Raw genomic sequence first — 118,488 nt, 5'->3', positions numbered from 1 at the left:
TAAGACAATGAAAATCTTCTTGAAATCAAACCACACTGTAACCATTAGCAGCAACTGCTGCTATTACAAAGTCTAGATGGCTTCAAAAGTGGCTAAACAGCCTACTCTGGCTTGGTGGGAAAATTAAACTTGCCATTTACCTTTCTGGCAAAGATAGCTGTCTATGAACTACAGTACCAGACTACAGCTGAAAACCCTAAAACCAGTCTCTCCCAGAGAACTATTAAAGAACATACTCAAACTGAGGAACACTTAGAAGCTAGGGAAATTGAAGAATGGAGCTGTTAAGTGACTTGTGCAAGGCCATGATTGAGAGATAGGCACCCAGACCGCCAGTTGGGCACCTATCGATGCATTTAAATTTTTGAAGAAACAAACAAATAATAAAGCCCACACAGGAAGTCTGTGGAAGGTCTAGTAAGCAACCCAGGGGGGGTTGATCCTACTCTACTGAAGTCAATGGGAGATTTGCCATGGAAGTCAATGGGAACAGGATAAAGCCCCAAATTTCCAAAGTCCCAGTCCGGGGCATTAATTGCAAGGCCATCCTTTGTTTCCTTTTTTAAAAAAATTATATTTAAAACACTTTAATGGTTCTAAAATAATGTGCTCTTCTGTATCATTATTTATGTAGTGATAAGAATGTTATATTACCTTGCAGCATTTCTTTAGATACTGAGGTGCCATAATGCAGCCGTTACAGGGAGTCCGGTATTTGCTCTCACCTTCCCTCACAGTAATCATTCTAACAGTAAATTAGAGAGTCTACCTCTGCTACGTGGGCTGAATACTCCATTTTTATTCAGTACTCTGAAGTACAGACCTATTGTGATGCTTTGTTCGTTTCGCTGCTTCAGCTAGTTGGGAGAAGTGACATTAGCATTTTTGTTATAACAAAGTGATTTTTTTTCTGTGATTTAGTATGAGATGTGTTGCGGAAAAATAAATCTAATCTAATCTATCAAAAATGTACATCTTTCATTGGTATTTATGCTTAACTGTATTTTAAAAGGCAGTTTCTATTCGTTGGGATTTGTACAGGTGTCCCTCTCTAATTTCCCTAACCTAGACAAGTTCTGACTCAAATACACACACTTAGGGTCCTAATGGAGCAACAAGAGTCAGAGGATCCAGAGAAAGGAGATAAATGCTCAAGAAACAGGATGTTCAATAGTGGCTATAGGTTGTTAACTGGGGAACTGCTTGGGTTGGATTGGGAAGGGAAGTCCATGTAACTGAGATACCTGCTTTCCGTGTGCCATAACTTCTGCCCCCCGGACACCCAGGACACGCCTCTTCCCACCCCTTATACTGGGTTAGAGGGGAAAGTTGGTTCAAGAGGCAGCAGAGCTACTTCCACGGGCAGAGGGTTCCCATGAAAGGGGGAGATTCTTCACCCTATCTCGGCCAGTTTAAGGCTCCTTTGCACTGATTATGCAATGTACAATTGATGGGATATGTTCTGGGCTGGATTCATCAATCCGCTCAAGTCACTTTGTGCTCTTAGCCCAGATTATATTCCATCAACCACAGCTCACTCTGGCCTTCAAAAAAATAACCAAACAAGGACACGCAGAGCCCAAAGCTTACGTTATTATTACGTGATAGCTGAGATTTTAGATGCACAGAAGTGAGGAAATTCAAATGTACAGTTTCTGCAGAAACCATAGCTCACCCACACTGTACATAGAAAATGGCATAAAACCTAACAGCATGCACTATAATTAATACAAGCTATTATATATGTACAAGCAAACTAAGCCACTGTTGCTGGGGGAACCAGTACATTTAATTACTCAGTAAATTACAGTGAATTACTTAATTACAACAATACTGAATTAACAGAGGTTTTCCTTTCCCATTGAGCTTGTACATAAATATTGGCAGTTTTTAGAAGCTATTGGGCCAAATTAACTGAAATCAAAGGAGTTACACCAGTGATGAATTTGACCCATTGGGTGTTGGGCTGATGGAGAAAAACTGCTGAAATCATGAGACTACTTGAGGCACAGACCGCATGTGAGTCATATGAACACTCTGGCATAACACACTTCTAGCAACAGAGGAGCAGACAGTCGAAAGAAAGAGATTGAGATAATATTTTTTTACCGAACTCAGGAGAACATGGGGGAAGCGCTGTGTGTAAATGCTCTCAATCCTGGATCATGCTGTTGCTGTTCAGAGAGAAAGGGCTCTCAACGCACCCAGAGTACCCAGTCCGTGGAAGTGGAGTCTATGATGGAGGTATTCAGTATCCCAGCCAGCGTTTTAGCAGAAAGATAAATGAAGGAGCTCAGAGTCTTCCATTCTGTTTGGAAGTCTGAAATGTCTGCCATTTTTTCTAATCCACTAAGGGTCAAACTTTCCATTGAAATCACACAGAGGACTTCTAGCTATCTCAGCTCTAGTCTTGTGGATTCCCTGCTGAGAGGAATTATAATCGCCCCATGCTTTAGCTTATGAAGAATTCCCTCGATCTGATGTTTTCAGAGAAGTCCCACTCCAGCTATCTCTGTGCAAGACAGGAAGGGGAGCCAAAGATTTACATCTTGCTAAAGGAGGCAGCCTGCTGTGGATTATAAATCCTATTACATCTGGATTAAATAGTATACAGGCATCCAACCCCAGTGCAGTTGTGCTATATGTGTCTGGAGGCTGCACACTGTTAATTATTATTTTTATTTAATGTTGACATATCAACCTAACTTTGCATGGGGTTTTACAGCAATAAAAAGACAATGGGTCAAGTTCAGAGATGATGTATAAAAATGTGTCAGTTACATAGTGGTAAGAGAGACCCAGTATGAAGGGTAATTGTGGGGGAAGGGAGCAGAAGAAGGTGTACATTTAGACTTCCGTAAACCTCTCTTCTGAATTTGGTTCGCAGTCCCTACCCCAAACAGATTACAACCAAAATAGAGGGGGAAATCAGCCCAGTTAGTGATACATTCTTAAATATCAGCTTCACAAGCTATACCATATACAAAAGCTGTAGCATTTAAACAGTTGCTCGTATTATGGCTACTTAGAGAATCAGCACATGGGTGTGGGAAAGGAGATGGAAAGAAAACAAGAGCTGAAAATCGGAGAAAATGACGAGAAAAGAGAGAAAATCATCAATAAGTAGGAGGAATTTGTCTTTGATTTAGTTTGCTTCCCCCCTCCCAGTTACCAGATCTGAACAGAGTGCCACATCCCGTGGATTCACTTCAATCACAGTGGTTCCAAACACTCCAGCTACAAAAGTCTGGGGGGAAGAGACCACGGAGTAACAGCGATCCTTCCCAGGAGACGGATTTTGTGAAGAGATTCCAGTGGGTGAGTGTGCAGTATGTATACAGCCATATAAGATGTTTATCTAGAGATGGTCATTAGCCATGAATCACAGTATAATTACCAAGCATTGTGTATAGAATAGACGTCATGCAAATAGCCTCTGTTTTTGCTGGGGGACAAAAGGATCTAAAAAAATGCCTTTTCCTTATCTAAGCAGAGACAGGGCCTCCCGTTTGGAACGGCTTCATCCTACCTGAACCTGGAGAAGCTGTGCGAAGGTTCTTACTCTACAGTTTACAAGGGGATTAGCAGGTGAGCAGGTACCAGAGGGAGCTTCCTGCGATTTTGCCATTTATTTAGTCCACTGAAACCAGTGGAGCTTCCCAGGAGTGAATTTGAAATTAGAAGATTCTGAATATTCAAAACGAGAGAGGAGCAAATAAAAGGTTTTGTTTTCCCTTTACTGGAATATTACACACACTTGCGAGGCCCATTAAGTTTCTCAGAGAATTTATTTGTTAAGATGAAGGGCGCTTTGCCCTATCAGAGCTGTGCAAAGTCATCTTAAAGCTGTTCCAAAGGAGGCACTCTGGATTCCCCTGGCAAAGCAGAATCCTTGGATGGTGGGAAGCTGGTTAAATCTTCATTGTGGGGGCTGCCTGGAGGCAAGGAGGGTGTGTTTTGGCATGTGGAGAGGGCAGAGTGGAAGTACAATACATTCCACTGATTCTCAACCAATGGAATGGTTCTTAGGGGACTATTTTAGCCAACTCAAATTTGTGCCAGTGCCCAAATGGCCAGCAACCTGCCCAGGATCAGAGGAGCCATTAAGGTGGTTTTGAATCACCTTTGCTGCCCCTTCATAGTTGTGCTGAGCATGACCTCGGCAGAGTTTGGGATTGAGCCTTTAAATGCCTTATTAGAAAAGCACAGAATAGTCCCAAGCGGTTAGTATTAGTTGGCATGTTAGGCACTGATGGGCACCTTCTGAGTCCATTTATGTCCTTTCACTCTGACCCTTTAGAATAAATGGCCAGCTGGTGGCTTTGAAAGTAATCAGTCTGGAGACAGAGGAAGGAGTGCCTTTTACTGCCATCCGAGAAGGTAAGGACATGCAGTTAATCCAAACATTGAAGAGAGAGTGGGAATATCATTTTTCAACAACATGTATTTTAATTTAAAACCTCCATATGTGGCAACTTCCTAACCTCTTTTTATTTTCTTGCCTGCTCTGCTCTTCTGCTTATACTTTATTATGAGCATGTGTGTAATTCTGTTTGCCACTGGTGGGTTTAGGAACAAGCAGAAGTTTAGTTTTGTGATTAAGGCACTGGATTAGGACTCTAGACATCTGGGTTTGATTTGTGTGTCACTTAATCACCTAATCTCTCTGGGCCTCAGGTTCCCATCTGTAAAACATGGATAAAAACACTTCCTTTCTTGCATCCTTTATCTGTCTTTAGATTTTGACTGCAAGCTTTTCAGGGCAGACACCATCTCTTACTGTGTTTGAACAGTGCCTAGCATAAATTGGAATGTGTAGGTGCTACAATAATACAAATAATAAATACTAACAATTGTAGATAATTGAAAATGTCCATGGCAATAAAGATATATGAGTTGACAGTGATTCTTTAAAAATACAGTAATACTTTTGATGAAGATCCCAAGTGCTTTATATAAAGGGTAAGTATTATTACTAAGCATTTTACAACTGGGAAACAGAGGGACAAAGAGACTGAGTAATTTACCCAAAGCTACACAGGAAGTTAGTGTCAGAAATTGGACTACAACTTAAGTCTCTTGACAATCCTAACCATGCTCTAAGCCATGCTCTAATTATATGATATGTGATCATATAATTAAGGATTGTGTCATGCATATGAACAAGGGAGATGGCTTTGCAACCTTGATGCTCTTTTAACATGGCGTTTTGTATGTAATAGATTATCATACTGATGGCTGCTGATATCAGGAGCATTAGAAATTCCAGTCTGATGGAATTTTTAGATACAGCTGACTTTTGGGAAAATGCACCATTTCAACATGGCAAGAAATGTTTCTCAACATGAGACCTCACAGAGCACTGGACTAAATGTCTGCAGCTTTCTTGATTTCTTTTCTTTGCTTAAGTTCCTGATTTTTTTGTCTTACAGCTTTAGATGCCCCTACAAACATAACTTCCCAAACTGCCTGTTTAATCTACCATTAAGGTTGCCTTTTTAGTATGCTATAAGATCCCAAAGGAAATATAATCCAGTTTCTTTTTTACACTGAGGAGAATAGAAGTAGAAATATGTAACCTTTCTGCCAGTCTATTGTCTAATATAAGTAAGATCTATAAATGGAAGGGGTCATGACACTCTAGTTTTATAGTTCCACTGAGTATTGCACTTCAAAGCTGGGGTTGATTTTGCCATACCATTAGTGGTATGCAGGGGGAGACCAGATGGCCCATATTCATAGGACAACCCTAGAACAGAGAAGGAGGTCCAAACTCTGATCTCAGTTACACCAGTCTAAATCCAGAGTTGCTGCAGAGAAGTCAGTGGAGCTGCTTCAGGTTTACACCAATGTAAATGAGATCAGAATTGGTGTGGACACTTTACCCCAATTCTGGGTGATAGCAAAGAGGGATACTGACCTGTACCTATTTGCAGGGAAGCTCATCTTATAGGGCCACTGACACTCAAAGTAGGACCATTTGCTGATCTATTTACCACAAGAACCTACTAGTACAATATGCTTTAGAAGAGAATCCTTCCAACATTTACCTGCTTAGAACTCTGGTGCTAGTTCTTTGCTCAAAAGATCAGGTTGCACTAATTTTAGGGTGAGCTGCTTACTTGAGGTGCCTTAATTGAAATGCCAAGAGCCTTTAACTTCCATTCACTCAGATAAAACTAGAAAGTTCCTAAGATGGGTCTATTTTAAATAGTTCTTTTGTGCTGTGTTGAGCTTTGTGACATCTGACATCTTAAATTTACAATGTAAGTCAATAGTTCAAGTGTCATTAAACAAAGCTTTAGATTTATTAACATGTTGCACTCTATGTTACTTTGAAGGAGTGGCACTAAACACTTAACAGCCAAAGGGGTAATTTATCTCAGAGAACCTCAAAAGGATTAAACATACTTAAGGCTCAATAATGGCTGTAATGCTATGGTTGAGGGATGCTGAGATGCACCAGCTGAAGAGCACTGAGACCTCTAAGAGGCACTATGTCCAACTCAGGACACAATAGTCTTGATTCTTCATTTCACTACAGATCCTTTGTGCTGCTCCACTGGTACAAAAGGGCGGGAAATCCACAGGATCTGGCCAGCTGGGAATTCCTCCATGATAGAGGAATCTCTGGGTAGCATAAAGCCAGTATAGTTGCATTATGTCTCTCCCCTCCACGGCATAAGGGATATGGCTGAAGCATCTTTATTCGGTCCATAGGCAGCCAGATATAATTTTTAGAGAAGCCCTGAGGCTGCTCTCTTATGTCAAGGACTTGACTAACCCTGCCCTGGATAGCCTTGGACTCAGGGAGTCTCAAAAGGCCACTTTTACCAACCTCCTGGTGTCCTGGACTGTGCACAATTTGATTGAGTGCAAGAATTGGACTCAAAATCTCTGGAGCACCAGGGATCTGAGGGTCTGCAGCCTCTGCTACATCCTTTCTCCTCCCTCTCCATTGGGAAAGCTATTATTGTCTCAAGCCTGAGGCAGAGCAATTACACTGCAATTACAAACCTGTGGCTGGCCTGTGCCAGCTGACTTGGGTCACAGGGCTCAGGCTAAGGAGCTGTTTAATAGCAGTGCAGACATTTGACCAAGGCCTGCAGTCTGAGCTCCGGGACCCTCCCAGCTCGCAGGGTCCTAGAGCCCAGGCTCCAACCCGAGCCAGACATCTATGCCGCAGTTAAACAGTCCCTTAGCCCAAGTCAGCTGGCACAGGCCAGCCGCAGGTTTTTATTGCAATGTAGACGTACCCTGATTGGGACTATATCCCCTAAGCAAGGCACAAAGTGCTGAGACTTTGTACAATCTCTTCCTGCCAGCCTGTCTCTGCTGTGCCAGGCAATCTAGACCTCAGATTACAAAGATGAGTGTAACAAGCTTGTTTTATAATAGTAAGTAATGCAGTCATCAGCACAAGTTACAGGAAGAACTACAACCATGAACCAAACATTTTCACTTACCTAAGTTGGCTACAAACATAAAGATTTAATCTGTCTGTGTTTCATTTTAAATTGGTATTTTTACCCCTGGAGCTAACCACCGCAGTGTCAGGATGAGAGCTGTGCATAACTAACTTTTTGGTTCAGCGGCCAAATCAAAAAATCAAAAATATATTTAATTTCAGTTCAAGCTGAAATGAAATTTTTTTTTAAATTTTTCGGCAAACCCAAAAAGTATAAAAATAAAATAAAATTGTTTAGGTTTGAACAAAACATTTAGATTAGTTTTTTATGGGGTTGTTTACCTTTTAAAAAAATAAAACTGAAGTAAAATTCGAATCAAAAAGTTGTTTCAAATAAAAATATAAATGTTTTATTTCAAAAATGTTTCAACTTGTTTTATTTTTTTTAATGTAAACAATTTGGCAAATTCAACACAAATTCATTAAATGTTTCAATCAGTCAACCCAAATCTGCATTTTTCAGCAAAAAAGGGGTTTTCTGAAAAATTTTGTCCAGCTCTAGTCAGGATATCATGTGATGCCTCCCCTAAATTGGAATGCACATATGGCTTGTGAATCTGTTGGTTGAGTCAATGCTCTTTTTAAGGCAGAGATTGCTTGTTAATATGTGTGTGTACAGGGCCTACCACAATGGGACCCTGATCCTGATTGGGGTCCCTGGACTGGACTGTATTGCAAGCAATAAATACTAATCGCTCTAGCAATGAATGTCCATTCAAAATTCTAGAGACATTCTGTTGGGAAGTTTCCTTCACGAGATTGTCAGCTGGAGCCCATCCCTAGTGTGAGAAATCCTAAAGCATGCCCACGGGGGAGAGTTGAGTCTAGGGGGCTGTATACTTGCAGTGGCTCTGAAGTTATATAAGTTATATACATGCAATTGAGATACTGTTAACTTAATAACTGCACTCTTGGCACTCAGAGAACAGTTCAGTGGAGCATTAAGGTGTGAGAATTAACCAATATGCTTTTCAAAAACAGAAACTAGCTAAATCCTGCCTAACATCTAAACCAGTTTAAACTGGCATAAATATCAGCACAGACTCCCTGATATTGCACTTCTGGAAAGTGACTCCAAACCCTCTGCTTGCCCCAAAATTGGGTGGCACCTTCCATGTGCAGCCTGGGAAGTCACAGCATGTGCTGAATCAGTGAATCTTCTCAGAAACCATGAGAGAGGACAAGTGGTGACAATGTTGCCAGCCCTCCTTTAGGGTGAAATCCCCCTTGCAGTACACAAGGGGCCAGACTGGTGCATGAGGGCATAGTTTACATGTAACTCCCTCCCTCGGCTTCACAGTATCTGGCCCAGCGCTTTTTCCAGACAGCCTGATTGATGGAGCCATGTATAACCCAAGCTATAAATATGCTACTTCCACTGCCAAAAGCAGCTCTTGGGATCATAGCTTCATTTCTGTTTCACTAGCTTCTCTTCTCAAGAGTCTGAAACATGCCAATATTGTGCTCCTGCACGACATTATCCAGACAAAGGACACGCTGACATTTGTCTTCGAGTACATGGTGAGTTGCTCTTTTGCTAGTTTTATGAAGCATCGAGAAGAGACCTGGTGATAGTATAATGAATGTTAATATTTCATAGCATTATAAAAGGAAGGTGTTACGAACAATTTCATTACGGTGATTATTTCTTTCACTCTCGATATCTGACTTCAATCTATATGGCCTGGGCTCTTCCTGCTTCCTTTCTCCCTTTAGTGACAGCCACATTCAAGAAGGGTCTCCCATCTTATTTACACTACACTGGCAGAAACTGAGTTCCTTCATTGCTACCATGATAAAGTGACGAAAACAGTGCTGTAGAGCCACAGTTTCTCTTACTATTGATCTCAGTCAACAAGCTCCCTAATTTCAGCATCTGGTTTGGTAAAAATCAACAAAAAGACGCCTTAAACAAGCAGGAAAATATATGAGCCACGGTTTCCTCTATTTGCAATTTTATGATGAATTCTGACAACTAGCAGCCACTGGTCTTAAACTGTTAGGATGAGCCAACATGCTGATCACGGCCCTGATTTCACGTACCACTTATGCATGTGCTTAACTTTAAGGATGTGCTTAAGTGCTATGCTGGATCAAGGCTTAAGTGAAGTGTTTCTTTCCAGGGTGAAAAAAATACAACTTTGCAGCCTGTGTTGTATACTACACTTCAGTCACAAAAGGGTCACTGTCATTATATGTATGTTGTACCACCGGCTAAGAGACCTGTGGATTTGACTTCATAGTCAGTCTTCAATAGAATTGATTCCCCTGCCGATTTGTCCTAAGTCTTCTTTCTTTCTCCCCTCCACACTTACTTAGCACACAGATCTGGCACAGTATATGGCCCAGCATCCTGGAGGACTTCATGCTCACAATGTCATGGTGAGTTCTTTAAGGGGCAAGTATCCCTTAAAGCATGAAATGTATGTTTATATTCCATTATGGAGAGTCATTATAAGATGCTGCGGTGCTTAAAACATCTTAAATCTTTTGCTAATATCTATTTATCTCAAATACCTGACAAACAGTTGGGAGAAAAGATATAGTTGTTAAAGATTCAACCCTACTCACTCTTCAATTGAAGACTGAAAAAGTCCTCCCTCCAGTTTTCTGACTGTTCAAGAAGGATTTCAGCTTTTGGTCTCAATGACATCTTGTGGCAATGAGTTCCATCTCTATTTAATTCATTACTTTATCATCTCCCCACTCACTGGTCTCTTCTCAAAACTCAACCATTTGTCTCTCATAATATCTTCATGGCTCTAAGCTTTCTAGATCCCTTTTATTTCTGCTATAGCTTTCTGAGGTAGGTTGACTACAAGCGAACAGACTGAGGGTGTACCATTAATTTATAGAAGGGCATTGTAATATTTTCTGAATCTTTTATCCCATTTCTTACATATCCTCACATTTTTATTTCTTTTTTTGACCTCCACTGCACACTGAGAAGCGGTTTCCATTGAGACGTCCACAATGAACGCCCAGGTCTTTTTTCCTGAGTAGTTTCAGTTAATTCAGAACCCAGCATTTATGCATAATTCAAACAACTCCTCCCAGTGTGCCCCATCTTACATCTGTGAACAATGAATTTCATTTGTCATGCTCTCCTAGCTTTATTAGGCTCCTCTGAAGTTCCTCAAAGTCTTCTCCCATCTTGACTAATTTAAATAATTCTGTCATCTGCAGATTTTGCCACTTTACTGGTCGCCCATTTTCCCAGATCATTAATAAAATTATTAAATGACACCCTTTCTGATGGTCAACCCCCTCTAAATCTTTTGCCTTGCTTAAAAATAAGGACTTATCTGAATCCTTGTTCAGATTTCAAACACTCTCAAAGTTCAGAGATGTCCAAGATCCAGTGTTTTGGTTTTGGCACAGTTCTACTTTTAACAAAATCTTCATTACATTAATATTCTAAAACAAAATGGCAGGTTGCAAGTTCTCTGGGGCAAAGACCACATCTGCCCCTACATTTATATAGCACCTAGCGCAATGATTCTCTGATCCTGGTCAGGGCATCTTAGGATGACTAACAAAAATGTTAAATATCAGAAACATTGCAGAATATCAGAAATGTTTAAGGCTGAATTCTGGTTCCATTAACTAAAGAGGAGTTTTGCCACTAACTGTAATGGGACCAAAATTCAGCTCTTAGGTTGTTAAAAAAGAAGAAGATTTTTTAGTGTATAGTAAAATAATGTAGGAAAAGCAGGTTCATATCCCACAGTTTCTACTCTCCTGTAGAGCACTGCATGAGCAAACGGATCCTATTCTAATATTTTTTAATTAAGGTTACAATTCAGAATGGAAATCTAAATTAATTGGAATGGAATTCCTAAGGTAGCTGTGCTTGTGGAGCTCAGCCCTCGCCCATTATAATTCCAAAATTAATGCCAGTCTTGACTGACAAGGGAGATCTCAGAAGCGTGTGGGCAACAGTCACTTGCCCCTGAAGATGGAGCTGTTCGGTGTCTCCACTTCCAAGAAACGATGGGTCAGTGCATCGCACAAGTGCTATGCCACCAGGAAGGCTTGTTAAAAAACAAAAACAAAACTGTAACGTGTCCTGATTGGCACTTGCATCAGTAAACACCAGCCAGCTGCCCTTCTTAGATGTTTTCATTCCTCATTGACAAGAAGACTGGAAAACAGCAAAGTGATTTACTATGAGCCTGCAAGAGGGTGTCATATGGCTCGTTTCTTTCATCCTTGCAAAGCAATTTTTGAGATCTCAAATGGAAGATGCTATAAAAATGCAAAATATGATTATATATCTGATTTTTGTTTGCCTCTTTCCAGTAGAAAAGCTAACCATGAATGTCACCTTTTTTCCTAGTCTCCAGGAAAGGTCTCAGATAAAAAGTGTTTCCCTTCTGGAGAAGGCTAATAACTTACGCAATGAATTGTTTTCTATCCTTCATGCCTTTTCAGATCCTGTTCTGGGCCTGATTCTCATTTATTTTAGGATCACTTTACGCTGCCAGAGTAGTGAGAATCAGGCCCTCTGTCTTTATTTTTCCCTTCTGTATCTTCTTTCTTCTCCTTCTCCCTCTTTTCTTCTGTTGTTTTTCCTCCTCTGCCTTCATTTTTCCTCTCTGGTGTCTCCCTCAGTGATTTACACCAATACCAGGCCGTCTGACTTTGCTGATGCTGAGTCTGTGCTTTGGGAAGCCTTACATCATCTTTGCTCCTAAAATAAACAGTCAGATTCTAAAGGGAAGCAAAGCTTTTGAAATGCCCATTTAGGATATGAAGAGTGACAGCCCCTTCACTGCCACAGTATAACACACTGAAAGCATCAGGGAGAGTGGGAGGAAGCATATAACCATCAGTTGATGTAACTATCAAAGATTCCATAATTTTTATTGTTGCAATTTTCCAGTCCCCCTTCTCAGCCTGTGCCATTGCTGAACAAGTTGTCAAAGTTTTTACTGATTCCTCCCTCCCTTTTGCACTGTTTCCTGACATTCAGAGTTAATATACTGATTCAAAATCCCAGAAATCTGCTTAAGTTTGTTGCCTGTTTTTTCTAGCTCTTCATGTTCCAACTTTTGCGAGGCCTGGCTTACATCCACCAACAACACATTCTTCATCGTGATCTGAAACCCCAGAACTTGCTCGTCAGTTGCCTGGGCGAGCTCAAATTAGCTGACTTTGGTGAGTCACTGCCTAGTTACAACTAGTGCATCTAAGAGCCGTGTTTTCACATACTTACATTTATGCATCTAAAGCCACCAATGGGTATGTGAGCATAACCTCTCTCACTGCACTTCAAGAAAAGCATTTCTGTGATCAATCTGTAGACCTGATCCTCCTCTCCTTATACTGGTATACACTGAAAGTAACTTTATTTAAAACAGTGCAATTACAGTAGTATAGGACTCATTCCAGGGAGATGAGAATCAGACCCCTACATTAAATATGTGGCATACAGAATAGATGATTATGTAGGGAAGGGTAGAGATTTTATTGCCATGAACTGGCTTTACCAAAACTGAATTATACAGGTCATCCCAAATGTGTGCTAATAAAACCTTCCTTCCACACCATCATGTATTCTGCATATGCCACATTTTACAGGACAAAATCATGTTAGAAATGTTTGCAATTTACTTTTTTTTTACTTGGCAGCATTTCTGTTACCCTTCCTCTCTGTAAAGCCAGTTCGCCTCAGCCCCATACAGCCAATGATACGGACCTTGTAGAGAGAAAAAATATAACTAAACTTCCAGAAACCTTTAAAATAATTTGTATAAAAATCATAACGTCTTGATTTTAAGGTCTGATAATTTGTGATCTAACAGGGCTACAAACAAAGGCCTTGAATTCTCCCTTACGCAAAGGCCCCTTTAAACCTCTCTGACAGTTACACCCACTTTAAGGACCAAGCTACAGCAGTGTCAAAGGGCCTTAGTATAACTGAGAATTCAGGCCAAAAGCTTCAGAGCTGTGGGAAGGAGGGATTCTCAGCTCTCCAGTGGTATAAAGCTTCCTTTTTCCAGCCCTGATGAGTCTCACCATATTTTGGGACAGATCCTCAGCTGGCAGAGTTGCCACTTTTGAGTAGACGTATTCCTGGAGGTTTCATCACATGACATAATCTTTAATTAAAAATTAATCTTTAATTCCTGGGGACTGCAGGACAATCCTGGAGGGCTTGCCACCCTACCAGCTGGTGTCAATGGTCATAGCTCCATAGAAGTCCATAGATGGAACTATGACAATTTTTACACCACCTGAGGATCTGCCTTTCTATCTTAATTTGCCACGATCTAGAACTGACTCTGGGACATCCTGCACTTTGGATCCGTATCATTTTGAGGAGTGGGGAGAGAATGTCACATTTTGCAGGAAGGAAAGAAACATTCTGAAGGTGTTTGTTCATTCTAAAATGGTAGCTGTCTGAAGCTGCTCGGAGGTTTGCAATGCACATAGTTGTCTCACGTGGTTTGAATCAGTGGGCTAAGTGCCTTAGAAACACAGAAAAGGTAGAAGATAAATGCAATTTATCCCATGGCTATACATTTTGTGTATATATAAAATGTATGTAAATATTATATACACACAAATCAGCGTATCAGCTTAAACTGGATATTTCAGACAAATTCCAAAACATTTTTAAATATATGTCGTACATATTTTTAAACTGCATTGCCTCTCCATTCTTCTGAAAGAGATAAATTAAGTACCAGAAAAGTAAGTATAAGTAGAAACCTTAGAAGCCAAGGTCCGTCTGCTTTGTATAAAAACCGGTGGCACTTCTTTTTAAGAGCAGGGCTTTGCCCAGTGTCCTCAGTCAAAACATCCCTTTTTCCTCCTCGCTGTTTTACACAATGCAGCAGGTTGTATTCTACATACTTGATATGTATATGTTGATTGTAAAGTGCTTTGGGATCACTTAGGATGAAAAAGGCTACAGAAAAGTAAACTGTTCTTCTGATTATTAAGACTCAGGTACTGTCCAGGCAAAAGGAAATGATATGTCACAATGGGTTACAAAGGGACATGGAAGTGTAACTAGATCCATGTTTTTCCTGTTCTGGCAGGTCTTGCTCGTGCCAAGTCCATCCCCAGTCAGACATACTCCTCTGAGGTGGTGACGCTCTGGTACCGTCCTCCTGATGTGCTACTTGGAGCCACTGATTATTCTTCTGATTTGGATATCTGGTGAGAAACCAACTTTGACACATTTTGATATCTCTCAGGGAAACTGAACTATCATTTGCCTTATCTTTAGATGACTGAAACAGAGTCAGCCAAGTTTGAGCAAAGATAGACTGAAAGATGTGTCAAGGCCTGTGAGTCGTGAAGGTGCTGTGCTTATACTGTTGGGTTCCTACAAGTGGCAGACATCAGTAGCTCTGCTTTCAGGAATGCCATCCTCATATCTCACCTATATACCTCCCAGAGGTGTCATGAGTCTCAGTTCACTAACCTTTGCAAAGCACTTTCAAATCTAATGCAAACGTGTATTATTCTGGAGGTATCTGACTGGCCGAGGCTGTGGTATCATTCTGGAAATACTGATTTCTGGAGGCATAATAACTAGAAGAATTATGCCAAGAATAAATTTTACCTTTGATAACAAAACACAGCTCTGGCCATCAAAGAGTCCTAGATGGGTTTGGAGTTAGAAGGATATTGGGATTATCTTTATTTCTGTGATACCTCATCTTTTACACCACTGATCATTTCCTAAACACACTCCACAGTTAAAATAGGCAAAGCCCCATGTTCTATACAATTACACAGCAGAGTAAACTACTGCTCAATTTCCCTCCTTCCTCAAGTGCCAGTTAATACCTTGTAACTCCATCATTCTGCTAAGACTGCTTCTGTGCCTGACGTCTAGCCTGTCTTTCCAGAGCTCAACAACTCTGCAAGGACAAAGACCTCATTAGGGTCTGGGGGACTGGGCAGGAGCCTAATAGACTGACAAAATCTGCAAGAAGCACAGGGAGACTTGCGTTAGCAGGTGCGTGCCCAGCAGAACTCCAGCGCCACAAAGCAGGCATCTTCTCCAGAGGCATGAGGCTTATCATAAGTTCTGGTGGCTTGGGTCTAGAGGGCAGAGCAGGGGAATGGGAGCGCAAAGTCTCTTCCTCTCTCCAAGGCTACAGCCACTTTAATTGCATCAAATTTTCAATGACTAAAATAATCTGTTTCTCCATTATAATGGCTCTCAGCTGCTGGGCAGATCTAAATTGTAATGTCCTCCCCCGCCTCTCTCAAAGCAGCCACCAGTCCATTACCTCCTCCCCAGGCTAAGCCACTTACAGTCACTCATGGATTGTTGAAGAAGATCCTGTCTGCCTACTGGAACATGCAGTTGTACTCAAGGGTGTCAGAGCCTTCCCAAAAGTAGGGGAGCAGCGGGCCCTACCCCTGTCCCCCTCCACCTGCCCAGGCCAGACAGGGAGCCCGGGGGTGGGGACATGGGACGGGGCTGCTCTCAGCCCCCGCCCCCCTCCACACCACAGGCAGATGGAGGTCTGCATGGCTTCCACAAATGCCCGGGCTCCCTGGCCGGGCTCCACACTGGCCTAGCTGGGGGGCGGAGCCTTGGGGGGAAGAGGACGGGATGGGGGCGGGGTCCACCCCAGCAAAAAGTGGGAGGGCTATGGCCCCCTTGGTCCCCCCCGGTTTCGGCGCCACTGGTGTACTAGGCAGACACCTCCTGGTACCTGCCCTCCTGCTCCTCACTGACTCGAGGCCAGTCCACGGGCCTGATCAGCCCCTAAATATATAAACCTGGAGTTCCTGCTGTACAAAGCTGGGATCTCTGTTGCATAATTTTGCCCTAATGTACCACATAGGACACAGGGGCTTGACTATAAAGATTTCATCTAGCACTCTCTGTCACCAATAGCACAGCATAAGGGACTTTGAGCCTCACTCCACTACATTCCAGTATAGCACCTTTGTTATAACACCTCCTCCTAATAATAGCATTCAAAGTGTTTGCCTTTCAGAAAGACATCATGCTGAGAGAATGGAAAGTATGTGGACTCTATTCACTGACTTCCTCTAACAAGAGTCATTTATTATCTTCATGTAGGCTCCATATAAGTTCAATTTTTATCTATTAGGAAAAAAAGTCCATTCACAAAGATGTTACTTGTTTATTGGGAAAAAAAGAAAAAAATCCTTTTCTTTCGGACATGGCAATTTACATGAAGTCGGGTCAGAGTGCCCTTGGCAATGGCATGTGACAGTGAGTGTAACAGCCTTGGTTTAAAGGAACCAATTATAAAAGATAAAACATGATGGCAATTCATCCATAATGCGCGTGAGCGGCAATACTGTCAGTGGGAGGCACATGGAAAGTGAATAGGGCCTTGAATAGATTAACAGAGATATAGAAGGAGGCTCAGTAGCTCTTGGACTAACTTGCACAGCGTCTTTAATCTCTTACTATCCTTTCTCTTGCTCTCTTTCTCCCTCACTATCTTTCCGAGACCTTAGAAGATTCAATTAAGGGACTTCAGGGAGACTAACAGAATGTTTTGGGAAGATTACACTGAACATCAGGGAAATTTTTTTTTAAACACAAAATTCTTTATGCATGCAGAGAGTTGGCTTTCAGCAGCTGCTGGTTGCGTGAGTACTGCCAGTTTGTCTGTATATCTTTTTTGCAGTCAATGCCGCCCCCACAAGAGCCCGATATAATCTTACAGGAATATTACACCCAGGGCAGATTCATGCAGACCTGGAACCCCTGTGAAGTCATTTGTTGGGGATCTGTTCACTGCAAGGCCCTAAATTCAAGATACGACCTTCTTCTCACTCCTGCTTCAAATTTCTCTGCTCTCTATGCCAGCTAGGGCACTCAAAGGTGTTAAGGACAAAAGGAAATGCATCTAGAATTAGGAACTGTACTTGAAGACTAGGGGAACAGTGTATGAAGGTTTCCCATTGAACAGGAGAAGGGGGAAGCCTGCAAATTACCCTTCTCAGGGAGGGAGATTGAAATCCTGAATCCCTGGAGGGCCCAAGTTCTTATCACCTCAGAGATCACCAGGGCAGCTTGTACACCACATGAGGTAGCCCAGGAGCATGAGCAGCAAGTATCACACTAGCATTTAAACCTGTCCCTGGTGAACTGAGAAATGCTGTGACAGCAGATTTGGTAGCATTGTCTAAACATGCCCTGATTACTCCCACTTGAATTGAAGACTCTAATACCAAATTTTACATCTCACTTGCACATCAGCAATTGGTATCTGATTTTACAGCCCAAATGAACATCACTAACTTGTTGAAATCACAACTGTAGGCCCCTTCCTGAGGGATTTCACAAAGGGATTTAAGATAGCGCTCCCTATTATTTAGTATTGGGGTTGGTAGGAAGGTCTGTTCAGGTTGGGTCACAGGAGGTGGAAGAGAAAATCCAGGAAGTACCCAAAAAAGGCAGAAAACGTACTCTTAATTGGGTTAGATGCAAATCTCACTTGCCCCAATTTTACACCAGTGTAACTCCATTGAATTCAGTAGTTACTCTTGATTTATACCACAGCAAGTGAGATTAGCATAAGGGCCATACTCTGATTCTCCTGTATCACTAGTATAAATCAGAGGAAACCCAGTGGAGCAAGTAGAATTACCCCAGTTTAGAATTGGTGCAAGTGAGAGGAGATTCATGCCCTCAAGCTATTGAATAATCACAAATGGAGCAGTGAAATGCCCCATTTCATTTTTCCCTTATGGAAGAATTTGCTGTTTGATCCCACCTACTTGTTTTCCCCACCAACATACCCCTTCATCTCCACTGATTGCTCCAAAGTTAGCTCTACAGAACAGAAATCCCTTGAGAACCTTGTAGATATGAAGGGGCAGGGAGCCTCAAGAATAAAAATTCTGAAATTTAAGAAAAGAAAGAACGAAAAGAAAAAGGAAAAAGCAAATGAAACGATTGTGTGTCTGGGCCTAACTCTTAGAAATATTTAAAATAAAATGTTGGATTTAGAAACATCCTGCATAAAACAGCAATGAAGAAGCACAGCTCATTCCTATGGGGCTGGATCCAGAATAAATACCAAGAAGGCTACAGAAAAGCAAAAGAAGAAAAAAGAGGAGATGTGGAGATACACTGAGGCAAATGTAAACATTGAAAAGTACATATTTAAATATTACAGAAGCACAGCTGCCAATTCCTAATTCACAGCAAATGTTAACTGAGCATGGAAAAACTTGTTGAGTTCTACTTCTGGTTGTCACCCCTGTCTGGATCTCTGCACTAATGATTAGCAGCTCTGGATTTCTGTGTCCTATATTCTTTTCTGTTCAGACTGGAACTATATTGCTCTAGACCCTTGTGTCAGATGGCAGTTTATTTAGGTAACAGAGACCAGTTTTGCAACACCCTTTTATGTCACTCACATGTCCAAACATCCTAGCAGGACAGAAACCCTGGCCCTGATCTTGAAGAGGTGTAGTGCACCTCCAATTGAGAGTTAGAGACACTCATGCCTCGACGTCTTAGATTAAAATAGCAGCCCGGGCAGGACTGTACTGACTTATATTTATCAAAACAGGCTCTCCAGAAAGCTGCCCAGTTCTATCGACCTCATCTTGGGGGCTACAAATAAATTAGGCCTGATATGAATCCATGTAAGACTTCACAGTTCCACTGCTGCTGCTAAAGCTAATGACCATTTCCACCTAGCATTTCATGGTCTTTCTTTTCCAAAAATACATGGGTTTGATTGTCCTCTCACACTGCTGTAAATCAGGAGTAACTCCACTGGATTTGATGGAGTTACACTAGTACAACGAAATCAGTGGATTACATCGGTGGCAGTCTGTAAGTGAATGGGCAATCAGTCCTTATGCCCCTGCTATATGAGGAAAAAGAGAATCTCCGTTAGCAGTAGTAGCAGTAATATGAGAATTTATATCCTGTCTGGGCCAAGCAGTAGAGGGCAACACAACCTCACATACTTACCTATGTATTTCAGACATCAGAGCCAGTAAAGAGCAGTGGTACTCAAAACACCAGACAGTCCATGCAAGCTGCAGACTCACAGGTTGCCCTACTGCTTCAGTGGAGACATTTCTGAACTTCTCCATCTTCCCTAATGTCCCAAGGACACCTGAACTGCCTAGTTTGAAGGGCTATTCCTCTGAAAATAGTGCAACTGACATTGGCCATGGCTCTAAAATAGCTGTGCTAGTTTTAAAGTAAGGTCAGATGCATCTAACAGCGCAAAGAATGGAAATATTAATTCTTTCCACCACTACTCCCCCGGTGTGGCATGCCATTAGCTAGAAGTGAAGTCAATTATAACCATGGTCAGTTAAACCATGGCTGTTGAATAACAGTGCTCTCCTGCCAACAAAGCACTGTTCACACCGGCGCTTTTCGTTGGTAACATTTTTGTCGTTCAGAGGAGTGGTTTTTTTTCACAACCCTGTACTACAAAAGTTTTACCGATGAAAGTTCAGTGTAGATAAAGCCTTAGTTTAGAGAGAGAGTAAAAAGTACTGAGTTGACAGGGAATGGTAACTAAAAAATGCAGCATCAGAAACTAAGGAGAATAGATTTAAAAAAAGTAAGAACCAAGACAGCTCATCACACATACACATTTAAATAAATTAGGTTGAATGCTCATTGGAAAATTGTTTATGTTTAGTTGTTTGGGGTTCAATTTTGCAGTGAGGAATTAATTATTTCTGCAGGAAAACTCTCTGAATGCACAATGCCTTCTATGCTTTCTCTGGTGTGGTATGACAGATCAGTGGCCAAAAGCCAGAAAAAAAGCCCTATCTGTATCACTGTATAAATGCCAGGGACCATGTCTACAATACTATCTACCACTCTGCCCAGAGTTACATTAACATCTAGGCCAAGATGCTGGAGGATAGACTTTTTTTACTTATATATATATATACTGTACATGCCGCTTACTTAAATGAGTTGGTATTTTCTTTTTTGCAGGAGTGCAGGCTGTATATTGGTTGAAATGCTCCAGGGTCAACCCATGTTCCCAGCAGTTACTGGTACTCTGGAACAGCTAGAGAAGATCTGGGCGGTGAGTAAAATACAGCCAGGAAAATGAGAGGAAAATATCCATATTGTTAAATTTTACGTCCTGAGCATGGCTGCTTTATACAAGAGATGTAATTTGGTTTGAATCCTCAGTCCAATGTGCTAAGTTTACAGCCATATCCTATAAACCATTTTATATTTGGTAACCTTCCTATAGTCACTAGAGTACATCAAAATGACTTTCCTTTGATGTTTGCCATCTCATCAAAAATTTAAAACCAATTATACTGACATCAAACTGAAGGAGGCATAAAAGGTATGTAGTTACTGCAAATCCTGTTCCCTCTAGTTAACACCCTTACTTGGCCAAGGCATACAGTAGATTGTCCTCTTTCAAGAGGTGCTAACATTGTCCTAGTGCAGCATTTCTCAAACTGGGGTCCTTACTCCAGAGGGTCTGCGGGCCCCACTGATCAATTCCTCCCCTGCCCTCTCTCCCTCCCCATCCCAGCGTCTCCTGAACACCGGGGAACAGCTGTTCAGAGGCATGCAGGAGGCGCTGGGAGGGAGGGGGAAGAGCAGGGACGGGGCGTGCTCGGGGAAGGGGGTGGAAAGAGGCAGGGAAGAGGAGGTTTAGGGGTGGCATGGGAGCGGGAAGAGGTAGGGCAGGGGTGGGACCTTGGGGAAGGGGTGGAGTGGGAGCGGGGCCTGGGGCTGAATGGGGAGCTTGGGGGTCCGTGAAAAAATTTAAATCAAAATGCGGGTCCTCGGGTTGCTAAAGTTTGAGATCCGCTGTCCTATTGGCTTATGCTGATGATTTGTGACTGCTGCACTGAAAATGGCAACAAGATTCTGGGCTGATCTACACTAGAAAATTAGGTCGGTAGCTAAAATGACCTATGACCCCATGTAAACAGCATTAGGTCAATGAAAGAATTCTTCTGTTGACCTAGCTACTGCCTCTTGGGGAGGTGGATTACCTATGCTGACAGGAGAATCCCTCCCATCAGCGTAGGTAGAGTTTACACTAAAGTACTACAGCGGCACATCTGCAGAGTTGTTACTGTAGCGCTGTACGTGTAGACAAGCCCTTTAAGGACACACTCCTGTTCCCATTGATGTTAATGTCAACACTATCATTGACGTCCGTCAAGAGGAGTAGATTGAAGACCTAAGCCCATACAAGAGACTCCTCGTGGAACTATATGCTGCTGGATAGTTAAGAATTAGGAAAAATCAACAGGGTCTGCCATCGTTTTGTATCATAGAGCCTCTCAGAAATTCTAGTTTTCATTTTTCATCTGGTTCCAACTGATGTTGGACTTGAACTATGGGTCTACTGATCTCCATGGAACTCCTGGTGCACCAGCAGAAACCAAGAAAAAAAGACAGTTACCTTTTCCGTAACTGGTGTTCTTTGAGATGTGTTGCTCATGTCCATTCCATATTAGGTGTGTGTGCTCGCCACATGCACTGATGCCAGAAGTTTTTCCCTTAGCAGTATCCATAGGGGACCAGCTCTGGCGCTCTCTGGAGTGGCACCTGCATGGTGCAGTACAAGGAACACCACCGGCTTCCCCCACCCTCAGTTCCTTCTTGCTGGAAACTCCAACAGTAGGGAAGGAGGGTGGGTTGTGGAATGGACATGAGCAACACATCTCAAAGAATACCAGTTATGGAAATGGTAACTGTCTTTTCTTCTTTGAGTGCTTGCTCATGTCCATTCCGTATTAGGTGACTCCCAAGCACTACCCCTGGAGGTGGGTAAGAGTTCACAGACGTGTAGATTGCAACATAGCTCTGCCAAACCCAGCGTCGTCTCTGGCCTGCTCAGTGATGGCATAATGAGAGGTAAACGTGTGAACAGAGGACCATGTTGCCGCTCTACAGATGTCCTGGATAGGGATGTGCACCAGGAAGGCCACCGAAGACACCTGCGCTCTTGTCGAGTGGGCTCTGACAATCAGCGGCGGTAGAACCCCCGCCAGGTTGTAACAGGTCCTTATGCATGAGATGAACTAACTGGAAATCCTCTTCGAGGATAGCGGGTGACCCTTCATCCTATCCACTGTAGTGATGAAGAGTTTAGTCGATTTTCAGAAAGGTTTGGTAGGTTCTAAGTAGAAAGCCAAGGCCCTCCGGATGTCCAGAGAGTGAAGACGCATCTTCTCACTGGTCTTGTGTGGTTTGGGACAGAACACCGGGAGGAAGATGTCCTGGTTCATATGGAAGATGGAGACGACCTTCGGCAGAAAGGCCGGGTGGGGCCACAACTGAACCTTAACTTTGTAGAAGACCAAGTATGGAGGTCCTGAAGTCAAGGCTTTAATTTCAGAGACCTGTCTTGCCGATGTCACTGCCACCAGGAACGCAACCTTCCATGACAGGTGGGAAAGGGAGCAGGAACCCAGCGGCTCAAAGAGCGGGCCCATGAGCCTAGAGACGACCAAGTTAAGATTCCACTGTGGGACAGGAGTCCATACCTGTGGGAAGAGTCTCTTGAGGCCTCTCAAGAATCTGACCATCATGTCATGAGAAAACGCTGTCTGGCCCTGGATTGGTGGGTGAAAAGTGGAGATGGCAGTGAGATGCACTCTAATGGAAGCATGTGCCAGGCCCTGGTTTCTCAGATGAAGCAAGTAGTCTAAGATAAACTGTATGGAAGAGCGCACGGAGAAGTGCCGTGCTTGGACGCCCAGTAGAAAAACCTTGTCCACTTGGCCAGGTAAGTCAGTCTGGTTGAGGTATTCCTGATTCTCAGGAAGACCTGTTGGACCTCATCTGAGCAGGTCCGCTCCTCCCGTTTCAGCCACACAGCATCCATGCCGAGAGGTAGAGGGACATGAGGTTGGGGTGCAGGAGCCGACTGTGGTCTTGTGACAGCAAGTCCGGTTGGTTGGGCAGGGGCCATGGAAGGCCGCTGCCAGGTTCATGAGTGTGCTGAACCAGTGCTAGCAGGGCCACACCTGAGTGATCATGATAGCCTGTGCCATGTCTCTCTTGATCTTTGCCAGGACCCTGCTGATGAGAGGAATCGGAGGGAATGCGTACATCAGATTCCCTGGCCACATCAGATTCCCTGACCAGGAGGAAGGCATCAGAGAGGGAGTCCTTGCCCAGGCCTTGCCACAAACAAAACTGGTGGCAATTCCTGTTTAGCCTTGTGGTGAACAGGTCTACCTGGAGAGTTCCCCATCTCTGGAAGATCATGCAGGCTACCTTCGGATGGCGCAACCACTCGTGGTGAGAGAAGAAGTCCCTGCTGAGGTGATCCGCTAGTGTGTTCTTGACGCCAGGGAGATGACAAGCTTCCAGATGGATTTCATGGCTGATGCAGAAGTCCCAGAGACGGACTGCCTTTTGGCAGAGAGTCGACGAACGTGCTCCCCCTTGCCTGTTGATGTAGAACATCGAGGCCGTGTTGTCTGTCAGGACTCTCACCATCTTACCCGACAGGTGAGGTAGGAAGACTCCATGTGCCAAGCGGACCACCCTGAGTTCTTTGACGTTTATGTGTAATGTCATCTTCTCCGGGGACCACATACCCTGGGTCTGGAGGTTGCCGAGGTGTGCGCCCCAGCCGAAGTCTGAGGCGTCCAATACCAATTTGATGGTGTGATGGGGGGTGTCAAATGGAACCCCCTCTAGGACGGTCCTGCAATCGGTCCACCATCACATTGAGGCGAGTACCATCGGGGGAATGGTAACGACCTTGTCCAGGTGATTTCTGGACTGGGAATAGACCATTGCTAGCCATTGCTGCAGGGGCTGCATCCGGAGCCTGGCATGGTGGACAACGTATGTGCATGCTGCCATGTGACCCAGCAGGTGCAGGCAGACCCTGGCTGTAGTCAGGGAGAACGTGGAGACCTGCGCAATGAGGTCCATCAACATCTGGAACCTTTCTAATGGCAGGAATGCTCTGGCACAGGTCGAGTCGAGCACCGCTCCAATAAACTCTATCCTTTGCACTGGACCGTAGACTTTTTGTCGTTCACCAGAAGGCCAGTGAGTGGCACATGGCTTGCAGCACCGTGACATCCTCTTGGACCTGAGGCCTGGAGTTGCCTTGACAAGCCAGTCGTTGAGGTACGGGTAGATCTGGATACCCTGACGCCTGAGGTAAGCAGCCACCACCGACATGCACTTGGTAAACACTCTGAGTGCTGTTGCCAGGCCGAATGGGAGGACCACAAACTGGTAGTGGTGGGGCCCCACTGTAAACTGGAGGAAGCATCTGTGACCCTAAAAGATCGCTATGTGGAAGTATGCGCCCTTCAAGTCAAGGATGGCATACCAGTCCCCCAGGTCCAGGGAGGGGCTGATAGAAGCCAAGGAGACCATGCAGAACTTGAGCTTCTTTAGATACATGTTGCGGTCCCTCAGGTCCAGGATGGGCCACAAACCACCCTTGGCCTTTGGGATTAAGAAGTACCAGGAATAGAACCCCTTGTTCCTGTACTCGAGAGGAACTTCTTCCTCCGCACCCAATTGTAGCAACCCCTTTACCTCCTGTGCGAGGAGACTCTCGTGAGAAGGGTCCCTGAAGAGGGATGGGGAAAGGGTCTAAAGTTATAGCTGTCCATGCGGGGAGGAAAAAAGAAAGGCAGTTGGAGAACAGCAGGACAGATGGATCCTAGGCTGAGTCCCATCCGGGACCAACTAACTAGAACTAATACTAAGGGTAAATACTGAACTATATACAACTATTTTACAAAGAAAAGTTCATGAGACACACTGAACTAAGTGAAAGCTAGCCGAAGCAGCAGAAGTTCCAGCACCATCACTGGTGGCAAGAAGGAACTGACGGTGGGGGCAGCCAGCGGCACCCCTTATAGTGCACCATGCGGGCGCCACTCCAGAGGGCGCCCGAGCCGGTCCCCTACGGATACTGCTAAGGGAAAAACTTCTGGCACCGATGCAGGTGGCGAGCACACATACGTAATATGGAATGGACATGAGCAAGCACTCGAAGAAGAACTATAAGGAATAAGGGGAGACCAGGAGGAGTATTCTAATGAAGTCTACAGGGCAATTCACTAGGGGATATAGAATTTCTGAATGAGAACTCATTTCTATGATCTGCAGTGTCCCATCCTTTATTTGTGCTGCTGAATGACCTACATCTCCCTGCACTTGAGCTAAATCAAGGTGGATGTAACCAATATATGCACTGTTGTATATTGCTGTTGGTCATTGACTCTTCAGAAACATGAAACATTAGCTTCTTGTTGTTTTTTGCTTTGAGTGGCCAACACTGCCATCCTCTGGCCACATCTTCAGCTTCTCTGTGGACTTACCCCTCTGAAATGGGACTTTCCCAAAGGTGGTTGATCCAAGAAGGAGAAAACACAGAACTCCGCAGCTGAGGCAGTAGGAAAATGGTTCTTTAGCCTCAAGCCTGAGGCTATGTCTACACTACAAATTACTTCGGTATAATTTACGTCACTCTATATATGAGCTGATTGAAACCTTCTTATGCGTTGGGTTAATAATTCATACTACAAAAGACAGAAATAATATTTAAGAATCAGGAAAGAAGGTCTAAGAGCCATGAAATAGTTATTCCATTACACAGAAGGTTCATTGTTGTTATACATTTACATCGGGGAGACGACTATACTGAGACCAAGATTTTCAGAACTGATTAGCGACTGTTGGGTGTCCAACTTGGGACACTTTAAATGATGTTTAGAGGATAGGTGCTTGGTATTTTCTAAAAATCAGGTTCTTTAAAATGTCCCAATTTAAGTACCAAAAACTGAGGCAACCTACATCACTAGTCATTTTGAAAATCTTCAACTTATGTCTGGTGTGCTTGTCTCAGTTTGAAGCTGTTTGTGTATAATCGGCACCAATGTGTTGAGTTGAACTGTAGACAGTTCTGACTCTGTGAAATGAGCATTGATCCAATCTAGTCAGCAAGGCTGAGAGTCTGATTAGGTCAAATGTGTTCTTTAAAAACTTACGTTGTAGATAGAAGTAAACTTAATAAGCTTAAATTATTAGCTCAAAGTTCCCAGGTGTCAGACATGAATTTTGCACTAGATAGCCACACATTCAGTGGCTGTCAGGGACTTCTGTAGGACTCAATGTGGGTAAAGGAGTTCACCCATGTGATTCTAGGAATGGGGACCAAAATAAGGAAAGCTCTACCAATTAACTGTCCAAAATGTTACCGAGCTAAAGCACACAAGGGAGCGTTAGTAACACAAAGCAGCCAACAGACAGGGTGGGAGGGTGGGCTCTGTGGAATATAATGTTGCATTTGTGTGAATTTTTTACGAATTGTTTTATGAATGGTAGCAAGTGCTCTAGCACCGTCAGGCTGTGACATTTTCTTACCCATGTTTTAGTTCCAGACGTGTGGTATAGGAGGATGTTTTTCATCTACAGCATTCTGTAGGACTGTGTGACATTGGGAAATAAAATGCTTTGGACTGTTTTTATACTGAATATGTCACTTGTGTGAAATGGTAGCAATAGGTAGATTCAGCACATGTAAAATCATTTTGTTTCTTTATTATGGTGTTGGTGCAGCTGATTGAAGGGTAGAAGAATATTATGAGGAGGGAACAATATCTTTCCTGGTGTAGGAATTAATATTTTATTTTTGTTTGCAGGCTGAAATTGAGTGAATTCTACAAGTGTGACAATCAAAGGGTGTTTTATATTTCAAAATGTGCAGATTTTGTGGCTATTTTTCAGGGATAGGGCTTCAATCAGATTGATTTTAGAAAATGGCAAGTAATTTGTTTCAGACAAGAGGTTAAGGTATTCAGGAGAAATCACATTCTGTTCAGTCATGTGCCATGGTAACTGGAACAGATATTTTGCCGTTCCTATATCAGATGTAGTGATGCTGCACCATGGAAGGACAAGATGCCTTGTTTCCTTGAGCAATTTTAACTTACTAATGCTAATTCTAGGCTTCTTGTTTTTCCATAAAAAATGTTTGATAATTTGACCCAGAGATTTGTTATAGCTAGATTAAAAGAATGTAGGAAGGACTTGTAAAGGGTAAAGTAATCTTAGGAGTATGTTCATAGCAATTAAATATATGTAGTCCAGACCTAGAGTCTGATCGGTCACCTATTCATTGGGGGGTCAAACTCAAAACGAAGCCCTAGATCCAAATCCCTGGAAATTGAACACTGGACCCAAATGTCGTGGCTTGCGACCACATCAACTTTTAAAGAGCAGACTGAAAAAATGTATTTCTAGCTTCTGATGAAATTGTGTAATTAATACTATATAGTGGTATTCTGAGCCCTTGCCTCATTCACACTCCAGTTCAGCAAAGCATTTAACCATGTACTTTACTCCCTCCCTGCTCAGCAAAGAACTTAAGCACATACTTACAGTTAAGTGCATTCTTAAGTACTTTGCTGAACAGGGTGATCTGCTGAATTGGGCTACAGAGCCGAATTCTGCCAGGGGCTGAACTCTCTCACTTTCCATTGACTTCTGTAGGAATTAAAGACTCTCCGTAGCCAGGGCCGGCTCTAGGCACCAGCAAAACAAGCTGGTGCTTGGGGCGGCACATTTTTAGGGGCGGCATGGCCGGCGCCAGAATGCCGCCCCTAAAAATGTGCCCCGGCCGGCCTAGCTCACCTCCCGCTGCTGCTGCCACGGCGCGCGAATCAGCTGTTTCGCGCGCCGCGGCCACTCGGAGTCTCCCCCTCCCTCCCAGGCTCTCAAACCTGGGAGGGGGGGGGAGACTCCGAGTGGCTGCAGCGTGGGTGCCGCTTCTCCCCCTCCCTCCCTCCCTCCTAGGCTTGAGAGCCTGGGGGGAGGAGGCAGGGCTGGGGATTTGGGGAAGGGGCGGAGTTGAGGCGGGGCCGGGGATGGGGTAATTAAAGAAGTGGGGGGGCGGCCAAAATTGTTTTTGCTTTGGGCGGCAAAAATCCTAGAGCCAGCCCTGCCCGTAGCTCACAGGAGGTGCTCAGCATATAGCAGAATCAGGGCCAGAATTACAGTAGGAACAACATTTCAAACCGTAGAGCTGGATTTTCTATACTGTGTATTTCAGGGATTTCAGATTCCGAGTTTTGATGTGGCTTATTAGAAAGATAAGAGCCTACTGCAAAATTCTGAATTCAGGTTCAGATTATAAATGATCCCCTCCCCCACCACAATTTAGGGTATGCAGGTCTGCGGTTTGCTTTGAGCCAATCTGTAGATATAACATGTCCTATTTGTGCTACAAATTTGCTATTTATGAATTAATGTATCCTCATCCACATCCAGACCAGTCACCCTAGCTGTTCTGCCCATCTTGCAGAGTATAGGAATTTTATCATAGCCCTATTATTGTTTCCAAAATATATATGAAAAAGGCATGCCACTTTTAATGATCACTCTCCATATTTGCTGTCTGTATCATATTTCAGTGTTATCAACTGTTGCAATTTTATCACGAGTCTCGTAATATTTGGTATTTATTTCAAGCCCCAGCTCCTGATGTCAGGTGATTACATGAGAATCTTAGTTTTCATTTTAAAGAAACGTTAAGTTCCTAGCCCTCCTGGTTGCCGAGAAAAACCTGAGAGTAATCTAAAGGCTCCAAAAAGCAGAAAGCAAACAAAAGATTTTGGGGGCCTGACTCAGATTTCTGAATTCCTGGAGTTGGCAGTACGGTTTTTATCATTTCATGCCATAAACTGGGTATGAGCTTTACATGTTTGGCCCAGCTCATTTACAGAGAGTTACATACGAAGTGACCTGTGTATAATAAATAAGAACTATCACACTGAACAGCTGCAATTCCAAAGAGAAAATACATATATATGTGCTCAGTGAGTCTCATAGTCCTCTGCAGCAAAAGTGACCTTAGGGGATACTTATTGGCCTGAATTCCACTACTTGAGGGGTGCTGAGCCACACTGATTGACATTCAAGGCAAAAGGAGACATTGAGGCTCAGCACCTCTCAGAATTAGGCCCTGAATTATTTTTTAGCACCTGTCAGTAGATGTTTACCATCTTTTCTTTTTGATCTCGAAACAGCAGGCGTCTCTATTACAGCTACAGTGCGCGGCCACTGAATGCATATCATGTGGTGCAAGTACAACTGCAGAGAACCACTCATCAATGTAATCCTGGCCCTAGAGGGACATCTTTAGCTGTAAACATGGCTATACAATGACCCTGTTATTGCAAATACCCTTGTAAATGACACCTGTCAGTGCAGCTGCACATGTACATTGATATTCCCAGCAGCAGTGGCATTAAACTTTGGCAAGTCCCTTTTTACTAGAAATTCAGCAGAACTAAAGCATATCTCTCCTTTACACATAGGGCCAGATTTCAATTTCAGCTACACTAGAGTAGGTCCAGGTGTAATTGCATTGATTTCCAAGGGATTACTCTGGATTCACACTAGTGTAACTGAGGTCAGAATCTGACTCTCAGACTGTACAAATGGATTCACAAACAGTTGATTTCTGTTCTCTTGCTCTTGCTTCACATAGGTGTTGGGGGTCCCAACTGAGGATACCTGGCCAGGACTTTCCAAGCTTCCCAACTATAAACCAGGTACAGTCTCACTGAAAGAGCTTCTACATGCACTCTGAGTAACTAACCTTTTAAGAACTGGATCAGTAATTTTCCATAAAAAAATTCAACACTTTGCAAAAATTAGGGGGGTCTTAGTACACCCCTAAAGCTTAGATTGTTTTAACATTTTGTTGTACCAAGTGCTGAAGAGTCAGGCTTTGCCTACACTAGCACTCTTGTTGGCAAAATTTTATCGGTCAGGGGTGTGAAAAAACACCCCCCTGACCGACATAAGTTTTACTGACAAATGCGCTAGCACTATGTCGGCGGGAGATGCTCTCCCACTGACATAGCTACCGCCACTCACTGGGCATGGTTTAATTATGCTGGTGGGAGAGCTTTCTCCTGCCAGCATAGAGCGGCTACACAGGAGACCTTACAGTGGTGCAGCTGCAGCACTACAGCTGTGCCACTGAAAGGTCCGTATTAGACAAAGCCTTAGTTAGGGCTAGTCTACACTGGCAAGGTTAAAGTGCTGCTGTGCAACTTCCAGGAGGGGAATAGCTACCAGCGCTGGGAGTGCGGCTCCGAGCACTGGTGCACTGTCTATACTGGCGCTTTACAGCGCTGAAACTTTCTGCGCTCAGGGGTGTGTTTTTTCACACCTCTGAGCGAGAAAATTGCAGCGCTGTAAAGTTCCAGTGTAGACAAGCCCTAATTAGTCTACTGCTCAACTTAAAGGGCCAGCATCTCCTATTTTACACTGGACAAGGTGACAAATACTTGTAGGTATGGTCTATCTATGCCTTTTATTCTTATGGAGCTGAGGTCTGAGGCCTTTAAACCTTGTTTTTAAAAGGTCACTGCCCCGGATTTTGATGTGGGCAAGGTGAGAAGTGTGTATGATTTATAAAGCTGGTTTCTTTTATTTCCATGCAGGCTGGTTGAGAAGTCCTGAACTTCAAAGGGCCAGTTGTTTCTTATTTTGATGTGGGCAGATTGAGAAGTATGCTTTGAAAAGCAGGCTCTCTCTCTCTCTCTCTCTCTCTTTTTAATGTTTTCTCCTGGGATATATTTCAGTGCAATATATCCAAGTGTCAATGAGGGGAAAACGATGAGCACTGATTCTCAGCCTCTCAGCAGGATCATTCTCTAAGAGAAATATAAAAGTGAAATATTAAAAACCCTGGAACGTGAAATCCATCCATCCGCAGACCTAGCCAGTCTCTCTCACTCACTCCCTGAGCGGTGGGAGGGGGAAATATCTATCTTGAAAAAAGCGGAGGAGGGAAAAGAAGTGCTTTGAGCAAGAGGTTTACATGTTTAGTAGAGCATAGTAACATCCCTTCAAAGGAGTGGGTGTTGCTCTGTGACCCACTCCAAGACACCCCTCCTTTGACTTCAGCACTTGGACACTAAACATCCCCCATTTTCACATGCTAACTGTGATTGGATGAACAATAACCTGGTCTCACATTCTAAAGGACTGGAATCTTTCACACAATTAGCCGAGACACATTAATCAAACTGGCGTGAAATTTGGAATGTGTCGCCTTCTGCAGCAACTTGCTAGTCTGGCTGGGAAGGGAGCACAGAGCAGACAGTTGGGGGGAAATGATCGGCTTTCCTCACTAAACGCTGGATTGGGATACTCTGATTCATAACAGTGATCAATATTTTATAGCACAAACTATTCCAGACTGCTTGTGGAATAAGGCAATCCTTATGCAACTAAGGGTAGCATAATCTGACCCAAGGAAGGGAATTTTCTGATGTCACCAGAATAAACACCACTCACAGGCAGAGTTACTGTAAGTTTTAGCACCAAACTCCACCCAGTCCAAACTGTACACATTCAAATGCTGTCCTGGGTGACCGTGATGACACCAGAGCTGATACACTTCCATCCGTGGCGGGGGGGGAGAGGGGAGGGGGAAGGGCAGGATTCTAGGCAGTCTTGAAATTGTTTAAGTGAAAATGGATCAGGCCATCTTAAGCAGCTCTCTGTCTGGTTTTGAAACCGCTTCATCTGAAGTGGTCTGAAAACCAGTGAGAAAGTTTCCACAGTGTAGACAAGCCCTAGGAATTCAAGAGGGCAGAGCAGGCTTCCCAACTGCTGTGCAGCCCACAGGCAAGGCATTTCTGTGGGTGGGGCAGACCGGGGGCATGGGAGCTGGTGGACACATCCCTGTATATGTCCCCTCTATTCAGGCACCCACATGGGGGAAGGAAGGAGGATGTGCTGCAGTCCTAGCAGCTACTGAAACCACTTCTTTGTAAACCACCAAGACGGATTCCTTTCCCGTCCTCAGACCCCACCCCCCCACCCCCGAATGACTCCCGCACACACCTGGTGGCTCTTGCCATACTCCCGAGCCAGCATTTGATTCTAAATCAGGAATACATGAACCCGTTTGGATAAAATAAGAACCAACCTGGGCATCTGCCCTAGACATGAACTGAACCAACCCATTTCTGGTGCGGGGAGAATGGGGGGGGGGGAGGGATAGATGAACAAATATGGTCTCTTTTTTTAAATGTATTTTTCATTTGCACACTGTTCTGCACTTTCTGCTTCCACCCAAAGCAAAAGTGCTGTTATCCCTAAAATATGCCAAGCCTGAGGGGAGGCTGTGGAGATCAGATGAGAGAACCTTTTCTCTTGAGATTATTTCCAGCCCAGCTGTGCCAATCTAAGTGGCTGGGATAGTTCAGCTAAGCAGAAAAACTTTTGAGTGCTTCTCCAAACCTAGATACGAATCTGCATATCGCTAGTACCATCCACAGGCTAGCCCTTGCACTCCCCCCCTTTACTTAGTGGATACACATAACTGTGGATCTATGGGCACCCTGCCCTTACTCTGACCCTGCCTGCACGGCTGCAGAACCAGTCACTGCAGCATGTCATGGGTATGGAAAATCCCTGTCTGGCCTCTCAGTGGCCCACCTGCCAGTTCCATTGCACTCAGGAGCCACTGTATCCTCAACAGCAATGGCAAGACTTTGCCCTGTGTTTGTTCATGTTTTTGTCCCTCTCCTTTTGCTTCCTGTGAAAGAGGCAGTTGTAGCTCTGTTAACACTATTTTTGAAAGCTCTCATGCTGTGTGAGCTCAAATCCTTGCATTAATCTACTGCTGTGTTCATTTCACCACACTGAAAAGCAAGGAGTTTAAATCCCCTCTCAACTCCATTTGTGGCACGAGAAGGCCAGTGTCTTGATCCACCTCCACTAATGGTTACAAGTTAGAATCTAGACACCAGGGGTCAAAGGCAGGAAAGAATTAGGAATAATAGCACATGACAGTAACCAATGCTTTTGCCAGATTGTAAATTAGTTACTGATACGCTGAGTTTTTCACATCTCCACTTTCTGACACATGGATTCCAAAGGGAAGGGAACAGTTCATAATGTTCTTACAATTTTGTTAGCACTAGTTGCCTTAAGTGCCTTTTACTGCTGAGCAACAGAAGAACGTTTGGTGTTTTCTATGTCGGTTAGTATCATCTCAATCGTGATAGATGAGTTTTACAAGGAAGTTCTTCCAATGTAGCAATGATATTTAAAGCAAAAGAGGCTCACTAGTATCATTTATCGAATATACGCAGGCGGCTCTGCTACCAGGAATGGGATTTAGATGCATGCTTCTAAAAATGAGCTTTTTTTCCCCCTCCTCCAAATATAGAGGCATTTTCAGTGTCCCTTGCTTTTTCAACTTTCCACCAGCAGATGGAAGCAAGAAGCAACAAGCACTGAAACACCAGCATCCAATCACATTTTTGCATACAAATGAAGTCTCAGCTCTCAGAGTGTGCGTTTTTGTTTTTTTTTAATCTCACTTTCAGTACTGAGACTTCATTTAACAAGAAATCTCTATGGGACAGAAAGAAATTGAATCCTAAAATGATGGAGATCTTTATTTCGTAATAAACTGCGTATAGTTTTGGACCCAAAGGGAATAGGAACCCAGCAACGCATGAGCAGTGCCATCAGTCTGCAGGGCAGCTCGCTATGCCTGGCATTGGGCATGTACTGCAGTCTATGCCACACAGCCACACTGATTCTGTCCTGCTGCACCACCAGTTTTGCTGATGATAGATAAATATTTTCTTGAGGCAAGGTGGGTGAGGTAATGTCTTTTATTAGACTGACAGAAGTTGGTTTGAAGAAGAGCCCTGGGTAAGCTTGAAAGCTTCTCTCTCTCACCAACAGAAGTTGGTCCAATAAAAGATTTTATTAAGATGATGTTTTAAAAAAAAGTGAATGGTACAGAGTTTAAGCATAGAAGTTTCTGGTTATCAGGGAATAACGTACAGATTATCAAGGTGTGTAAAGTTCGGTTTAAGATCGGGTGGCATAAGGAATACATAATCTGCAATATCCCCAACTGGGGGTAAAAGGTTGATGGGACATTGACATTGTTCATATAATGGCTATGTTCGGGTGCGGAGTATAATGAGTGGATACAATGATGAGGATGGGTTGACCCTCATTTGGTGAGATTTAATGTTCAGTGAGTTTATAGCTCCAGTTTATTACCTCACGCACCTTGTCTCTCTAATATCCTGGGACCAACATGGCTACAACAACACTGCATACAAATATTTTCTTGTGCACGTATGCAAAAACATTGCCTTCAAGTAGCAGCATTTAATATCATCTTCAATGTTCATCAAATGGGATTGTTTACTACTTTAACTTTTGTCCTCTAGGTTTGCTTGTCTCATTATCTGCCCATTAGCGGTTTACCTTCGTTTTGCAATGGGGAGGTCTTTTCTAATGAGCAGACATTGCATTTTGTATTGCAATAACAGAATTACTGAGAATCTAGGGTTTACACTCATTGTTAGTTAAGACCAATCAGCCATAAATGGTATCATTATCTTGTGTGTACATCACCATAATCATATATCACTTGATCAGTATTTCACCCATTTTGTTGAACAGTATTCAAAGATCCTTGAATTCCTTTATCTTCAATCAGTATCTATTTACATTGCTTTAAAACTGTAGATCTGTTTTACCCTTTGGGGCAGGAACTATATTTACCTGGGTGTTTGTAATGTGCCGCTTACAATAGCGCCTCAAGCCTGTCTGAGGTCTTTGAGAACTACTTCAAATAAGAACAGTAATAATATTTTCCACACTAATGAAGTTGGAAGGTGTCCATCTTGCCACTGGCCTTGTTCAGAATATAGGAATTGTCAAACTAGATCGGACCCAAGGTCCGTCCAGTCTGTCTCCTGTCTCTGACGGTGGCCAGAAGGAGATGCTTCAGAGGAAGGGGCAAGAAACCTTGCAGTGGGCAGATGAGGGATACTTTTCCCCCTCCACCAAATTAGGTCTCATCCTGATCCCTAATAGTTAGAGAATGCCTTAAGACCTGAAGCATGAGGTAGTTACAAATTCTGGCAGATGTAACTACTTGTAAAGGATTTGAAAAACGTGTTTTTTAATATTAGTCCTGTATCCCCAGGGATTAAAGCAAGTAGCACAATTTTGTTAGCTCATCATATTTCAAAATGATGGTTTTTTAAAAAAATGCTTACATTTCGTCTAGTCTGTCAGTTATTGTATTTAAAGTTCCTTTCTGAATTTTGCACCTGTTCCCAACTGAAATAATAAAATAGTAATTCAGACCGCAATTCAGGGAAAGATTCATGTTCAGGAAGGGCACTTAAGCACATGCTTTAATTTATACTTAACTTTAAGTCCCAGTGTGCTTTCCTGAATAGAGATGGATTTAAGCACATGTGTAAGTGCTTTTCCTGAAGCAGGGCCTAACATTTATAGTGTTTTGCATACATTTTCAAAGTTCTGTACACACCATATGACAAACACAACAGTATTTACTGAAGCAAAAGACTCCTATGGGAGTTTTGCTTGGGCAAGGACTGCAGTATGCTGCTCATTAGCTAATCCTAACACCACCATTCTGAGGTAGATAAGTATTATTCTCCCCATACAGGTGGGAAAACCAAGCCAGAGAGGTTAAATGACTCAACCAAGTTTACACAGCTAGGCAGTGGGATATTCAGGAGTAGAATTCAGGAGTTCCTGGCTCCCAGCCTTGTGTTCCGAACACGAGACAACACTGTATCTCTAGCCTAATTTAAGAGGTAGAGCTGGTTGGAACCCAGAATCTCATTCCACAGGAAATTTCAATTTTTTTTCATTCCAAATCAGAATGAACATTCAAAATTTTGAAATTTCCCACAGAATGGGAATTCTGAAATTTTGCTTAGGAAAAATCAGAACATTTCATTTTGATTTTACTGATGCTATTTTTGTTATATTACCTGTATATTGTAGATTATAACATAATAAAATGTAATACTGAAGTCTAATTGAAATGTTTTAGTATGGTCAAAATGAAATATTTTGAATGGTTTGAATGATTTTTGTCAAAAACATTGACTAAATCGATACATTTCCATAAAACATTCTGATTTTGTCAAATCAGAATTTTCTGATGGAAAACCATTTTGTCAGAAAAATTTCAATCAGTTATATTAATAGGCAAAAAGTTCTATAATAAGCTAAATAATTATAAATCATGTAAAATTATAAATAATTTTATACTCTCTTTGGGATAACATTATTTCTTTTCATCCTTTTTCTTTGTTCTCTGCTTTAGAACAAACTGCATCTCTACTCAAAACAGACAAATAATTACCACAAATTTACTAAAAGGTGAGAAAACAAAATAAAACAAAAAGAAGGGGGAAAGGAAGATCCCAGGGAAATTGTTAACAGTGATCCAAAATGGGTACGGATCTGAGTTATTTTCAATGATTGATTAGAGGAAGGGGTTAGAAAAGATGCTAATAGTAACTCCCAAGGAGATATTTCCAGAGCTCTGACACTAAAACAGTAATGAATCTAATCACAATTTATACAGTCAGCTACTATTAGTGACTTCATTCGCATTTGGAGGCAGGAGTCGGCTACATTTCTGATGTATTGCTTACACTGTGATACAATCTAAAGGTGTCGGCTACTTGTTTGCCCAGCCTAATGGGGAAAAACTGTTGCTGAAAAGATTAAGCTTCTTAATTTATGTCTTTGCAGACATGTCTGTGCATCAAATGAAATAATGCATCACCCAGCCCTAAAGCCTGGCTCACCACTGTCTTGCCCCCTGTGTATTTATTCACCATCACTTTCCAAGGGTGTAAATTACTACACAAGGTGCAAGGCAGAAGAGAATCAGGCCCCCAGTTAATAGTCTACCTGAAGTAGCTTGTGGCTCCAAACAAGGTGGCTGTAGTAAGCAGTTACGCTGCGACCGAAGGCAAACAACGAGCCTGATTCTACACTGCTTGAGCCAGACCCTAGCTCGGAGGCTGTTTTGCACCTGTGCACTGGCACAAAACTGGCTTAGCCAGCTACCTGAGGATCTCCCTGGTACAAGGGTAGCCCCATGTGGCATGGGGCTAGAATATGTGGCTCTATGCTACTCCATCCAGTTTCTCTTAGGATAGAGGATGTGGCCAAGGAAGAGGGGCATGTAGAACACCGTTGTTCTCCAGAGATCGTCATCGGTCACAACAGTACTTGACGGCCTTTACAGATGGGCACAAGCTAGAGCACCCTTGAAGCTGCTCTAATGTATACGGGGGCCTGCCTCAGGACAGGGGGGCATAAAGGTAGCACACAGCCTCCTTCCAGCTCCCTACCTACAGGACTCCATTGAAGTCATGCTGCCTGAGCTTTCCCAATCCCAACCCACCACTAGCCCTGAAACTCCTCTAACTTTGAGGGAGGTGTGACAGGGAGCTTGTCCTGGGATGCATGTGCCTGTCCCAGCAGCCTGTTTCAAGGGGGTTCCAAGGCAAGGAAAGGGCTCCAAAGGATATGTAATCTAGCCTCAGGCTGTATTAACTTTTCTGAAGACTCTTGGTGAGGTTGGTGGAACAACAATGCACGTCCATTCCTCCAGCCTGGCTTACCTCCTTCCTCTACACCAGGGGTCGGCAATGTTTGGCACGCGGCTCGCCAGGGTAAGCACCCTGGCGGGCCAGACCAGTTTATTTACCTGCTGACGCGGCAGGTTCGGCCGATTGCAGCCCCCACTGGCCGCGGTTCGCTGTCTCAGGACAATGGGGGCGGCGAGAAGCGGCGCGGGCGAGCGATGTGCTGGCCGTGGCTTCCCGCCACCCCCATTGGCCCGGGACGGCGAACCGCGGCCAGTGGGGGCCGCGATCGGCCGAACCTGCCACGTCAGCAGGTAAATAAACTGGCCCGGCCCGCTAGGGTGCTTACCCTGGCGAGCCGCGTGCCGAACGTTGCCGACCCCAGCTCTACACTGAACCTGTGGAAAACTGTTCAGAGATCTGGGAAGAAGTGGTGGGGTGGGACCATGTGACTGATATAACCAGTGTCCCTCTGTGGAGCAGAAAGCATAAGATCTGCACACTGATCTCCGGGAGGTTGAGCTGGCTCTCCTACAGCAATTAATTACACTCCCTGAATTGTACAGCTTTGTGTTGTCATCAGAATTGAAGAAGAATTTGAATTGGAGTTGTTTAGGTTGCCTCATATTCTCCTCTCCAGTGTTTTCCTAAGACTAGGATTTGAAAAGCCAATCAGCAGAAGGGACCATCGCCCATCGGGAGGAGGAGGGGGTGGGAGAAGGTATCAAAGAACTGCCATCTGTCCATTCACATGTTTATTAATTAAGTTATAGTTCTCAGGATGTTCCAAGAATAAACCTAGAGTGTATTTTTGATCTTACCTAAAATCATATTTTTTTAAGCGCCTACCTACTCTTCTGTACCATTGTGGCAGATTACTAAATATTACATTGCACTGTAAAAGTGAACACTGGTTTGTCACAGAGCTCAGTCTTAATTCTGTTTGTCTGATAAATCATTGTTAAGTTATATGTTAAGGCAGCTAAGTAAGTCTGGTAACAGTTTTATCCCTTACTATCTCAGATCAGTAGACACAGTGCATTGCCTTGTGGCAGTTTTGGTAGTGCTACTTCAATTACACTCAGTACTGCAAAGGAATCCTGTAGTCATTGTAGTAAAACGATGGTAACTATACACCCGTATAGCTCAAACTTGTAGGTCAACACGGTGAACATTAGTAAGACTGTTGTGCTTTCAGTGAGACAGCACTATGGTTAGGACATACTGTGGACCCAATCCTGAAATCCTTACGGACTTTAGTGGGAGTCTGGCCTATGAAGAGACTTCAGGAATGGTTCCAAGATTAATGTAATTAATTTAGCAGTTTCTTGTAATATTACTACAATAGCTATAGTTCTGCCTTAACCTTCGCCTTCCTGTAAAACCTGTGGGTTTGATTCAGTCCTGCTGCTAGGGATGCCTGGAGTTAGCTGTGCTCTAGAAGTGTTTGCACTGCTACCCACCATCAATGATCTGCCAAGTGAGGGCAACTTTTAGATGTAGCTGAGACTTCATAGGAGTCCTCTGCCAATAGCTTCTGACTCTGGCTGCCCTGGCCCAGCACTGCACACCTTGGGTCACATTCATCCCTGTTCAGAAAGCCTGCTTAATACATATCAACCGCTTAAATCCCAATTAAGTCCCATTTTGAACACCATGTGCTGTACAAGTCTGCGGTGGGCTTTCCACATAGATGTGAACATCTCCTTGGAAGCTGCATTGGGTGATTGTGGACATCCTAGCAAAGTGGGGAATCACAGGTGCTTTGTGCCTCTACAATCCCACCCCAACAGACTTTGCAGGAGGCATGAGGAATGGCGAAGAAGGCTCCTTTCACTCTCCCCACCTCAGTGCACTCATGCAACGGCCAGGCGCTACCTTGTGACCCTAAATGTGGATATACTGGGCCAGATCCTCCGCTGCTGTAAATTGGCACAGCTCCATTGAACTCAGTGGGCGAAATCCTCAGAGGGTGTACATCTTCCTAAAACCACTGAAGGCAATGGAGCAATATATCACCACCACCAGAGGCTCTAGCCCATAGAATTTTTGGACTACAGACTACTGCATTGTGGAAAATAATGGCTCCTTCTGAGCCATTTCAATCTAAAGGGTGCAAAGCAGCTGCAGGAAATCTCACATTAAAAAATTATTTTGAAGGCTTTGGTGTTAAAATGGCTGTGCAGATGCAATCCTTCTCTTGTTTGAAATGAAATATAATGGACCCTACTGATAGTTTGGGAGACAGTGAAACTCCAGTGAACAGTGAAGTGGAATGAAAGCCCTGAACTGTGTCAGTGCAATGCAATGTGCAGATTGCAATTCCAGTGACAGGGAATTGTTTGGTGATAAGAATGTACCAGTTAAAAAGCTCAAAGGGGATTGTTTCTTTTTCTCTTTTTTGAAAGCTTCAAGTGACTAGTCCATACTATGGATGCCATACGTGTGATGTTACGTTAATTTTTGAGCTTGAAAAGTGGAAGATATTGGAAAAATTTGTTTTCATTCTCAATGTATAAATCAAAAAGATTCCAGTTGTTTTGAAAATTGACCACTAAAAAAACCAACCCCCTCCCAAACTGCAAAGTCTGCAAGGTTTCAGTCTGCTAGAAAGGTTATAAAGCAAGCATGATAGTGGGAATCTGGATAAGCCACTTAGCCATCCTAGAGCAGTGGCTCTTAACCTTTCCAGACTACTGTACCCTTTTCAGGAGTCTGATTTGTCTTGCGTAACCCCAAGTTACACCTCACTTAAAAACTACTTGCTTACAAAATCAGACATAACAATACAAAAGTATCACAGCACACTGTTACTGAAAAATTGCTTACTTTCTCATTTTTACCATTATGTATTTATTATTTTAATTATAAAAGAAATCAATTTGAATATAAATATTGTACTTACATTTCAGTGTATAGTATATAGAGCAGTATAAACAAGTCATTATCTGTATGAAGTTTTAGTTTGTACTGACTTCACTAGTGCTTATTATGTAGCCTGTTGTAAAACTAGGCAAATATCTAGATGAGTTGATGTACCCCCGGGAAGACTCCTGCATACCCCCAGGAGTACACGTACCCCTGGTTGAGAACCACTGTCCTAGAGCCCTCACTCAGGCTCTGTCCTGCAATCAGATCCATAAAGGCAAACCCTTGTACCTATGTGGGAGCTCCTGGACCTCAGTGGTCCACTCTGTGGGTGTAAGGGTCTGCCCAGGCAGATCTGCTTGCTGGATTGGGTCCTTGGTTCTGACTAGGCAACACTACCCCTGATTTCTTAGTCTTAGGTTTTGGGGACTGATCTTGCTTCTGTGAAAGTCAAAAGCAGAACTCCCACTGGCTTTAATGGAAACAGAATTAGGCCCAAGACCTGCTCTCATAGGTGTATGAAAAGAAAGGGTTACAGACTGGTAACAGCCTTATTAACATCAATGCTGATATTCAAGTCCTATAGGAATAATGTATATTTATAAATGCTACAGTAACAGATTCTATAGGAGCCTTTGAAATTCCAAGTGCATGTTTTTGTAAGGGCTCAAAGAATGGTTGTTTGCTTGATTTTTGTTTAATCTTTTGATTGCATATTAACTTTCTAGAGAGGGTCGTCTCCAGTAGACCTCAGAGGCTCCAAATGATCTGTGCCAGGTAAGCTACCTATGACAGCAACGTCAAAGCGGCCTCTGGGTTTGTTTGTTTTTATATGCAACCATTTAACTTTAAATGAGCTCCCTTCAGTGAATTCAGGATGAGTACGTCAGTTCTTACTAATAATCAGACCTGCCATAGGATAAGCATCAGATTCTGAGAAACTGCACTAGGGATAGGCACGTAGTGGCTCTATTATTCTCAGACAAGCAGCAGTTCAACAGCATTATGTGTGATTATTTGAGGGGCACAATTTGATTCAGGAAGGTCCTGCTTTCCCAGGCCCTCTGGAGCAGACTTGATGACCAATTTCTCTTGCATAGAAATAGTTGATAGGAATATTGCCAGAAAGAGTTAGCTAAGGCATACAGGGGTCATGTCTACACAACATCAGAAAATGATCTTGGGGTTAGTTAAGGCAGGAGAACTCACATTCTTCAGTGACCAAATGCTACTAGAGATGGCCTGAGCCTTGATTTAGCAGCTCATCCTAAAGACAGCACTTCAAACAGGGCAGTAGAGCACCTTTCTCACTCACTCTCTCCTCTGCTAGAGTGTCAGCATTAAAATAGCTCCCCCTCCTCCTTCCCTCTACTGCCAAGGAAAGGTATTTATAATCTGGGAAATTGCTTTTCACTCATCACAGTACCCAAATCTATTTCAGAGGGCCTGGACTCTAGTGTCTGATTTGATTTGATCAATAATAGGGAAGTATTATTGTGAAGTGGCCCTGAGAGGATTGAAGTCATCCCTGGCACTTTTTAGTCATATAGGTCACCCCAGAGATAACATCCCTGCACCTTAATCCCTGAAGATCGGATTTGAGGTCAGGAGGGGAACATTGCCTGATCATGCACTGGCAGTGGCCATGCTGTCATCCGTGATGAACCTGGCTGCACCAGATTAGTAATAACTCTGTGGAGGTTTTCACTGCCTGGAATAAAGCTGCACAACATGGCCATGGACATTCAGCACTACAGACCTTCCCTGTCTAAGCCTCCCATTGTGCTAGGTGCTTTGCACACATAGGCTAGCCAAAAAGACTATTCCCACTTATAGCAGAGAGCAGCTAGTCCGCCTGGCTCCTGCCTCTGCTACGCTCAGATAAAGTCACTCAAACACCCTTGGGTTCTGAAACCACTAGTGCTTTTATTTACAAGTTTGTGCTCCCACCACCTTCTCACCATACAACTTGTACAGCTCTGGGTTCCTTGGGTCTGAACCCAGACAGGAAGGGCTTGTCTCCTTGGGTGCACTCCCTCACTCTCCTCCATCCCACCACCCCATTGCCTTCTTCCCAGCGTCTTATATAGCCCTGGCCTGGCAGCTGGCTCTCATTCCCCAATTAGGGCAGGTTCTTTCCAGCCAGCTCCACTTTATTCACCTAAATGGAGCTGGAGTGGCAGGGGGCTGATTCTGCAGTGTTTCTGCTCAGTGCCCTGTCACACTGCTCCAAAGAGCTCACACACCTGTAGGTCCAGGGTGGAATATGGCTTTTACACAGTAACTACCCTTTTAATCATCATTGTTCAGTACCTCACTGCTTTGTCCAGTACCACTCCAGGGGACAATATGCTCTGCTGTAGAGATGGCATCCTTAGTCTGTTCTGAATTTCTGAAAGGAGACTCTGCTGAAGTCTTCAGAAAAGTACTGTTCTTAGATGCACGTGCAATTTTAATCAGTGTCTTCAGAAACTTTCAGGAATACACAAACTATCATTTCTCTAACTTGGATACCAGACTCCCTTCTTGCTACCATTACAAACAGGGAAATGGATGTATTCCCTGAAACCATGCTGGGTGGCACAGCTTCCTTCTCACTCGCCACAGTCCCTTGGTAATAGGACCCAGTCGCTAAAACTTGAAAGGGTCCATTAAAGCTAACACCAACGAGCTGGCCAGCGCCTTAGTGGCAGAGTTCTGCACTGAATGCTAAGCCAGCTCTGATTCTTCGTTTCTGACTCTCTAAGTCAGCAAGTTCTAAACACTACAGCCCTTGAGAAGGGAAGAGAACTTCATAGTGTTAAATCCTCCATGGCCAGTTAAGGAGTTCTACTCAGTGCTTGGGAGCTGTGTGGAGCCTGAAAGAGGGGTACTGGAAAGCTTGGTAGCATAGCATGCAGCCTTGAGGATGGGGATACCAAGCAGGGCAAAGGGGATCACAAAGAGAGGAGAAGAAGAGCCTTGCAGCCTTTTTCTAATACTCGTCCTTACCACAGGCTAACACCTAGAATTTGAGTCCCAGTATCTTGCTCCCCTAACCAGCAGGGGCTGGTATGTTTTGCCTGAGGTGAGAATTGAGCAATCATCCATCACAGCCTAGAGTAGCTAAGACCTGACTTTTTCCAAAGCTGTGTGCTCTAGTGTCTCGTTTTTTTAACATCCTCTCTCCACACCCAAAGCATGAGGCACTCTGTGCAGCAGAAGCATTAGAGGAATGAAACAGTAGGACACATGGGTGATACCAGTCCTCTGATGTCATTTAGAGGGGAAGCACCAGCTGGGGTAGTCAGTAGAAACACAACAGGCCAAGCTCTGATGTGCCACCTGATGCTGAAACGCCAGGAGCAGAGCAAACAAAGTAAAAGCTGTAAAACCAAAAGCACTGTTTTTATTTGTTTGCTTGTTTGTTTGTTTTCTCTCTTTCACTTCCTAGTCTCCCAGCTGCAGTTGTCTCTGGGAGTCAGCCACTTGCCATTGACATTTGCTGGGCATATTTTCTTGTTTAAAACATTCATTCTGAGCAAGTGATTCACATCGGCACACCTCCAACCCATTTACAGCCTAATTGCACAGCCAAACTGGAGGGTAGTAGATGGGGAAAGGATATTTTATTTGGCTTCTTAATTCTGAACGCCAATCTGGAGGGCCACTGAAGGTATATCTCTTCACAGCAAAGAAAAACCCATGGCTTGCCCATGCCAGCCTACTCGGGCTTGCAGCACTCGGGGTACGGGGTTGTTTCATTGCTGTGTAGACTTCCAAGCATGGGCTGGAACTCGAGCTCTGGGACCCTCCCACTCTGCAGGGTCCTAGAGCCTGGCTCCAGCCCGCGCCCGAAAATCTACACAGCAATGAAACAGCCACAGCACGAGCCGACTTGCTGCATAGACATACCCTGACAGGTCTAGCAGAGTATTGGCAAGTTGACATTTGACATTTTCTCACCTATACATTTCTAAGAGTCTGACCATACCAGTAACTTGTGAGGTTCTAGTTATGACACATGTAATATACAGCCCTCAGTAATTGCTGGCATCTTTTTTTATTCCAAGCTCTTTCTTTGCTAAGTAACAATTTATCTTCAAAAGGGAGAAGGGAGGATTCTAAACAGGTTTATTTGGAGATAGGTCTGAACCAAATTCTTGGACATATGCACCCTCAAAATGGAGTAAGTTCCCATGAAGCTCCAAACTTCAGGACAGGTCCCTATCTCCATAATGGGCATACCCAAATTCCCCAGGTTGTGCACCCCCCCCCCCCCCCGCTCCCCCCAAAGCTTTAAGGAAGTTCAGATCCAGATCTGGTTCCAGATCTTAGCTATCTGACTTGGACCCATCTCTGGTGCAATTTATTTCTCTTGCTTTTCTAGGCTGGGCCGGGTGCCAGGAGCTGAAGACCTGGCATCGAAGATGTTAAAAGCTTTTCCTCGAGAGCGGGTCTCTGCACAGGATGCACTTGTTCATAACTTCTTCAGCGCTCTGCCGTCTCGGCTGTATCAGCTTTGTGATGGTACGTTATCTCCTGATCTCATCTCCGGAAAAAGGTTGCTCCTTCACATTTGATTTGTTAAGAGCATCCCTAGTAAATTCAAAGCCTGAGGGCTCCTGCTAGGCTCCCATAAGCTGCAAAGTTTTGGGGCTCTGAGCTGCAGTTTGAACAAATGTTAGCTTTTTCCCCAACACATGACAATATCTTAATATTAGTAAGGAACATGGAGGGGACCTTAATAATGGGGGTTCATTGAAAAAGGAATGGTGTGAATGCCTTGATGTAGTGCCATCCTTCCCCAATTGTGTAACTACGTGTCCAAAGTTCTTTCCTAGAGCTGGGTGATGCTGTATTTTCAGAGGGAGTAGTTTCATTCAAATTGCGATTTGCTCATATCCTGAATTCCCAGCTGCTTGGCGCAATGTGTTAGCCCTTGTTCCCCGAAATAGACCTCCTGCTGCCTTTTGAAGTTTGAAGACACCAGCTGTCCCTTGCATCCTGTCATACCAGCTCTCCCTTGGAACTACCTGTATTTACTTCTCTCTCCCTCTGCAGCTCACTCATCACATACAAACAAAAAACACCCATTCACATACTACCCCAATACCTAAAGAAAATGGTGCCTGCTTAGCTACGGAGCTGGAAAAGCTCTTCCTCACCCTGTATAATGTGCCCAGTGGTCCTGGCATTCTCCAAAGATTCCTGGGCACCAGCTCCTTTTCTAGATAAGGGTGATTAAGGAGGAACCTTCCTGGACCAAGCTGCAAAATTATTTGAAAACTTTCGTTTTTGGATTTTCTGACATATCCCAAGTAAAGCGGCTTGCAGCTAGCAACTCTCCTGCACTGCCACCCTTCTGAAGGTGCTGTGTGTGTGAGAGTGAGTGAGAGAGACACATCTGTATTCCTTTTCTGTTCACCCAGTCACAGAGCACAAATCTACTTTGACACTTTCAGAAAAATGAAAAGATGGAATCTTGCAGGAGCCTGCCTGTGCCAGGGGGGAGGAGGGGAGCACTCACAGCAGGAGGGAAGTTGACTTTTCTTTATACATATACGGTTTTTTCCATGCAGAGTTTAAATTATGCCTGATAAAAGGAGTTTCGTGGCTGTTTCAGTTCTTTCAAACCCTCCTGGCTTCCTCCCAATTAAATGAGGTTTGTCAAAGCCACAGGGCTCTGCTGCTGCCGGAGAGGCGGACAAGCACTTCCTGCAGTGACATCTCAAATCCCCAAGGGAGGAGATGAAAGTGCCAGTGCCAAAAGACAGAGAAAGAGAGAGTGTGGAAAAAATAGGTACAGAGACAGACAGATAGTAAGACAGAAAGGGGCAGAGAGACAGAAAGGAGAAATAGGAGAGGGAATGAGACAACAGATTGGCACAATGTATCACTCTCCTGGATAAGATATAATATCCAAGGCATATTTCCATACAGGGGATGAATTCTTTTCACATGGATTTATATACCATCTCGTGTTTATTGTCACTGGTATTGCACTGCATAGCAGTGAGAGGCACCTCAGTGGACAAGAAATTACATGTCGTTAGCATAGCAACGAATATGCTGGGAACAATATTAAAGTCTATTGGATTGAAACAAGTACAGTGTGATTGTACAAGATCATATTCATGAGCAACTCATTAGGACTGTACAAATTAGGCAAGTTTGAATAATTCCCAACGCATCCATCTCCAGTGCTATGATCATGTAAGACATTTGTTCTCCTGTGTCATTTTGGTATCACATCATTTTGGAATTGAAATTTTGCATTCTGGTTGCTATGATAACAGTGCAGATTTTAAATATGTTCTGTTCCTACTCTGTTCTGAAGGATGCTGGGGGGTAGTTTCTATCCTCAGAAGGAGAAAGTTAAAGCAGGAGGGCAAAGAATGAGATGGTGATAAAGGTAAAAGGGGGGGTTAGACTTCAAGGGATGCAGGGAGGAACCAAAATAAGAGGGAGAGAAACCAACATAAAAAAATGCTCCCCCTGGAAATTCTTTTCTCTTTTTGTGAAATAATTGTAGCCTGAACTGTCCTTTACATAAGTTGCCCTGACAAGTTTGTAGCCAGAGGATATCTCCTAAAGGTTACTTCTGAGGGGAAAGTGGGGAACCAATGATTCAAAGGCAAGAGCCCTCCTAAATAGCATCTTTGTGATTACTGAAATGAATGCTAATGGACAGACAGTGGCTGCTGGCCCGTGAGCCTGAGAGTTGGGTGACAGGAAGCAGGGAGCTCTTTCTCCCCGCTTGAGAACCTGAGTAGAGGGGGCGAGAATGCCGGTCTTTGTGCTCCACTGATACAAGATTGTGCACCAGATTGTGTACCTCCCCCCTCCTCCCCCACAAGCTTTAAAGAAGTTAAATAGGCAGCAGGTTTAAAACAAATAAAAGGAAGTTCTTCTTCACACCGCGCACAGTCAACTTGTGGAACTCCTTACCCGAGGAGGTTGTGAAGGCTAGACTATAACAGCGTTTAAAAGAGAACTGGATAAATTCATGGTGGTTAAGTCCATTAATGGCTATTAGCCAGGATGGGTAAGGAATGGTGTCTCTAGACTCTGTTTGTCAGAGGGTGGAGATGGATGGCAGGAGAGAGATCACTTGATCATTACCTGTTAGGTTCACTCCCTCTGGGGCACCTGGCATTGGCCACTGTCGGTAGATAGGATACTGGGCTAGATGGACCTTTGGGCTGACCAATACGGCCGTTCTTATGTTCTTAAGATACTGGGGAAGTGGTATAACCCATGCTAAAAGAGTATGAGTCTTACTCCTCCCTCTACTAGTAAGGCATTTGATACGGTCTCGCATGATATTCTTATCGATAAACTAGGCAAATACAAATTAGATGGGGCTACTATAAGGTGGGTGCATAACTGGCTGGATAATCGTACTCAGAGAGTTGTTATTAATGGTTCCCAATCCTGCTGGAAAGGCGTAACGAGTGGGGTACCGCAGGGGTCTGTTTTGGGACCGGCTCTGTTCAATATCTTCATCAACGACTTAGATATTGGCATAGAAAGTACGCTTATTAAGTTTGCGGATGATACCAAACTGGGAGGGATTGCAACTACTTTGGAGGACAGGGTCATAATTCAAAATGATCTGGACAAATTGGAGAAATGGTCTGAGTTAAACAGGATGAAGTTTAACAAAGACAAATGCAAAGTGCTCCACTTAGGAAGGAAAAATCAATTTCACACATACAGAATGGGAAAAGACTGTCTAGGAAGGAGTACGGCAGAAAGGGATCTAGGGGTTATAGTGGACCACAAGCTAAATATGAGTCAACAGTGTGATGCTGTTGCAAAAAAAGCAAACATGATTCTGGGATGCATTAACAGGTGTGTTGTGAGCAAGACACGAGAAGTCATTCTTCCGCTCTACTCTGCTCTGGTTAGGCCTCAGCTGGAGTATTGTGTCCAGTTCTGGGCGCCGCATTTTAAAAAAGATGTGGAGAAACTGGAAAGGGTCCAAAGAAGAGCAACAAGAATGATTAAAGGTCTTGAGAACATGACCTATGAAGGAAGGCTGAAAGAATTGGGTTTGTTTAGTTTGGAAAAGAGAAGACTGAGAGGGGACATGATAGCAGTTTTCAGGTATATAAAAGGGTGTCATAAGGAGGAGGGAGAGAACTTGTTCACCTTAGCCTCTAAGGATAGAACCAGAAACAATGGGTTTAAACTGCAGCAAGGGAGGTCTAGATTGGACATTAGGAAAAAGTTCCTAACTGTCAGGGTGGTTAAACACTGGAACAAATTGCCTAGGGAGGTTGTGGAATCTCCGTCTCTGGAGATATTTAAGAGTAGGCTAGATAAATGTCTATTAGGGATGGTCTAGGCAATATTTGGTCCTGCCATGCGGGCAGGGGACTGGACTCGATGACCTCTCGAGGTCCCTTCCAGTCCTAGAATCTATGAATCTATGAATCTATGGTCCACATAAGAAGCTGCCAGCTAATGTACTCCACCTTTAGCGCCAATGACAGAGATTCAAGCTTTCAGCACTGTAGGTTATAGGTTCAAACCCCACTCACAGTCCAGCTAGGCTCAAATACATCAGCACCCCAGTACTGCCGTATATTGAAGGGTCACGGTCCTGCCTTTTTCAGGATGAGCTGGTAGTCTGGAGCCAGCAATGCTGTCCCCTTTAAAAAGGTGTAGCAATTTTCAATCCTTCTCACCCTGAGCTACCCTATGACACAGCCCCCTGCCACAGCAATGCAGCTAAAGCCACAAGCTAGATCTGTGAATTGCATCCTGCTGCCTGGTACGGCTCAGTGTTTACTGCCTGAACACCAGCATGTCGGATGAACCATTTATGTGGAAAAACAGAGCTCCCTCTTCCTTTCATTCTAGTACCCCACTTCTCATGGCCTTACACTAAGGTAGCCCCCGAGGTTGTGTGCCACCAGAACTAAGGCAGAGTAATATTTGCCATAGCTGCAAATTTAGTCTATTTTTACATTTCGTTTGCCTTCAAAGGCTTTAGAGCTGTCCTTTGGGATGGGAAGGCAGCAAGCTGCGGCACTTTGTGGATACAGGGCCGGCTCCAGGCACCAGCTCAGCAAGCAGGTGCTTGGGGCGGCCAAGAGGAAGGGGTGGCACGTCGGGCTCTTCGGCGGCGGGTCCCTCGGTCCCTCTCGGAGGGAAGGACCTGTTGCCGAAGTGCCGCCGAAGAAGAAAGCAGCGCAGTGGAGCTGCTGCCGATCACGATCGCGTTTTTGTTTTTGTTTTTTCCGCTGCGTGGGGCGGCAAAAACCCTGGAGTCGGTCCTGTGTGGATGGCACCAATATAGTCCTGTAGGAAGAACTTAACTAGAGAGCAGCTTCACCCAAGCACCCAAGACTGTGATGCTTGATTACCAGGGATAGAGGAAGCACAGAGGTCTGAGCTTGATGTGCCTTCAAGTTCCCATTGGACTAAAGGCCCAGCTCAACAGAAGCTATAACAGCTATAACAAAGTGGGTGACATTCAGCCCTGTGCAGAGGATCAGCCCAAGGCCTATGGACCATTAAGGCTCACTCAAGTCCTATTTTGAGGGGCTAAATAAGAGTTAAGTGGTGCACGGGCCTGATGCTGGGCCTTTGCTAGGAGGGGAATTTCACCCTTTGTGAACTGGTGATGAGAGATTTCAAAACATGCAAGAGTGCTTTCCAGCCACCTTCAGGCACACACAGTGTGTCTGCTCTGCCTGGTTGGCCTAAAATTCCCCATTGTTGCTACCACCACTTCAGTTCCAGTGTGTGGGGGTGTGGGCGTCAACAGGGCACAGGCCTTTTAGCCGCTGTATCATGTAACTCTGCTCAGAGCAGGCCTAGACAAGTGGTTAAAACAGCACTACTCTAGTCAATGCCTATACTAGAGCTTCCACTGCTGCTACCACTGGCCCAGCTGCACCGGTGGGAAATTTCAGAGCAGCGTAGTGTAAAGTCAATAGGCAGCCTGCAGGAGGCTTCTGTCTGTGAAATAATCTCTTGACTGAGTCAGCTGCTTTGATTGGATTCTCAGTCACAGTTGAAAAGTTTATGTACTCGCATCAGTGTCCGACCACGTGCCTGATCCACCGCTGAGTTCTGCCGTTTGGATGGAGACATCCTCAGGATTCACTGTTAGACACCTCATGTTGAAAGTCAATTTTAGAGGCATTGGAAGTTTTAAGGCCATTTTAAATGTCTAAATCCAGTTTTAATATGTCTTATATGGGAGTGACTCAAAGTTCTGCCCTTGGTGTTAAACAACAAGCTCAATTCATGCTGGCTCATGAATCAAAGCAATCCTTTCTATAGGGCAGAGGTGGGCAAATTTTTTGGCCCGAGTGCCACATCAGGGAATAGAAATTGTATGCCAGGTCATGAATGCTCACAAAATTGGGGTTGGGGTGCGGGAGGGGGTGAGGGCTCTCGTTGGGGGTGCAGGCTCTGGGGTGAGGCTGGGAATGAGGAGTTTGGGGTGTAGGAGGGTGCTCTGGGCTAGGACTAAGGGGTTCAGAGGGCAGGAGGGGGATCAGGAAGGGGGGGGCAGGTTCCAGCTGGGGGTGCGGGCTCTGGTGTGGGGCTGGGGATGAGAGGTTTGGGGTGCAGGAGGGTGCTCCGGGCTGGGATCGAGGGATTCGGAGAGCAGGAGTAGGATTAGGGCTGGGGCAGAGGATTAGGGCGTGGGGAGAGGCTCAAGGGTGCAGGCTCTGGGCACTGCTTACCTCAAGCAGCTCCCAGAAACAGTGGTATGTCTCTTCTCAGCTCCTACGTGGAGGCACAGCCAGGCGGCTCTGCACGCTGCCCCATCCGCAGGCACCGGCCCAGCAACTCCCGTTGGAGTGCCGGAGAGGGCCATTGGGGCACGTAGGAGCCAAAGAGGGGCCATGCCGCGGCTTCTGGGAGCCGCGTGGAGCGGCCCCTGACCCAGTGCCCTGACTGGAGCACCAGAGCCGAGCCGAGCTGAGCCGCGTAGTGTGGCCCCCGACCCAACGCCCTGGCTGGAGCGGGGCTGAGCAGCGTGGTGCAGCCCCCGACCCAGCGCCCTGTCTGGAGTGAAGCTGAGCCACGTAGTGCGACCCCCAACCAAGCGCCCCGGCTAGAGTGCCGGAGAGGAGCAAACCCCAGACCCCGCTCCACAGCGGGAGCTCGTGGGCCGGCTTAAAACGGCTCGCGAGCCGTATCCAGCCCGCAGGTTGTAGTTTGCCCACCCCTGCTATAGGGTTATTTCGGGACAATTTTCCAAATCTTTTCTCATTCCTTACTTAGGCAAAATTCCCATCAGCCTCAAGTGGCCCGATTTTCAGAGAGGCTGACTTGTATGGGAGTTCTGCCTGTGTGTGCCTTTATACCACAGCTGTTGGTAGCAGGCAATGCAAAGGTGCATCACCCTAGAGCAGGAGCTCCTGGAGGCCGAGTACCTGAGGCACAGGCCTCTGGAAATGCAGCCTCTGCTAAACCCTTTGAAGTGCCTGCAGCTGATCTCTGCTGCCTAAGCGCAAGGAGTAGGACTGTGCCTGGCCCCTGTACAGGAGCACAGGAGAGTAGGGCTGGATGATGGGAAGGAAGGAAGGTTCCCTGTGCCTATTCCCCCATTCATGCTCCTGAAAAAGTACAACTAGCCTTGAGTATAAACCTCAAATTTTGGCCCATATGCGCTTGAAAAGTACAACTAGCCTTGAGTATAAACCTCAAATTTTGGCCCATATGCGCTCTGGCAAACTAAGTGCAACAGACAATGCTGCTCTCAGTCACACTGGTGTAAATCCAAAGTAACTCTACAGTGGGCCTATGTTTAATAAGTAAATGTTCAGGCAGCAGAACATCCATGACTGATGAGTGCTGTTAATACCCTTGAATATTACAGACACCACACACTAACAAGTTACTAGACAGTCTGTCTTATTTTGTCTAATTACAAAATTGTATTGAGGTTTCTTTACGTAGCACTTTTCCTTTAAGACGATTACAGGCAAATCTAAAAAGATTTAGTTGTCTTGTTTGCTGTGAAAGGTGCTGAGACCAGCAATACCATTTAGTCACTTTCCACTCTCGACTGCACTTCTGCCTTCATCAGGTTATCAGCAGAGAAGCGTAAATGGAGATGCAGTGATCAGATTTCTAAGGCACAAAAGTTAAAGCTAAGTTTGAGACAGTGACAGCAAGCAGCCATGAGCCTAGGAACTCAATTAGTCTGAAAGACAACTATCTCATTATCTTTCCCAAAATGATATAAATACATAGGAACATAAAAATTTAAAATAAACTCTCTCTATTGACTGTCTAGATGACTGAATTTCCCTTCTCAATTTCTTTAAACACCCACTTTAGTATTTATTTATTCTAAGCGCGAAGCAGCTGTGATAATTAGACTGTCAGATTCGGTAAGTTAATGAGGAGTCACTGGAGTGGAAGGTTTTGCATTTGTGAGATTGCTGAAGGAGAGAAGCTCTATGCCTTCGCTCTCTCGTTCTCTTTTCTTTTTCTTTCTTTTCTCCCTCCACTGGGTGGGAAGGAGAGAGCTTGGCAGTGCACAGATCGATCTGAATCCTTTTGATTAGTGGGTTGCATTCCCACCACTGTTCTGCCAAATAATGTTTTCCTATTGTCTGTTTGTTTTAAAAAAAGGAGCAAACAGACAAAAACATAGATGAGATTTTTAGGGGCAAGGGAGCCCGAGTTTAAGAAACACACCTGCATTCTCTCCTTCCCTCTCCAAAAATGCATAAGAAAGTGAACTCTGAGAAAGAAGTTTCCAAACTAATTTATGTCGGGTGATATGAACTGCTAGTAGTGGCAAAGTAATAATGTAAGATTCCCCCTTCCTCACTCTTTACAAATAGAGGTACTGTAAAGCAAGGAAAGTGATTACAGGTTTGCTTCAACTGAATCTTGAACAAAGGAATTTCAGCAGGTCTGCAGTTAAAAAGTTTCCCTCTTTCCACTGGCTAAACAAAGTTTCGGTGGATTTTAGTTAACTAAAGGGGGGCCTGATCCTGCAAAGCACACAATTAATTTTATTCATGTGATCAGTAATGAGATTGCTCATGCGCTGAAGTGTTTGTGGGATCAAGTCCACAGCTAATATGTTTTACATCATCCTATATTTTGTTTTCTAAAGTGCCTGCTCCTGAATTAAATGCCATATTTTTAACACCAGGAGTTGGGGACAACTGTGATTCAGATAAACAGTTTATCTGCACTAAGACTAATTCCAGTGGAAGGATTTGCCTGGGTGAACGTTCCACGTATACAAAACTATATTTCTCTGAACAGTGGCTTTGGGAAACATTAGGCAGATCAGAGTTTCTCTGGTGTCTCTGCGGCCATTGCTGCTCCCACCCACAATTTTAGGTTAAGAAACAGAGATATTTGCAGGTGGAGTGAGAGTGCAGATGATACAGAGCAGGTCTGTTGAGGAAAACATCCTTTTCAGTCTCTCTCCTCAAACTTGGTTTCTCCACAGCACAGTCACTGTTTACAGTTCCGGGAGTGAGGCTGCAGCCAGAAATCTGTGACCTATTTGCTCCTTACCAGAAGGGTCATCGCCAAGCCAGTTCAAGCAAGTTTTGGTGAAAAACAAGAATGTTCAACGGCCTTTTAGGTGAGGAACTAAAAGAACAGTGTTTGTTTTTCACTATAGAAGCTACTGCCAACATCCTCAACAAATGAGATCCCATAACGAGTCCCCATGTGGGCTGGTAAGGCCCTAAGGTGGGGAGAGCGGGACAGAAAAGGGTTACAGCCTCTCATCCCATGGCAAAACCCGTGGCTGAGGAAAGGTTAAGCAGGAAATTCTAAAAAGTTCTTATTCCTGAGCTTCCATCCAGGTGGAGGAAAGGGGGATTGCAGGCTTGTAGCCTCCAAACACAGCTGCACCAACATCCACAACAATATCCCACAGCTCTCAGAATAGCCAGACAGAGGGCAGACCCTTCTGCCACTAACCATGGGCCCTCTCCCCTACCCACCATCTGGAGGGTGTAGACAGGGGGAGGAGCAGACTCTGCAGGAGTCATAGCTCATAGGATTACCAGCATTAGCTCCCATGGTAACTTCCCCATCTCTGTTTTTAATAGCAACATGTTTGCCATATCAGCTCTTCTAACTCTCAGACCAGTGCCCTCCCCATGAGGCCAGAGCGCTCCCCCTTCCCCCGCACCTCAAATATTTTTGAATTTTATGTCATTCATAATTACGAGACGGCTTAACGTTTTTCTTTGCTTGGTCTGCATTTGCCCATGGTTAATTAATCAAGTTTTACAGTTAGCTTCTGAGCATGATCAGCAGTTAATTTTTTTCAAACTTGCTATTGGCATTGGTTTCCCAAACATTTTTCAGTCATACAAAGAGATTACTGTTGAAGTAACTGGGGAAAGGTATAGGTGCTCTACTCATCTGAACAGGGTTAGTCATAACAAATGTTCCCTGTCATGCTTAGATTTTGCACTATACACATTCCTTCAGGGGCGTCTATACCCTACATTAGATTATCTGAGCCTAGGAACCACTGACGGATGGCTTCTCAGCTCCTGGGACTGCTCTCTGTCATATTAACCTATTCTAGTTCTCCACAGATCTGGAGGCTGGAATTTATTGTGTAGGCCTTTTCCTTTTAGGGTTAAAAATGCCAAAAAGTGGGCATATTTCATACACCCAGGTATACTCCCCACTACCACTCATATCTTCATTATCTAAGGCTATGTCTACACTTGCAGAGTTTTTGCACTCTTAGTTTCACCGGTGATAGGGAACCAGTAAAAGAAAAGCGCTGGTTTGTGTACTCACTGACTTCCACAGGTGTCAGATCCTGTTCACATCTGCAGCACTTCCATCCCCAATGAGAGCAGCGCACTGAGGGCAGCTATCGCACAGTGGAGCTCTCTCCATTTTGAGGACAGGTCTTGTGGGAAAGGGAGGGGGTGATCATGAGGCATCCTGGGTTCCTGCACAGCCTCCTCTCCCCAGACACTGATCAGCTCCAGTAGCTCACATTGCTCCAAGCAGGGGAGGGTTTGCTCCGTGGAGCAGGCATTGTCACCTGGCCAGATGATAAGTGAGCGCTTGCCAAGAAAACAGGAAGGGGAGTTTCAAAGTTCCCGGAGCTTTACAGGGGGAGGGGTGGATGTCTGTTTACCTGGGGTCAAAGCAGCAGAGCTGCTGGCCAGAGTGGTCACCTAGGCACCGTGGGATATCCTCCGGAGGCTAAAAACTGTGTAAACGGAAGAACGTGTCTTCACTTGCACATCACTGCAAAGTATCACCAGTAAGGACTATACACCTCTCGTGGAGGTGGTTTTCTGTTTGCGGTGAAGCTCAGAAGTTTCACCACAAAAAGTCATGGGCAAGTGTAGATGCTCCCACAGTTTTTGCGCAAAAAAGGGACTTTTTGCGCTTTAAATGACAAGTGTAGACATGCCCTGAGTTACTCAGCACACATGCCATGGATCAGATTATGCTTTCAATTACATCATTGTAAAACCAGGACCACTTCAGTAGATGAAATTACTTTGGGTTTAGATCAGCATAACAGTATTATCAGAATTTGGTCCTATGTGTGCTCTAATGTCTGAGAAGAGCTAGGTAAAGATGCTGAAATTGCCTTAAACCATAACAGCATTGATTTTACACGGTATGTATTTCAGTTTTACTGGGAAATTGTTAACTTAAAAATCCCGTTTCAGTCTGAATACCTTTTACCTACTATTGCAACAAATAACACCTCAGATCACTATTACTGAAAGAAAATACAGAAAAAAAGTTCCATTTTTTTCCAGTCTGTTTACTTTGTGCATTTGTCAGGAGATTTTATGCAGTCAGTTTTGCTGTTTTCTCTATTCAGTCAGATATGTGTTCTCAGGATCAGGACCTGAGTAACTTTATTCTTGTCACTAATTCCATCGAAGGCTCTAGACTACTCACTTGAGTAAAGTTATGCTCGTGCTTCAGTGTCTGCAGGATCAGAAACTTAAATTAGTTTCCCCTTTTTTTTGAGTCATTCACACACAAAATTTTTAAAATAGCACAACCACAAAAATAATTAATTTTTAAAATTTTTACTAGATTTCATGTTGACACTGTTACTTCTTATTTCCCCATCACACACACACACTCTCTCTCTCTCTCTCTCTCTCTCTCTCACACACACACACACACACACACACTTGTCTTACATACTAGACAAGTTAAATGTCAACTCAAGTTCTCTTCCAATGTTCAGTTACTGAGATGTAATCTAGTAGTGTACGAATTTAGATTTTTTTTATTTATATATTTTTTTAAAAAGAATGAGATGTTAAATGTAATAGAAATGTTTTTAGTATTTTAAAAGCTGCCAATCAAAAGCAGGTTTAACATAATCTAAATAATAGTAACTTGGCATCTAAAGCACAACATTGTGCTCATGTATGAGAAAGTGAAACTGACTAGAAACAGTGAAACTGACAGCCTGCTTTCACTACTCAACCTGAATGTGATACAAAAATAAAAACAAAGAACAGAACATAAAAGGTTCAATGATGGCTTTGCCAGGAACCCACAGTAAGGGGCACCACGTCATTGTCCCAATCTCCTCCCTGTACTCCCAGTGCTCTGGGAGGAAATAAACTGTACCACGTCCAAATCCAGGATGTCATATGTTCCATGCCATAGCTCCATTCAGTCTTCACCCGGTTGTATCTCCGACCATCCATTGGACGGAGGGGGAATTTAGTGGCTCTGAGGAGCCTACTTCCCCTCTTACGCTGGTACCCTTAATACAAATATCTAATGCAGGGGCCCCTTTATAGCTTTGTGCTACTGAACTAGCTGGGCCACAGGGGTGTCCACGCAAAGCTTAGAGTTGTTTTAAATTTATCTTTAATAATAATCAAAGTCACTAAAGCAAATAAATCTGCAGAATATTTGGGATTATATATTTTTTCTTTCAATTTATAGATTTAGCCCATCAAGAACTTTCTAGGCACAAGATTTTTATCCTGATAGCATTCTTGGTTATAGGGGCAGATTCTGCTCTCTGTTACACATGTGGACATCGGGCATGACTCCTCAGAAATCAGCAGATTTACACTGATGTAACTGAGAAGACAGTCTGGTCCAGGGAGATTTCTTTATAAAAGTCACCTTTCAATGGGAAAGAAGGAGACAGTGCAGATGCCCTGATGTGTCTTTTGTATTTTTTAGAAAGCAACGTCAGGAAGATTGACTTGGCAACCAAGAACTAAAAGCACAGTCTAGAGTTTGGACCTTCCAAATAAACCCAGCCATTTGTCTCTTAATAGAGAGATCCCTGGACCAGAAGATTGATGAACAAACAGGACTGATGGGGGTTGACAATTGAAAGAAAGTAGGGACTGATCCAAGGCTTACAGAGACCTGTCAGGCCTGGGGCTTGCCTACAATCTCCTCCAACAAAAGAGCTCCTGAGGGAAGGAGGGGATTAGTCTAAAGTTGAGTGAAGTTTCCAGGGAAGATGGTTTCTTGGATAAAGTCATCAACAAAAGGAATTGTTTGAGACTATTTGTTATAATTTCCAAGGGGGAGCTTCTGCCATTACTAACAGGATTATCACTCTACCGATTCCACACCAGCAGAGCATTAGAAATGTGCATTGTGGGCCAGCTGTTTAGAGCCTAATTCAGAGGTCTTCTTATGCTGTATCCAAAAGATGTGTAGGTGTTGATGAGGGCGAGGGCAATGAGGAATTAAGATGACTGAAAACAAAGATTGTTTATGGTAAAATTGTTGCACAGAGCACTGATGCGCTAATGAGTTACCAGCTGGTTTTAATCCCCTAGATCTCTGGGCTGCTGACAGACTGTGAACAGAAAAGGTGCTCTCTGATGTCTCCCGATGGAGAAGGATGGTGGGAGTAGCTGGGAGTTCTTTTACTCCTACCACATTTCTCACAGGGATTCTTCCTGGAAGAAGTTAGAAGAAGAGTTCTTACTAACAGTGTTTTTCTCTGTTTCATTCAATCATCTGAAGCACCTTTGCTCATCACCTAGTATTTGGGGAAGTCCAGAAACTGGAAGCCTCAGCATAGCCTCAAAGCAAAGCTGTGAGGGAAATTTAAGCAAAGAAATGATTCTAAAGGCCTGATCCTGCAAACCTTACATGCATGAATAATCCTCATTCACTTAAGTAGTGCCATTGAAGTGAATGGGAGACCTTGTATGAGCAAGGAATATGCTGATGATTAAAGTGTGCAGGATAAGACCCTATCAGTGATGACTTAGGACATACTTTGAATTTCTTAGCATATTTCACAATCTTAAAATACGATCTAGCTTGACAGGGAGACGAACTATGACTTTTCAATTTCTACATTTTATGGATCTAATTCTGATTTACACTAAGTCCCCTTCACACAACCTCAATGTGGGTGTTACTTATGCCTACTTTCCCGCTCCTTTACAGTGTCACAGGGAATTTAGTGTAACTAATATGACCCTCTGATTCTGATTTTGAGCTGATTTGTGCAGCTTTAAATCAGGAATAATTCCACTATTCAATGGGGTTATACTGGTGTAGGTGTGGGATAAGCAAGAGCATAGATTCATAGATTCCAAGGCCAGAAGGATCCATTCTGGTCATTTATTATGACCTCCTGTATAGCACAGGCCATAGAACTTCCCCAAAATAATTCCTGGAGCAGATCTTTCAGCAATCTTGATCTAAATGTTGTCAGTAATAGAGAACCCACCAATTTACTCTTGGTAAATTGTTTCAATGATTAATTACTCTCACTGTTAAAAATATATGCATTATTTCTAGTCTGAATTTGTCTAGTTTCAACTTCTAGCCACTGGACCATGTTATTCTAGCTGAGAAAGATGGAGAGCATCTTTCTCTGCTAGAATAAAGAGCCTGTTATCAAATATTTGTTTCCCATGTAGGTACTTACAGACTGCAATCAAGTCATCCTTTAACATTCTCTTTGTTAAGCTAAATAGATTGAGTTCCTTGAGTCTAGCACTATAAAGCAGGTTTGCTAATCTTTGAATCATTTTTGTGGCTTATCTCTGAACCCTCTCCAATTTATCAACATCCTTCTTGAACTGTGGAAACTAGAACTGGACACAGTTTGCACCAGTGCCAAATTTAGAGGTAAAATAAGCTCTTTACTCTTTCTCGAGGTTCCCCTGTTTATCCATCCCAAGGATCACAACAGCCTTTTTAGCAACTGTGACAGGTTTCAGAGTAGCAGCCGTGTTAGTCTGTATCCGCAAAAAGTGGGCTGTAGTCCACGAAAGCTTATGCTCTAATAAATTTGTTAGTCTCTAAGGTGCCACAAGTACTCCTGTTCTTCTTTTAGCAACTGTGTAACACTAAGAGCTCACTTTCAACTGATCTTTTTCAAAGTCACTGCTTCCTAGGATAGAGTCCTCTGTCTTGTAAGTATGGCTAGATTCTTCGTTCCTAGATGCACACCTTTACATTTAGCCGTATTAAAATGTATATTGTTTGCGGTACAGTTTACTAAGCGATCCAGATGGCTCTGTATTAATGAGCTGTGCTCTTCATTATTTACCACTTCCTCATCTTTTGAGCCATCTGCAAACTTTATCAGTAATAATTTTATGTTTTCTTCCAGCTCATCAATAAAAATGTTACATAGTGTAGGGTCAAGAACAGCTCCCTGTGGGAACCCACTAGAAACATTCCCACTTGATTAATGATTCCCCATTTACAATTACATTTTGAAACCTATTAGTTAGCAAGCTTTTAAGCCATTTAATATGTGCCATGTTAATGTTATATAGGTTTATTTTTTTAATCAAAACATCATGCGACACCAAGTCAAAGGCCCCTACAGAAGTCCTAAGTACATTACCTCAACACTATTCTCTTTATCAACCAAACTTTTCAACTCAAAAAAAAAAAAGATATCAAGTTAGTTTGACAGGATCTATTTTCTATAAACCTATGTTGATTGCTCATAACTATATTATCCTCCTTTAATTCTTTATTCATCGAGTCTCCTTTGAGCCATTCCATTATCTCGCCCCAGGATCAATGTCAGACTGACAGGCCTATAATTATCCAGGAGATCCCATTTACCCGTTTTAAATGATGGCACAACATTAGCTTTCTTTCAGTCTTCAGGAACTTCCTCAGTATTCCAAGACTTATTGAAAACCAACATTAACCATCAGTTCTTTTAAAACTCTTGGATGCAAGTTGTAAGAACGGCCATACTGGGTCAGACTGTCCTGTCTTCTGACAGTGGCCAACGCCAAATGCTTCAGAGGGAATGAACAGAACAGGGCAATTATCAAGTGACCCATCCCCTGTTGTCCAGTCCCAGCATCTGGCAGTCAGAGGATTAGAGACCCTCAGAGCATGGGGTTGCATCCCTGACCATCTTGGCTAATAGCCATTGATGGACCTATCCTCCATGAATTTATCTAATTCTAAATCCAGTTATACTTGCGGGCTTCACAGCATTCCTGGCAATGAGTTCTTCAGGTTGACGGCATTTTGTGAAGAAGCACTTCTTTGTATTTGTTTTAAACCTGCTGTCTGTTAATTTCAAAGTTACTCCTGGTTCTTATGTTGGGGTAAATAATACTTCCCAATTCACTTTCGCCACACCATTTAGGATTATATAGACCTCTATCATATCCCACCTTAGTCGTCTCTTTTCCAAGCTGAACAGTCCCTCTCTTTTTAATCTCTCCTCATATAGAAGTTGTTCCATACACTTAACCATTTTTGTTGCTCTTCTCTGTACCATTTCTAATATATCTTTTTTGAGATGGAGTGACCAGAAATGCATGCAGTATTCCAGGTGTGGGCAAACCATGGATTTATATAGTGACATTATGATATTTACTATCTTATTATCTATGACTTTTCTAATGGTTCCTAAGCTAACATTGTTAGCTTTTTTTGGCTGCCGCTGCCCAATGAGCAGATGTTTTCGAGAACTATCCACAACGACTCCAAGATCTCTTTCTTGAATGGTAAAAGCTAATTTAGACCCCATCATTTTGTATGTCTATTTGGGAATTACATTTTTCAATATACATTTATCAATACTGATTTTCATCTGCCATTTTGTTGCCCAGTTGCCCAGTTTTGTGAAATCCCTTTGTAACTCTTCACAGTCTATTTTGGACTTAACTATCTTGAGTAATTCTAGATCATCTGCAAACTCTGCCACCTCACTGTTTACCCCTTTTTCCAGATCATTTCTGAATATGTTGAACAGCACTGATCCCAGTACAGATCCCTGGGAGACACCACTATTTACTTCTCTCCATTCTGAAAACTGACCATTTATTCCTTCTCTTGGTTTCCCATCTTTAACTAGCTACTGATCCATGAGAGGACCTTCCCTCTTATTCCATGACTCCATGGTTGCTTAAGAGTCTTTGGTGAGAGACTTTGTCAAAGGCTTTCTGAATGTCCAAGTACACTACCTCCACTGGATCACCATTGTCCACTCTCAAAGAATTCTAATAGATTGGTGAGGCATGATTTCCCTGTATAAAAGTCATGTTAACTCTTCCCCATCAAATTGTGTTCATCTATGTATTTGATATTTCTGTCCTTTACTATAGTTTCAATTAATTGGCCTGGTACTGAAGTTAGGCTTACCAGCCTGTTCCCTCCTGTGATTTGGTAGTCTGTAGAACACCCCAACTTGTGCTTTATCTATTAAGATATTAATTAAGACCTGAAGAAGAGCTATGTGTAAGTTTGAAAACTTGTCTCTCTCACCAACAGAAGTTGGTCCAATAAAAGATATTACCTCACCCGCCTTGTCTCACTGATCCCTAAGCATTCAAGATCATTTTTTTCAGAGTTACTGTGACTCAAAAACAGGTAATGCCATTTTTGACATACAGTGCTATTCCACCTCCCCTTTTGCTCACTCAATCCTTCCTAAATAAGTTATAATCATTAATTTTAACATTCCAGGTGTGTGAATTACCCCATCAGGTTTCAAGTAATACCAAATATATTAAATTTAGGCTCATAAATTACTAATTCCAATGCCTCTTGTTTGTTGCCCAAGTGTCTAGCATTGGATACAGACAATTCAACAATTTCTTCTGTTCATGTCCTTTGGTTTCTTGATTAATTTTGTTCAAGGGATCTTGATTCTGTGCTAAAATTTTCTCTCTTTTTACCCTCCCCTTTTTTATTAGTTTCACGCACGTCTGCCAGCTGATTGGATTCCCTTCTACAGAGGTGGAGGTCATCCAAACTATACAGCTCCATCTCCCCACAGAAGGTGGACCAGTGTTCCACAAAAAACAGACCTTCCACTCTATACCACTTACCTAGCCCATGGTTCACTTCCAGAATCGTTTGCCTTCTGTCTTTCTTCGCTTCCGGGATAGGAAGGATCTCAGAAAAGATCGCTTGGGTAGTCGTCTTCTTCAGCATGCGCCCAAGTTCCATGATGCCATCTACTATCGGTGAGATATTCCGCAATGCAGTGTCTTTAGTGCCAACTTGAACCACGACCAACGGATCCTTGCCCATCCATTTCAGAAGCCTAGCCAATCTTTGAGTAACATCTAATGTCTTGGTTCCAGGTAGACAGAACGCCATGCTGTTGTTAGGTAAAAAGCAAGTCCTTACTCACCTCTCCAGCACCCGAGTTCGTGCGGAGTTGGTATGGGGCTCACAATCTGTCAGAGACCAGACACCAATTCGTTGATCAACGGGCTCACACTATCCTTAGCTTGAAAAGCTTCAGAGTAAGTGTGGCAAGTTTATTAGGGGTGAGCATCAATATTTATACACAGAAGTAAACAAAGTGATTAACAGATCATAATGGTCATGTATAATCAATCAAGATTCTACAGGATAAAACAGGTTAAAATGTAAATTCAAAAAGAGAAAAGGGGAGATGGCTACTTAAGGGGAGGGGGGTGTCATGAGTAGTTCGCAGGTCAGAGCTTTGATTAAAAGTTCAGACAGAGACATCAAGTCTGGGTTAAGTTTAAGCTCATCAAAAGTTCAGACTCAACACTGTTGTCCACTTCTATGTTCTTTCAGTTCTTCTTTGTACTGAATCCCTAACAAGGATCATCTGTCTTCCTTGGACAGTTGGAGAATTCTTTGTGGGCAAACTGGCTTTTCTTACGGGTTGGGCCAAGCTGCCATCCACAGAAGTAGACCACCACATTTCTATGTTAAATTCCAACATTTAATCGTGTTTGGGGGAAGGGTTGTTTATTTTTCAAAGAAAAAATCTCTCCAATGTACAGGAGTCAGTTGTTAGATGGTAACAGCTTTTAACAAGTAGAAAGGCATGGTGCATTTCCAAAGTGTATTATTGACCATAATGGCTCTCCATTGTCATTGTATAGTCATTTACAAGTGCAAAATGGGTGTCAAAAGCTACCAAGTCAGAATGGTAGTGTTTTGCACTCTCTTTGCAAAGGTGTAAATGAACATACAAGGTTCAGGGCAGTGGAGGACCAAGAGCTATTTGGAATGATTATGGTCTGATGTCTCCTTCTAACTAGGGGCCATTAAGCACCAAAAACATGTTAAATGAAAGGATTTGTAGTGACTAGATGGTGACAGAATTCTGTAAAGTGGAAGATTGGAAGCAGATCACTTTTTCAGAGTGGTGTTTGTTGGGACTATGCATTACAGATTCGTATGGAAAGTAGTTTTTGCAATTGCAGAACAGCTGCTTTTCAAAGCTATCTTCCCTTGCCCCATAAAGCTCAAATGGCCAAAGGGACAAATCATACTTTGTGCTCCTGTGGGTGGAGGAACATGAAGATCCTAGCAGAAGGATGTACTGCCCCTCAGCACTCTCTTCCTATTCCTGATCACATGATGGAAGTGGTCCATGGATCTTCTGTTTAAAGAATTTGTAGGTGGGACTTTGGGATGGAGAGGGCAGGGAAACTGCTTACTCTACACAGCATCACTGATATCACCTGCCAATTCCATAGGGATTTTCTTCCTAAACTACTGATGACTGGGGAAGCACTAAGGTAAGCAGGTTTCCCTTTTGTGATTTGACACACACACCCCAGCGCAGCCCAGCAGTGATTTCAGGGGCAACAGCTAGCCAGAGAACACCATGCCTGGAGTTGTATTGCCATGGAGGCTGGAGAGGAGGGGCTACACAGGAATACAGAGGCACTTGCCTCTAGCAGATCTCCTAAGATCCAGGCTGAGTGTGAGGGACCTTGCAAATTCTTTGGTGCATCAGGAAGGAGAAAGAGATGAAACTGTGAAATGGATTTTATGGTCCTACACTATTTTTTCAAACGTGGAGATAGCTGACTATGGGGGATGGAGGTCATGCAATCCAGACTCTTTCACCTCTAGGATGCCAGTTCAAATCTAGCCCTCCTGGGCTAGTCATTTACCATGTGCTGGGTGAGCCGTTCTGAGTTAATAATTAAAGTGCTTCCAGTGTGTAAAGTGTGATAGTGTGGTATTGTCATCACTGTATTGAGGTCTATGTGAGAAGTTATGCATTTGCCAGTGGACACATCACAAAAAAACCCTTTACAAATGGCACGAAGAGAAAACCTTGATAGCAGCATCAGCAGAGAGGTCAAGGACTGAGTGAACTGTCCCCTCCCCCGACACTCCCTCAAGACAGGAAGACGGTTCATTAGTAGGGCAGGGTGGGGAACATAAGTGGAGAACTTCAGGCTCCAGCCCCACCACCACACCAAAAAAGCAGGTCACACAAAAATATTATATTTAAAAGACATTTGAGTTAAAAAGCCCTTTAATTTATAAACATCCTTTTTTAAAATGTGCACAGCTTAGCAGATTTTTTTAATGAGTATTGACCTTAAAAAAAAAAATCAAACAACCTCTTTGCCAGATTAAGAGTCTCAATGTTTTGCTTCAGCCGAGAGTGAACTTTTATGGCCAATTTATAAAACCCAAGAAAAAAAGCAGAGTTTTCTAATAGAAATGCTGACAAAACTCTATCCATAATGCCACAAATGGGCAATGCACCGTGCACAAAAAAATCCCACCATAACCCAGAACTGCATTTGGAGAACACAGATAAAAGACCTGACTTGGGTCATGTGACAGGTGTCACTTCAGTAATGATATTGGGGGCAGAGATAAAAGTCCTCTCACTCTGGTCATGTGACACAGCTTCATTACTCTCACAGCAGGTGGTCCGCAAGGCTCAATGCCTTTATTTTATTTATTTATTTATTCTGTGATAATGAGAAAATGTTTAAACTCCCATCCCTGTGTTTAAACACTTCTTCCTGCTGACAGCAGCGGGGGGATCCCTTGATCAACTGTCAGATTGGAAAGTGCAATTTTTCTGGAAAGTAAACAGCATGTTTGCCAGTTGGAAATAATTTTCTGTTTGTTGGGACGGCTGGTGTTGGAGTGAGGGAGCCATGTCATGGCGTCTGACAAGTCAGGAATGGGGAATAAGAAACAGGCTAAAAAATACCTTTTGTACTGTGCCTCTGATAACAAGAGCCTGAGATTTTTTGATATTTCACTATTGTCATGTGGTAAAAATAAAATCACTTAAGGATTGTATATGAAAAACTTTTAAAGCAATGGCTCAGACTGAGGATGGACACGTGGGACCTACTGCTAGCTAAACCCACTGTGTTTTAATAAAAAGAAGAACAGGAGTACTTGTGGCACCTTAGAGACTAACAAATTTATTAGAGCATAAGCTTTCGTGGACTACAGCCCACTTCTTCGGATGCATACTTTCCCTCATCTCAGGTGATTAGCCAAGATGGTCAGAGATGCAACCCCATGCTCTGGGTGTCCCTAAGCAAGGACTGGATGACAGGGGATGGATCACTCAATAATTGCCCTGTTCTGTTAATTCCCTCTGAATAACATAAAGGAGACTCTTGAGCTTCCAGCCCTCTATGTGGGATGAGACTACGAAGTGAATTTTATGGTCCTATATTATTTTTTCAAACTTGGGGAGCTAACTGGCTATAGGGGATGGCATTGGCCACTGTTGGAGGACAGGATAAATGAACCACTGGTCTGACCCCGTTTCGCCATTCTTATGAAAATGAAGTAGAACTAGAGATGGTGCTCAGATACTAGGTGATGATGATTGTATCGGGAAGGGTATATTACATGGATTTGACGTCACAGCAATGAGATGTTCCCTTTTTTTCAAGGATGAGAAAAATGAAAGACAACTATCATACAACACAGAAACCATGAGGGTTAATGGAAGTCAGTGGGAGTTTGGAGTGTAACAAGGAATGTAGGCTTAGGTCCTATGATTACAGGAATTAAACCCAGCTATGATAATTGGTGTGTTATGTCTGAAGTCATAGGTACATGATACCATGAAACTGTTCATAACTGCCTTGGAATCAAACAAAATATAACTTTATGATCTGTACATTTTCTCTCTTCTATTAGACAAATATATTTTAAGTCAATTGTCATTATACACTGTGTATAAGATTTCCATTAAAAATTATTATTCAAATGTACATTCACACAGAGACTCACACGGCATTGTATATGCAAACAGGAGGAACCATGTTAAACTTGATTGCAATATTCAATAAACTAAATGGCACCATTTGCTTACAAATAATTATTAGAAGTTTTCATTCCACATTGAAAGTTTATTGAATTTATATTAAGTTGTGAATTAGTAATATTTCATTTCTGAGCATGGTCCAGTGTGTCCCCTGTGTGAGATAGCTAAGAGACCTTCAGTGTACTGATGAAATGTATTGTGAGCTAGTTGTATGTGAAAATATGCTGTACGGAAGCCTTGTTCTCGCAACATCTTACTCTGGTGCCTGAATGTTAGTGTCCAAGGGACAGAATTAATTGTTTTTTTTCCCTCTTGATAAATGTCAGTACTAAGGACTCACTTTTCCCCCCGTTATATGAAGTTTGGGGTTTGTTAAAAGAAAAGTTTTGAGGCCAGATTCTGATCTCATGTACAGCACAGTAAAAACAGAGTATCAACCACTACAACCTGGAATACATCACTTCAGATACAGGCCCTGATTCAGGACAGCACTTAAGCACATGATTAATTGGAAGCATGTGCTTAAACGCAGTTCTGAATAAGGGCGCTCTCCTGAATTGAGCATAGCCAACTCCTCTGCCCTTCAAGGAAGCTACGGCACTCCAGGTCAGCATAGCTGGAACAGAGATCAGAATCTGGCTTTCTGTCAACAGTCATTAAAAATATACAATTTTTTAAATGATAACATTCATTTAGCAAACTGACATTTTGCATCGCTGAAATGGGGGATTTCCCTGGGGAATCTCTGAATCACTACAGCCGCTAACACTGAAGCAGCTCTGAACAGTAGATTATCCCTCTCCAAACCGAACAAGTATGAACAGGCCAGATATGAGGAAGGGTTTATTTGGGGTTATATAGGAAATAAACCCCCTGCTTTGCCTCAAGGCCCCCTAAAGGTGACAGCACAGAGTGTTAGTCACAAATGTTGGAAAGAACCGGGAGGATCATGGCACCAAACTGTAACTGCCTTAGACATGAGACTCCCCTGATCTCTGATAAACACTCTGACATTTGGCAGCCTGACAGCTTCACAGTTCCATAAGAAGCTTCCTAATTAGAGCCTCTGTGAGAAATAATCCACAACTTGAAGTTTGTCTCTGACTTCCTCGCTGTACTTTTTTCCTTTTTTGTTAGTTCCCATTCTCTCTCTTTTTCTCTCATTTTCTTCCTCTTCTCACTGCTTTCTCTCTCACTGCCCCTCCCCTCCATCTCTGCAGGCAGAGGCAGTGAAGTGTAAGGCAAGACAGATGTTGATTTCTTTCTGTCCCTTCAGCTAAGTACAACCATTGGCAGAAGTGCACCTTCTGCAATCTAGTGTCACCTTTGGATCAGACTGTAGATAATACTGAAGAGAGCACAGCAGAAGGTGAGGCAATGAGGCAAACATGGTTCAGTATAACTAGTCTGCAAAAAAGGGCCTCATTTCATCCTAGTTTTAATAAGCTAGAACAAGAGATGGGCCTAGACCAAACCCCTGGATACAAACATTTTCTAACTGTGGGGGAGCAGAGACTGTATATTCTCATCTGGATCCAGATCTGAATTGTATCCTGGATCTGCACAACCTTGATTTTTAGTTGGATGAGAGGGTGAAATATGGAGGAGAATTTGGCAGCTCAGGCCTCTATATTTAGAACACAGCTTACAATATAAATAGTGCTGTTGTATGGGGTGGGAGGGATTTACCCAGTAGACCTGAAGAGGAGAACATATCCTTAAATGTACATGTACCATTAAAAATGTCTCTTCTTTGTGGAGCTTATCATTTTGGGGCACATTCTGCCACCTTTACTCACACTGAGTTGTACCTTACTCTCCAAGTAGTCCAAGAATCAAGCCCTTGGTGAGCACTTTAAACACAATAAGCATTGCTATCACACGTGGAATTTGACCACATTAATAAGCAGCATCTGCTATCACAAGTTTATGCGACTTAATGGATCAGATTCAATGGGGGGGGGGCATTCCCCATTAGTGGGATAGATCGTTTTATATGTGATATCCCAAAACCCTTTACAGAGCAGTGAGACTGGCAGTACAGTCACTAACGCATGACAGCCATTCTTTCACTCAGCAGTAGCTTACTCATGGGACTGGGCATTAGAACCAGCTTTACGGAGCCAGGGAATTCAATTCCGATCCACTACTTTTTTCAAAGCAGTGCCATAGACTCTAACTCCCACCTGGACAGTCACCAGTGATGGGCAGAACCCAAGGGATTTTGGCTGAAGCGGATAAATAATGGATAGGCCTGCATATATACCATAGGACTGCTCTGCAGGTGTCAGCATTAAGGAGGATCCCAAATCCCTTTGTGGAGCTTGAATCTACAATTATTAACCATTAACCTTAGTGGAAATTAGATATTTAATTCAAAGCATCCAATGAGACTACATGATTTGTGTGAAGTCATTAACCTCTTGATCCAGTGCCCATGAAAGTCAGTGGGCGTCTTTCCACTGAATCAAGTCCTCAGAGAATCAATCCTTTTAGTTACAAATATTTTCATTTGCAAACATTGCAGGTGTCATTCTAATCCTTGTAAATCCAGGTACTCCAAATACTGCACTTGTAGCTGCATCTGTTTCAGAGCGATCTGGATCAGTTGGTAAACTTGTCACAAGCAATCAATGTGTTTTAATACAACTGAATGTAAATGTGCACATCTTGGAACAAAGAATGCAGGCCACACTTAAAGGATGGAGGACTCTATCCTGGGAAGCAGTGACTCAAAGAGATTTCCAACAACACATGACCTTCAAGTAAATACAGCTGTTCCCCATGGCTCATATTAACAAAGGCTACCTAAGTAGACTGTAGCTGTGGATTCTCTAAGAGACCATATTTAGTGTTTCAATATAAACTGAATAGATTTGTATTGCTCAGGTGCACTCTATCTACATACAACACTTGTAGTGAAAAACTCATTTTGCAGTTCACTAACATTACCAAACCAAAAAACTCGCTTTGAACACCCTGAAGTACTGGGAGGGCAAGTCTGTATCTATAACCAAATGCCAATGCTGTCTCCAGCTTCTGCAATGGGACATATCAAAACTAGGCCTCCAAACACCTCAATGTTTTGGAGTCAGATCTAGAACCAAACTTTGTGATGTGGGCCCCTCTCTAATTTAGTGCATGAACTACTATTAAGATTAGTACAGACACAGATGAAGAGGAGAGCACAGACTTGGGGAAGGTATTCATTCAGCAATGGCCTAATAGAGATTTGTGGTAGAGAACACAGTGGAAATGAGATAAAGGCACAGGTGCCGACTTTCAGCTTTCCCCGGGGGTGCTCCACCCTGAGGCCCTGCCCCTACTTCGCCCTTTCCCCCAAAGCTCCACCTCACCCTGCCTCTTCCCGCTCCTGCTCCGCTCCTCCCCGAGGCTCTGCCCCACCCAGCCTCTTCCCACCCTCTCCCCCAAGTGCGCCCCGCCCTTGCTCCACCCCTTCCCACCCCCACTCCTTTCCCTCCCCCCAGTGCCTCCTGCCAGCCGCTAAACAGGTGATTGGTGGCAGGTGGGAGGCGTTGGTGCGGGAGAGGGAGAAGCTGATTGGCAGGCCCGCCAAAAAGCTGATCGCCGTGGCTCACCGAACAGCTGATCGGTGGATGGCTGGTGGGCGCTGAGCACCCACTGTTTTTTTTCCGTGGGTGCTCCAGCCCCTGAGTACCCATGAGTCGGCATCTCTGGACACAGGCGGCAAGATGCTCTGCTTCTTATGTAGTCCTTTATGCCAGTGCAAAGTGGATGCAAAAATCAGAATGGGAGCATTTAACATACTCTTAGCACAGTGTAAACTATTTTCAAAAGTTCAGATAAATCAGTCCTTAGGAGACTTAATTACATTGACGTATCCACAATACCATAGAAAAAAGAGTTGCTTCTGTTTCTGTTAAACTACACGTTTTTCAGGGGGTTACCATTTAGTCATTTTAATCCACTTCAGACCAAAACTTGAAATGCAAGTTGGCAGCCCAGAGGAATTTATTTAGTAATTTTTTTTAAGGGCTTAACTCAGTTTGATAGATTTAGAGCATTTTTAAAAGGTTTGCTGGTTTTAAAAGCTTAAAGGGAAACAAAGAACAAACAAAAACCAGCCACAGTGAAAAACTAAAATTTGGCAAAGGCCAAATCCTTTGGGCAAAACTGGCCCAGAAGAAGATCTGCAGGATGGATCTCAGATAAGCCGCGGAGAAGATGACTTATCTCACAGCTGCAAGGCAGAACTGTGACTTCTCCAGATACTTCCATGCTCCAAATAGGGATTTCTATAATTCGAATACCAGATTGCTCTGGCCCCAATGGAGCTCCTCTAGCTAATATGGAACTCACTAACGCAGATTGTACCATCTGAACACTTGTGAAAACTAAAGTCATGTTATGAAAGGTCATTCACACCTTGGCTTAAATGCTGCTCAACAGCCTTTCCTAGATGGGAGTGCAGTCACATGTATATACCCACTTATACCAGTGTGTCTGACAAAGCAAATATTAGCAGTCAAGAATGTAGAGCTGATTATGCAGAATCTCTGAAGGATATGCCTTCCCTGGGACTTGATTTTATTGGGAACTAAGGGTGGGATTTTCAAAGGCACTGAAGGGAATTAGGTGCCCATATCCCATTGAAAAATCACAGCTTTAGCAACAACCCAACGCAGGGCCGGCTTTAGGACCTGTGGGGCCCGATTCGAATACCTGGTGGCGGTCCGGGTCTTCTGCAGCACTTCGGCGGTGGGGGGTCCGCTCCGCGTCTACCGCGGCACTGAAGGACCCCCCGTTGCTGAAATGCCACCGAAGACCCGGAGCGGACCCCCGCCGCCGAAGTGCCGCCAAAGACCCGGAGCGGACCGCCACCAGATGAGTAAGGCGCATGGCCCTCTTAGGCGCGGGCACGGGGCCCTCTTCCGGGGGATCGGCCTAAATCCAGCCCTGACCCAATGTTAGCTTCATCCTCCCCATGCTTGGTTGTTCCTAGGTTTTCCTCCACAGAAACTTCTCTGTTCCAGACCCTGGTTTTCTCTATGTCTGAAGGAGGCCATAGTTCATCTTATATCCTGGCTATATCTAACTAAATCTACTCAGCACTAATTACATTGTCACCTAATGCAACATTCCAGCACCTGGTAACAGGATGATTCAATAGAGGAGCCCTGTGTCCTTAAACAGGGTGCTTGAGTCTGCCACCCTCTTGTAAAGAAGATGCAAAACTACTACCACAGGTAAGGCCAGATACAAGCAGGCTCAAAGCAAACCCTTAGCACTACCCCCACTGCCAATAATCACAAGGTCAATCACTTAGAAAACAGGAAGAAACTAACATGCCGAACACCAAGATGACTTCAACTCCATTTTCAAAGGCAAGTGCTGCACGTGCAAATGCTGAAATGGTAACCTTGTCCCAAAACATCAGATGTGACATTAAGGAGGTAGCCCAGCATGCACCTGATTAGTGCAAATGCTGATCAGGTATGAGGCAAACCAAAGTATGGTTCACAGGATGTGTGATCATAGAATCATAGAGCTGTAGGACTGGAAGCTCCATCTAGGTTGTGTTTCCATAATTTGTTTATGAAAAGCTCGTGCAAGACAGTATCAAAAGCCTCACTCGAGTCAAGATATGCTACATCTACTGCTTCCCCCCATCCACAAGGCTTGTGACCCTGCAAGAGAAAGCTATTAGGTTGATTTGACATGATTTGTTCTTGACAAATCCATGCTGACTGATGAGATGCTGGAGCTTGTCACTTTAGTAGAAGTCACAGCAAGTCTGGTTCAGGCAAACCTGGGATCCCCTAGGAAGCCATTCAGTTGGACATGTGTCTGCAAGATCCAAGATTCCATGTATGTCCTTCTCCTCTACAGCCAACCTCAAACATCTCCACTATAGGGGGTAGGTTGACAAGACAGCAAGTGTGAAAAAATCAGGACACTTATTTTCCAGGGTCGGGTGTATAGTTGCCTATATAAAACAAAGCCCCTAATATCGGGATGTCTGGTCACCCTAATGGGAGGGAGGGAGGTGTTAGTTTTGTAGTACGGGGGCTTGCAGAGAACGCACCCAGAAATGGTTTGTGCATTGCCCCTAGAGGAATCGAGTTATCTCCACTGAACTATCAGTCAGCCCTAAGAAGCTTGTATTCCACACCAGGAGCAGGAGTGGTACACGTCAGTGTCATTTCACCCGCAGGGTTCCAGTGACCCAAAGCACCTCTGCTGGTACAGTTTTGGCAGTTTTGACAGTCCGGACTCATAGGGCAGCTGCTAGGTTCAGAGCTATAAATATCACCAAGGCAGGCTGTGCCCAGATGCTGCAGGACTACAGGGAGCAGAACTGCCATTTTTAAGCAGACAACAGACACATTTTTAATTCTTCAGGGCTTCTTGTGCCACTACTTATAAAAGGTCAGGTCAGCTTTTGCAAGGTAGCCATGGGGACAATATCCCATCCATACACACCTTGGAACCTATGTGGGAAATTCAAGAAAGCAGCTGATCGGAGTGAATAAAAGGAGTCAGGCCATTCAGGTTTGGCAGATGAGTGCATACAATTCTCTATATTTTCCCATATCCTGTAGTTAATTATCTGTGTGTGACAGTCTGTACCACAGTCACAGCCATGGAGGGGATTCTGATAGAGTTCATGCATTAGCTCAAACTCAGTTATCCAGTCAGAAAACAACAGGGTCTGGAGGCGCTGTGGAGACCAACTGCTCACCTGCTCCATCCCTGGCACTGGTCCCAAACACCTGTGAAATCCAATCTCCAGGGAGGACCTTCCATCGGGTCCTGGGGTGAAGTGGATACACTCTGCTTCTGTTCTCACCCTTCACAGCAAGCTCTGCTAAGTTTAGCTCCCCTCCATTCACATGAGCAGAGAAGGAGAATACAGCCCTATCTGACTGTGACGTTATTGACATAAACTGGGACCATATAGATCATTGTTGCAACCAAGGTCCTGTAGTGGCACCCAAATCTTGTATAAAGGGGGTCAAATGGGGTGTCTAGGACAAGGTTATGGTTTACTGGTTATGATTATGCTGTCTATATGTGTGTATCAGTTTTGTAGTTGAAGTTATGAATATTGGCTCTATACTGTCTGTATGGCAAACTTATGCTATGCTTCTGGGTGACATCCCAGACAAGCTGAGATTAGCTCTGCCTAGCCTGCTTGATGGCCCATTAAGGACCATCAGCTATACAATGGACCCATTGAGAGAAGGCAGATACGCCTTGTACCTCAGCAAAGTATGCAGGGGCTGGCCCATGTGACTCCAGACTCCATGTTGCTGTAATTTTCCACAGTAAGAACAAAGAGGTGATCTTACACCTGGAAAAGACTATATAAGGCTGATGCCTGATCTCCATCTGGTCTTCAATCCTGCTTCTTACCTCTGGAGGAACTTTGCTACAAACTGAAGCTCTGAACAAAGGACTGAGGACCCATCCCAGCGGGGGATGTATTCCAGAGACTTGATTTGAACCTGCAGTTTATTCTATCACTGCTACAAGCCTGAACCAAGAACTTTGCCATTACTGTATGTAATTGATTCCATTTAACCAATTCTAACTCTCATCTCTATCTTTTTCCTTTTATGAATAAACCTTTAGATTTTAGATTCTAAAGGATTGGCAACAGCGTGATTTGTGGGTAAGATCTGATTTGTATATTGACAAATATGGGGCTTGGTCCTTTGGGATCAGGAGAACCTTTTTCTTTTACTGGGGTATTGGTTTTCATAACCCTTTGTCCCCATAACGAGTGGTACTGGTGGTAATACTGGGAAACTGGAGTATCTAAGGAGATTGCTTGTGAGACTTGCAGTTAGCCAGTGGGATGAGACTGAAGTCCTCTTAGTCTGGCTGGTTTGGTTTGCCTTAGAGGTGGAAAAAACCCCAGCCTTGGGCTGTAACTGCCCTATTTGAGCAATTTGTCCTGAGTTGGCACTCTCAGTTGGGTTCCGCCAGAACCGCATTGTCACAGTGGCGTAGTCGTGCTTGGATCCACAGAACCAGGTCAATTAAGCTTTGGGTCAGAACCCCACGCTATCCAAATTTGAATTTTGGGATTGAGAGTTTTGTTGGTTAAAGAGCTGCTGCAATGGCTGAGCAAAGAGCATATGAGGGACTTGGGAAAAAAGCCCTGGAAAATTTGTGTTCAGAAAAGAGGATAAGCTTTAGAAAGAAAGCTACAAAGGAAGAACTGAGAAATCTGCTAATAGCCAGTGATCAGGGGGCAAGAGCACAGCCCTTACCTGAGGCTGCAGAAGATGCAGAAAAAATTAGGATGCAAAGGGTGACAAGTAAACTGCAATTTGAGCATGAACAGAAGCTAGCAGATCTTCGATTGCTGGAGAAGCACAAAATAGCAGAGTTAGAAAGAGAGAGAGAGAAAGAGGCTGCTGAGAGAGAGAAAGAGGCTGCTGAGAGAGAGAAAGAAGCTGATCAAAGAAAGAAGGAGGCTGATGAGAGAGAAGAGAGAGCCCGTAAGGGGCGTCTAGAGCTGCTCGCTGCTGAGCAGGAGACTCACAGGATGGAACAGGAGACGGCCAGACTTCAGCTCCAAGTAATGGAAGAGCGGAGAAAGTCATCCCCACCTGGTACTCCACTTCCCCCCCGCCATGAGAAAAACTGGGAAAGGATGTGTCCCATTTACAATGATACTGAGGATATAGAGGAGTTTTTGTCTACCTTTGAACGCCTCTGCAATCTGTACCAGATCCCTGAGGGTCAGCGAATGCCTGTCCTGCTAACCAGACTGACTGGAAAAGCCAGGGAGGTGTTTAATGACTTGGGGGAACAAGAAGCATTAAATTATGAGCGGTTTAAGGATTCTGTGTTAAGGCGGTTCAAGGTTACTCCTGAATCTTACAGAGTTAAGTTTAGAGAGTTTAAAATGTCTAAGGATTGTACTTTTGTAGAATGTGCTCATAAGCTGATGGGTTTTGTTAAAAAGTGGGTTATGGGAGCCAAGGTTCATGGGAGTTTTGAAAAACTGCTGGATTTAATAACTTTGGAACAGTTCTTAGACATGGTGCCTGACAATGTGAGAGCAGCTGTGTGTGACAGGGACCCTGAGTCAGTCCTACGGGCAGCAGAGATTGCTGATGCCCATACCCAAAACAGGGCTCGAGAAGGGTGTAAAACCCCGGGGAAAACTAATCACCATTCTCCCCAGTTCAAGAGGAGGGAAGGATTTAAAAATAAACCTGACTCTTCTAAAGGAGTTCAAGGGGGCCCGGAGGGTAGGAACTCACATCCCCAGCAGGTTACATGCTATCGCTGTGGTATGCTGGGCCACATGAGACCAGACTGCCCGACACTGAAGGGCAGCCCAAAACCAGCAACCCCAAATGCCACGGCCAATGCTAACCCTGTTGTTGTAAACTCACAGGCAAGCCACACAGAGCCCAGCATTGGTGCCCTGTGTGCAAATGCTGTTTCTGTTGTCTCTGAAGGATTTGACCTTAAAACTCACATTAAAGCTAAATATGGGGGAAATAATGCAGAGTTTATTAGCAATGCAGAAGTGAATGGAGTGAGGTGTATGGCATGGAGGGACACCGCAGCAGATATTACTCTGGTTAAAGCAAGTCTGGTCAGGAAGGAAGATTATTTGCCAGGTGAAGATGTAACTGTTGTAGCCTTATCTAAGTATTTTGTCAGGGTGCCTTTGGCTAAAATCCACCTGAAATGGAAGGGATTGGAGGGCACCATGGTTGTGGGAGTAAAAGACATAATCCCTAAGGATATTATGATTGGAAATGATATTAAAGCTATGGTCAGTCAAGTTAATACAAACCAGGCACAAGAGAGGATTGATCCCAAGGTTGTGCCTATGGAGGGTTTCTCCAAAAGTTTGTCTTTGGAAAGTAGCTGTTTGGCTGTGAATGAAGTTTCTGAATATCTATCTAATGTCTCAGAAGTAAATCTGGAATTAGATCAAGCGAAGGGAGAGGAGAACAAGGAGATTTTGGATGAGCCTAGGCAGTCTTGTGAGCTAATGGCTTTATCTAGTCAGCAGTTTGGGAAGGCAAGGAGAGTGGAAGATGGGTGCCCCTATACCTTATCTGTTTCCTGTGCGAAGAATAGTGACAGTGAAGGAAATGTGCCTGTGTCTGTCAGGGGTGTTGACTTGCCTATGGAGGAAGCTACCCCAATCTCCAAGCAGTTGTCTGTGAACAGCCCGGTGTGCTGGAACAAGGGAAATGAAATCCCAAACAGTATGTCTGGTAAAGGAAAATGCGTCTCCAACTCTTTTTTGTCTGTGGAGCAGACAGAAGGTGCCTTTCGGCCTGTGATGGTTGAGAGTAATTTAGTTGTCTCAGAGTTGGTTCTGGATTCAACCAAAGCCCAGGAAGGGAATGGTCCTAAGTTTGCATCTGCTGGGGAGAATGGCCCCGTAACTAGGTTGCATCCAGTTAGTGGCTTAGCAAAATCCCAGAGACCAAACAGTTCTGGTGCTTGTATTTTGCCTGTTGCTCATGTGTGGTTGGAGAAGGGTGTAACAACTCTGTCTGATCAGGGTGATACCCTAGCCAGGGCACAAGGAGAGCAGAAAGGTAATTTGGTTGTGTTACCTACGGACAGTTTAACAACTTGTAGCAAAAAGGAAAAAATTCCTAAGCTTGTGTGTGGCAAAGAGAAGGGAAGTATTTCTAACCTTTTATCTAGGAAGTCTATGGGGTCGCCTGAAAGGGGATTGTGTAGAGATCTGCCTGATGGGCCAAAGGTGATCCTGAATATAAGTAAGATCCAGACAGAGTCTGTTGTTGCTCAGGAAAGTGTTCCTTTAGGGCAAGCCCTAGGTGAAGAGGGTAAGGGCAGAATTTCTGTGAGGGGTGAATTGCTGCTTAGAAAAGCTCCTGGAGAAAGGAATCCTCATGGTACTCGGTGCAAGCAGTTCCCTGCAACTGAAGGGTGTGAGAGTGATTTAATCAAGGAAGTTTCAGTTCCTAGCAGCCAAAAATTGTCTGTTGTGAAGGGATCCACTAACTTTCCTTGTAAAAGATCCAGTGTGGGTAGCTTTGAGAAGGTCTCAGAGGAAGTAAAAGTTGTTAAGGGATTGTGGCATCCCTATAACCAAGTGGCTGTGTGGGGCCAACTTGTTGGGGAGACAATGGTGTTGGAACAGGAATGTCTCCTTTCTGATTCTTTAAATGAGCAGTTTGTGCTTCGGGGTTTGAGGACAGATTTGGTTACTGATGTGTCAGAGCAGAGCAGTTTTATGGCTAAATGCTTGAGGATGCGGGGGAGAGGAAGCAAACTCTCACCCGCAGACTCTTTGGATTTGTGTGGTATCTCTTTAAGACAGAGTCCAGCCTTGGAGATGATAGCAGTTGCGAATATGAAAACTGGTGGACTGGCTCTGGTCTGGGGTAGTGCAAATTACTTGCCTGGCTGGGAAAGGAAGGACTTGCTAATAGCTGTTAGCAAAGAGGGCCCACCCCATCAGCCAGTAAATTCTGTTAAGCAAGAGAAATCAGGGTTTGATCCTGCAGGACAAGGAGGAAAGAGAAAACTGAATTTTGCAAAGGGAAGCCACAGGTTGACCCTAAAATGCCCAAACTCCAATGGTATTGAGCCAAAGGGGTGGCATGACAAACATGACTGTAGATGGACTCTTGCAATGAACTTGTTGTTATTGCTAAATTTTGTAATTAATGTGTTGCTATTGCCACAAACGGTAAAAATATACAATGTGCCTAATCTTTTGGAGAATTCATTGAACATGTTAAAAGGAATACATGAAAACACACGTTATGTTAAAAGGCCTTGTTACACTGGGGTTTCACAGGCAATGCATATAAACAATATGGGAACTTTTCACAGGGGAAAGGACATTCCAGACCTAATGTGCTGTATGAAAAGGAAGACTGAGGCACACTGCCATATTACTTTCATGGCTAAATGCCAAGATTCCTGGACTATGAAGAACATTAATATCTGCATTTATGCGATGTTAATTGGGTTCCAAACATTGGCCCAAGCTTGTATGGATAAAGTAGCAGTTTTCTTTAGCTCTTGGCAAGATCACATGGCACATACAGGAACCATGCTGCCAGAGCAGATCCAATCCACTATTGTTCTAACTAAGTGTTACCTTGAGTTTGTAAAGAGGTTCAATCATGTTATTGAACATGACTTTGATGAACCATTTCTGTTATACACTGGTATGGCTTCTAACCCCATACTAGCTGTAGTGAGACAGAACCCAGGATGGGAAGCTCTTGGGATGCAGTCAGGGATGTTTGTGTCATCCCTTCCTGCATCAATTTTGCGTTGGGGGTGTGACGTTATTGACATAAACTGGGACCATATAGATCATTGTTGCAACCAAGGTCCTGTAGTGGCACCCAAATCTTGTATAAAGGGGGTCAAATGGGGTGTCTAGGACAAGGTTATGGTTTACTGGTTATGATTATGCTGTCTATATGTGTGTATCAGTTTTGTAGTTGAAGTTATGAATATTGGCTCTATACTGTCTGTATGGCAAACTTATGCTATGCTTCTGGGTGACATCCCAGACAAGCTGAGATTAGCTCTGCCTAGCCTGCTTGATGGCCCATTAAGGACCATCAGCTATACAATGGACCCATTGAGAGAAGGCAGATACGCCTTGTACCTCAGCAAAGTATGCAGGGGCTGGCCCATGTGACTCCAGACTCCATGTTGCTGTAATTTTCCACAGTAAGAACAAAGAGGTGATCTTACACCTGGAAAAGACTATATAAGGCTGATGCCTGATCTCCATCTGGTCTTCAATCCTGCTTCTTACCTCTGGAGGAACTTTGCTACAAACTGAAGCTCTGAACAAAGGACTGAGGACCCATCCCAGCGGGGGATGTATTCCAGAGACTTGATTTGAACCTGCAGTTTATTCTATCACTGCTACAAGCCTGAACCAAGAACTTTGCCATTACTGTATGGAATTGATTCCATTTAACCAATTCTAACTCTCATCTCTATCTTTTACCTTTTATGAATAAACCTTTAGATTTTAGATTCTAAAGGATTGGCAACAGCGTGATTTGTGGGTAAGATCTGATTTGTATATTGACCTGGGTCTGGGGCTTGGTCCTTTGGGATCAGGAGAACCTTTTTCTTTTACTGGGGTATTGGTTTTCATAACCCTTTGTCCCCATAACGAGTGGTACTGGTGGTAATACTGGGAAACTGGAGTATCTAAGGAGATTGCTTGTGAGACTTGCAGTTAGCCAGTGGGATGAGACTGAAGTCCTCTTAGTCTGGCTGGTTTGGTTTGCCTTAGAGGTGGAAAAAACCCCAGCCTTGGGCTGTAACTGCCCTATTTGAGCAATTTGTCCTGAGTTGGCACTCTCAGTTGGGTTCCGCCAGAACCGCATTGTCACACTGACATATTGCTATTGCTTCTGCCATGCTCCTAATGAACAGTTCAGAGGGAAGTAGACACAGAAGCTTGTCACTGATAACTGGTGTCTCAGCCGGCAGCAACAGCCGACCACCAAGCCGGGATGCTCAGGCTTAGTGGTGGAAGCCAGAGTTCGACCTACCAGTTAGAGCTGTGTCTAGGGTGAGCAGAGTCCAGGAAACAAGCCCAGGGTCAGTGTCAGAGGGACGGAAGCCAAATGCCACAGCCAGGAGTAAACCGGAGTCATAAGCCAGAAACGGAGCCAGGCATCAGGACCAGAGAGGCAGAAGTCAAATGCCAGAACTGGAGGGTCAGCAAGAGACAGAGCAGAGGATCAAAGCCAGAAGACTGAGGCTAGGGCCTAGCACACGGTACACATTGAGCAGCCACTGATCTGCTGGGAGGGTCAGTCTTATAAGCAGGGCTGTGGCTACCATGTCAGTTCCAAGGCAGTGCAGGTGGGCTCACTGGCTGCCTAGCAGTGAAATTAGAGAGCTGGTCAGCACTGGTTCTAGCTGTTCTGGGCCCTGAAAGCAGCGCACATTTTAGTAAGCTGTGCTGTACCTCCACAAGCCACACTAGCTCATGCTCCACTGAAGGAACAGCGAATACCATAATGCAGTGGTTCTCAAACTTGGGCTGCTGCTTGTTCAGGGAAAGCCGCTGGTGGGTCGGGCCAATTTGTTTACCGGCCGCGGCCGCAGGTCCGGCCAATCGCGGCTCCCGCTGGGCGCGGTTCATCGCGCCAGGCCAATTGGGGGCTGCAGGAAGGGTGGCCAGCAGATCCCTTGGCCCGCGCCGCTTCCTGCAGCCCCCATTGGCCTGGCGCGGCAAACCGCGCCCAGTGGGAGCCGCAATCAGCCGGACCTGCAGATGCGGCAGGTAAACAAACCAGCCCGGACCACCAGGGGCTTACCCTGAACAAGTGGCGGCCCAAGTTTGAGAACCACTGCCATAATGCCTGGTTAGATCCATGTTTATATAGGTTTGGTCTCCTTTGTTCAAATGAATCCTCCAAATGGCACCGACGCAAGCAAATGAAGCCTTCCCTGTCTCAGGCAGATGTCTGAGCTCTCAGCATGGTATCCAGATTTATCATGTGTCCAAAACCACTTTAAAAGGGCTGGACAGTCTTTTTATATATATTATAAATTCTCACTCTCTCTCTCTCTCTCTCTCACACACCGACACAAAATAATAGTACTAATGAGAACTGAAGCCAGTCATTGTATGATCTCACTCTAACCCATTTAAGAGAATAATCTACTCTAGATATTAATATTTTTATTAATGTAGATCCTTTTATCCCTGTATCTTGGCACCAGGTTCTGATTTATTAATAGCTGGTTGCCCCTGGACTAGGGGGAGCAGGATGCTATGTTGTGATAAGCTTTAATAACTCACTGTTGCCCATTAGTAAATCACTGGCTAGCACTTTGCATTCACGTAGAGAATTGAGTTTGTTCCCTTCACCTGAAGTATCTTTGCCCTGTTGTGCAAAACTACCTGCTAAATGATTTTTATTAAACCCTCTGAAATCTTTAACCTGGAGTCCGTGGGCTCTGCTGAACTTTTAACTATATTTCAGGGAACAGAGACCAAGTGTGATGGAAGAATTAAAGAATTTCACTGGCTGTTGCTGCCCATATTCAGTCTGCCCATTTCATACCAGGGTGTTTTTCTGCAGGCAGCAGCAGTATAGCATGCAGCAGAATTAATGTATTTATTATTTGAGAGGAGCTCATGTTTTTTTAATGTCTCCCAGTTTGAAGGGAGGGTTGAAATTAAGGCCAACCTATTTGCATTGTGAATAAAGTTATCCACCCTCCACAAATATGCAGAAATAAATGCCTTCTAATGAACCCTGGAGGGTTGAGCCTTTGATATGGATCCTTCTAGAGGCATTGGGTGTGGGGGAGAGAAGTTCTAGCCAGACTGAAACCCAGCATGGCAGGGAGGAGAGGCGGGCCAAGCAGTCTTCCTCAGAATGAGAGAGAAAGGAAATTGGATTATCTTGCTAGCAGTTGGTGTTTTTCTATCTCCAAGAATCTACATCTGAGAGGCCCCAGTTGGGAAGTTAAATTCAGCCTTGTTTAAACAGTGTGCCTCCTCCCTCATCAAAACAAAACAGATCATTGGGTCTGAGATCCAAAAAGCTTAAATCTGCTGCTCTGGTTGGATCCAGAACTGGTGGAAAAAGAATAAAAACTTCTGGGTTTGAATGTTGTTCTTGTGGCTGCTGAAACAGAGTGTGTGTGTGTGAGAGAGTGAACACAGGCAGACATTACCGTCTTTGAATGTGACATCTGGCTTTCAAGGAGCTCCCACAGCAGGCAGAATCAGAGCAGCACACTTCAGTTCCCTCAGACAAATCTATTGCCGTTTACAACTCACCAAATAAGCTCAAAAATCAACAAATGCAGTTGAAGTCCCTTAACAGAGAAAATCTGGTTAAATGGGTCGCTTCCTGGGAACAAATTGCTGGATAAAAGAATACCCTGGCAATGGGGATGTTCTCTGTGTTGTCAAGGGGTCCCTTAAAAAGACCATTTTACTATGTTAACCCCTTCCTTCTAGAAAGTCAAGAGTATGCAGTAGTAGGACACCAATGGCTGGAGAGTGGCAATATAGAAAGATAACCTGAGTATTGAATATCCAGTGTGATGCCATACTTACAGTGGGTAAATGCAATTTGGGGATGTAGAAATGTGGGCTTCACATGTCATGGCAGACCACAGAGGTAATCCTTCCTCTTGACTTGCAGACAGAACTAGAGGCATGCTTCCTAATAGAGATGAGGCAATAGTGGGAGCTGCAAACAAGCAGGCTGGTGTCTAGGATCTGCCACTGCCCTCCTCCTGTGGAAGGGGAAAAGGAGTCACTAAGATCTCCCTTCTCTCCAGGTAGACATGAAGATAGAGGAGAGGGGGGTAGGGAATATATGACACTGAAAGGGGTCGCAGGAAGCACAAAAGAATCCAGATGTGATGTCCCAATATTGGTTCACAGTGTCTGTGCCACAATACTGCATCAGTAAATGAGTCACAAAAAGATGCAGCATCCTAATGGACTAGTGCAATGTCTCAACAGCAGTGGGTCAGAACATTTATTATTAAATGTTTATTAAATAAACTAAACAATTTATTAAATAAACAATTATTAAAGACTCTTTGCAACTCCATTCAGTGGCATACGAACTGGCCCACCCGCACTGTGAGTTGTTGGAATCCTTCAGAATCAGGCGGTGAGGTACTGAATGTGTCCTGTGAAGTGTTGCAGAGCAACCGCAACTCCCAGTGAAGGCTAACAGGAGTTAGCCATACTCAGCTCTTAAGCAGGAGCTTAGACTCAATGATTTACTGGGGGTCTCTTCCAGCCTTTACTATTTTGCATTCTATAGCTCTCCATTAAGATATGGTCCTCAATATGGGGAAAAATTCAAGAAACCTTGTCTTACACTATTACCTAACAGCTCTGTCAGTCACGTCACAACAGCGGAATTCACATCACTCTGTACTCGAGTTGTCTGCAATAGCCTAAGTAGATTGCTTTTGGCTACAATGGTTTAGTATCAAAAGGCATCATGGACTTTAATGACCACAGGTGGCCAGGACAGGACCCCACCACCATTCTGGGTACTGACCCAGGAGAAAGCACCACCTACTGAATCACCAGTGCCACTCTCTGCCCCACCTGGGTCTTTCATAGAGATCTCCCATCTAATAAAGAAGCTCCCTCAAGCTGTATAAAGCCTTGTAGGTGAATGCCATGGTAAAGTATTCCTGATCCAGACCCTTCAAGACATGCCAAATATAGAGGAGACTTTGTATACCCTCTGAATTCTTCAGGATTGTCATTAATTTGAACACCTTAATTTCAGGCTGGGGTTCAGATTCCCATATTTTTCCATGCTCTTAGGGAGGTTACTCTGTTATATTTTTATAGAAACTGTGCAAAAACATTACAAGTAACAGCCAGATCTTGGCAAGGGGAGAATGGGGAAGGTGCACACCATTTTCCTAATTTAAGCAGACAGGGAAATAGAACCCCCCTTATCTAGCTGTGAGTCTTTCCAGTATGCATCCTGGAAGTATGGCTAATGTATATCCCTCACACAGCTTGTAGGGTTTGATGCTATTCCAGGCATGCTTCATAGGGAATACACTGTTCAAAATAATTATCCATTTGAGCAGTGTAAGTACCAATCCATGCTAAAGCCACTCTGGCTGCTATCTGGGAATGAATTGCAAAGCAAATGTGGCTATGTACAGGCCTATAGATTTCCCCAGTAATTTAAATGTATAGGTCTAGAGAGCATCAGTGACCAAAGAAAGGAGGTGTCCAAATATTGCAACTTTCTCCTGCACAATGAAGCAGACCCACAGCTGGTGTAAGTCAGCATAGCTTTACTGATTTTAGTTAAGCCAATTTACACCAATGAAAGATCTGGCCCAATATTTCTAAGATCCGACCTTGTCTCTCTGTCCATGCAGTTAAAGCTCTCGTCTGAGTCCTCATATCCCATGTTGATTCCTGTCACTTCCTCCTCATGGCTTCTCGCACACACACACACACACACACACACACACACACCTCTCTCCCTCCCTCCAGGTCAGACAAAACAAAGAAGATGATTGTAGCAACTTTGCCTGGCCATCTAACTATGTTGCCCTCCACGGGATTTCACATCTCCTTCAAGCTTCTTGTCACTGCCTTCAAGGTCCTGCATAACTGCTTCTCCCAATTAATCCATCTCATCTGTAATTACAATGCTAACTTGTTGCCCTTCATGGCTGCCTGCTTAGTTGCCCTGTTTGTCTGCCTGCATCACTCCCCAAATAGTCTCCCCACTTACTCTCACGTTGACTACAATGCATGGAATGGCTTTCCTGAATAGGTTTGCAAAACCAATACCATTCCTCCTTTAAATCCCTCCTGAGCTCCCACATCATCCGTGATGTCCACAAGAAACTAGATGACTCAGCCCTCTACTTATCCATTTTACTTATTTATCTCAGGAGTGAACTGCTCACCTATGGCTCCCTCTAAACTTATGGCAGAGTGTAGAGTACAGACACTGCATCCCAGTCAGCAAGGGCATACAGAGCAGTGTAGATGGTGAGACACAGCATAGACGAGTCGAGTACTGAACCTGAACCCCCAGGGTATGTGAACCGAGCAGTGCCTCTCCCATCTGCACTGCTATTTTTAGTAGGATAGTTTCCCACTGCCTCCCCGTGGCCGGACCCTTTCCCCACCCCAGCAAAAGACTTGGCAGCAGGGAAAGGCTACAGCAGAGGACAGCTGCTGGACCCTTTTCCTGCTGCCTCCCCACTGCTGGAGCCACACACACAGACAGAGGTGTGGACACTGCCTGCCTTTCTACGTGCCACTCGAAGTGCAGCCATAGCCTCGATGGCGGGAGAGGGTTGAATTTTAAAAGGTTGGGGTGCAAGGCCATTGGAGTTTAAGCTGGGAATTGGTGTAGGAGAGATACATTAGGGCTGAATTGTGGGGAGAATTTTGCGTGCGACTTAAACAAAACCAACAACCATGTAACTAACGGCATGTACCTAGCAGCACCCTGATCACACCCCCTCCTGAGGCTCAAGTGTAGGCTGCAACGTGTGACAAAGAACCAGGATTAGGGATACAAAAATCATTCACGCAGGAGACTAAAAGTGCTGTGGGATTTATTTGTTTTAGTCTAAATAATCCTTTCTGTGACTTGTCTCGTGATTCATTCTGATGCAAATCAATTTTCACCAACAGGAGTGAGGGACGCACCAGATTTGTATGAAAGGTCGGCAAGGCAAGACACAGACTGAACTGAGAGAAATTTGAGAGGTCTGGTGGTCCACATATTGTCTCTCTTACCCCCCTACCAATCATCTGCCTATCTCCTTTAAGACCATAAGCTCTTTTGGCGCAAAGACTGTCTTCCTCTGTGTCTGTAAAGCACATAGCGTGCTTTTAACGACTGCAATCTAAACTAATAATAATTCAAATATATTTGCAACTAGTCCATATGGCCAAGAAAGAGGAAGTTCTTGACAAATAATCATGAGCAAAGGCAACATGGGAGGGAGCTGTCCATAGGGTAAAGAACATTGTGGGATACACCCCTTATATCCCCACAGGCTTAGGAAGAAGGCGGAACATAGGAAGATAGTGGTCATGGCCCCAGTGCAGGGAAAGGGTTAACTGGATTCTGACTCTCTCACTGTTGAACTCATTGATTCATTTTCTCTGTTCCTATTTCTTTCTTTCACTTTCTTCTCTGTCTTACAGCCTGATTAAAAACTCTTTGAGTTTGAAGGTTTTTGTGTCAAAACAGCTCTGCTGCCAGCTGGGTGCCAGGCAGTGAATATTCATGGTATTTAAATGTGACAGTATGGTGGGGGCTACAGGCCGGGCTAGTTAGCTCTTTTTAGATGGAGATTAGCTGCCACTTTGCTCCTTGTGTTCTTAATCACCACTGTTGTTAAAATATTACAGCTTCTCTTACAACTAATAATGGCCTAAACGAGGAACAGGCTCCTCCGAATTACATCAAACATGAAATGGTCACTTCTACTTTTCGGCTGCATTTCTTCCCACTTTGGTAACGTGTGTTTTCATTTTTAACTAAAGATGTGCCCTGGTACCACATTGCTCAGTTGCAAGCTCTTAATATAGGGAGGAATTGGGATGGCTCAAGAGAGTGGGGAATGGGGTCTGGAGCTTTCACCTCTGGGTCACTGGTTCCGTACGGTCAGGAGCTAGCCAAATGGGATTTACAGTCCGAGGGCTGCTTGGAGCCACACCTCAAATGCGGTGATGTTTATTTCCCAGTGGACAAGCATCCACAAGCTGCTGCTTTAATTGAAACCCCTCCTCAGCAGGCTCATAAGAGAGTCCGGTGACAGAAGGTCAATGAAGAATTAGCTCTCTTCTTGCACTTAGCCTAGGTGGTCTTTGCAAGGCAGAGATGGGCACATCAGCAGAGCCAGGTGAGAGAAGGGTGCCCTGCAGCTCCCAGTGTTGCTTTTGTTTTATGGATAAACAGAGGCAACAGTTTTCATTTCTGCAACAGCAACATTAACTATGGGCCAAATCAGAAGGTCCTTTATACTCAGACCTCACTCAGGCACAGCTCCCACTGGGTCACATCCTGAAATCCCTACTCAGTCCTTACTCAGGCAAAATTGCCACGGGTGTCAAGGCCTAAGTAAGCTTTGTCTGAGGGATTTACACCATTCACAGCAATATCTAGAACAGCGTTTCCCAAACAGCAGGTCACCACCCACCACAGTGTTGTGGGAAGGTTCTAGCTGAGTAGTGGGCCCGAAAGAGAACCTGCCCCACACTCACCCCACAGCAGCGGCTCCTGTCCCAAGGGGCTGGGCCCAGCTCCCCATTCCTGGCAGTACGACCTGGCACACGGTAGCACTGCCACTCATCGGCAGCGGGGCCAAACCTGGGTGGGACTGCGACCCCATACTCCAGATTGCAAGGCCTGAAGGAGGGAGCCAGGGCCTGTGACCCCCCAGGACAGGAGCCACCACTGCAGAGTGACTGTGGGGTGGGCTCCCTCTCCAACCCCCTCCCCTCCACATTTGACCAGGTTTAAGGTTGTGGTGCCAGGGCAGAGGGTGCTACTGCAGGTGGCCAGTGCCTGTTAGGCAAAGAGGAGGCGGTGACAGCAGAAGAGAAGGATGTTGACCTATGATTTGGCGGGGAAGCGGGGCACCCTCCAATGAAATTGGACCATGGGTAGGTTACAAAAATAAATAAATAAATAAATAAATAAATGAATAAAATAAAGGGAAGTGGGGAACAAAGTGCAGTTGGTGGGTCATCTTACTAAAATGTTTGGGAGCCACTGATTCAGACTGAATCTTGTCAGAAGAGATTTCACAGTAAAAAGTGGCACAGTCCTTGAAGGAAGTGTCTACCACCACTTGGAACCAATCTGCAGCCATCCACAAAAGCCACCCCGTGTTATCCAAAAACAAGCAGTGTGAGGAAAAGATGCTCTGTGGGATAGCTGCCCAGAATGCACCACGTGTGAACACGCTATTGCGCGGGCAGCTGACAGTGTGAACGCACAACAGCGGTTTCCATTCAGCGCTCTCTGAGCGGCACTGTAACTGCCAGCGATGTAACTCTGCCAGTGTAGACATACCCTTACTTATAAAAAAATAATAAAGGCACAGAACCATGAGATTCTCTAGAATTCAGATCTTTCTCAGTAGAACAGATGGATAGAGATTGGGGAGTTCACCAGGAAAGAAAACCAAAACAAAAAGGCATTCAGAGAACCATTAGAGAACAGCAGACTTGAGCACTGGCCTGTTAGAATCATTAGTTTCCATGGGTGGCACCTGAAATATACTGTCCTGGCCCTTTAAAATTCCTCGTCTGGCTGGGAATTTTCTTGCCTGCAGGGAAAATTCTACTGAACAACAGTGAGTTGTTGTAACAGAAGTTTAAAGATATTCTCTTCTAGCAGGACAAGAGGAATTTTAAAGGGTGAGGACTTTGGTGAATCCACATTTTAGGATTCCACTTGACATTCAGGATGCTTTTGGGCAGCTTGGTTGCAGAAGGAAAGTACTGTAACTTTATTTTATCCTGGGTACCTTTGTAAAGTACATCCCATTTAGGAAAAAAAACCCTAACTTCTATTTAAATACTCAGAAGAATCTACTAGCCATATTATTACTTAAAGCAAACAGCTTCCCAAGATTCTTGGTGCTGATTTTAAAATCCCTAAATGTTCACAGTAATAATACTAAAGCCTTCAGGTGTCTTATCTATTGAAGTTAAAAGTGGCCTGAATTGAATGCGATTTTCCCTTGAACAGTGGCTGCCTCATTTTTTGTGTGTGTTTTTTTTAGTAAAACGGATGGTACTTGGAGCACACTTCTGGAGGAAGGAAAAAAGATAGATGGACTTGGCTCCCAGCAGGCAGAAGATTGGTGCCGTTTTCAAACACATTGACAACCCCAGTCTATTCTTTGACAGACTGGAGTGTCTCTTCCCTTCTTAAAATATTTTTCTTCAAATCTCTTAGCAATGTAAATTGTCAGCATGAAAATGCCCGTGAAAATGAAAGACCTAGGACACAGCAGACTGGAAAATACTCATAGTAATTCACACTCCATGGCTATAAGTGGTTAGTAAGAAACCATCAATGGAATATCTTCCAATTTGCAGTGTTGTAGCCCTGTTGGTCCCAGGATATCCAAGACATGGTGAGGGAGGTAATGTCTTTTATCAGACCAATGATAAACAGAATGTTAACATAACTATAATAATAAGACTTTGCACGCCTTATTAGTTCCTAACCTTCTATGTAGGCAGATCTTCATATATCATACAGTGAAATGCATCACACTATTTGATCAGCTGTCATGCCAAACCCAACTGCAATGGGAGAAATGGAGCCACAAATCACTTCATCCGCTCCCATTAGCTCCACAAAAGGAAGGAATCTATAAAAACTGACAACTTCACTAATGGCACCATTTCCCTCTAAGGCAGGGGTCTGGAGGCATTTCTCTCTTTTTTCAGAACTACAGGAGGGGCAGATTGTTTTGTAAATAGGGGACTGTTTAAGAAAGAATGGTCATTTTCTAAACTGTTAATCTTGATTGGAGTTAATTAGAATAGGTGAAAAGGCAAAAAAAATTCAGTGGGTCATCAGAGATGTAGCCCCGGAGCCATAGAGGAAGTGGTGAACCTGATACCTGCCCTCACCATCTCCACTGCTAAAATCCTTGTCTTGTCTCTTGCCTGGATTACATTCCCTCTCACTTCTTCCCACTAGTCTAACCAAAATGCAGCTGCTGAATTAGTCTTCCACTACCTTGGTCCAATCCTGTCACCTTCCCCCCCCCAACCTTTCATTTAGTTCTTGTCCCCACATATTCAAACTCCTCCACCTCCCATTTGAGGCCTATATGTCTGATTTCAGTCCCTATTCACTCCCTACATTCCCCCAACCCTCTCCCTTTACTGCTCCCTTTTCACACACACTCAGCTTTGCACGCATCATCATGCTGACCCTATAATGCTTGGCACAGTCTCCCCCTTCCTGATCACCAAGCCACCCACACCATAGGCACCACCATTTAAAGCAATTCTCCCCTCCTCTCCCCCCAACTCCCAAAAAGCTCTTCCCACTGTCCCATGTCTTCTCCTGTGTGTTAGTCTCACCTGTCTTGATCTGTAAGATGTTTGGGGAGACAGCTTGTCTTACTCTATGTTTGTAAGGCATTATAAATTTACAGAGGTGAACAAGTGATTTAATAAAGACTTTATTTTGTTGCTGTAGTAAGACTCTTGGTGTCTGTCTGTTGTTAATGAGGTTCACAACCAGTGGGTCCTTTTAGATGCTTAGCTGGAATTCAAGGTGGTATACCTAGCAAGGTATGAGTCTTTTCATTTTGTGTTTGTGCACCTCACTATAGGTCTTCACCTCTTCTTCTATAGCCACAGGCCTTTATGGCCTCCAGACTACATTAGGTTTCAGAGTAGCAGCCGTGTTAGTCTGTATCCCCAAAAAGAACAGGAGTACTTGTGGCACCTTAGAGACTAACAAATGTATTAGACTACATTACTGCACTGCACACTCTATAGGGCTTGTCTTGAAGCTCATTGGAAGACATTGAATGCAAAGTGTGGCCGTCTGTTTGCTTCTCAGAGCTTCTCCCTTACAGAATGTTACTCCTGTGCTAGGTAGGCGGGCCTTCACTTATCAGTTTGCTTCTAGGTGCTCAAGGCTTGATCCAGAAAGAAGTCCTATATGGTTTGGATCCTGGCTACATGAGAGTCCATTTGTCTTCTTATTCACATTCTCAGCAGCGGAGGACAACTGGGCTGCTTTGCTAAATAGCCACTGGGCTACCTTCACCTCTGATTTATGCTGGCTTCTGTTGGCATAAGCCAGATGTGGTGCTCCTGTCAGTGAAAAGTCTCCCAGAGGATAGGCTGGAACAGTAGACAATGGAAGTAATCTTTCCCTAGCAATCAATGGGCAGAACTGGCTGAGAAAGGGTGGCTAACCTGTATTCTGGTTCTAAGAAGCCACATGCCCACATTCCATCATTCCCCCAGCCTCTGAGGAGGATTCCTTTTTGGCATGTGTCTCAGGTATCCCTTATTTCCAGGGACGTTGCCCATTTTAGTTCCAAAATAACCAATGTTCCACACAAATGGGTTGTCCTGCCTCTCTGATAAAAATATGTCCACCATTAGTCAGGAGACTGAGGTAACACAAATGGATGTTTACATTAGAGGAATTTCCTGCATCAACCAATTGTGGGTCCTTCATTTTGCACCCCACAGCTGGGGCTTGGCAGGGAGAGATATGTGCTTCTGGACGGTACAGCTTCCTATCTGAGTAGGCACAGGGGCTCATTTTCAGATCAGAGGGTGCACAGGCATAAAATCTGAACCTTTTCCTGAAAGCCAGCCAAACAGCTTCTCTGTGAAGGAGGCACCATAGGGATGGACAATCGCCAAACCAAACTTTCACTGCTGGCCAAGGATTTTTTTGCACACACCTATGCACAGCACCGACTGGAATTTGGTATTTGCAGCGCATGAATCCTCTAGCCTCTCTCTTCCACGCAAGCAAGAGTCCAGCTTATGCTCCTAGAATAGAATGCGTCTCCTGCTCTGCGCACATGCGCTCTTGCACACTCGCTTGATCTTTCCCTCTCCCACCCCTCCAGTGCAGTTTGTTTTTAAGCTTATTATTTCCATTTTCTAGTCAAGATCATTACATCTCATTAGGGTTTTGTTCATTACAGCAATCTGTATTTGCATAGTGGGTTGTATTTTTTTTTTTTTTTTTTTTTTGACAACTCGTGACTGCCTTGCCACTGATCTGTCGAGCAGCATTAAGCATGAAGAGGAAATTGAATACAGGGTTTGGATTAGTTTCACAAGACAAAAGCCTGATTTTCCTCTGGGACAGTCATGTCTCCGCACATCACCTCTGCAGTTCGGACTCACATTGTGCTTTCTTCAAGGAGCTTTGGATGAGGTGCACCTTCACCTTCTTACTTCACAGTCAAATACTGTCTAGAGGAGCAGGTCCTTAAATCAGCCCCAGCTTCAGGAATCTAAACCCTGGACGGGATTAATTACCCAGCAAGCGGCTTGTTAGAAGCTGTGCTGGCACGCAGATAAGGGGAACTGTAGCAGAATCAGCCAATTAACCAGCCGATGGTGCTGAACTAAATGTGACCTCATAGCTAATTGTGGAAGTTGTTTCTCAGCAGTTTCTCATCGCACTGGGTACTTTGGTGAGGGGAGGGAGAGGGTACTCATATAGGTACTTAATTTATTTCTGCCCACAAACAGGAATCATGGAATATAATCTTAATGACAATTACAAGGTAGAATTTTCATTCTCAACGCACCTGCACTTTGGTCTTTCCTGAAAACAAGGCGAGATTACATCCAGAGGTCTCCTTGCTCTCTTCAGCATACTGAACAGCTGTCCAATATAAAAAAGCCTTCTTTAATGTAGTTTGCCTACCGCTCCACATAACAGGAACTCTTCTTGCTCTGTTACAGAGTGTATGGCCCAGATGTACTGTACATAACTGAACAGAATGCTTTTTAAGAGTGCTGGAGGAGAAAATTAGAAATCGTTCCAATCCATGGTCTTTGTATCTGGATCCAAACTTTCTCAAAGTCCAGAGAGCCTTAGTTCAGCCCATTACAGAGCTAGAGAACCAGATGCAAAGTCTGGAAAGGAGTTCCCCTAAAATCCAGTAGAATTCAGATCCTGGGTTTGCTTTAGAGTTTGCATCCATCTCTAGGGATGACCTTTGCTTTACTGCACTTACGGGGCAAAGATCGTGTCTTTTTGTGGCCTCTCCCTCCAAGGAACCCACTGAAGAGCTCTTTGTCACAATTACCCCTTCCATGGGCCAGCATTATGATATGAGTTAGCATCAGCCACAAGAAACATGATCTTCATTGCAATGTGTAATATTAGCTTCTGTAGGCGCTAGATCAATGATCTAGCCATGAACTTGGGTGGGACACACACATTAATACAGACTCTTTACCTGAGAGACATTTCCCTCACTCCTCCACCTATCGGACGGGTGCTCACTGCCCCGATTTCCCCCCTACTATGATCAAACAGGCATGTGTGAGCAGGATCATCCTTCTGGATGAGGAGGACTGGTTGTGACTCCTTAATCAGCCAGAGGCAACACAACTAAGTGATGCTACATACAACACTCCTTTTCTGTCCTAAACACCAGCGCCCTTCCTGTTGCAGCCAGTTCCCTCCCAGCTTTTGCCATCCTGACCCCTTCCCCACCACTGCAGTGCCCCAACAGAGAGATCATAAACTAAACCCCGAGCTCCCTTAGAGTTGCTCAGAGCGCGGCATTCAGGATTTGACTATGGCGAGAAGAAATCGGAAAGAGTGCTTTGGACTAGGCTGTTAAAACAAGGTTGGTCAAACTGCAGAGAATAAAATGTCAACTACTGTACGAGTTTAGACCATTCCCTGAAGGGGACCAGTGTGGGATGGCAGTCTACCGGATATTTTCTCCAGCTTGGTTTTAAGTGTCCAGTGCATTGGGGCTTCCACACTTTCCCATGGGGGACTATTCCACATCTCACCTTTAGGAAGTTTATCCTTACATTAGCTTAAATTTCCCTTTTTTGTCATTTAATTCCATTACTCCTATTTATATCACCTTATAGCAACTTAAATAATTCCTCTCTCTCTCTGGAGCTCAGTGTCTCATCCTCACCCCTTTGTTATTTAGCCAAACTATATATATTTCTTCTAATCTTTCCTCATAAATCAGTCCCTCCAGGCTTGTAATAATTTTTTAGTGCTCTTCTCTGAATTCCCTCCAATTTTATCTATACCTTTCTACTGTGAAGTAGCCCAGAACCAAACACAGTATATTCTAGATGTGCTCTCATCAGAGGAGCAGAGAGGAATTGTTCCCTTCCTTATCCATGATTTGATGTCTTGCCATACGCAGCCCAAAAATCTCATTAGCTATTTTTTCTTGCTGCCATCTCACATTGGATACAGTGTGAAACTGCAATTTGCTGCCCACTGTCACCCTCGTGTCTCTTTCAGCACTACTGCTTTTCATGTGTCTCTCTCTCATTAGCTAGCTATGGGCCAGCTTCTCAGCTAATGATAGTGGAGTTACCGTATGTTAGTTTACAGCAACTGAGGATATGGCCATAGGTTCTGAATGTAGCCTGCTTTTGTCCAGGTTGAATCTCATGTTTTATTTCCTGCCTGTAACGTCGCTAGCATCCTGTGGATTATTTCTCTGTTCACAATTCCTCCCCTGTTTGGTATCACCTCCATATTTCCATTAGCATATTATTCGCCCTCACCTATCACATAATTAATGAAGTTAAACAAGATGGGCCTAACACTGATTTCCCCACCTCCCCACTTACCTTCCCCAGAAGAACCCACTAGACACCTCCCCCAACACAATGCATTGCTATTTATCTTTACATTTTGTTTATGGTTCTTCTGCAGGACTCCGGTCCAAATGACAGTGTTAATTCCCCAATTTGAATTCATTGTTTGAGCAACACTGCCTTTTTATCCAACATGTCCGCCCAGTTTTAGGCCATTGGAACTCGGACTCCAATGGAGTGACACCAGCATGGAGTTGTAGTAATGCAGCTGCAGCACAGGCCCACTGTGTCAAAGGCTTCCCTAGCATTGAATTACATCTAGGCTGTCCAATACAGCAGCACTAACTCCAGCAACATGCTCGAAGAGCTAACTCTTGCAGATCTCGACATTTCAGTTGCTGAAGCATAGTAGAGGCTAACACCTTAGTTTCTCTGAGCCAACCCTTCACCACCAACTGCCTAATCCTGCAGCAGAGAATCTTCCAGGCAGGGGCGGCTCTAGGCACCAGCACAGCAAGCGCAGGCCTGGGGCGGCAAGCCGCAGGGGGCGGCCTGCCGGTCGCCATGAGGGCGGCAGTCAGGCTGCCTTCGGCAGCACGCCTGTGGGAGGTCCGCCGGTCCCGCGGATTCGGCGGCAATTCAGCGGTGGGGACGCCGAAGGTGTGGCACTGGCGGACCTCCCGCAGGTATGCCGCCGAATCGGCGTGACCAGCGGACCGCCCGCAGGCACGCCGCCGAAAGCTGCCTGACTGCCGTGCTTGGGGCGGCAAAATACATAGAGCCGCCCCTGCTTCCAGGACTAGACTAATGAGAATGGTTTTGACCTGTATGCTCTCAGATGGGAATTGGATCCCTTGCTAAGCCACGGAGATTCTTCACATTGCGACACCAACTCCCTCCTTGTCACCATTCCTTATACAAAGGGAGGGGTCGAAGTATTCTTTTGCCAGCTGTTAGGAGAGCTGGGATAGGCAGCTGCAGAGAGAGAACCCTCCACTAGACCAGCTGTCTGGGTTGGAACGTGAAATAGCAAGTATGACTTAGGTATAAGGGAAAGAGTAATTTGGCATGACCATACCACTACTCTCTCCAGCACTACCCATGGCTTGCCTAGATGAAGAGGGGAGCCCACCCCAGTGCTACAGCAGTAGTCAAAAACATGCTTATTTCACTATTAATAAAAAATTCCTTCATATTTTCCCCTCCCATTCCCATGAGCACTAGAAGATCAAATCTATAGCACAAAGGACCTTACATAGATTTCATAGAGCATCCAAGTTCTAGTAATGCCTTGCATGTGAAGATGAAGGATGGTGCACAGCTTCATAAACAGAACATCTAATAGGGATGAAAGGGCAGGTCAGTCAGTGCCCCTGTGAATGGGCACGTTACCCCCTGCTGAAAAGGAGGAGGAGCTGGCCTGGAGATAGGTGCTTGTGCAGTGTTAATGCTCAGCTGGGTCAGCAATGGGTCAGTCCTTCAATACGCAGAATTTCCCAAGATTTTAGGGTGCTGTCCCATCGTTACAAGAATAAAGCCTATTAAGATGACATCACACTACTAGAAATCAAAGACTCTCCCCTCCACTCAGAGAACCTGAGGTATAACCCTGTCTTGTAACTGCCCATGGCTCTTCCTTCTCAAAGGCATTCTCCTAACTATGCTTACCACTCCTACTCCTTAGGGATGGCTGGACTGGACAGGACAAAGGATACAGGATAGGGACAAAGGTGGCTTTATACTATCATATGCTTCCCTACCAATTCTGGGGCTGCCAGAAGCCAATATGGTGCATGCTGAGAGTTATAGCAGCCTCAGGGCTTCTCTAACTTGCACTTGGGGTTATCTGGCAGTCAGGACTCATGGGAGCTCAGCAATGTCCCAGCCATATCTCCTACACCAGGGGCTTCATGTGGGTATCATAGATCCAGGTGTGCAGGGTATACCAGCGAAATCCTCAGCTGGCTATTTATGCCAGCATTAATTCCTTTTGCCATACTGGAGTGGTGCAAGCGGGCCAGAGTGGGACAAAGGATCTAACCCACAGATTTTCCTGTATACCCAACAAAAGCAGGATTGGACCTTTAGTCCTGAGCCCGACTCCGCCCTGAACATGTGTGTGAAGATTGAGCTGGAAGTCAGGTAGGGCCCTGCACCCTATCATAATGCTATTTCAGGGTCCATGCAACTCATGAGTGTCTGATTTAATCCAGACAGCAGCTTTGAGTAAACAAATTACAAAGATGCAATATATAGGTTAATCCCCCCTTTCCCTCGCAACATACGTGCCTGATTGCTTGCTATATATCAATGAGGGGCTTCATGTACTCCATGTTCCTGCTCCTGCCCCCCAGTAGGTTAGGAGAACATATTTTAAAGACACTCTTGGGAACTCATTCAAGCTCTCTGTTTACACAGCAGATTGGTGGCTTCTTGTTTGAAGTCAGGATTTAAGCTGTTCTTTCTAATTACAGAAAGACTCTGAAACCTGAGATATCTACTGCTGAAGATTAAGCGCATGCATGCGCACACACACACACACAAAACGGTTGCATAGGTGGAAAAAATGCTACATCCCAAACCACAGAGTTCACGTTAAACAAAAGACCCCTGCAGCAAAATAAGACACATGCTTATTTTCCTTTTATACTCTTTTCCTCACTTATTTTTTTGTTCATCACCTCTGCTCCTTATAAATCATTGCCATCACTCAAGCACATTAGTCCCAGTGGACGGGGGATGCCAGAAAGTGACTGAGTCCTAATGACCTTCAGTACCCGGACAAAGGAAAACCTGAGTATTTCTACACAACTCCAAATCAAAGATGGTGGTGGGATCCTACGGAAGTAGATTCCATTAATCACACTATAGGCTGAAGTTCATTTGAACTAATCAGACCGTAATATTTCCCGTAGGAAAAAAATGGAAACACCACCTCCCCTGCCCTTTCAGAAAGGTGGTTATTTAAAATATATATATTACTTTAACAAGCAGCTCTATTATTGTGTTACCCAGAGGTGGAGATGGGACTGAGCCACAAAGTTTGGATCCAGATCCCCAAATTTAAAACCAGAATCCTAAAATTTGTATGGCCCATCTCTATTTGAGAGGAAAGGACAATGTGGGAAAGGCACTGCATTAGGATTCAGGAGATATGGGAATTGGACTACTACTACTTAGGGATGGCCTACACTACCACCATAAATTTATCTAATGTACACAACTTCAGTGAATAACTTAACTGAAGTCAACGTTGTTAGATCCACTTACCGCAGTGGATACACTGTGCTGTTGACTTCCCTTACGCTTCTTGGGGAGGTGGAGTACACAAACTGATGGGAGAGTGCTCTCCCATCTATTTAGCATGTCTTCACCAGACCTGGTAAATCAACACTCGCTGCATCGATTGCAGCAGTGCCGATCTATAAGTACAGACATGTCCTTATTTTCACCTAACATTTGTCTGTCTTGTCTATTTACATTGTAAGATCTTCAGGGCAGAGGCAGTCTCTTACTAGGTTTGTGTACAGCACCTACTATAATGAGGTCCTGATCTCAGCTGGGGCCTCTAAACACTACTGCAATCAGAGCAATACTATCAGCCGTGTAAAATAGGAAATGGACATTATTTCAGGCTTCCCTTGCTTTCCCTAACAAATGCAAAGCTTTGGCTGTTGATGGAGGAGGAGGAAAGCTGGAAAGAAACTGTGGGAACCTCCCAAGCACAATGTAAACTGCTGCTTAGTGTTAAAGCAGCACCAAACAATAACTGACCTGATTCCCACTTCACTTCAGGTGTGTTAGCCAAGGCAGGAAATGTTAATCACGCATTAAACAAGAGAGGGCAACACTTCCAATAGGATAAAGTGCACTTAGTGTGACAGTAAGTCCAGCTCTCCACTAAAACCATCCAAGAAAAATCATATACATTTGTCCCAGCCAGTTTTCCGGCTCTGTGCTGAGAGGGTAGCATCTTTGTAATCAGATTAAGGGCCTCAAACAACAGCTGTGTTTGTTCTATAGTTTAACAGCAGAATGATTATAAAGGATTGTCTTCTTGTAAATTAAAAGACTAAGTGTCTCCTATCCTCATGCTTTCCAGTTTGTTCTCAGGATAAATACACCCTAGCATTAATAGCAATGAAGTATTGCTGTTTGAATCAGATTGATCTGTGTAGACTTTGTAGCAATTATAATATCTGAAAAGGACTTCAGGAAACGGGGCAATAAATCCCATTGAAACTGAATTCTTTCCAGTGTTATCCACCATTTAAATGGTTATAGGCTGAATAATTGGGCCTGATTGAATAAAAGCTGCAGGGTGCCAGAGGGCGAGACCAATATAGGTCCTCATGTTTTTTCGTTTTTTGTTTTTAAAGTAACTTTTGTACATTTTAAAGATAGAAAAGCCCTTTCTCACTGCTTCGTTCACTGTAGACCAAGTGATACCTGAAAGTAGGATCATTTTTGCTAGCGTAATGGCTGCCATATTTCTTTCATACTGTGGGACAAACCAAGTGATTCTCACAGCATCATGGCCTCGTGCAACACCGCAACAGAATTCCAATATGGACAAGCCCCAACTAATTTAGGGGAATGTTCAGATGTCCAACACCACACTGGTACTTACATGGCCCTCATCACCGAGTTTCTGAGCAGTTCATAGTCATTAATGAGTTTTATTTTCAACATCCTTGTGAGGTAGGGAAGCATTATCCCCATTTTAAGCATAATTAAATGACGTACCCAAGGTCACACGGCAAGACTGTGGCTGAGCTGGGGATGGAACCAAGTCTCCTACCAGTAACTTATCCACTAGACCACCATCTTTCCTACCTATTGACACTGAAACTGCTATTATTGCTACCACAGTGGAGCTGCACAGGTGGTAGATTTCCCAGTGAAATCTAGTGCAGATGCAGCCCTGGATGAAAAATATCATAAAAATGTAAAGAGTGAACCAAAGGTTATGCTGCGGTGAGATTTAGACTCAATTTTCTGTCCTGCATTAATATCACATGGACACAATACACTCAGTAAAACAAGGTTGTTCTAAGGAAAATCTGTGATGCCAGCCAAGCTCTTACTCAGTTAAATCTCCAGTTAAAGTCAATGAAAGTTTTGCCTGACTAAAGCAACAGAGGGTCCTGTGGCATCTGAAGAAGTGCGGTTCTTACCCACGAAAGCTTATGCTCCCAATACTTCTGTTAGTCTTAAAGGTGCCACAGGACCCTCTGTTGCTTTTTACAGATTCAGACTAACACGGCTACCCCTCTGATACTTGCCTGACTAAGGACTTCAGGATTTGGCCCTGTGTTATGTCAGAAGCAGGAATTAACCTAGTGGAATTTGTAAAAAGAGTTTCCATTCCAGCATCCACACGTGGGTCAGAGGAGAGTGTAGGTATAAAGAAACGGTATGAAATCTGCAATGTACGTAAGTTGTTCCTCCCCCATACCTCACTTATGGTCACTGGCTTCCCCCAATTTGGAAGATTATGCACATAGCTGTAGACCATGAAACAAGAGGGCTGCAGTGATGTACTTTTATTCCCTTCATTAGTGCTGAAACAGAACAGAGAATAGTGAATAAAAGGCAATAGACAACGCAGCCCCCCATGCAGGAGAAAGGCTAACTTAGGATATTGAAAGTGACACTGGCAAGACTCCGCTGATGTTTAACATTGACATTACGAAGTATGTTTTATGTATGGGGGGAAAAGCTAAATTAAATTCATCAGCACTCCCCAAGCTCTGTTTGTCCAGTGGGGAGGTTTGCCCACAGAGAATCCCCATGGGGGCCATATGTGCCATGGGGAATTCCTCAATGGTATGTAGAGCAGGAGTCACAGTGCTGATGGTAGGGTGCCAGCTGACTTATTCTAACTCAATTTGAAACTCCATAGTGAAGTGAATCTGCCCCCTGCTTGGGTGGAAAAGTTCATTCTCTTGCGAAGAGCTTCACTCTCCCCCTCCTCTCTCCCATTTTGTCTTTATTCTAACAATCTCCAGAGAGTCTCTCTGTAAAACGTCAGCCAGAAGCAACAGCTGGCTTTTCTACAACAGTGGAGCTGGGAACAGAATTCAAAGTTACCATCAGCTCTGCTTTAATCCATACCTCTCAGAAAATGGTCCCGTCTATTCAAGTAAAAGTCAAAAAGTATTAGTTGTCTATCAACTAGAATAGCATCTGCCTCCCATTCCGGACATTAACCGGTTTTAAGTCAGACTATAAGCTCCTCTGGGCAGGGGCTTAAATAAATAACGATAATCTGCAATTATACTAGCTAGGAGAATGGAGGGAATTCTTATTCAACAGCTTGCCAAAACTACTGCGATAAGATACTGAAAAAGATCACCCAGTGGTTTGAGTGTTCCTATATTAACCGGAGCCAACCAGCTATGGGAAAAAACGCAAGCAAGTCACTGAATTAAATAACTTCAATACAGAATTCCCCTTGCCTGAAAGGTAAGGCAATTCACTGTCAGTGGTGAGATGGACAACTGTAAAACACTGAAACAATTTCCATGTAAGAGGTGTGATCCTGCAGTCTTTACTCAGGCATAACTCCCATTGACTACTGAGTTTTTAATTCTCAGTAAGAATTACACCACTGGATCCTAAATCTTGGATGTTTAACCCCAATTTGTGGTTTGACGCATAGTGTACTCTGGTGTCATTTACAGTATTAAACTATAAAACTTCTCAACCAAATTCCTCTAGGACCCTAATAGTATATCTCACAGTACCACAATATGGAGAGACACTGATCTGAATCCAGCTCCAGGTAACAGTGCCCAAAAGTTATTATCTGATGGCCATATGATAAACCTATGTTTAATGAGTTGTAGTCTCAGTCCAGTTCACTGTGGACGAGCATGCACATTAGACATCACAACAGGCAATAACTGGAAATCATTTTGGCAGTCTCAGCAGAGCCCAAGAACTGAATGGAGCGACTACAGAGTTTCTCCTTTATAGGTGATCTCTCACAGGGCTGAGGGACATTGTAGCATAGGGAAGCTGTACAGTGTTGCTACATGTGCTGGTGCCTGTTGTCTATACAGAGGACTTCAATTTCAAGCGCCATATTTCAAGGGCACGGAATACACACACAAAGGAACAGAGGGTCCTGTGGCACCTTTAAGACTAACAGAAGTATTGGGAGCATAAGCTTTCGTGGGTAAGAACCTCACTTCTTCAGATGCAAGAAGAAGAAGAAGTATCTGAAGAAGTGAGGTTCTTACCCACGAAAGCTTATGCTCCCAATACTTCTGTTAGTCTTAAAGGTGCCACAGGACCCTCTGTTGCTTTTTACCGATTCAGACTAACACGGCTACCCCTCTGATACTACACACAAAGGAGCTGAGCTGATACAGAGCTGGTATGGGAGGCTTAGGGCTACATAAGTACTGAGACAAGATCATCCTCAGGTTAAACAAGGATGCTCCCAGATCAGGGCTGAAGAATGGAGAACTGTAAGAAAGAAAAGAATCAAATGAAACAGAAAATGAATGCCCTAGTGCCCTTGAGACAGAGTTCAAGGCAGGGGAGTATATTCAGTTTAGGGATGATTCACGGAACAGTTCAGAATAGCACTTAAGTGAGCATTCCTAATTTGCCATAAACCTTCAGCGCACAAAGAGTTAATACTATAAAACGCATTCACCAGGCCTGCAAAGTTGAAGTTTAAGTACCGTACAACCAGACTGAAAAAGTCAGAAAACTGCTAATGATCCTGTAAGCCCTCCAAACTGTCCTTTGATGGTCCCCAGGCAGGAGACTGAGAGCACAGGCAATCACTCAATCAATCAAGAGGTGTGCCATTTTCTGTAGTCAATAATACAAAGCCAAGAGTTTTACAGACAGTGCATTCTGCTGCTTGAAACTAAGCAGCCTTCTAAAAGTAAAAGTCAAAGGCACGTAACGGAGAGTTCTGTTACTGAAGAAAGGGCTGGAGTTATCTGTTAGAGAGAGGGTGGGGGAGGGGGCACAGCTGCCATTTTCTCCTGCCCTGTTTGCTTAAGGAGTCCAGGGCACCTGATAAGTTAGTCCTAAATGATTTAATGACTCAGAACTTCCCTCTCCTCTGACCTTGCAATCAGACTGCCTATGCAGAGAAGCTAGCTCACATAAGTATTTGTTGATTTGATCTACTTAGGTTTGTAATGAAAGGTCTCCCTATTTATTGCAATAATATAGGTAAAGATGTTCCTGCAACCAAGTACAGAACTTCTTCAAAATATAAGTATCACTATAGATTAGACTTATCTGGGTAGCTAAAGAGCTTAGGGGATAGTTAGTAATGGAATAGGGAGTAGGTCACCATCTCATCCATGGGTCACCGTGTCAGACCAAATCCAGTTCAGTAGGGACCAAATAAATAAATAACCGTTTGAAGCCTGTTCTGTGGCTTATATGAAATTAATTGGGTGGTCTCAGTCCACTTCCCCGTGAAGAAGTGCCCACACCACAAAATCCAATGGCACTGACTAGCACCTATGTTAGCATTCTCACTAGGGAGGCCAAGAAGCGAGTGGGCAGGGAGACTTCCTACAAATGGTACCTCCAGAACAAGGGCAAAGCACATTTGCAGCAATGTTTCTTTCTGAAGGCAGTCCTAACACCACAGAGCAAAGCCACTGCCTTGGTGTCAATGCTCCAGACAATCCAGGTCAAGCAATGTTTTAGTCCCATATTTCCACTTTAAGTACTTGGTTAAGGACCCACATAAGCACTTTTCCTGGCAAAGATTCAGGTGCTGAGACTTAGCCAGATCTCAGACCCATCTGCCTGAGGAGTCAACACCAATGGGCTCTCAAACTTGCTTTAGCCCTGGAACAATAATACCCCCTAGTTCCGATATAGTGCTTTTCCACCCATAGATCTCAAAGTGCTTTTCACAGGTGGTAATTATCATTGTCCCCATTTTACAGATGGGGAAACGGAGGCAAGTGACTTGCCCCAGATCACCAAACAGGCCAGTGGAAGAGCCAGAAATTGATCCCAGGGTCTCCTGAGACCCATTCCAGTGCTTTATCCACTAGGTCACACTGCCGGTTTTGATTCCTTCAGGAGTGCCAATCTGTCCTTCTCAGCAGAGCATGTGACACCAGGCTGTTAAATATTAAAATGATATTTTTAGGAGTTTTGCAAAACTGCACCACTTAGCATCAATAGAAGCCAGTAGGCTTCGGTAATGGTTGTGATATTACCACCTTATTTTGCATATAGTACTGTAAGCATTCACAGCCGGGTCTGATGGGTAAACTATACCCCAAAGAGATTACATGCCAAGGGACTCTCTGGATATATAGAGGATAGTAAAGTACACTACTATTTCATGCAGAACATAGATAGATTGGCCAGTGCTGTGCACAGCTGGAACTCTTCACAGAGCAGGTAGGTTTTCAAAGGGTACCGACACAGGACATGGAGGGAGGCCTGGTGAACATTAATTAGGGATGGTGCATACAGGTACGTCTCAGAGAGGAGGAGTTAACAAGACAGGATATGGAGGGGTAAGGAGGATATGAAATTTATAGTTAAGTTTAAGACTGAGACGGGCCTAAAACCAACACATTCTGAGACTGGGGATTCAGAGCTGAACTGTGCAGATCTGCTACAAATGTGTTTTATGCAAATCAGTCTCTTACCCTTTGTAACTGGCAGGAAATGCACTTGGTTAGATTTTTGTTTAACGTATTTGCAGGCCCCCTTTAATTCACAAAATAACTACAGCATTTTCACATTGAAGTAATTTTTGGACCAAAGAGCAGAGTTATTTTGCGTGAGTAGGAAATGTTTATAAATTCTACTATCTCCTCACACACAAGTCCATAGTCTCCCTTTTTAGGAATGAGACTTTCTGCCTCTGTAAAGTTATAGATGAGTTCTCATCACCAACATGAAGATCAGGAATTAACTCTGCAACATAAGAGTTTGAATCTCATTGTGCCAAACATGTTTTGTGCCAAACATGACTCTGCCTCTTCAGCATGTTGGTTGCTCAGCATACTTGGCATAAACAATCAGCATTGGCAGGGTTTCACAGTAGAGCAGCTTGTTACTCCTCATCAAATACCAGCAGCTTCCACTGTGAGCAGCAGAAATCGGGAGAAACGTCTCTCATCACATCCGTTTTTTTGTGCGCGATGGTATCAGCATTTTTCTGAGATGCAGTTAGACTCTAGTACAAAAGCGTCTTCACCTTTGAACAGACGATAGTAACATTTCACCTACCCTCCCAGAAGAAAGTCTCTCTCTGGAGATTAAAACATAAAGAATGTCACCCACCACCCCTTTTGGAGAGCAGACAGTAATAAACCTGTCATCTGTTTGGCAGCAAATAGCATGACAATTAATGCAGAAAATCCTCTCTGAAATATATGGTTCAAATAATGAAATACTGCAGGACCTCCCCAGAATAAAAATATAAAAGCAGATGTGAAGAAGAACCAAGTGTTCATCAATGCCTGACACCACCACCCTGGTCATCACCTTCCATGCAGATACAATACAGCTCCTGCAACTGCAGTGTATGGGACACATCTGCCATACCCTACCAGATATCCTTGCTGATATGCCAAAAAAGGGAAAAAACATTTCTCAACACAAAACTGGGGATCATCTCAAGCCTGTTCATGTAAGCAAGAAGCACCATGTCTAAAATATAGACAACAGTGTCAGGAAACATGCTTACAGCACTGTTGCAGAATGTAGTGTAGATGGAATGTTAACCATGTTCTGGATCATGGTTAATGTCCCATCTAGACCACAAATTGAAAGTGTAGTAACCAGGCCAGAGGAAGTCAACACCCCTGACTCAGTTCGCAGTATTGCCAACCCTAAATGTTCAGAAATCATGAGTCAGGCTCACCAAAAATCATGAGATTGGCTTTAAAAAATAATAATATAAAAAAATCACAAGATTATGTAAATAGAATATATTAGATGTGCTTTTTATTTGCCTTCTGCTTTTTGAGCACTTAGATTCAAAATGTGACCCCAGTGCACCCTTTCTCTACAACCATGAGGGTTAGAAACTTACTTTTTCTTTAAGAATGAAGGCTGAAATCATCACATATCCACTTGACTCCAGGAGCTGGGGCTTTAAGGACAACAATAATTGTCATGAGACTCATGACAAAAATCATGAATGTTGACGACCAACATGGAGTTCTACATATGGAGATGGACTCAGCCTGCCTGAGTATTGACATTGGAAACTTGGATAGGTAAAAGGGAGAGAAAATAGAAGTTTAAAAGACGATTCGACTATGGGGGAAGAGAGGAGCTGCCCTGGCCACATTCACTGTAGTGTATTTTTCAAGCAAGACTGAACAAGCGTGCTGTGTGCTGCCCAGGATGGCAGTAGCAAGAGAGAAAGAGACACCTTTGATTTTGCTGGGGAAAATGTATCAAAGGCCCTTCCCAATAGCGTTTCTTAGGAGCTAAACCTTAACTGTGGTGATTGTAATTTGTTCTGTTATACAATCAGGCCGTTGGGACCCAGTTTTATTTTTCAGAGGCAAAGCAAGCAACCCCCTCTGGCTGGCCAGCAAACCCAGTGGAGTATAACAATTAACTCCTACAGCCAGTGACTGTGGTAACCCAGCTCAGCTAAAGCGGTTTCTGTTTCTCTCATGGTCCACATAGAATCTCAGGGTTGGAAGGGACCTCAGGAGGTCATCTAGTCCAACCCCCTGCTCAAAGCAGGACCAATCCCCAGACAGATTTTTGCCCCAGATCCCTAAGTGGCCCCCTCAAGGATTGAACTCACAACCCTGGGTTTAGCATACCAATGCACAAATCACTGAGCTGGATGCCAATTTGTTTCTATTTACTCTTTGCTTTTTCTGCTTGTAATTTTGTTTTTGGGTTTTTTTTTTTGTTTGTTTTTTTTTTTGCGCACTGACCTGCACCCATCTATAACCTAGAAGCCGGGTTCAGCCTCTGTATAGACAATAGAAATGGACATTTCCACACATCCTATGGTTAGCCTAAAATGAAACAAAAACTTCTGGCTGCATTGTCATCTTTTCTCTCACTATTTTCCTGGGTTCTATGCTGTTTTTAGCATCATGCGGTCTCTGAACATGAACATATCTGAATGCCTGAGCCCTGAATTCAAATCTGAACATAGTTGTCAGAAGCGGAGCATATCCATGGTATTTAACAGGCACCTAGACGGACAGGAGAGAGGCTTCTAAATATGCAATTAAAAGCTGCCTGGAAATGTGATTAGATATTTTATGAATAGGTCTGGGATTCCATAGGCTCAGTTTTTAGCCTTCATGATAAAGAAAAGAAGCAATAGCAAATTTGCTTTTGAGGCAGGTTCCAAAAGTCAGAAAACAGGCAGCATTTCTGAGCCTAGCAGGAACTTATGACTGAGACTGGGAGGGAGAGGCATTCATGCTTCTTTGTACCTTTGAGACAGCAAGAGTTCCAAATTTGGGGACAGGAAACCTCAGGAGGCTTTTGAGAAAAAAGTTGCATACAAGCAGGGACATGAATTTCAGCAGGGGTGGAGAAGAAGCAGTGAAGTGCAGCAAAATGTGTTTATAGATGCTTATCGCTCCCACTGAGTGTATATTTGCTCAAGGCAAAATGTGAAGGTAAAGATTCAGCAGTGACAACTACGCTTCTTGGTCTGATAGCCATGTTGGGCCCATTCCCCCACTATATTGCACCTTGGGCATTTAAGCAAGGTGAAGGCAAATTAGAGGTAAAACTTAACAGCCCGGATTCTCTGTGCACAGCTCTGCTGCAGCAATGGGCCTGTAAAGACAGCAGTGCTGCAAGCCAGAAACTCCCTTTTTGTCACTCCAAGGAACGGGGACAAGGCTGGAGTGTCTTCTGCTCCAGCTATTTCTGCCTGTCAGCGTGACCTCTTGGGGCCATAAGCAGCCAGGCACAAATTAGAGCAGCTCTGAGGCTGTTCTAATTTACACCAGGGGCAGCCCCCAGAACCTAGGAGATGCAAAAGTGGACTGAAACCTTTACTCAGCTGTCCTTCCCCGCCTCCTCCCTTCCCCCAGTCCTGCATCAAGTGCAGCTCAGTTAGACATGTGAATCAGGCCTTCCATTCCACTCTAGCAGCATTTTATACCCCCTTTGCATGAGTGTAAGTGACTATGGAGGAAACAGGGCAGTGGAGAATCAGGTGTGTTATCTTCTAACTATAGACTAGGTATCAACTGAACCCTGAGTGTTGGGTTCCTATTGTATGTCCTTTGCCTAGCTGTAAACACATGTTTTATGTTACCACTCTATACAACTCTTAGGAACTGTTATCATGGTTGTCTGTCATTACATACGCCATTTTAATGCTCCTACAAGATAATTTCTGTAAAATATGGAAGTTGTGAGTGTCCATACAGGAAATGTTAATCTCTGGCAAAAAGCATGGCTTATATCCGAGAAACCTGAGTCCACATCAGCAAGATCATGAAAGATATCACCAGCACCAAGACTTCCCCCAGCAGCACTAGGATAGATGTGAAGCACTGATGGGGATGGGCACTGTAGAAATCTCTATGACAGGCAGACAGAGAGAACACTACTACACACACACACACACACACACACACACACGGAAAGGACTAATTCAGTGAGCAGAGTTTTCCCCTCTTCTCACCTACTATCCTTCCCCTTTTAACTCCTGTTCCCATTTCCTGGCTCATCCTTTTGACATCAGGACAATTGCAGCTATTCATACCTAACCCTCAGGCCACCTGCCTGTGGGCCATTCTCATTCACATGGGGCTAAAGATCAGGCACAATGCAGACCAATCGGAGGTATTTTTAACAGGACACCACTGAGAGCAAGTCTCTTTTGGCCCCCACTGAGTGTATTCAGGGCAGATGTGGGCCCTCTTGATTGAATTCCAGGGAGGACTGTGGGTTAGACGTTTCAAAGCAGAAAAGATGCCTGACTGAGCCTGTCTTAGTTTGGTGACTCAAGGACCAGTAATGTGAAATTGTTTGCTATAGGAGGTTTGGTAAACAAGAATTCTACCTTATGGACAAAAAAACCTGCCTAGCAGAACTGGATTTGAAGACAACAGGCATGGCAATTTGGTTTAAAAAAAACAAAAAAAAAGCCAGTGGCAAGTTTGCATAATTCCTCTTAGTTACAAAGGAGGGCATAATTACACAGTGCGAAATGTCATCCGTTTGGGGTTTGATCCAAATCCACTGAAATCAATGGCAGCTTTTCTATTGACTTCAGTGAGAGCTGGGTCTTGCCTGTGGAGAACAAACCATAATTTGGTACCAGCTTTACATTGCCCCTTTCGGATAGCATTTTTTGTTATTTTTCTTATATATTTATACTGGTGCCTACCTTTTACAGAACCAAGGAATTGATGTCATTGCCAAAATTATGATAAATATATGGTAATTGATCTAGTAAAAAAAAGATCTAGTAAAAAAACAAAAACAACAACTAATATACACAAAGACTAACACTCATAATGGTCATGCTTAAAAACCTACGAGTTTTCATAGATAACATTACTTCAGTATGTGCAGTATTCCTTATATCAACCAGTACTTAATATAGAAATACCTAGGGAATGCTATAGATACCGGGGTAATGCCATCTGTGGAAGAAAAGGGGCATGGTTAAACCACCCTTGAACTCCAGCAACCCCTGTCTGCCAAATAGCCCTTCAGGTCTATGGGCAGGCAGGTATAACTTAGAGCAGCCCTGAGGCTACTAAATGACAGCAGGGAACTAGGCCCTAAGAATGCTGAGGAATATTACGCACAAATATTTTGCCTGTGAAATCTATTCAGGACATTGATGAGTTCCAACATCACAGGCACTGGGAATGCAAAATAAAATTTTAAAGTTGAGATTTTTCAAAGTAACCTACAGTATTTAGACACAACCACCATTAAAACTGGCGGGATACAGCTCTCTAAATCCCCGAGATTGCTTGGGATAACTCAACTACAATGTATATTTCTGCATACATGAAAAAATTACTGCAAAATTCAAATTAGACACAACTAGCTACTAAAAAACAGTGGCATGAACATATTTGAAAATGATGCAAAAGTTATTTAGCAGAGGTGTATGCATACTCCTGCCATATTGCAGCTAGCAGGACAACTGGGCAATCTGTGCATACTACAGCCTTTAAATAATGTTCACAATATGTAATTTCATCCATATAACACAGCTATGGTGGTGTTTGAACGTCAACAGGGAGCTAGTCTCAGTTCTGGCTCTAACTCATAGTTCACTAAGGCCCTGACGGAATGCTCCCTGAACTGAATGGAAGGACTTTTTTTTAACTTCAGTGGGAGCTGGATTGGGCCCTAGGGCAATGTATCCTATTAGGGCTGTAGATCTAAGAGGGCTTGGGCAGTTTAGTGCAGCATTAGCCTAGGTTTTGAAAACACTTTGGGTGATATGGTTTAGAAGCCATTTTCTAAACTGGTTTAGTTATCTGTGGGCAGGGCTTAAAACCCTTGCTTTTGTATCAAGAATTGCATGTTGGTCACTTGCTTGCTGCTTTTTGGGGCTTATAATTAAGAAAAGACTCACACCACAGCAAAAGAAGAAGATGGTCACTAATAGACATGGAGCAGACGGTACATGTGTTTGCAGGAATCAGCTGCTGTGCAAGCCTTCTCCTTTCATTTCTCTCTGTTGTGCTGCCTCCATGTTGCTCCAGTTACAGGTGCTGCATTAATGCATCAGACACTTAATCATTTTGCACCTTTGAAAGTCCAGTCTAATTTAGTGACAAAGTAATTTTGCCTGGCATGTGAGCCAAGGATTTGATTCTAAGACTCCTTTCATCTTCTGATCTTCTCTCATCTCTGCCTTTCTTGGAGCCTTGCAGGACGCCAAGGACCAAAAGTGCTATACCCTTTAAAAAGGCACAGCATGCGCTCCCCCGGCCAGCACCAACCCCAGACCGAGGGCTGGGGCTTATGGGGAACATCTCACTTTTCCAGTGTTGTGCCACTGATAGTGCTGAGACTCCTGTCTGCAGAGCTCATGGGGTGGAAGCTCCAAGATACTAATTATCTCCTCTGGGAACATGCAAGAGGAAGGGCCCTCTCCCCTCCCCCGCCCCCCAATACACCCATCCAAGAGCTGTCACAATTAGGACCACAGCGCTTTCTAATCCAGGGGCAGACTAGCCCTGTTTTATAGGCAGGCACTGGGATTCCAATTATTTATATTGTGATAATGCTCAAAAACATCAAACAGGATCAGGGCCCCAGCACAACAAGCACTGTACAAAACACAGGAAGACTTGAACCCTGTCCCAGTGCACTTATAGTCTAAGCAAGATGCAAAAGAGACAGCAAACCAAGTAATAGGAGGGCAGGAAGGGTAACGGGAACAGTAGTAAGAATGTAACAGAGGACAGCTTTGTGCACAACTAGATGGTTTTAAATTAATAAATCATATCAGCCATTCCTGAGTGCCTCTTAGCCTCGTTGGCTGATTTCCTGTAGGCATCACAGCAGCGGTGGGTCTTGAAGGATCGGACTGAGGTAAGCGTAGTAGCTTGACGCACAGAAATAGAACTCAAAATTATGTATTATGCCAGGCTTACCAGAGAACCTACCTTACTTAGATTGTTCTGTTGTACAAGCTTTATCCCTTGGTTTTGTCATTGGGGGCTTTATTCTGATCATTCCTGTCCAATCCACACACCCATTCTGCCCTGTGGCCAAACGCTAACACAGAAGAAGAGTGGGAGAGCTGTATAGTCTTCTCAAACTCCATTAATAGCTGTCCAAGAGTTGCCCACTTAGAGGGGATGAGGAGTGATCAGTTCAGAACCTCCCTTCCCCTTTCCCATTCCCCCAGCATCCAACATCATCTCTTGCATCTCCACAACATGCCTAATCTCCGCTGGCTGGCAAACTACAGTCTCTTGGCCTCCCAAACACAAGTGAAACATGGGACTGCTGTTTTTTCCAATCCAGTCCCCTTTCGGTTCTTAAAATAATCTGTCAAAAATATGCTGCATTTAAAAATAAACGGCACTGTGGGGAGTAGTGTTGGGGATTGAGTAGGTGGTTACTCCGCCCTCTGCATCAATATCAGAGCAATCCCAGGAGGGGGTTGGGCGACGCTGTGCCACTATAGTGTAAATGAGCTTTGAACATGAACATTTATAGTCTAAAGTTATTATCCTGTAACAACCGACGGCGTGCTAGCCACAACGTCCTTGCCTAATTTCAGTGTGGGTGATTACATTCTGCCTCTCTGAAATTCCCCTGAAATTTAAAATGGCTGCCTTATTCTTCTGCAGCATCACCCTAAATTATTGTGTACAGTTGCTGAACACTGGTAAACAACTGTTGCAGTCCATCCCTGAGGCTGGCTGCATTTCAATGGCAGTAATTCCATACACACAGAATTAACCACTTCAGAAAGCTCCATGCTGAGCTGAACAGCTCTAAATAAATGTAAAAATTATTTGCAATAGACATGTAAATCATGTTATGCAGAATGATTTTAAATGTATATTTTACACATGGAATTCTTTAGAACATTTCAATAAATAAAACATATTTAAATACATATATATATTTTGTATATCACACTAAGAAACTAGAGAGACTAACAGTGCAAGAGAAAATAGCTTATTTAGAATTAATTTCATTCTTATCAGGCATATATAGATGCAATAGAAGCATTCTGTTACTGATACTCACATAGCACATGGATTTTAATCTAAGAAGCAATGGCAGACTCCATTCTAATGGTATGAGGGCCACTTTGCTGTACATAATTCACAGTGTAAACATCCCAAAAGGTAAACCATATGCTCTGAAAGATGGCTATCAATTATCTGTTAGGCTGTACTTTCAAGGAGATGGATATCCTTTCAAGGCTTGGCTAATTTGTTTAGACAGCTATACCAGTGGAGGAGTTTCTTTTGGATACCTTAAGTCTGCAATATTTCCAGATGGAATATTTGCAAAATAAAGTTAAAGGTCAAATGGGATAGTGAAAGACAAGCTGGATGCATACTATACATGGACTATCAATGGCACACATTGTTCTGCAACAAATCATTAAATAGGAGTGTGACAGGGCATCAACCTGCTCTTTTCTAGACACAAACTGCTCAGAAACCTTCTGGTTAAACACCTCATGCAATTTCTTTACAATGCTCTCCCCACCACCTTTACAAACGTGTACAGCTCTGTACTTACAAGCATACAATGCATAGCTCACTCAGCCATGGGGGGAGGGGGAACAGACAGTATTTTCCCTGTCCCACAAGATCTCACTTGCTTTTGACTCTTGAAAACCTCTCTTCCCCCTGAGCAGTTCCTTCCTGTGCCTTTTCTACTTTCTGGGCTAATGGACAAATAACCCTTCTGGACTCACCTTAGCCCATCCCAATCTATCAATTAGGCACAGCTCTGACCCTCAGGTTTACTCCAGGGCAATTTAATTGGTGATCCAGGGATCAGAGCTCAGAGCCAGCTTTAGGAAGTGCGGGGCCCGATTCGAACAGTTTTGACGGGGCCCCGGCAAGGATGACTGAAAAAAGAAAAAACACGTAAAAAAACATCTGGGGCTTGTACTCACCAGGCGGCACTCGTAGTCTTCGGCGGTTTGTCCTTCACTCGCTCCGGGTCTTTGGTGGCGCTGAAGGACCTGCTGCCAAAGTGCTGCCGAAGACCCAGAGCGAGTGAAGGACCCGCCGCTGAAGTGTCGCCGAAGACCCGGAGCACTGCCGGGTGAGTAAAAATTAAAAAGGAGCCTCTAGCCAGGGAAGGGATTCTTGGCCACTTGCCCCCACCCCGGCAGCCCTGCCACTGGGCGCGGGGCCCTCTTAGGCACGGGGCCCGATTCGGGGGAATTGGTGGAATTGCCCTAAAGCCGGCCCTGTCAGAGCTGGTACAGCTGCTGTCACCAGGAGATATTCAGATCCCACAACAAGTAACGGGAGAATGCTACACAGAGAAGGAGACATCATATGATCAGGCTTCTCTGCATTAGGTAGAGAAAAGGGCACATGAGGGAAAGAAAGACATCAGAAAAAGAAGTAAGGAGTCTGGGCCAACGTCAGCCATGTTGTAAGATGACAGAATAGTCAGTGGAGGTACACGTTTAAACTTGGACCTCCAGCGGCAGCAGCTAGATGACAATACCCGCCCCAGAACATAGCCAAACCCTGGCTCTGACACTCAAAGCCAACATCCAGATCTCATGGAAGGTCAGAGGAAAAAGAGGCATTGTATCAATGCCACATACCAGTCCTTAGCTGCTGACATTCCAGTGTCTCTTCCGCTCTCTTTTCAAACGTGTTTGTGAAGTTACGTGTGATAACAAAGCTAGGATTACCATACGTCCGGATTTTCCCGGAAATGTCCAGCTTTTTGGTCCTCAAATCCCCGTCCGGGAGGAATTTCCAAAAAGCCGGACATGTCCAGGAAAATAGGGAGGCATGGTAAGGGGACCGCCTCCTCCCCAGGCTCCAACTTTCCTGGCTCCCGCCGCTCTTCACCGCGCGCCAGGACAGAAGCAACTTCCCCAGCGCAGCAGCAGCCAGAGCCCGGGGAGGATGCCGTCCGCCACCTCTGTGCCCCCGCAGATCGGGGGAGTTGTTAGTTTTGCTGCAGCCACTCGCACTCGAGCAAAAGATGCTCGGGGGACCCCGAGTGCGAGTGGAGAGGCTGCAGCAAAACTAACAACTCCCCCCGATCAGGGCTGGCTTTAGCAAGAGCAGGGCCCAATTCCCCCAGGAATTGGGCCGCGCTCCGGCCAGAGTTCCGGCCGGGGTCATGGGGCTTGGGTCCGGGCTGGAGCTGCTGGGACCAGGGGTGCTCGGCCACTGGACGGCGCCGCTCGGCCAGGGCTGGGGCCGGGGCCGGGGCTGGGTCGGAGCGGCTCGGCCGGAACCGGGGCCCGAGCCGAGCCGGGCCGGAGCCGCTGGGACCGGGGCTGGGGGTGTTCGGCCGCTGGCCAGCGCCACACAGCCAGGGTCGGGGCCGGGACAGAGTCGCTAGAGCCGGGGCCGGGGGTGCTGGGCCGGGGCCGAGCCAGGCCAGAGCTGCCGAGGCTAGAGCCTCTTGGCCGGGGCCGGCCGCCAGAGGGAGCCGCTCGGCCGGGGGGACCGGACTGGGCCGCGCCTCCTCACGACCCCCGCCCCGCCGCCCCAGCTTACCTGCTGCCTGCCTGTGTCAGGCTTCCCGCGAACATTTGATTCACGGGAAGCAGGGGAGGGGGAGGGGCAGGGGGACAGAGCGTTCAGGGGAGGGGAGAAGGGGGAATGCAGGGTGCTCGGGGGAGGGGGTGGAGTTGGGCCGGGGACTTTGGGGAGGGGGGGAGTTGCGGCGAGGCGGAGAAGGGGCGGAGTTGGGGCGGGGCCGGGCCCCTTGGAGTGTCCTCTTTTTCCAGTATTGCAATATGGTAACCCTAACAAAGCACAGCTCGGGCTAGCTGGACTGAGTGAGATCATTAGTCAGCACAAACCAAAGGTTTGAGTCCAGAAGGATTGCAGGGTGCACCACCCTTGGAATCCTGAACTTCTCTGCTACGCGTCCCTCATTGTCCCTACTAAACCAGATATAGTGGGGTGTCTGCATTTTTTTAATGAATTAGTCCCTAGGTTTGCATTTAGGCTTCCCATCCAATGAATAACTTCCTGCTGGATTCTTAGTACAAATTTTGTCATTAGAGCAGTTTCCTGTATGGCTAATCATTGCTCTAATTCTGTCACCACCCCAGATTTATATCTGTTTGTTTCCCAGACAATTCCCGATCGCAGTGGTGAGTGTAAAGGTAGGATATTGTCTGATCTCCTCTTTTACGCCTGCAGTAAGCTGTCTGTCTCGTAACTACTCCCAGCCTCCGAGAACACTTCCCCAAACATGGACACCCCGATCTTTGGATCATTCAGCCCTCGCTTTGGGCTCATGGAGACGGAAAATGCTTCATTGCTAGTGATCTGGAATTTACTGTTGGTGAAAAGTGCTGGCTTGACAGCCCTGAAGAATGGAATCCTCAGTTTATGCCCATAATGGATAGAGAACAGGCAGCAGCAATCCAAGCTTCTCCACACCACCCTATCAACGTACCTCAACCCTGACCTGGAAGCAGCTTCCCTAGGGCTGAAAGGGTCCATTCAGTACTTACCCTCCAGACTGAGAGTGCACTCTAGTGCCATTCTGGGACGGGGTTTGTGATCTAGGCAATTTGTACTCTGAAGTGCACTGACACCACCTCGCATTTCAAACCCGGTAGGTTACCAATAGCCTTCAGAATGAAGCCATTACCAGACCGGGCCAGATTTGAATCAACAACCTTGAAAGTCTCCACATCCATTAATAATCCCTCTGCCATCCAGCCTCTCTCAGACATTTTATTTTTTTAAATATCAACTCAAATATGTCCAAACAGCACCAGGTACTTACCTTCTGAGCATGGTCAAGTGGATATGGCACCAGCATGGGAGCTGGGAGACATGGAGTCTAATTCTTGGTTCTGCCACTGATTTGCTGGGTGACCTTGGGCAAATCACATCACTGCTCTGTGCCTCGGTTTCCCCAACTGTAAAATAAGGACAATAATACTGTGTAAAGTCCATTGAGATCTATGGATAAAATATAAGCAAAGCGTTATTTTTGTCGATTGCACACTCCTCAGGTGCTTGGAAATCACCTACCATACTACAAGAGCTACTACAACCGAAAGAATGAATAGCAGTAATATGTATTCATTTATTATTCTATGCACTGGAAAAATATACTTCTGTTTCTGATATATTGCTGGATATCTGACAAATCTTGTGCTCAGAAGCAACGCCAATCAGGAATTACATTTAGTTCAAAGAATTATTTTGCATTGTTCACTGTTATCTAGGAGACACACAAACATAAGGTTGCATCACCCAATGTCCTTGAGAATATTCCTGTGGTTTGGTCTGAAACTGTGTATACCATGAAAATACACAGCTTGATTTCTGGATATAATATTGTCTCGCACATGCTCCTATCAATGGGAGGGGTTTAATTTTCTTATTTAAAAAGAGTGGAGGAAGCATTGATTTCATGCGTGTTTACATTGGCTCTGTGCAATGCTTTCCCTCCTTTCCTTAAAGATCATATAATATTTGTTCTAAAGCAATAAGGGCTGATGCAGCACATACAGCTCTGCGACTAAACAAGGAGGGTCCTTCATATGTCACTGCTGTCAACTTAGAACAAAAACTGAGATGAATGGGAAAAAATAAATAAATCTTTTGTTTTCAAAGCTAAATAGCCAAAAATGCAGCAAGAAAAGTTCCATAAAGGTTTAGCTTTCAGCAACACATAGTGGAAACAAAGCTGATTCCTCCTCTTGCTGTGCCCCCTGACCTCAGAGTTTTATATGTCACTGCCTAGAAGGCCTCCAGTCACGGCAGCCTCTGTGTATGGCTTTCCCAGGACTTTCAAGGTTTTCCTTGGGGGCTGTTTGAGTGGGGGGGGGGGGTAAGGAGGGGGTGAAGGGTTTTAGCACCAGCCTCAGATTTAAAATAGCAGGGGGAGTTTACTGATTAATATTCATGAGGAGGGAACAGTCTGCTTTTTGTTACCATTGCCATTTCTCATGCAAGGTGCGTTTAAAGGGAGGAATACATTTAGAAACATATCCGACTATCACAACCACCACCACCTTTAGAGATATAGAAAGGCAGGAACCTAAGCAAAGCTCAAATGGTAAATATTTAACAGGGAAAGCACTTGCCTTCCCTCCTGTCCGCTCTTTCCTTGTATATATTAAACTCATTATTTCATTTTAACAAGGGGAACTGTGTTTCCCCAAAATCTCCACTCCCATTGAATCTCTGGGCCAAAGTGGATAGTTCACACACATGCCTATAAATCCCCTCCACCACTGGCACAATTGATTGTGTTCCTTTGTTTGCTGGGTTTTGTAAAGTCACTACTGAATAGTCACTTTGTAGCTGGGAAAGCTGTTAGTTCTATTTGTTGAGACGACACTTCCAGGGACTTATTCTCCATTCACTGACACCAACATGAGTCAGGAGTAGCTCCACTGAAGTCAATAGATTTACACCAGCGTAAAGCTGGAGTAAAAAAAAGAAGAATCAGTAAAGCAGAAACTTTCAAAAGTAGCCTCTGATTTGGGGTGTCTTCATTTTTGGACACCCAACTTGAGAAACCTTGTGTCTGATTTTTAGAGGTGGTGAGCACCCATATCTTCCTTTGACTTCATTAATGGCATTCAACACCTTGGAAAATCAGGCTAGGGTTCTCATGTTGGGCACCCAAAAATCAGTGACCACTTCTGAAAATTTTAGCCAACGATGCAAAGCCTTTCAAAGTGAAGAGAAGCAAAGGATGTCTTGATTCTGAGCTTCCACCCAGCAAGCGGGCAAGTATCACTGCTTATCTAGTAAACTCAGCTATTATTTGTGCATTTCAGTAGTAGCTGATTTAAGAGAGACATCACAGTACACATGT

The 118,488-nt window shown here is 44.2% G+C and overlaps 1 protein-coding gene across 2 annotated transcripts; it reads left to right on the top strand.

Annotated features, from left to right (window-relative positions):
• The first annotated feature begins 2,088 nt into the window (after positions 1 to 2,088).
• Positions 2,089 to 67,253, top strand: CDK15 (cyclin dependent kinase 15). Of its 2 annotated transcripts, XM_054043571.1 has the most exons (14): positions 2,089 to 2,244; positions 3,169 to 3,318; positions 3,491 to 3,588; positions 4,301 to 4,380; positions 8,895 to 8,989; positions 9,788 to 9,850; positions 12,505 to 12,628; positions 14,518 to 14,638; positions 20,409 to 20,502; positions 29,932 to 29,995; positions 41,467 to 41,515; positions 45,108 to 45,247; positions 54,171 to 54,308; positions 62,863 to 67,253. In XM_054043571.1, exons 1-13 carry the CDS (start codon positions 2,125 to 2,127, stop codon positions 54,278 to 54,280), a joined length of 1,308 nt encoding a protein of 435 aa, XP_053899546.1. In that variant the 5' UTR covers positions 2,089 to 2,124; the 3' UTR covers positions 54,281 to 54,308; positions 62,863 to 67,253. The 2 variants fall into 2 exon arrangements, with proteins under 2 accessions (XP_053899546.1, XP_053899547.1); XM_054043572.1 differs by lacking the exon at positions 9,788 to 9,850.
• The last annotated feature ends 51,235 nt before the right edge of the window (positions 67,254 to 118,488 follow it).

This window comes from Malaclemys terrapin, chromosome 11 (assembly GCF_027887155.1).
Source record: "Malaclemys terrapin pileata isolate rMalTer1 chromosome 11, rMalTer1.hap1, whole genome shotgun sequence".
NCBI classification, from domain to species: domain Eukaryota; kingdom Metazoa; phylum Chordata; order Testudines; family Emydidae; genus Malaclemys; species Malaclemys terrapin.
This window is presented reverse-complemented; position numbering and strand designations above follow the sequence as displayed.

What these genes read in the sequence shown, in the direction of transcription:
- CDK15 (XM_054043571.1), top strand. Translation starts at nt 2,125, where the DNA reads ATGGGGGAAGCGCTGTGTGTAAATGCTCTCAATCCTGGATCATGCTGT. An exon ending in GTTTACAAGGGGATTAGCAG is followed by an intron (nt 3,589 to 4,300) that starts GTGAGCAGGTAC and finishes CTGACCCTTTAG; the next exon opens with AATAAATGGCCAGCTGGTGG. An exon ending in TTCATGCTCACAATGTCATG is followed by an intron (nt 9,851 to 12,504) that starts GTGAGTTCTTTA and finishes TGTTTTTTCTAG; the next exon opens with CTCTTCATGTTCCAACTTTT.